Source organism: Mustelus asterias, chromosome 16, assembly GCF_964213995.1.
Source record: "Mustelus asterias chromosome 16, sMusAst1.hap1.1, whole genome shotgun sequence".
In the NCBI taxonomy this organism is placed as follows: Eukaryota; Metazoa; Chordata; class Chondrichthyes; order Carcharhiniformes; family Triakidae; genus Mustelus; species Mustelus asterias.
The window spans coordinates 36,277,918-36,389,413 of NC_135816.1; the positions used below are offsets into that span (position 1 = coordinate 36,277,918).

Sequence of the window (111,496 nt, forward strand, 5' to 3'; positions counted from 1 at the left end):
AGGGCCTGGGTGAGATTGTTTTTGGTGCAGGCTTGATGGGTCGAATGGCCTCCTTCATAAAGAACAAAGAACAGTACAGCACAGGAAACAGGCCCTTCGGCCCTCCAAGCCTGTGCCGCTCCTTGGTCCAACTAGACCAATCGTTTGTATCCCTCCATTCCCAGGCTGCTCATGTGACTATCCAGGTAAGTCTTAAACGATGTCAGCGTGCCTGCCTCCACCACCCTACTTGGCCGCGCATTCCAGGCCCCCACCACCCTCTGTGTAAAAAAACGTCCCTCTGATGTCTGAGTTATACTTCACCCCTCTCAGCTTGAGCCCGTGACCCCTCGTGATCGTCACCTCCGACCTGGGAAAAAGCTTCCCACTGTTCACCCTATCTATACCCTTCATAATCTTGTATACCTCTATTAGATCTCCCCTCATTCTCCGTCTCTCCAAGGAGAGACGTAGGGATTCTATGATTCTATTCATTGTAGGGATTCTATGATTCAACAATCCCTGAAAATTATTCAGATGTCTATGTGACTGATGAAGCAGAATCACAATCCACAAAAGCTCGCTAAATACAACAGTGTTGGAAATACTCAATGTCTGGCAGCATCTGTGGAGTGAGAAAACCCCTTTCAGGTCAGGAACCTTCTGAACTGAAGGAAGATAGAAGTAATCGGTTTTGTGCAAGTGAGGGGATGGTGGGGGAGGAGGGAAACGGAGCCAGAAAAACAAAAGAGAAGGGGTGTAGTGGGATGGATGGCAAGAGAGGTTGTGCGACAAAAGATTTCATTCCACAAAAGGGAATGAATGGTAGGTTAAAAGCAAAATGTCCTTGGCAGACAGGATTAAGGAGAATCCCAAGGCATTTTATTCATACGTTCGGAACAAAAGGGTTGTCAGGGAAAAAATCCGACCTCTCGGGGACAAAAACGGGGAATTATGCTTAGAGCCCAAAGAAGTAGGGGAGATCCTAAATGAATACTTTGCGTCGGTATTCACAAAGGAGAGGGATGTGTTGACTGGGAGTGTCTCGGAGGGGAGTGTTGACCCGTTAGAGAAAATCTCCATTACAAGGGAGGAAGTGTTAGGTTCTTTAGGGAATATAAAGACTGACAAATCCCCAGGGCCTGATGGAATCTATCCCAGGCTGCTCAGGGAGACGAGAGATGAAATCGCTGGGCCTCTGACGCAAATCTTTGTCTCATCACTGGACACAGGTGAGGTCCCAGAGGATTGGAGGATAGCTAATGTGGTCCCGTTATTTAAGACGGGTAGGAAGCTTCTCGGCCTTTTGGCTAAGATCAAGTGTAGTATGGATTGGATGCTGCACTTGGTTGAGGTCATTGGGTTACATTGAAGCTTCATATGTTTCATATGAAGCAATTTTTAAAAGCTGCATCCCGGCCTTTTGGCTAAGATGCAAATGAGCTCAAGTCTTGGAGGAGGTGTTGCTTTGCTCCTCCAATCAACTTGGCTCATGTAGATCAGGCCCGGGACAGGGTGATTTGGTCGCTCGCCCTGTCTTGTCAGCCTGGATCTGAAATGTCTCAACTTGTTGAGACTCTGAATTGGATTTGATTTGATTGAATTGGAAAAGTATAAAAAAAAGGGTAGTAAGGATAACCCGGGAAATTATAGGCCGGTGAGCTTGACGTCCGTGGTAGGGAAGCTGTTGGAGAGGATTCATAGAGATAGGATGTATGCGCATTTAGAAAGGAATAAACTCATTAACGATTGTCAGCATGGTTCTGTGAGAGGGAGGTCATGCCTTACTAACCTGGTGGAGTTTTTTGAAGAAATGACTAGAATGGTTGACGAGGGAAGGGCCGTGGATGTTGTCTATATGGACTTTAGTAAAGCGTTTGACAAAGTCCCTCATGGTAGGTTGGTGCAAAAGGTTGGATCTCATGGGATAAAGGGGGAGGTGGCTAGATGGGTGGAGAACTGGCTTGGTCACAGAAGACAGAGGGTGGTAGTGGAAGGGTCTTTTTCCGGCTGGATGCCTGTGACTAGTGGTGTTCCGCAGGGCTCTGTATTGGGACCTCTGCTGTTTGTGATTTATATAAACGATCTGGAAGAAGGTGTAACTGGGGTGATCAGTAAGTTTGCGGACGACACGAAAATGGCTGGACTTGCAGATAGTGAGGAACATTGTCAGAGGCTACAGAAGGATATAGATAGGCTGGAAATTTGGGCAAAGAAATGGCAGATGGAGTTCAATCCAGATAAATGCGAAGTGATGCATTTTGGTAGAACTAACGCAGTGGGGAGCTATACGATAAATGGCAGAACCATGAAGGGTGTAGATACGCAGAGGGACCTGGGTGTGCAAGTCCACAGATCCTTGAAGGTGACGTCACAGGTGGAGAAGGTAGTGAATAAGGCATATGGCATGCTTGGCTTTATAAGGTGGGGCAAAGAGTATAAAAGTTGGGGTCTGATGTTGCAGTTGTATAGAACGTTGGTTCGGATGCATTTGGAATACTGCGTCCAGTTCTGGTCGCCACACTACCAGAAGGACGTGGAGGCTTTAGAGAGAGTGCAGAGGAGGTTTACCGGGATGTTGCCTGGTATAGAGGGGCTTAGTTATGAGGAGAGATTGGGTAAACTGGGGTTGTTCTCACTGGAAAGACAGAGGATGAGGGGTGATCTAATAGAGGTATATAAAATTATGATAGGGTGAACGGTGGGAAGCTTTTTCCCAGGTCGGTGGCTATGTTCACGAGGGGTCATAGGTTCAAGGTGAGGGGGGGGGTGAGGTTTAACACTGATATACGAAGGATGTATTTTACACACAGGGTGGTGGGGGCCTGGAATGCGCTGCCGGGCAAGGTGGTGGAGGCGGACACACTGGGAACGTTTAAGACTTATCTAGATAGCCACATGAACGGAGTGGGACTGGAGGGATACAAAAGAATGGTCTAGTTTGGACCAGGGAGCGGTGCGGGCTTGGAGGGTCGAAGGGCCTGTTCCTGTGCTGTATTGTTCTTTGTTCTTCTTTGTTCAAAATGCTGTGAATGCTGGAATCTGAAACAAAAACAGAAAATGCTGGAAAATCTCAGCAGGTCTGACAGCATCTGTGGAGAGAGAATAGAGCCAACATTTTGATTCTGGATGACCCTTCGTCAGAGCTGAATGGTCAGGGTTGTGGTAAACAAAACATTTGTCCAGAGTAAGTGAATAATGAACAGCTGTTATCTAGAAAAACATAAAACAACATTAAACACAAAGAAATAAGAAACAAAGTAAAAAGTTGGGAGGAGAAAGAGGAAAGAAACAATTTATGATCTGTAATCATTGAATTCAAATGAGTCCAAAGACTGCAGAGTGCCTAATTGAAAGAAGAGGTGCTGTTATTCAAGCTTGCTTTGAGCTTCAGTGGAACACTGCAACAGGCTAGGATGGAGATTTCCGCGTATGAATGAGGAGGAGAATTAAAATGGTAAGCAAATGGAAGCTCGGGGTCCTGCTTCTGGACTGAGTGGAGGTACTCTGCAAAGTGGTCACCCAATCTATACTTGACCTTCCCAATATGGAGGAGACTCTATTGTGTGCAGCGAATATGGTATACTACTTTGAAAGAGGTACACAGAAACTGCTCCTTGTACATAGGAAGAGGCAGAAAAAAATTAAATTGCATTGGAAGTATTAAAAAATACTCAAGAAAATAGTGCAACATTCTTGTAAGATTGTATCCATAAGTACATTATCTGAGGGCCTGGCACAAAAGTTGCTAGACCAAGCTGGAGATGTCCTGTAGAGATGAATAACTAGACCCATTGAGAGCCATGGTAGAATAAAATGTGAAGAGGTGTGCTTAACAGACAAGAAAGGTAGGGGACTGGTGGGTAAGTAGCATGGAAAATAGCAATATGCAAGTCATTCCTGTTGTTTAAAGGGGTGGGTCCATAGGAGGAAACAAGCAATCTGTCCAAGTTAGATGGCAGAAAAAAAATAAAAGCAACGACATCAGGGAGTCTGACTGACTGAAATGCAATCCCAATGGGGATAACTGAGCAGCAGAAACTGGTTGGTTGGGGTCGGGCCAAACCTGCCAAATGTGTGGTATGCCTCCTGTACAAGTAGATGGCTAACTATTGACCTTGCTCTTGAATATGCTCATCAACTGAGCATCCGCAGCCCTCACAGACACAAGATTTCAAAGATTCACAACTCTGAAGAAAATTTATCGTCACCTCAGTCCTAAATAACACTCCAGTTCAAGAGATTATGATTAGATCTAGACACTCTGGCCATAGGAAACAGTTTCTCAGCATCAATTGTGTGTTTCCGTGCTAGTTTTGATTTGATTTTGTGGAATGATCTTTAGGGACTCGCGAGATTTGAGAACAAGGGTTGTATTTGGCTTTGATGGTCTCGAAATATCCATGAGGATCTTTCAGAGAGGACTGGAAAACCACAACAATGTCACAACATGTGACATTGCAGCACCTACTTGTTGCCCAAATAAATCTCCTATTTCCGTTTGATTTAGTGTTTGTTTACCAGTTGTTAGATTGCTATTTACAAATTTCTAAATGCACAGATTAGTATCTTCAAGTCAATTCCCGATAATTGATTCCATCGGTTTACATGGAATTGAAATAATGCTAATAGATCTGCTATTACCTCTGGTTATTTCTGAGTATTGGAACGATGTTAGTTTTTTTTTTCAATCTACGAGTCTTCCCAGTATTTGTTAACTTCCTCACGATGATTATTGATGCCCTACTAATCTCTCCAGAATCTTGCAACTCCCTGGAGTAAATGTCATCTATTCCTTGGGATTTATTTGTTTCAAGTTCTTTCAGATTCTGTGCAACTTGCATTTCATTTATATCAAATCCCTTAATTTTGATTCGGTTCTTTTTGGCGAAGGGGCATATCGCCTGTAACAGCCTGCAGCTAGGTGAGCAGAATGGACTGGCAAGTGGCAAATGGAATTTAATGCAGAGAAATGTGAAGTGATGCATTTTGGTAGAAGAGATAGGGAGAGCAAAAGATAGACTATTGTGTGCAAGAACAGAAAGACCTGGGTGTGAATGTGCATCAATCTTTGAAGATGGAGGAACATGTTGCAATTTCTGGCTCACTCCCTTTCCCCTGCAGAATATGTTTCACCCTTCTGATTTCCTTTACCCTGGCATCAGGGAGGCAATTCAGCACACAGGACTCTCAATGATGGACACAATAGCACAGCGCCAGGGACCCGGGTTCGATTCCCAGTGGGTCACTGTCTATGTGGAATTTGCACATTTTCCCTGTGTTTGCGTGGGTTTCCTCCGGGTGCTCCAGTTTCCCCTCGCAGTCCAAAGGTGTGCAGGTTAGGTGAATTGGCCGTGCTAAATTCTCCTTCCATGCACCCTAACAGGTGCTGGAGTGTGGCAACTAGGGGATTTTCACAGTAACTTCATTGCTGGGTTAAGTAAGTCCACTTGTGACACTAATAAACTTTAAACTCCCCGCTCCAAACTGTGGAATCTCCTATAACAACTGCATTTCTACACTTTTTTTGCTGTTCCCTTTTGGTACCACGGTCAGGGTTGCGCTCCTTTTAGTGTACCATCACTTTTATGGCATCATCTAATATTGAGTAACTGTTTGAGAGCGACACGTACCCTGAACTTTGCTGTACTTTCTGCCTCTTCCAACTCTTCCAGATGGCTCACTGTTTACCATCCTGACCTGTCACTGTCTGTAAGGTGACTACCTCCTGGAATGTTCAATCGAGGCAACACTCATCTACCCTGATGCTCTGCAGTGACTCTAGCTGCTGCTCAAGCTCAGAAATGCTGAGTTGTAGCTGCTGGAAATATTTCCAACACATGTGGTCACACAAGACAAATGAAGCATCCTGGAGTTCCCAAATAGTACAGGAATTAAAAGCAACTCGTCTTGGATGCCCATCCATTGTGTTTAAAAAAAAAAAAAAACTTCTTTCCCAGTTGGCACTTTATTTGCTCTGTCTTTATATGTTTGTTAATTTTTTTTACTAGCCCCAACTGAAATTTAATTTCCCGACTCCTAATTTGGTTATCCTAGTTTAGAGAGAAAGTACTTTCCATGTTGCATCACATTTGATGCATCATAAGATGCAGGTTTCTGTGGCCTGCTTACTCAGCACCTTGTTGTATGGTCATGAAACATTAGACAACTCGCAGCTATCAAATTCTCGGCTTGGGTCACGTTGTCCCCGTGTTGTCTTGTGTTTCTTCCGGTCCTCCGGTTTCCTCCCGCAGTCCGAAAGACATGCTGGTTAGGTGCATTGGCCATGCTAAATTCTCCCTCAGTGTACTGGACTATGGCGACTAGGATATTTTCACAGTAACTTAATTGCAGTGTTAATGTAAGCCTACTTGTGGCATAAATAAAATGAAGATCAATAACTTTTTTGCTTTGCATTCTGACTATCCCTTGGAAGGGCAAAATGCAGCAGAATCTCAAAGGCCCAAGTTTCCAAGTGTGTTGGCAGTCATCAAGCAGGGGCGACTTGGCAGGTTCAGCAGCGATGGATGATAGCTGCATACCTAAAAATTTTCCGCATTGAAAGGTTGCTGGAGGCAGATGACCAGTAGAACGCCCAATGTTCCACTTCAGAGATGCTTGACGTGAAGATCCTAGCCATCGCTTCTAGCCCCTGGGAATCACTAGCTGATGAAGAAAATGGTGACAACTATAGGCTGGTGTACATCACCATGACCATCAGTGGCTTTACTGGCATGACAACAGGTGCCAACACCAAAACAACAACGTGCAATGACAGCGGATAACCACTTCAAATGTGGAACTTGTGCTAGAAACTGCTTTTCATGGATTAATCTCCTCAGTCAACAGCAACAATGCACCATGTGAAGCTTTTGATTTGCTGCATGTCCATCACATAGGTGGGAGGATGCTGTCGCTAATGACAGGCACCTGTGTAGTGAAGTAAACTGACCTTGTACCTTTTGGAGAGTTGAAACCCATCAAAAGTCTAGTTTCTGTGGGTTCCTTTTGGAGATGGTGTTTCTTTTGGCAATACTTTATAAACACTGGTGTTGGAAGTAGGCGTAGCCAAGGTTTGTGACATCCTCGGGCTGAGTGGTGCTTAGCTCATCTGTACAACCTAGCAATTCAATGTTTAGGATGATCGTGGAGGAGGTGTTGTTGCCTATCCTTACTCATTGTGGTCTGTGGGTTAGAAAGTTCAGGATCCAGTTGCAGAGGGAGGAGCTGAGGCCCAGGCCACGGAGTTTGGAGATGAGTTTCAGAGGTATAATGGTGTTGAAGATTGAGCTGTAGTCAATAAATAGATGTCTTTGTTATCTAGGTGCTCCAGGGTTGAGTGCGGGGCCAGGGAGATGGTGTCTTGCATTAAGTTGATCTTGCTCTACACCCTAGCTATGACTGTAACACTACATTCTGCACACTCTTGTTTCCTTCTCTATGAATGGTAGGCTCTATCTGTATAGTGCGCAAGAAAAATATTTTTTCTGTATGCTCATACATGTGACAATAATAAATCAAATCAATGTTCCTCTTGGTTACTGTACTATTTACAGTGGCCAAGGAAAGAAGTTACAGATCACAATTTCACAACTGTTTTTCTTTTATTCCTCATGCTAAACACCATAATTTTCACAATGCCCAGAGGTCGAGACAGTGTCGCAGAACTACTTAAAACGAAAGGAGAATACCAGGCCTGATGCACGTACATTTACAGACAGACGCACACATTATCAGTGCAGTCGTGAATACTGGAAAAACTGTAGAACAATTGAAGGTTCACCTTCCAGCAGGAGCCTGGGTTTTGATGCTGAACCATAGGCATTCCCAATTCCTCAAGATTCTTCTCAGTGGCTGATTTCTGAACGAGTGCAATCATTGTCATGTAAGTGTAAATATGTAAATTACCCTTACAATTTATTGTGCCATTTAGATGGGATGTGTTCGTTAAAAACTAGCACGGCAGTTCTGAAACTTTTCCCGTCTAAAATACTAAAGTTGTTCCCTTCTGTGTAGATTGGAGCTCTTTTGAGGCGTTATCTATTAATATAGTCAATCAAGGCACTATTGCTGTTACATTCTAACAAACCTGTCAGAAATTGGTGTGCTTTCTTATGCAGAGTTGAAACAGTGTTCTTCATGTTAAATTAGAATGGTGTTGTTAGAATAACAACCCTCGGATTTCCCAGGACACCCTCAGACAGGAGAATTATTACGTTTTTCGATTTCCCGCCTCTCGCCCTGTGATGTCACTGGGCGGGGCAAAGAATCAGCCAGCCTTGTGATGTCATGACCCTGCCCTGCCCCCACCCAGGAGTGACCTTCAAGGGGAGTGTCTGATCTGGGGTTCTCATGAAAAGGGACTGAGGGCAGAAGAATTGTGCTGGGATCAGTGGAGAGGCTGATGGGAACAAGGGGCTGACAAAGTGGGTCACTGGCATCTGGACGTTAGTAGGGTGGATGACCTGGGATCTGTAGTGTGGGTGGTGAGGTTAGTAGACTGGGTGGAACCGAGTGAGATTATAGTGACCAGGAGCTTAGAGAATAGAATGGGTCACGGGACTGGAAGTTGAGGGTCTGAAGTGGGTGACCAGAGGCTGGATGTGACAGTAAAATGTGCAACTGGTTGATCGAGCAGGTGACTGGGCCTGGGGGTGAGGACAAAGGCATGTAGGAACTTGAGATCAGAGGTGGGATTGAGGGAAGATTGGAAATTTGGAACGAGTAAAGGGCGGTGGGAGATTTCACCATGGGAATTGAAGGACAGGGGACTGAGGAACAACTTCTCAGGGAGATGGGGAATGGATGTTCAGGAGGGAGACTGTGGAATGCGTGCTCAGGGGAGAAGCAGATTAGAAAGTAGAAGTCGGGTGATTGAGGCTTAAGTGGAGGGAGTGAAGCAGACAAGGATGGAAATGAGGCACCATTTTCTGAAGAGCTGGGAGCAGCAGTGAAGTGAGTGGGAGTGGCGCTGAGCGAGAAGGAGCTGCAATAGGTGAGTGAAACCCTGGGATTTTACCAAGGGGAAAACAATAACTGATGAGACTGAAGGGTCTCGCTAGAAATGAGATGGAGAGTTCCTGAACACACTCTGATAACAGATCACCATAAGTGACTATTGGGGAGCAGACTAGAAAATAATTGGGAAGGAAATGAGATGGGTATTTCATACAAAAGGAAATAAAAGGATCTGGGATGAATGGACTTGCAGGAGATGGCGTCAGCTCATACTATAGTTTCTATAATACGGTAAAGACAACTTTATTGTTGCGGACAGGAGAGGGGTTGAATTTAAACAGCACCGATTTCTCCTCCCATCACCTATCTGCAAACAGAAAAGTGGTTTTGTGTTTTTTTGTCCCCCTTTATATATGATGTATTTTCCCATCCCCTCAGTTTTGGTGTGATTCAATTCTTTATTAATAACCTCACAAACTCGAGATAGTGTGAACTAAAAGGGTTAGCTTAGTTTTTTGTTTATTCATTTACAAGATGTGGGCATCACTGGCTAGGTCAGCGTTTATTGCCCCTCTCTAATTGCCCTTCAGAAGGTGGTGGTGAGTTGCCACCTTGAACCACCGCAGTACATGTTGTGTAGGTACATCCACAGTGTTGTTATGGAGGGAATTGCAGGATTTTGACCCAGCATCAATGAAGCAATGGTGATATATTCCCATATCAGGATCGTGAGTGACTTGGAGGGGGAACTCCAGCTGGTGGTATTCCCAGGTTCCTGCTGCTCTTGTTCTTCTTGTAGATGGTACACACTGCTGCCACTGTTCGTTGGTGATGGTGGGATTGTTTATGGAAGGGGTAGCAATCAAACGGGCTGCTATGTCCTGGATGAGCTTCTTGTGTTGTTGGAGCTGCATTCATCCAGTCAAGTGCCGATTATTACACCACATTACATCCACTACAACTCTCTCCAACTTCTACAGATGTACCATAGAAAGCATTCTTTCGGGTTGTATCACAGCTTGGTATGGCTCCTGCTCTGTCTAAGACTGCAATAAACTACAAAGGGTTGTGAACGAAGCCCAGTCCATCATGCAAACCAGCCTCCCATCCATAGACACTCTCTACATTTCCCACTGCCTCGGAAAAGCAGCCAGCATAATCAAGAATCCCATGCACCCCGGACATAGTCGCTTCCACCTCCTCCCATCGGGAAAAAGATACAAAAATCTGAGGTCTTGTACCAACCGACTCAAGAACAGCTTGCTTCTTGCTTTCACAGAATTTTGAATGGACTTACATTGCATTAAGTTGATCTTTCTCTACACCCTAGCTATGACTCTAACACTACATCTTGCACACTCTCCTTTCCTTCTCTATGAACGGAATGCTTTGTATAGCGTGCAACAAACAATACTTTTCACTGTATAATACATGTGACAAATCAAATCACACTCCTGACTTGTCTTGTAGATGGTAGAGAGGATTTGTGGAGTCAGGAGGTGTGTTATTCAGTGCAGGATTCTTATCCTTTGACCTGTTCTTCTAGCCACAGTACTTTTATAGCTAGCCCAGTTCAGTTCCTGGTCAATGACAACCCTAAGATGTTAATAGTGGGGGATTCAGCAACGTTAATGCATTGAATGTCGAAAGGTGATGGTTAGATCCTCTCTTGTTGGAGATGTTCATTGCCTTGCACTTGTGACATAAATTTTATTTGCTAATTGTCAGTACAAGCCTGGATATTGTCCAAATAAAGCAGGACCTGGACATAGACTGATTCAGTATCCGAGGAGTTGCAAATGATCTTGATAGTGTGATCATCATCACTTCTAAACTAATGATGGAAGGAAATCATTGATCATTAAGACACTACCCTGCAGTGATGTCCTGGAACTGAGATGATTGACATCCAATCGCCACAACCATCCTCCTTGGTGCCAGGTTTGACTCCAACCAGTATTTCCCCCTGATGTGTAAACACTTATTTCTTCAAACTTGTATTTTGGTTAAGAACATGAGAAATAGGAGTAGGCCACTTGGCCCTTTTGAGTTCACTCTGTCATCGAACATGGTCATGGTTGATTGTCCTCAGCTCCATCTTTCTGCACTATCTCTATCCCCTGATTCCTTTGTACCCTATTATCTATCAACCTTGTCTTAAATACTCTGACTCAGTGTCCACATTTTTAAAGTTTTATTTTGAAGTTTATTTATTAGTGTCAGAAATAAGATTACATTGCAGTGTTAATGAAGTTACTGTGAAAGTCCCCGAATCACCACACTCGGCGCCTGTTCGGTACACTGAGGGAGAATTTAGCATGGCCAATACACCTAACCTGCACATCTCTCTGACTGTGGGAGGAAATCGGAGCACCCGGAGGAAACCCACGCAGACATGGGGAGAATGCGCAGACGGTGACCTAAGCCAGGAATCAAACCTGGGTTCTTGGCTCTGTGAGGCAGCAGTGCTAACCACTGCCACCTTGCTGCCCCATCTCTCTGGGGCAGAGAATTCCCATGATTCGCAACACACTGAGTGAAGAAATATTTCCTCATCTTGGTCTTAAATGGCTGACTCCTTATTCTGAGACTGAGTTCAAGTTAGTTAGGGTCCAAGCACAGGACCAACTGAGGTTCCCAATGCAGGTTTGTCATTGCACTCCGTCTGAGTCTAAACCAGAATCCAGGGAGATAGGGAGGGACATGAGGCCAGTTGACAAATCTAGATTGCACCTTTTGCAGTTGAGAGGATTCTGACTGTCGTTACAGGGTAAACATCATTGGCTATTGCCATTGGTGACATATGGCATATCGCGGGAAGTGGTGGTACAGTGGTATTGTTGTTGGATTAGTAATCCAGAGACTCGTGGTAATGCTTTACGGACTTTGAATCCCACCACACCACAACAGATAAAACATCTGCAATTAAAAGTCTATTGATGACTATGAAACCATTGTCAATTTGTCTTGATGTGCTTTGGGGAAGGAAACACCTGGTCTGGCCCACATGTGATTCCAGACCCACAGCAATGGGATTGATCTTCAAATGCCTTCGGAAATGGCCCAGCAAGCCACTCCATTGTATGCAACCACCACAAAGTCAATAAAAAGGACCACCCGTCATTGATATAGCCACTGGAAACCACAATGGCAAACCCAGCCCTGTTGGCTCTGCAAAATCCTCCTTAATAACATCTGGAGGTCAAACTTGGGAGAGCTGTCTCACAGACTAGTCAAGCAACAACCTGTCATAGTCATACTTACAGAATCGTACCTCAATGTCCCTGTTGACCGAGATTCTGCTGCTTGAACTTTTGGTGAACACAAACTCACAAGATTTACAGGTCATTCAATCAATCTTTATTTATTACAAGCTCAAATAACTATGACCTGATTTTACAATATTATAAGACCTCTTTGCCAAATAAGTGATGCTTATCTTCTGAAATAAGATCAGTAAAATCTGAGTCACGCTGGCCAGGTGCTAACGGGCGTTGACTGCCGCTCCTGCAGTCTCTGGGCTCCAGTTCATGGTCTTCGGGCCTTTAAGCTCAGGGTTCGGCTTTCTCCCTCTTGTGATGGTTGTTGCCAGGCTGTCACTGTCAGTTTCTGTTCATCAGTATATTTGTACCTTTATTTCTAAAAGGAGGCATGAGACTCGGTACCTGCATTTCTGCATGCAGCAAGCTACTAAATCCTATCATTGCAGCAGATAACCTAGTAATTGAATTAACGAGATCTTGTCGGTTGAGATAAACACCAGGAGATAACCTGATTAACTGGGACAATGAGATTGCAGGTAATTGCAGCTGCATCAGCAGACACAATGAAATATTATCTGTTGAGCCCATAGCTTGTTGTGCCAATATTTGGTTAGAGCCACTCCACTCCTCGGAGTTGGCCACTCTTCATCAGCATGCATTTCAGTCTGGCAACATCCCAGACGCCACCATCATCATTCTGAGAGGTGGTGGCAGCACAGTGGTAAGGAGTTGGGCTGGGAGTCCACAACATCAACTCTGGACCCCATGAGGTCTCATGGCACCAGGTCAAACCGGGGCAAAGAAATCTCCTGCTGATTGCCACATACCCCTTCTGCTGATGAATCAGTACTTCATGTTGAAAACCACTTGGAGGAAGCACCGAGGCGAGGGAGGGCACAGTGAATTCTGGGTGGTGGACTTCAATGTTCATCACCAAGAGTGGCTCAATCGTATCACCACAGGCCGAGCAGGCCAGGTCCTAAAGGACTGGGACTGTGACAGGTGGTGAAGGAACCAACAAGAGGAAAACATACTTGACCTCATCCTCTCCAACCTGCCTGCTGCAGATGCATCTGTCCATGACAATATTGGTAGGAGTGACTACCGCACAGTCCTTGTGGAGCCAAAGTCACATCTTCACATGAGGATACCCTCCATCGTGTTTTGTTAGCACAACCACTGTATTAAATGAGAGAGACTTCTAACAGATCCAACACCTCAAGACTAGGCGTCCATGAGGCACTGTGGGCCATCAGAAGCAGCAGAATTGTACTCAACCACAATCTGTAACCTCATGGCCTGGCATAAAGGGGTAGCATGGTGGCACAGTGGTTAGCAATGCTGCGTCGCAGCACCAGGGACCTTGGTTCGATTCCGGTCTTGGGTAACTGTCTATGTGGAGTTTGCATGCTCTCCCAGTCTCTGCATGGGTTTCCTCCCACAGTCCAAAGATGTGCAGGTTAGGTTGATTGGCTATGATAAATTGCCCCTTAGTGTCAGGAAGACTAGCAGGATAAATACAGGATCTCGGCGGGATTGTTGTGGGTGCAGGCTCGATGGGCCAAATGGTCTCTTTCTGCACTGTAGGGATTCTATGAAAAGTATCCCCCAGTCTACTATTACCACAAGCCTGGGGATCAACTCTGGTTCAATGAGGAGTGCAGGAGGGCATGCCAGGAATAACACCAGGCATACCTAAAAATGAGGTGTCAACCTGGTGAAGCTACAACACAGGACTACTGGTGTGCCAAACTGCATAAGTAGCAAGTAATAGACAGAGCTAAGCTGTTCCTCAACCATTAGATCAGATTTAAGTTCTGCAGTCCTGCTACATCCAGCTGTGAATGGTGGTGGAAAATTAAACAACTCGCTGGAGGAGGAGGGTCTACAAATATCACAATCTTCAATGATGGAGAAACCTACCACATCAGTGTAAAAGGTGAGGCTGAAACTTTCACAAGTTGGGATACAGTGAAAAAAGTGTCAGCCTAGATTTTGTACTCAAGTCTCTGGAGTAGGACATAATACCTTTAATGTAATAATGGGCGACATTTTACAGCACCTCTCTTCCAGAAACTGTAAAATCCCGCCTGAGGTCAACTGACCTTCCCATGCTCCGCCCCTCACCCACTCCGATTCCTGAGGCGGGCGGGCTGGTAAAATTCTGGCCCATATGTAACAAGGTGCTTCATTTGATTTGATTTATTATTGTCGCATGTATCAATATACAGTGAAAAGTATTGTCTCTTGCGCGCTTTACAGACGAAACATACCGTTCATAGAGAAGGAAACGAGAGAGTGCAGAATGTAGTGCTACAGTCATAGCTAGGGTGCAGAGAAAGATCAACTTAATGCAAGGTAAGTCCATTCAAAAGTCTGACAGCAGCAGGGAAGAAGCTGTTCTTGAGTTAGTTGGTGCGTGACCTCAGACTTTTGTATCTTTTTCCCGAAGGAAGAAGGTGGAAGAGAGAATGTCTGGGGTGCATGGTTATGATTATGCCGGCTGCTTTTCTGAGCCAGCGGGAAGTCTCGACAGAGTCAATGGATGGGAGGCTGGTTTGTGTGATGGGTTGGACTTCGTTCACAACCCTTTGTCGTTTCTTGTGGTCTTGGTCAGAGCAGGAGCCAGACCAAGCTGTGATACATCCAGAAAGGGTGCTTTCTATGCAGCATCTGTAAAAACTGGTGAGAGTCGCAGCTGACATGCCAAATTTCCTTAGTCTCCTGAGAAAGCAGAGGCGTTGGTGGGCTTTCTTAACTATAGCGTCAGTGTGGAGGGACCCGGACAGGTTCTTGTTGATCGAAAAACTTAGAAACCTGACATTCTCGGCCATTTCTCCTTCATTTGCCAAGATGGCGCCGGAGCGATTTCTTACAAGCTGTGCCCAGCATACCTTCTAATTCTATTTTTTATTCTCGTTCCATGCTTCTAAAACTTCATTCTACCTTTTTTAAACTCGCTAACAATGATCTTTCTCTACACCCTAGCTATGACTGTAACACGACATTCTGCACTCTCTCGTTTCCTTCTCTATGAATGCTATGTTTTGTCTGTATAGCGCGCAAGAAACAATACTTTTCACTGTATATTAATACATGTGCCAATAAATCAAATCAAATTATTACCATTGACGTAGATGGGCATGTCCTCCACTATGCTTCCTGAAGTCGATGTGTATGACAATAATTAATCAATCTAATCAGTGCAGTACTGAGGGAGTGCGTTGTCAGACGTGCCATCTTTCAGATCAGATGTTCATGGAAGATGCCATCGCATGTGGTATCAGAATGCCATAGTGAGTTATACCTGGTGTCCTGGCCAATATTTATCCCCTGATGAATGCCATAAGCACATATTAACTGGTCATTATCACATTGCTGTTCGTAGAATTTTCTGTGCACAGATTTGCTGTTGTGTTTTCTACATTACAATAGTGACTACCTCGCCAAAGTGTTTCTTTGGCTTTACAATGGCCTAAAGCTGCGAAAGGCTCTATACAAAAGCAAGTGCTTTTAAAATAAATACAGGTTGTTTTTATTTGAGGAATTGTACATATTGATATGTTCAGTGACGGTGGTAAAATCACTCCAAAGGCTACTTTTATTTGGGTTAAAAATAATACAGTGTACAAGAGACTTTTGACATTAACCAGTTAACTATTGGTGTACTCAAACAATTTTTAAAAAAAAACTTGGCTAGCTACTTGTACAAGTTGTTGTATTTATGACTACAAGTGAAACAACTATAAAGTTGGGGGAAAGAAATCAGCCTAGATTTTAGTGCTCTAAATTTTCAAATAACTTTTAGGTTATTTAAGTTATCTGTCTATTTTTCTCGGATAGTGACACCCTTATAGAACTTATAAATTATCATGAGTTTTGAACAGCATCAGATGAACAAAAGGATGCCCTGTGTGATTTGTGAAGCCAATTCAATATGATGGATCTAGCATGAATTATTTAAATCAGCATTTAAACAGATTGAACAATGGGTGCATTATCAGTCGAGTTGGCACCTTTTGCCAAATCCAAAACCGAACAAAGGGTGGGTTAGAAGCAAGGCAAAGCTGGGATCATAGTTTGTGTTCTAATGTTTGCTTTGCTGAATAAAGTTTTTTCAAAGTCTCATTAACATATGCTTCATGTTGTAATTCGCTGACTGAAGTGGTTAAAAAAAATCATTTCTGTTTTAAAACGGGGACTTTTGATCTCGATTTGAACAGATTTCAACATTATAGTCTGAAATGGAATTGATGGAAATCCTAGGCATCGGTGACATTTATTGGCTTGCTACCAATTTCCAGTTAACTCTAGCATGTTGGGGACACATTCCTTTTACAGTTTGGAATAAAATACAGTGGATCAGGCTTTGTTGCCAACCCATGCTAAAAGTCTCATGTTTTCGTGTAATGGCATGTTTTTGAGCACGAGACCAGCAGCAGTTGTTGAGAAAGGCCTACAATCCTTGGATGTTGATAGCTATTTCATACTTTGCACTGGATGCAGAGTTCAGCTGCATGTATCAGATTCTGATTCTGGGATACCAGTTAGTGTTCCACATTCTACCTGCTTCAGTCTTCACACTATCTTGTCCTCTCGTTGAATTTCAGTCCATTTTCGTCCCCCCGCCCCCCCACCTTTCATTGCTGGTTTATCTTTCAGGATCATCTCATGATGAACAATGAAATAAACTGCCCGTGTGAGATCCCATTGTAGAAAGTCATCCGCTTCTTGCCTTTTCTCAAGCAAATGTGCTAAACATCCCATTTCTTTAAAGTTTACTGAGATTAATCGTTCTCTTTATTTCAGTTACTTTTTCAAGTTTTTGCCAAATTTGTCACTGAGTTGTTGTATGAGTTGTGCTAACTCCCCTGTTGCTTGTGACTTTTCCTCCAGGAGTTCATAACGAAGACTGGAAATGTCCTGTTTGATTTCCTTAAGTTCCCCTGAAATACAAATAAAATGTTAGGAAAGCAGTATCAGAACGTGTGTACAGAAGTGTAGGCAATGCACCTCCTTGAAAAGGGGACACAATGCCGTTCTGTCATCGGGAATTTCCGTCACTATAGAGATGCAATCTATTGTTTTAAGTGTGGGATTAGGAGAGGTCGTCTTATGACTGTGTAGTAATCGCATGTCTGGTGTGCTCTGCCATTTGGGCAAGGCTCCCGACCAGCAGCTCTCAATGGTGCGCTTGGATTTACCCCAAACACTATAGCTGGAATTTTACCACCTTGCCCGCCTGAGGCTCGTAAGATCCCGCCCGAGCCAATGGAGAATGGCATTCTGCGAGCCTCGCCTGCCCCAATTCTGGGGCAAGCGTGCCGGTAAAATTCCGGCATATATGCTCATTATAAAATTATTTAAAACCACTTGAACCAGAAACAATGATTTATATTTTAATAATTTCCAGGCTCTATAGGATCATTCTTTGTTGGGTCAACTCTTGTATTTGTTGCCTACTTTCTTGCAGATGCTAAATGTGATCGGTACTCGTATATCCCGGAATAAACAAATATTTTCTGTTGTGTACATCTGCTATACATTGTCTCTATGGTTTGATGTCACTTCATTAGTGGAAAGGCAGAGCAGGGGTAAAGGGGAGGCAGTGGCGCAGTGGTATTGTCAGTGGACTAGTAATCCAGAGACCCAGGGCCCCAGGTTCAAATCCCACCACAGCAAATGGTGAAATGTGAATTCAGTAAAAATCTGGAATTAAAAGTCCAATGACCATGAAATCACGGTCGATTGTCATTAAAACAAAATCCCATCTGGTTTACTCATGTCCTTCAGGGAACATAAGAACATAAGAAATAGGAGCAGGAGTAGGCCATCTAGCCCCTCGAGCCTGCCCCGCCATTCAATAAGATCATGGCTGATCTGAAGTGGATCAGTTCCACTTACCCGCCTGATCCCTATAACCCCTAATTCCCTTACCGATCAGGAATCCATCTATCCATGATTTAAACATATTCAACGAGGTAGCCTCCACCACTTCAGTGGTCAGAGAATTCCAGAGATTCACCACCCTCAGAGACAAAGTTCCTCCTCAACTCTGTCCTAAACTGACCCCCCCTTTATTTTGAGGCTGTGCCCTCTAGTTCTAGTTTCCTTTCTAAGTGGAAAGAATCTCTCCATCTCTACCCTATCCAGCCCCTTCATTATCTTATAGGTCTGTATAAGATCCCCCCTCAGCCTTCTAAATTCAGACAAATACAAACCCAATCTGCTCAGTCTCTCCTCATAGCCAATACCCCTCATCTCTGGTATCAACCTGGTGAACCTTCTCTGCACTCCCTCCACAAATAAGGGGACCAATACTGCACACAGTATTCCAGCTGCGGCCTCACCAATGCCCTGTACAGATGCAGCAAGACATCTCTGCTTTTATATTCTATCCCCCTTGCGATATAGGCCAACATCCCATTTGCCTTCTTGATCACCTGTTGCACCTGCAGACTGGGTTTTTGCGTCTCATGCACAAGGACCCCCAGGTCCCTCTGCACAGCAGCATGTTGTAATTTCTTTCCATTTAGATAATAATCCAATTTGCTATTATTTCTTCCAAAGTGAATAACCTCGCATTTGTTAACGTTATACTCCATCTGCCAGATCCTCGCCCACTCACTCAGCCTGTCCAAATCTCGCTGCAGACCTTCTACGCCCTCCACACGATTCACTTTTCCACTTATCTTTGTGTCGTCTGCAAACTTTGTTACCCTACACTCAGTCCCCTCCTCCAGATTGTCTATATAAATGGTAAATAGTTGAGGCCCCAGTACCGATCCCTGCGGCACGCCACTAGTTACCATCTGTCAACCAGAAAAGCACCCATTTATTCCGACTCTCTGCTTCCTGTCGGATAGCCAATCCCCAATACACGCTAACACCCTACCCCCAACTCCGTGTGACCCAATCTTCTTCAGCAACCTTTTGTGAGGCACCTTATCAAACGCCTTTTGGAAATCCAAAAACACCGCATCCACAGGTTCCCCTCCGTCAACCGCACTAGTCACATCTTCATAAAAATCCAACAAGTTCATCAAGCACGACTTTCCCCTCATGAATCCATGCTGTGTCTGCTTAATCGAACCATTCTTATCCAGATGGCCTGCTATTTGTTCTTTAATAATGGATTCCAGCATTTTCCCAACTACAGACGTTAAGCTAACCGGCCTGTAGTTACCCGCCTTTTGTCTATTTCCTTTTTTAAACCGGTATAACATTAGCCGTTTTCCAATCCGCCAGCACTACCCCAGAATCCAACGAATTTTGATAAATAACCACTAACGCATCCGCTATTACCTCTGACATTTCTTTCAGTACCCTGGGATGCATTCCATCCGGGCCCGGGGACTTGTCCACCTTCAGTCCCGTTAGTCTACCAAGCACTGCCTCCCTGGTAACATTAATTGTATTGAGTACCTCTCCTACCAACCCTCTTTCGTTAATATTCGGTAAACTATTTGTGTCTTCCACCGTGAAGACCGACACAAAAAACTTATTTATAGTTTCAGCCATTTCCTCATTTCCCACTATTAAATCCCCCCTCTCGTCCTCCAAGGGTCCAACATTCACTCTTGCCACTCTATTCCTTTTTATATATTTGTAAAAGCTTTTACTATCATTTTTTATATTTGGAGCTAGCCTAGCTTCATAACCCATCTTTCCTTTCTTTATCGCTTTCTTAGTCGTTCTTTGTTGTTTATTAAAGTTTTCCCAATCTTCCGATTCTCCACTATTTTTGGCCACTCTGTACGCATAGGAAATCATTACTTGGTCTGGCCTACATGTGACTCCAGGTCACAGCAATATGTTTTATAGCATGTTTCAAATGCCCTCTGAAATGGAGGGCAGCTAGTGATGGGCAATAAATGCTGGCCCAGCCAGCGACGCCCATATCCTGTAAATGAATACAGAAAGCAGGCACACAGTTCTGATTTTTCTCTGAAGCATTTAGAACGACTTGCCTTCGTTGACTTCATCATTTCCTCTGTCCACCTGTGCTTTGAGCACATATCGCTTTATCAATCGTTTCATAATTCTCTGCAAAATGTTAAAGAAGATATTTTTGATACACAGCATGCTACAATGCCACTTCAAACTTCCTAGGAATGTACATCTTACAGACCTGCGAGTGGTTGACAGTTTAACATATTCTTATCAAGTTATAGTTGATAAATACTTAATTATAACTTCTGACGGCAATCTTTATTTACAATTCAAAATTTAATTATATGCATGTACTGATGCTTGTGAAATATCTCAGCTGAGTTGTTTTAATAATATCTTTATTAAACAGCAAGTCCCTACATAAAATGGAGGTGAAATAATTATTTTAAGTTCTAGGAGATCTAAAGAATCATGTGCCAAATGAGGGGTGGCACAGTGGTTAACACTGCTGCCTCACAGCGCCAGGGACCCAGGTTTAATTCCAGCCTCAGGTGACTGTCTGTGTGGAGTTTGCACATTCCCGCCGTGTCTGCGAGGGTTTCCTCTGGATGCTCCAGTTTCCTCCCACACTCCAAGGATGTGCACGTTAGGTTGATTGGCCATGCAAAATTGACCCTTAGTGTCAGGGTGTTTTAACTCTGCAATGAAGTTACTCTGAAAATCCCCTAGTCGCCAGACTCTGCTGCCTGCTCAGGTACACTGAAGAAGAATTTAGCATGGTCAATGCACCTAACCAGCACGTCTTTCGGACTGTGGGAGGAAACCGGAGCACCTAGAGAAAACCCACGCAGACACGGGGAGAACGTGCAGACTCCACACAGACAGTGACCCAAGACGGGATTTGACCCAAGCCAGGGTCCCTGGCACTGTGAGGCAGCAGTACTAACCACTGTGTCGCCCCAAAATGGGGAAGAAAATTTGCATTTCCTGGCACTGAACCCTGGATGAGCACATAAGTTCAAAATGATATGGTATTTAAACGATAACAAGAACTTAGTGAAGTGATCACACCTCATTTTGGGCATGAACGAGGCCTCAGGCCTTCCCATTCAGGGGTGCATTCAGTCATATAATTAGTCGCCATATTATTATCATGGTAGATACATGCTGAAATATTTCTGTCTATCTCATGTTAAGAAAGGGCATGTATGCCCTGGAGTGGGGTACACTTCCTATAGGTCTCACTGATTCTGATTGAGATCTAATTTTCAAGTTCTTGGCAAACCCCAAACAGCCAAATTGAGAAATTGTTCCGATTTTCAGGCGCACCTTTTGGCTCTGAAATTCTGTGGGAGATTTGCTAGCCTTTGGCCAGAGTTATGGAGGGACTCCGCAGAATTGGAGGGGCTATCTGTGTGGAAAAGTTAAATGACGTTGCCTAACAAGGTGTGGTTGGAAGCTCTATCACCAGTCGGAAGGTGGAGAATCGAAACCCCGCTCAAACAAATAAGCATGCAAAATTAAACAGACAATTTAATGCAGTACTGAAAAAGTGATACACTATCAGAGCTGGCATCCTTTGGATGAGGCATTAAAATCAAGGCCTCTGGCTGCCAGCTGTGGTTCAAGCATTTGCTAAAGATCCTGTGACACCATTTAAAGAGGTTTGTTCTCCAAGTGTCCGAGGCAATATTATTCAACACGAACAAAACAAAAACAGGTTAACCGATCACTCGTCTAATTACGAATCTCACTTTACAGCTGTATTAGCCTATACAATCACTGTCACTACACTTCAAAGTTATTATACATAGCTGAAGCGCTTTGAGACAATGTGAGGTGTAATAAGGCGTTTAATAAATGCAAGTATTTATTTCAAAGCAAAAGGATATGGCAAATTCTAGCGAGGTCATTGTGTTTACGATTCCATTAATGCAAAGGGATTCATAAAATCCCTACAGTGCAGAAAAAGGCCATTCAGCCCATCGAGCCTGCACCAACAGAAATCCCACCCAGGCCCTATCCCTGTCACCCCACACGTTTACCCCACTAATCCCCCTGATACTAAGGGGCAATTTAGCATAGCCAATCAACCTAACCATGCACATCTTTGGACTGTGGGAGGAAACGGTAGCACAGTGGTTAGCACTGCTGCTTCACAGCCCCAGGGACACCAGGTTCAATTCCGGCCTCGGGTCACTGTCTGTGTAGAGTTTGCATGTTCTCCCCGTGTCTGCGTGGGTTTCCTCCAGGTGCTCCGGTTTCTTCCCACACTCCAAAGATGCGTGGGTTAAGTTGATTGGCCATGCTAAATTGATCCTAGCATCAGGAGATTAGCAGGGTTAATATGTGCGGTTTCAGGAATAGGGGTGGAATTGTGGTCGGTGCAGACTCGATGGGCTGAATGGCCTCCTTCTGCACTGTAGGGATTCTGTGATTCTATAAAACCGGGGCATCCAGAGGAAACCCACACAGACACAGGGAGAATGTGCAAACTTCACACTGACAGTCACCAAAGGCCGGAAGTGAACCCGGGCCCCTGGCACTGCACGGCAGCAGTGCTAACCACTGTGCCACCACACCGGATTGTGCATTAGATGGTTTTAATTAATTTAAAATGCTTGTTTTTCATTCTTGTATTGTACGGAATGAAATGTGAAATCCAATCTAATGTCTCCATCTTGAGGGAAGCGCGAGCAGTGTAACACAATTGGGTAAATCTGCGGTACAGTACAAGTTACTAACCTGATATCTTGTCGGATTGCTAATAGGCTTTTTCAGACCGCAAACTTCTGAACCTCTAGCATTAGATTTAAAATGGTGACCTGGCTGGAATGGAATTGAATGTAAATTTGTTTTGTCATTACGTTATTTTGCTTATATAACCAAAGTGTCTACATGTCAAACAAAAAATGACGAGTTGGAGGTCAAGAACTTTGAGATGTCCTTAATCGCATGATAAGGACACCAAGAAATACAAGTTTTCCATAATTTATTTAGAACAGAAAACCAGAAGTAGGTTTGGAATTAAAATATTTTGTAAATAGATCGAGTAGCAATACTTTCAACTTGTGAAAAGGAACCAGTTTGAAAAGCACATCATTTACAAATATTTTCAAATACGTGAAAGGATTGCAGATATTACCTTAGAATTCAGCATGCCCATTTCAAGGTCACCCTCAGATTTTTGCACCTTGGATTTGCACAAATTTATAAGGCAGGTTTTTATTTTTAATATAAAGTAGTAAACTGATTTTGGGCTTGGCACAAGATTAAACGGAGCAGGTAAAGTTCTTCCTTCATCGAAATAAGACAGCCAGAGCTTAGCTCGAGCAAATTTCCACTCAACATCTGCATCCTCCTGTACGAATAAAAAGTGGCAGGTTGATAAATATTCTGCAGTTCAGTGGTAGGTGATGCAGTGAATTAGCTGCACTATTTCTCAACTTTCCGATCACTAGGTACAAGCACTGGCTCTAGTCATGGTGGATAAATAGGACTTAATATGATACTCAGCTGTGTATGTCCATCTTGTTTTTCACACTTCTTTCATTTAGGGCAGTACTTTTGCTTAAAGCAACGTAGGCTAATTTATTTTGCTTCAATGTACCACATATAATTCTATGTATAATTCTACCTCCGCATGATGAGGAGCCTCTCAGGAACTTAAGCGAAAGTAATGTATCATGGAGGGAACTGTGGTAATGTGAAGCTAATTTAAAATAAACTGTACTTGTGTTACCAATTGTATAGGATAATGAAAGGGTCTTCTTTTTGGATACAAGTTACTGTATGAAAGACTCTAGTTGTTTTCATGTCATAACTTAATTTGTTTCTCCTTCACCTATCATCTGAAATCTTGGTTGAATCATTGCTTGTGCACCCTATTTTTGTTGTAGTTTGGCTACTTCTCCCATTCTTCAAGTGAGATTTTAAAGTATTTTAACCATCCTGTGCATACCATGAACATTTATGATAATAGTGTCTTGAAGGTCTGGTTCACATCACTGAACAGGATGGTTTGCAATCTTAATGATATTTGGCAGCATTCTCCCATCCCGCTCGCCACAGGAATCATCTGAGCTGAACAGTGAGTCTTGCAGGTTATTTCTCAATCAAAATATCATTGACAAGACTGATCCCAACCTTCACACACTGCCTGATGCTAATCTGCATTCCTGGACAATCATCAGAAGCAGAAACCCTGGGACATTTTAAGCTTTTATGCTGATAGTTGTTCAATATGGACCATGGGAGATCTGTGTTTGCACTTGTTCTACCATTCTGTGGCTGGAATAGCAGAGCCACATTTAATCCTGCAAATATTTGTTTTCTAGTACAGAAATTAAGTATTGCTGTAAAAAGAAGAGACATGTTGAAGCTTCTCACCTTGCACTCATCAGGATACTTTGCAAGAATACTGATATAAAGGAAAAATAATTTAAATTGTGCTAGAGGAAAGTGCTGGTTAGTTAGCAAGTATAATGTGGTAGAGGCATTGCCATGGAGAATGTACCAGGTAACTGATAGCTAACTGCCAAGCACTATTTTAAATTTAAACCAGGCAATTTGAACCTGATTGGTCAAGGCATTGACCTGCGGAGAGAATCAGCAAATGACTGTCACTTATTTTGTGTAGCTGAAACAGATGCAATGTGTGTATGTGCTCTTTCTGTCTGTGCAGAATGGAACCCTTTGTATTAATATATGTAGCTTCCAGTACACACACGTGCACCACACTGTGAGTCTGACTGATAATCTTCAATTGGTTGTCAGCATAATTCTTAGCACACTGAGGACTATTTAACGAATGTTATCCAATCATAAAATCACATCTAATGTTGGACACTGTGTTTTGAGTTTTGCAAGCAGGGACTGGTTGGGTACGGTCTGTATCTTACCCATTGTGAACACTGGCTGGGACATGTTGTTTGATATGGTCCCCAGTCCTTGGGATGTATGGCCTACATAGCTAGCATCACACTGGCACTGAAATTCATATACCGCAGTACTCATTTGTGTGATAGGCAGAACGTCTTTTTGGCTTGACGAGAGTCCTGTTCTTTGCAGACAGAACTGCACACACATTGCGCCTGTTTCAGCAAAACAAAATAGTTGACTGTCATTCACTGACTCATTCCTTAAGGCAATGCCTTGACCAATCGGGGTCAAATTACCCGGTTAAAATTTCAGACCACGCTTGGCAGTTTACTGTCAGTGAACTGGTGCATTCTCCATGGCAATGCCTCTACCAATCAGCGTCTACGTGCCAGCCAATCAGCAATATAAAATGTTTTCCCCTTATATCAATATTCTTGCGAAGTGTCCTGATGAGTGCAAGATAAAAAGCTTCAACATGTCTCTTTTTTATAATCCAAATATTTGGGAACTGATGCATCGATGCCAGGTTTCTATAATTGAAACAAGAAAACAGCAGTGTAACACTTCTGCATTTCACTCATTAAGACCTAAGCCACAATTAGTATCTCTACAGCTACTCCCAGAAGTGATGAACTACATTAACAGAGACTGGTAATTAAATCTGGGATGTTCTGGTCTGGATCAGTCTACGCACTGGTTTTGCTAACGAACCGGGGTGGGAGAATTCCTAAAAATTCCTTTATTTGCATCTGGTCAGTCTTTTTGTTTTGGATGGAGTCTTCATTTCATTTGGGACTTGATAATTCTTCTGACCTTTTGTTTCTCTTATAGACACTGAAATGACCTGCCGTGTATTGCCAACTTTTTAATGCAAGTGGGGAAATAACTGGAATGATACTTATGATAATTTCACATTTCAGAACTTGAGTATTGCTGAAAAAAGTCACATGGGCTGGAATTTGACTTTTTTTGAGCAGGCACACGGGAGTCAGGAAGCACTGTGAAATAGAGCACGATGGTATCACAATGTCATTGCACTGCATCACAATATTTTGGTTGGTGGGCTCAGGCGGAAATTGCGTATTGGCAATTCAAGGTCAAATTAAGGCCATTAAAAGTCCAAATACACCATGGTTTTGAGTGGCTCATTCACTTTTACACTTAGGTTCAAACCGCTAATTGGTCAGGCATTGACCTGAGGAGAGAATCAGCAAATGACTGTCACTTATTTTGTATAGCTGAAACAGATGCAATGTGTGTATGTGTTCTTTCTGTCTGTGCAGAATGGAACCCTTTGTATTAATATATGTACATTCCAGTACACACAAATGGACCACACTATGAGCTGACTGATCATCTTCAATTGGTTGTCAGCATAATTCTTAACACACTGAGGATTATTTAACAAATGTTGTCCAATCACATCTAATATTGGACAGTGTGTTTTGAGTTTTGCAAGCAGGGACTGGTTGGGTAGGGTCTGTACCTTACCAATTATGAACACTGGTTGGGGGGACATGCTGTTTGATATGGTCCCCAGACTTTGGGAGATATGGCCTACATACCTAGCATCACACTGGCATTGAAATTCATATACCACCGTACTCATTTGTGTGATGGGCAGAAAGTCTTTTTGCCAATTAGGCAGGTAGCCTTCACATTTTTCAAACATTCTACATCCAACGTGGGATAAAAGATTCTGGAGAGATGGGGAGCTAGGAGTATTGTAGTGAGGTGGTAGTGTGTGGAATACAATTCATTTGTGAAATAGTTTTGTTCCTTTGGATCATTCTCGGAGGGTTAAATCTTTGCAGAGCTTTCTGCAGACAGGCCCTTTCATTGCTGAAAGTTTTTGATGCATTGGGTTTGACATAGGGATTGTATACTCAGCCAGAGGCACCGCCTCAGCAGGAGAGGAGAGGGCAAGGCGGGAGAGGAGGCCAATTGCCCGCAGACATTGCCAGCCGTAGAGACTGCGAGGCACAGCCAGAAGGAAGTGGTGGGCCAGCAAGCATTGCAAGGGAGAAGAATCAGCAGAAAATGCCAATAGCCAGCTAGTAGAGCATATACCAGCTGCAATCCAACTACCTGCACATGATTGAGGTACACTGCCACACTGAAGGCTCCACCTCTCCAGTGAAATAGACACCTCAATATGTGACATGATTGGCCCTGCGGAAGCCTCAAACTTTGTACGTGGCCACCTTATGCCAGTGGTCTTGGGATCGTTCCAGGGTTCTGTGGGAGATTGCCAAGGAATGTTGCAATCCGCTGCACACAGCTGCATCAAGTTGGAGACAGATGCACTGTTCTGAAGGGTGAACACCTTCATTCAGTACAAGACAGATGAGACCAGCCAGACAGAGTGAGCCAGAGGTTTCGTTGTAGTTGCAGGATTTCCAGGGATGCATGGAGCTGTTGACTGCACACGTCCCCATCAAGGCACCAGAGGGGGGGAGCAGGTGCCTTTGTGAATAGAAAGAGGGTCCGTTCTCTCAATGTTCAAATAGTGTGTGACCACAGGAGTGAGATACTGCAGGATTGCATTGTCAGGGCACAAATGCTGAAAAGGTGGCTGATGACACCATTCAGACACCCAAAGACATCTGAGGAGGAGAGCTATAACTGGAGTCATGCCTCCACAAAGGCAATCATTGAGAGGACAAGAGGCCCACTCAGAGGTTTTGCTGCCTGGACCACTCGGGAGAATCATAGCAACATCCTCCACAATGCATCTCCCTTGTAGTAGTCTGCTGTGCCCTACACCATCTGGCACTCTCAGGGGGGGGAACCTATGAAGACACTTACATTATTCCAGAAACCACAGACAATGAATCCATTGTGTAGAATATGAGGAGGAGCCTGATCAGCCTCAAGGTGACAAACAAGATCCAGCACTGAGGATGCTTATGAAAACCAGAGAGACGGGGAAGGTCCTGATCCAAAGAACCTTCCGGTAGGAATCCAAGGCCAAGAGTCCAAATGATCACAAGTGGACTGTCCGCCACCTTACCTCTTGCTGCTGATGAGGCCCTCCTGACACCCTCCATCCTGTCCCTCCCTCTGAAATAAACTTTACAACCCAATGTGTTACACACGAGTTCCAGACCTCATCCCTATATATTACGTAAAGCACAATAAGGTCATTTGGCATGATCTCACAATTTAATAGTGAATTGTGACATATACAAACACCATTACACAAGTGTCACTGAGAAATGATTCACTCGTGAAACCCCTGCTGTGATTATAGTGACTTAAATTTCCACTTACGAGTCTTGCTTTGGCGCTTCCCTCTCGCTGGCAGCTGCATTGAAGGCAGGCTGCTGACTGATGCCCCATTGCCCGTGATGCCTCCGGTGGTTGTCTGCTGCTCACTGGGGTCTGTATGTGTCCTGATGGGACATTGAGGGGAGGGAGAGTCCAGCGTCATGGCTGGACACTTCTCGGTTGCCACCGTCTCCTCAGACATCACAGGCAAAGGGGCAGAGGATCAGCTGCCATCATCAGCAGAGGCCTGAGAGGATCATCAAGATGCATGGAGCTGCAAGTTATCCACCAACATGAGGTTGATTTGAACCTTGCTTACCAGAGATGGACTGGATGCCTGCAGAGTCACTTTCTCCATCTCCCACCTCTACTGAATGTAGGCTTACAGGTCTGAACCCAACCCCAGAAAACCCGCAATGGCATCTTGGAGCTGCCTCTCCATGAGAGTCACCACTCTCAATGGAGGAAGCGTGCGTTCAGAGCTCTGGGTCAATGCGGCGCTCACACTCTGCATGGACTCCTCCATTACAGAGACCAAGGCACGCAGACCCTCGGCAATCTCTGCCAGATCTTCATATGCATTCTGCTGGACATCCAGTATTTTCTGCCTAATGGATGACTGCAGAGGCTCATCATCTACCTCGTCATGGTCTCCAGCAATCCTCCGACTGCTGGCACCCTACGGATTCTCTGCCTCTGCCAGCTCAAGTGAGAGTGTGTCTTCCACAATGTGCACTCCCGTCTGATCTCATATGCTCATGCCCACCTGTATCTGCGATGTGGAGTTACCAGCGTTGGAATGGGGTAGGCACAGCAAGTAGTCTCACAACACCAGGTTAAAGTCCAACAGGTTTATTTGGTAGCATGCGCTTTCGGAGCGCTGCCCCTTCATCAGGTGAGTGCCTGTATCTGCTTTGGTGCATAGTGCAAAGTGAGGATGTGACCTGGGTGCATCTGGCTGCAGACCTTCCTCTGATGGCCAGGAAGAGTCTTTGGGATCCGTTTGCAGTCTGGAGGATGTTCCATCTGAGAGAAGGAAGACATACGTAAGTCTTGAGAGGCATTAACAAATCGGGAGTACATGCATTCTGGCAGCTTCTCAGAATGGACATCTGACTGAGAAAGACTTCTGAAGGGATGGGCAAAGCAGATTAGTAGATTTCACCTGTCTGTCTTATGACAGCTGTTTTCCATCTCTCATACCCTCTCTCAATCTCTCCTTCATCCACTGGACTCTTACCATCGTCTGAAACCTCTGCTTCTCCCAAACCAGTGGACCCAGCTCCATGTTCACAAAGACCTGCTCCTCCGTCTGACTTGGGGTCAACAGATTAGGGTCACACCCACCACCTGTTTTATTTGTTCCTGTGCATTGTGGCTCCTTTTCTGCTGTAATGACAATAGTTCTTTCATTAATCCCCGCTTGACATGCCAGAACCTATCATCCTCTCCCATCCCCAGAAGATGCAGTTTTAGGTGCTCATTGCATTGTGGCACTTGCATATATGTCAGCTGTCCTGGCCACTCACATGCAGTCTTTAAGGGCACAGGAATATCTGCCAAATTAAGCTCGGGGCTTCACATCCTAGAGCCCCAACAAGTGCTATCACACACAAACATCTCTCCATAGTTCCATGGGTACTCAATATACACACTGGCAGAGCACTGAATCTCTTCCTGCACTGCACCCAAGTCCTTTGGAAAACATCATGGTTAGACCTGACATTTCTGTCCATGCCTTGGTAGTTAAGTGTGGAGGCCTCCTCTTGCCATTGGATGTATACTCACAACCTCCAGGAGAATCCATAAGCACTCATCTGGAAAAACGGGGTGGAGTGGCTCAAGCATTTCCAGCCAGCCTGGCATGGGCCCCAGGTCCGGAAAACCTTACCACTCTTCCAGGCTCTCTTTCTTGCGCAGGGTATCAACACTGCTGTCTGCCCCTTTGGAAATTTCAACTCCTCTCTGACGCTGATCCTCAGCACTTACCAGCCTTCAGGGAGCTCCTTTTAAACTCCCCACCCATGGCTACACTCATTCTAGCACCTGCCCTCTTCCTGCACCCAAGCCACCAGCAACGCCGAGCCTCTCTTGGGGCGCATTAATTAGTCAGGTATAATCACTGATCATGGGCGGGAATGGATTTCACATCCATTTCCAACCCTGTCAATTGCTTTGGCCTGACTAGTCTAAAATTCAGGTCATGTTGTCTAAGCATTTGGTCACACCTCTACTAAGATTCATAGAGTTTTACAGCACAAAGAGAGACCCTTCAGCCCATCATGTCTGCACCGGCCATCAAGCACCTATCTATTCTAATCCCATTTTCAACAAATCAATAAAGGGAGAACAAATTGAGGGTTAAGTTAAAATACAGCTCCTTCAAAGGATACTGCATCCAAGTAAACAGAATTTCAAAGGCAACTTAAAACAGCAAAACAAAATGTGATTGAAGGGGTTCATAAAACACCCAGTCCACGTGGTGTCCACAAGGAAGGCCTCAATAGTACCAGCGGACACTGGGTACTACTTTTCCAGGAACTCCTGGCAATGAATATAGCCTTGGAAGAGGGACAGCCAACCAATCAGCACTCTCTTCTCATGAAGTATAAATTGTTGCTCCCTTCACATTTGGTAATCTTGCAAATTGTCCTGATGAGTGCAAGACCAAAAGCTTCACCAACATGTGTCTTTTTTCAGCAATACTCTAAACAGCTATTTGTTTCAGTTACACATTATATGATTGGAAGCAATCCATTTGTTATACTGTACATTTCTTACTGAATTTAAGCACATGCACACTGATATTTGAATTAAGTTTCAAAACATCCCAAAACTTTATTTTCTAAAGAAAAGGCTCCAAAATCCATACCTCGATTTCTTGATATGAGCTGTTGATCATGGCTATTAGCATATTAAGCAGCACCACCACCATCGTAACATTGTACACTCCATACAAAATGTATCCTATGTTCTCAATGAACTTGTGATCGTACTTGAGAACAACAGATATCACCTCTGACAAGCCAAATATCGACCAGAATAAGGTTTTGAAACTCTCTTCAACACTAAAAGAATGGAAGAGAATACTGAACAGATGATTCAATATTAATTTAAATCATTTCAAAGACTGCATTGCTTTCAGGACAATATACCCTCTGTCTTTGAAAGTATGATTATGATTGTTATATTACAGTTTTTTAACACAAGAACTGGACTGCGCAGTTTGAACAGAAAGCCCACCTGTGGTATTTTGTTAGAATCAGAGCACAGCATTTTGGTGAGTGAATAATTAAATAATAAAGTATGGTATTCATTGTTTTAACCAACTGGCAATGTGTGAAAACGTGTGCAGTATTGAAATGGAGAAGTCAGCAACATCATTAGGGTGTTACATGGGCATTTGAATTACTTTAAGCTTCTGTATTAAATGCAGCTGAAAACCCATAGGGCGAACACTCCAATACAGGATATGGCTATCTAAGGCTTCAGGTGCTGTCTCTGTAAAAGGCACAGGGGTTGGGATACTCTTTTACCCTTAACATCTTGGGTAGATGCCCACATAAACTAAGGGTACATCTTATCAATCAACCTTCTGAAGGAGACCAAAAAGTCCCAAGGAGTGAATGGACCTAGATTCTTGGATGGACCCCACGTCTATGATTTAGCAGGCCAGAATGGTTGTTTTCGCTCAGCCTACTGGCCAACTATTCAACACCATGTTGGGGGAAAACATGAAAGCCAAAGCTAAGTTCCCCATGCTCTCCTACGTATTTGGAGTGGAGAGAAGCCCTGAACCTTTTTGTATTATAAAGCTTATTAAGTTACTGTGAAAATCCCCAAGGCGCCACACTCTGACGCCTGTTCAGGCACATTGAGGGAGAACTTAGCATAGCCAATGCACCTAACCAGCACGTCTTTCAGACTGTGAGAGGAAACTGGAGGAAACCCATGCAGACATGGGGAGAACGTGCAGACTCCACACTGACAGTGACCCAAGCCGGGAATCAAACTTGGGTCCCTGGCGCTGTGAGGCAGCAGTACTAACCACTGTGCCACCGTAAACCTGAGAAGGCCATTCAGAAAACAGACAAAAAGCTGAGATCCTGTATATTGAGGTTCCACCTAATTTGTGGGACTTCAGTTGCAGTCTTACTGTAGTTATAGAAGGGTTGTGGATTTTCAGTCCCAGTGTATTTATTATCCATTCTGATATTAGCAGTCTGAAGTATTCCAATCTAAATGTTATTCCTCGTGGCATATGCAGAGTTTCAGAAAGGAGGGAATTATAAACAGCCTAATTTTTAAAAAAATGTTGTGTTTGTTTCAAACCCCTAGACTGCTTTTTAAACTTATTCTTCCACCAAACCCCACACCCTTCCACTCCCAACCCAGCAACTTCTCTACCTCCAACTATCTGCATTTAATCACCCTTAAATAGTCATTAAGTTTCTTGGTCAGGGAAGAATTCTACTAATTTGTAGCAAATAAAGAAGTGAACAATTTGAATTTGCACTGTTAAAATCAGTAGAGTATTGGTGCTTGTAAGAGTTAAATTTTAAGAAATATCGAATAGGAACCGTGGTGGTTGTGCACTTGTATATTTCTTAAAAGTTGTTATTCATCAAATGATATACACCATAGCACATTCTGTTCTTGGAATCAGAAGACACATAGCACGTAATTCAATTCAATCTTTGGCTGAGCACAGAACCTAATGTGATTTTAGCATGCTTTACAGATGATGGTATGAGTTGAATGGTCTAATTTAGTTCAATATAACAAAAAGTTGCGAAACAATATCTTTGATGTCAGACTGACATGGTTCAGCCGTTCTAAAGCTCGGAAAGAGTGGAAACTATGTTTGTATTTCACCTCCCCATTTTTAATAATGTGATATTTTACAAGGCAGCTGAGTAATTCTTCAAGGCTTAATTGTTAATAATCTGATTTTGTAGAGAACATTGGTACGGCTACACTTGGAATATTATGACAATGCAGTGATCAATAGGAAACATTTCAAAGACGAATCAGAATTCTATCAGGACTTGGACTCTATGGGCCTGATTTTACCATCAAGTTTTTGGCCCCTTTTTGGCACAAAAACTTGGTAAAGTTGGGTGTGAGTCGAGTAGTGTGATTCCCCCTTTACCAAGGCTCGAAAATGGCCGCGATCGGGAGGGCGCCCGAAACTGGCGTGATGGCCATTTAAATGCATTTGCATGCATTTAAATTGACTTAATGCGCTTCACGTCCAACCTTACTGGCACTTCCCCTTTTACCACCGTGTTCGCCCGTCCGGAATCAGCGCGAAACAGACAAGCTCCACAAAAGTCCGATTGGGGTGCTCCAGTTGGTGAGGAGATAAGTGACGAGTGTCTGACGGCTCTCTGCTTGAGATCAGTGGGGGAGGGGGAGGAAGGTGGGGTGCGCTGCCACTCTGTCTGAGATCAGTGAGGGGGAAGGGGGGGGTCCGCTGCCACTCTGTCTGAGATCAGTGAGGGGGAAGGGGGGGTCCACTGCCACTCTGCCTGAGATCAGTGAGGGGGAAAGGGGGGGTCCACTGCCACTCTGCCTGAGATCAGTGAAGGGGAAGGTAGGCCCGCTACCACTCTGCCTGAGATCGGTGGGGGGAAAGGGGGAGAGGGGCCCACGATCGGTCTGGGTGGTGGGGGGAGTGGGGGGATAAGGGGGTCAGTAATGTTGGGGGGGGGTGGGGCAATGTCTGTGGCGGGGGAGGCATTATCCGGCCCAGAAGGGATGTGGCAGGGGAGCCACATTCTATCATTTTTTGTCTGCGCATGCGCAGTTGGAGCCCACAGGCTTGTGCAGCGCGATTCAGAATCGCTGATATTTTTTCAGGCAGAGTGTGTATGAGGGTGCCGGAGAACGGGTCTAAAAGTCAGATCTGAAACACTCTCAGTTTCGAGTCTGCCCAGCACTTAGGGCCCAATTTACCATTTTGATTCTATGTATTGAAGAAAGTTGCACATAAGCTTCTTTATTTTCAATGAAAAAACAAAGATTAAGGGTGATAATTAAAATCTTGTAAATGTTGATAGGATTGAGAATGTAGCTAAAAGTAGATTATGTAACATTGGCTGTGAGCACAAAATTAGGGAATCTGAGTGCATAAAATTGAGAGATCTCAAGAATAATTTCAAATTGAAAGAAATTTTTAACAGAGTAATGATGAAATGGAATAGGCTCACGGCAACAATAGCTAAATGGATATCTGGTTATGAATGTGAATGAGGGTTAAAAAATTGGTTGCAGATGGAGATGTTAAGTCTTGTGTTGATCCTGATGGCCCCTCAGCTACTGCAACTATGGAAAAGACCTAATAAAGAAGGCAACAAGATGAATGATACATAATGATGATGCATGGTGAGATCAGTACTCCAGAGTGTTCCTCAATTTAGCTTGTGGAGCACGGGGAATCCTTGTGGAATGCTTTCTCAGGAGATGTCAGAATGAGGTATTCATAGTCAATAATAAAATGTGTTTAGGTGCTGAATGGCTTTTTCTTGTTCCATATTTTCCTACTCCTAATCGACGTTATAGTCATTGAATTTTCTTAACAGTAAAATAACGTGTCCGGCAAGACATTTGTAACATTTTGTTTTTAAGGTAGTGTTGGTACTTTACTAACATAGTAATTACTTTTAGATTTGGAGAAGAGGGACATAATCTTCCCTAGTTTACAGAACTGGGCGCAGTCGGCAGTTAGAAACTTTGGCTGTGGCTCGAGTTTTTTTCTTTACACTTGCTAATGCCCACAACATAGCTGTTTCTACTATAGTTCGTACAATAATATGTGGTTTACTGAATACCATTGAGTAATAAACAACAATGCCTGAATTAGGTAAACTAGAATTTAATTTCCATTATTGAAATATTTGCCACATTTTTAGTGGAACAGATTTGCATTGAAAATAGATTTTAAAAATGCTTCTGCCAGTGTTTATCATATCATGACAGCAAATCAATTCCTACTGTATAAAATATGAATATCGATATCATGAAAGTGGGAACTCTGTGTTTACTTACGTTGTAAAGGCCGGATTATACTTTGCTCCCAGATAGTAGGAATAAAGATTGAACATTCCAATCATGAACGCAACAAATACCATAATGAATATGACCATGAACTTGAAGATGTCTTTCACCGTCCTTCCAAGGGAGATCTGCAGAGGACCAAAGCTTTCATTTGCTGGTAGAATGTAAGCAATTCGGGAGAAACTTAACACAACAGCGATTGCATAAAGTCCTTCTGATATGATTTGTGGATCAGATGGAAGCCACTTGTTCCTAGCTGGGAGAAAGTGAGGGAGAAAACACATATCTCCTGAGAAATAAACTCCGGAGCTGACAAAGAAACAGATGTGCAGGTTAGACAAAGTTATGCCACTCATCAAAGTGTCTTCCACTTTCATTATTAATGTGGAAAAGATCAGCACCATGGTAAAGCTGTTTCTGAATCCATTTCTTTTCAGAAAATTTATATTGAACCATTATTAGCATCTTGACATTTAATCATTAAAGAGATTTCCTTGGTTTATGAAGTATATCCCATGTGCTGGAAAATCAAATTCGCTGACTTGGGGATAGTCTTTTTTTTAGCTGTTATGTGTACTGCTGTTATGCTGCATGAAATTGTGCTGTTGACCATTATTCGAATACATTTGAAAGAATATTGGCAATAACATTTCATGAAATGTCACTTAGAGCAGTCATAATGGGTCGGTGGATAACCTTGTGTTAAAATGGGCCATTCCAGGCATTCTAACATGATCGAATGATACACAAACTGAACTGTGGTTGTTTGGAGGTACATGCTTACAATGTGTAACTCGATAAATAAATATTTATAAAAGGGTGTGAATATTGGCTCCGGTTCCATCCTTCACCAGTTGGTTTTCTGGACTATAACACTAAGGTTACCTTTTAATAGTTTGAACATGTGCTCCCTTGTCCTATTCCCACAATTTGATTGAAAGTAATATTCTTTGTCTTTCAATTCTGTACTATTTACTATTCTGTAAACTGATGTGAAAGGCTGCATTTTCAAATGAGCACCTGGTTTGGACCTGGTGCAGATGCGATTTCAAAATCATGGTTCATGAGGTTGAAGATCCCGACACCTCTGAGATGGTTTGGAATTTTCAAAGGAGGAATGGAGGAACGGGAATGGGAAACCTGCTTGCCGCCGAATAACAACTCATCAACTGCTTAAGGAGCTTGTTAAATGGTGCAGAATGTGATTTTTAGTCCTTATTTCAATGAAATAAGGTCCCCCATGCAAGACTTCTTGAGAAAGTGAGAGGGCATGGGATCCAAGGGGCTGTTGCCTTGTGGATCCAGAACTGGCTTGCCTGCAGAAGGCAGAGAGTGGCTGTGGAGGGGTCTTTCTCTGCATGGAGGTCAGTGACCAGTGGAGTGCCCCAGGGATCTGTTCTGGGACCCTTGCTGTTTGTCATTTTCATAAATGACCTGGATGAGGAAGTGGAGGGATGGGTTGGTAAGTTTGCTGACGACACCAAGGTAGGTGGTGTTGTGGATAGTTTGGAGGGATGTCAGAAGTTGCAGCGAGACATAGATAGAATGCAAGACTGGGCGGAGAAGTGGCAGATGGACTTCAACCCGGATAAGTGTGTAGTGATCCATTTTGGCAGATCCAATGGGATGGAGCAGCAGTATAAAATGAAGGGTACCATTCTTAGCAGTGTAGAGGATCAGAAGGACCTTGGGGTCCGGGTCCATAGGACTCTTAAATCGGCCTCGCAGGTGGAGGATGCGGTCAAGAAGGCGTATGGCGTACTAGCCTTCATTAATCGAGGGATTGAGTTTAGGAGTCGGGAGATAATGCTGCAGCTTTATAGGACCCTGGTTAGACCCCACTTGGAGTACTGCGCGCAGTTCTGGTCACCTCATTACAGGAAAGATGTTGAAGCCATTGAAAGGGTGCAGAGGAGATTTACAAGGATGTTGCCTGGATTGGGGGGCATGCCTTATGAGGATAGGTTGAGGGAGCTTGGTCTCTTCTCCCTGGAGAGACGAAGGATGAGAGGTGACCTGATAGAGGTTTACAAGATGTTGAGGGGTCTGGATAGGGTGGACTCTCAGAGGCTATTTCCAAGGGCTGAAATGGTTGCTACGAGAGGACACAGGTTTAAGGTGCTGGGGGGTAGGTACAGGGGGGATGTCAGGGGTAAGTTTTTCACTCAGAGGGTGGTGGGTGAGTGGAATCGGCTGACGTCAGTGGTGGTGGAGGCAAACTCGTTGGGGTCTTTTAAGAGACTTCTGGATGAGTACATGGGATTTAATGGGATTGAGGGCTATAGATAGGCCTAGAGGTGGGGATGTGATCGGCGCAACTTGTGGGCCGAAGGGCCTGTTTGTGCTGTGACTTTCTATGTTCTATGTTCTATGAATCTGAACAGTTTGGTGCGTGTTAGTGCCTCGCTGTTGGGTTCACTGTGGGGACATGGGAAAGTTGATTTGACTTTATGTAAGACTAAATTTTGATGGGCCAACTAGCGGCAGGGTCCAGGGCTGCACCTTTTCTCTGTTTGCCTGGCCACTTTCCTCCACATTCCAGCTCCTCATCTTCTGATGAACTGCCTGCTATGTTTGGCAAGGCAGCATTAGCCCCCAATGTGGCAGCATTCTTGCTGCTTGCTTTTGCTGGTGGTGTCAGGCAAGTGGCTCCCGTCTCCTGGAGGTGCTCAAAACCACTAACTTGGTGCTGAGATCACCGCCTGCCCAATTTGAGCCCTTGAATTTATAAATAGTACTGCATGAATGAGGCGCGGGACCCAAAATCACCTCTTGGATGCTGTCTTCCGGTTTGAAGAGCCTATGTCTCGTAAATATTTTCTCATAATTCAGACCCTGACATTTGGGATCAGCTTCATGATTTTGCTGTGCATAGCCTCCAGCGCCTGAATGTCCCTCTTGTTTCTTAGAATCATAGAATCGCTACAGTGCAGAAGGAGGCCATTGAGCCCATCGAGACTGCACTGACTTTCCAACAGAACATCCCAGTCAAGCCCTATCCTCGTAGCCCCACGTATTTAATCAGGAGATCCCCCTAACCTACACATCTTGGGAAACTAAGGGATAATTTAGCATGGCCAATCCACCTATCCCCCACATCTTTGGACAGTGGGAGGAAACCGGAGCACCTGGAGGAAACCCACGCAGACATGGGGAGAATGTACAAACTCCACACAGTCATCCAAGGCCGGAATCAAACTCAGATCCCTGGCGCTATGAGGCAGCAGTGCTAACCCACAGTGCCACCGTGCCGCCCTACTTGTCGAGAAGAATGAGACATAGTATTCAAACTGTATTCTGACCATTAGACAGTATAGTATGACTTGACTTCTACTGACATATCCCAGGCTAAGCATTCTACTGACATGGTTGATTGCTACTTTGCATTTGTTGAAAAAGTGTCAAGCTTGATGAGACACTCCTATGTCTTGTTCTATTCGGCAGTCCATCCATTGCTATTCCTACAGGGTTTACCGAGTATATGTATTGTTTATTCTCAGCCTGCTGTTGTCAGTACAGTAGGTAAAAGCAGCAGCCAATTTGTACACACTAAAGCCCAGCAAAAGAACGATCAACCAGACAGAGTTAGCGTTTAAGGTCAATGACCCTCCGTCATCTCTTGTTACAAAATGAGAAACGCTAGCTCTTTTTCTGGTCTTCACAGGTGCTGCCAGACCTGATTATTTGCAAGACGTTCTGGTTTCACTTCAGATTTCTCGCATCCACTCTACGTTGCTCTTGTGGGACGGTTAGACAGTGTGTTTGTGATGGTAATGGTTTACAGAGAATGTTGGTCAGGACACCAGAAGAACATCCTGTTCTTCTTTGAACAGTGTTATGGACTCTTTAATGTTGATGGAGCAGAGTTTTAGTTTAATGTGTCAGCACAAGGATGGTTTATACCACAAGGTGGCACTCTATAAGCTTGTATGGTCTGTGGATAGTTGGAGGTGGGAGATAAGTGATACTCGGCTGTTTCATATGGAAATGAATTATAGTTGAATCATAGGAATAATTTATTTTATATAATTGTGAGTTTTCAGACAAATCAAAGAATTTGAAGTGGAACATTTAATTATACTTCCTGCCAATGGACTGCAGCAAGTAAAAGAAACCAGAAGCTCAACTCACCATAAGTGAAGTATGCAACCTCTGGAGGCAGGGATGCCTTGGAGATATCGCTGGCCTTTATGTACATATCTACATACAGTTGCGCTTCAGAAGCCTTTAGGAATGCCATAAACCTTGCAGTGAATGAGGCAACAAAGATTGACAACATCCCGAAATCTAGAATGTTCCACAGATGCATGACATATTCTTTGGGCCCTTCTGCCCATATTTCTTTGCATTCTGTCCATATCATACCTGCGAGCAAGAAATTTCTCTTTATTAGGAGACTCTGACAAAAGCTAAGTACCGCAGATTGCAGCATACAAGTCCATAACATGACTCAATGTTTCTGACTACAAAGTCGTGCCTTCGCATTTACTCAGCCTATAAGTCGGCTCCCCCTTTTCAGTCATTGCATGCTATACTCCCATTGGTAGTCAGCCTCAATTTTTCACCCCACATTATGCATGTGTTAATTACCGGTACCATTACAACTGGGCACAAGGGATCAAGCAGGTGATACGGGTTGTGTTGCGAAGATGCGTGGGTGTTTAAACACTCTCACACAGAGCAGACTCCATGTGGCAAATGGCAGAGAGAAATGAGTCCAACAAAATGAATGAAGTATGGAGCGGGTTTCAAGCTAAAAGCGGTACCATTTGCTAATTCATCAAATAACTCTGCTGCTGCACTGAGGGGATGCTGTGGATGGAATCCCTCGGCCATTCACGCCGGCGAGATTTTCCGGTCCCGCTGCAGCGAATGGAGATTTGGCTGAGCGCCAAGTTCTCCGTCCTCGCTGCAGCGATGGCGTGGCGTGAATGGCTGGAAAATTTCGGCCTGTATTAGTGAAAAACTGGTACAAGAATGGAAGAAGAAGAAGTACCAGGAAGCAGGTGTTTTATCCGAAAGGGCGGGGGGGGGGGGGGGGGGGGGGGGGGTGTGGGGGTTCAGTAGGATCTCATGAGATCAAACAGAGGAGTCCTGGACATTGGGAAGTTGCAGCTTACCTCATGGGGCTCACAGGATCATTCCGGCTCCGTCTGCCACCCACAAAAGAAAGGTTTACACTTACCTTGGAGCATCTCCCCATCCACTTGTCAGCTGCTGGCCTCTTTCAGTTTAGCAGGAAAGCTATGGCAGCACAGTGGCACAGTAATTAGGACTACCACCTCACAGCTCCATGAACCCAGGTTCGACTTCAGCCTTGGTGACTGTCTGTGTGGAACTTGCACATTTACCCTCGTGTCTGGGTAGGTTTCCTCCGGATACTCTGGTTTTTCCCCACGGTCTAAAAATGTGGCATGCTAAATTGCCCCGAAGTGTTCCAGAATGTGTAGGCTAAGGGGATTAGTTGGGTAAATGCATGGGATTAAGCGAATGGGGTGGGGAGGTGGGCTTGGGTAAGATGCTTTGTCACAGAGTCGGTGCATACTCGATGGGCTGAATGGCCTCCTTCTGCACTGTAGGGATTCTATGATTCCCACCCAGGTCCAAGTCAGGTCTAATTGACTAAAAGTGGGTGCTAATTTGCATAATGTGCATAATTGGTTACTGGTGGGCACCCCAACCACCCGACTGCATTGATAGAATAGTGGTCAGTGCAATTATAGCGTGAAGGAGGGTAGTAAAACTGAACTCTGCACATTAAGAGCCCCCATCGCTATCCTGTCCATTCATCCCCAGAGTATAGTGGGTTAAAATTCTCTCTGCAGTTATGGTTTAAACTATAATTCATCAAACAAGCTAAACTTAAGAAAGGCAGTTTGACATAATTTAAAGTAAGGGTAAGAATATTGCAACAATATATCTTATTGAATGCTGCTAGGTAACTTCAATTCCAATGTTAGAATTTAGTAATACCAGCATATTCTAAGCAATGAATTACTGGGATATGCATGATATATTGTAATATGCTATGAAGTATTAATAATTGACTTTAGCTTGTCGTGGATATGGGATTACTTATGCTATCTATTGATACATAGTAACAATGCCAATCAGGCCCCCAAAGATGTCACTTTTGTCATAACAAAAATTCCACCAAATCTAAAATATTAAATAATTCTGATAATGTAAAGGCTGGGATAGAAAATTAAAAGGCACTCTTCCACTCACTGAGATGACAGTCAAGTTGTAATTATAGTCATCAGGCCTTCTATCTCTCACCCCTGTGCCAGCACCCACCCCCCCCATGCACTTTCATATCCCTATGCCCTTCACCCACCCGCTCCCCATGCACTTTCACATCTCGTATGTCCCTCATGCCCCCCCCCGCCCCGCCCCATCCCATATCCCCCATGGCCTTTCCATGTCCAGTCACCCAGTATGCACTCGGTACTCAACCAGTGAATCATATAATAATCATAGAATCATAGAAATCATAGAAACCCTACAGTACAGAAAGAGTCTGCACCGACCACAATCCCACCCAGGCCCTACCCCCACATCCCTACATATTTTACCCGCTAATCTACGCATCCCAGGACACTAAGGGGCAAATTTAGCATGGCCAATCAACCTAACCCGCACATCTTTGGACTGTGGGAGGAAACCGGAGCACCCGGAGGAAACCCACGCAGACACGAGGAGAATGTGCAAACTCCACACAGACAGTGACCCAAGCTGGGAATCGAACCCAGGTCCCTGGAGCTGTGAAGCAGCAGTGCTAACCACTGTGCTACCGTGCCGCCCTAATACTGGACAGTCTTGGAAACGCACAGGAGGGAAAAAAACAACCATTCAACAATTTTGCAATATATTTCCCCTCCTACATTCTCATAAAGCTGTCAATCAAACACAGGCAGTGAAACTCCCACTGAGGAGATGTGATAGACAATGGTTGAGCGTGAGCTTGAGAGGGCGGAACGACGATTAAGCGCGGGTCCAAGAGCGTGGAGTGGCAATTGAATGTGAGTCCAAACCCACGCTGCATTGGTTAGAGAGCCGCTGTTGAAGAATGGCAGTTGGAGAATGGCAGTTGACCCTCGGGAGGTGAACAGTAAGGAAGTCTTCATTGTCATCCTCTGTACATTGTTTGCTTTGAATAAACAGAGGCAGGTGGGTGGCTGCAAGGGGATGGCTGTGGGAGGATTTCTTGCCATGTGGGGCAGCATCAATAAGATCCTTTGAACTTACCTTTCAAAAGTTTCTTTCATTTCAGACTATGTTCCACCACACCTCTAAGGTGCTGTGAACCACGTGTCCTTTGGGCTGACTTTATGAAAATTACAGAGGGTTAGGATATGCTTATCGCTGCAATGGCTCGGCCAGATTGGGAGTACGGAGGGAAGGTTCATGGCCTGCACCAGCCCGCACCCTTAACCTGCACTTGTGAGAATTGGGAACTTCATGAAAGTTGCAGTCGGATGATTCCAACAATTTTCAAGGACACATCCTGATACTTGCTTCTCAAGATCAGGCCAGCAACTGGTCCCTATCCTCATGGCAAATGTGGCCATGAGTACCTTCTTCATGAAGGGGAAAATGCATCCATTAGCACAAAGGCTCATGAAAACCTAAGTGCCAGCAGGAAAAAAAAGGAATAAATGAAGAATGATGTGGAAGTTACAGAATTTATTTTTTGAGATTTCTTGCACATACCTGGGTGAACACACACACAGTAAGAAGTTTAACAACACCAGGTTAAAGTCCAACAGATTTATTTGGTAGCAAAAGCCACACAAGCTTTCGGAGCTCCAAGCCTGAAGAAGGGGCTTGGAGCTCCGAAAGCTTGTGTGGCTTTTGCTACCAAATAAACCTGTTGGACTTTAACCTAGTGGTGTTAAACTTCTTACTGTGTTTACCCCAGTCCAACGCCGGCATCTCCACATCATGAACACACACAGCCAGGTTAACGCAATTGTAGTATAAAGGGTTAATATTAAATATGTGGGCGGGACTTTTCACGCAACCCGCTGCATGCTTCATGGTGGCAGAGGCGGCTCGCCATTGGTCGGTGGTGGGATCTTCTGGTTTCCCATTGAATGCACCCCTCGCCTCTGAGAAACCCGTGGTAGGGATGCGCCATTGGCGGGACTAGAAGATCTGGGACCAGAAGATGGCGTGAATGGCCGGATATTCCGTACATAGTCTATGTCATTGGTGGTATGAGATCACATGACAATAGAATAGGCTGAGACATAATTCTATGAAGAATCTCATGTATGTAGTTAGTGTAATATTCAATGTTGAACACAGCCTTGCCTCCAGCTGTATCTATAAATTCAGACCGCACACAATTCATCTAAGACCCACAATGATGATAACAGGCCAATGGCATCTGAGGGATAGCTTTTTAAGTATGCGCCACTAGCAGGGAACCTCATCCACTGACTGGGCCTAGCATGAATTCAGGTGCTGGCTTTCCGATCCTGTCAGTCTATTTAAATTGAAATAATGTAGCTGGTTTAAATATTATCAAAACATGTTGAAAAGAAAATTATTTGTTAGCATCATGGACAATCCATATGAACTATCCATTCCTCCCAATACTAAGCATCAAAAGAAAAATAACACTTGATTACAATAGGCCTGAAGTGAACTTGGTACCATCAGGTTACATTTAAGCATAATTTAAACCATTCAACTCCTTGTTGGTGGAGTTTAAAATCTCAATAGTAACACCAAAGGTTATATGGACAGGGACAGGGACAGACAATTCTCTTGTTATTAAAAAGATCAATTTCTGGGTTTAATCAATGCGATTTGGCGCTGGAATAATAGAAGATGGGAATACACAGAAAGATAAACTATCAACCTTGACCATCTGTTATAAAGCAGCATGTTCACAGCGCTGACTCTAATTCAATCAAGGCACCTAAATGATACGAGTAACCATTAGTGTAAAGGCTGAGCAGCCTACTACGAACGTCACTTAAGTGGCAAAACCAGATTACAGCTCTAAACTTGCATTCAGGTATTTGTCATTTTATATAATTCAACAAAGTACATTTAGCATGACCTTCATTTTGTTGCCATTTTGCTCTGGCTGCCCTGAGTGGGTGACTGTTAAACTTAGGCAACATGACATAAGACCTGAAGGCATGAAACGTCATGTGACAAGTCAATGCAACTTTACTGGCTTATACAGTGTTCTTATATTTCTATTTAATATTTTGTGTCATTTCAGATTCCATATATCTTGCACAGTTTTATTACAATGCTAATACGTGTCTGAATAAATGAATGCACCTGTCACTTGTAGAATATACATATTAACAATGTGTGTGCACAAGGGAAATTAAATGTAAAAGCTGACGGGAAATATTTTAAACATGGCAATTTGTATTTTTCATGTATAAATAAATACAGGTCCTTACCCAGTATCCATTTCATTATCAATAATTCGGTCCATGTAAATTTTGTCGTTTTCACTCTGAAGATCTGTCTTGGATTATCTGTGACTGTTTCGTTGGGCAAAGTCTTTACACCCTCAAATCTGTCTGATGCATTTAGCACCAGTAGTCCTAGAAAGATGGTGAATGAAACTGCGTGTGCTACAAACTTCATAAACGGACTCCTTAAAATTTGTCCCAGCTGAAACCAAAGAAGCATCAAGAAGGTAAGATGGTAAAGCATCAAGGGATTGAATCCTTTGAATTAATTTGTGAATGCGATTCCAAAGACAGCTTGCATTCAAACTATCCTTCCTTCCTCTTTCAATGTTTCCCATGTGACGTGGTATTGCCACAATGCTGCTTGATTTTATTTTTATTCCATTCATAAAACCAAATTCAAATTGAACCCAATTCATGGTCCCCAAGAGAGGGACAAACAAGATCCAAGCTGACAAGATGAGGCATTGCACCCCATCCTGGGCTTGGACTAACGCTTGATCTTAGCCAAAAGGCCAAGATGGCTTTGAAAAATTGCTTCAGGCGACGCCTCGGTTGAACCTCAACGGCTACTCTGATCATTGAATCTACCCTAGCCTGGGTGAACCACCTGCATGATCATGGTTTCACCCCTGCCAGGCCAAATCTTACTTGATCACCTTCTTAATCAATCATTTTTTTAAATGGATTTGGCATGTGGCTTTACAGTCAGATGTCCTTCCTGCCCAAAACCCATCCCCCATCTATTCAGGCTGGGGATTGGCACCGACACACACTGGCTTGCCAGCTCCAGTGACTGGGTTCTTTCAGGCTCAGCAAGACCTGGGCTGAGACTTGAAAGCAGGCAGGATAACTATCCACTGAGCCACTCCAGCTCCCTAGCTAGCTGGCATTTGAACTATACTAGTTATGATTTACATGTAAAGAAATTAGACATGTTAAAGAAACAGCAAGATGGATTTTCCTTTGTTTTACAATGGAAATTAGTTTTACTCCCAATCTAAAATAGGGAAAATAATGCAATGGGAAAGTGACACATGCTTCCTGATATCAGGCGCTGAGTTATTTTTGAGTAGAGGGAAGGACTTGGCCTTTTTGTGTGATCTACTGGAGCACTGATGCACAAGGGCAGGGCATGTTTGACTAATTTGGTGGAATTGTTTGAGAACATTACATGTGCAGTGGACAATGGAGAACCTGTGGATGTGGTGTATCTGGATTTCCAGAAGGCATTTGACAAGGTGCCACACTAAAGGCTGCTGCAAAAGATAAAGGTGCACAGTGTTACAAGTAATGTACTAGCATGGATAGAGGATTGGTTAACTAACAGAAAGCAAAGAGTGGGGGTAAATGGGTGTTTTTCTGATTGGCGTTCAGTGACTAGTGATGTGCCTCAGGGATCAGTGTTGGGACCGCAATTGTTTATGATTTACATAGATGATTTGGAGTTGGGGACCAAGTGTCGGTGTGTCAAAATTCACAGATGACACTAAGATGAGTGGCAGAGCAAAGCATGCAGAGGATGCTGAAAGTCTGCAATGGGATATAGATAGTCTCAGTGAGTGGGCAAGGGTCTGGCAGATGGAGTACAATGTTGGTAAATGTGAGGTCATCCATTTTGGTAGGAGCAACAGCAAAATGGGCTATTATTTAAATGGTAAAAAATTGCAGCATGCTGCTGTGCAGAGGGACATGAGTGTCCTTGTGCATGAATCACAAAAAGTTGGTTTGCAGGTGCAGCAGGTAATTAAGAAGGCAAATGGAATTTTGTCCTTCATTGCTCGAGGGATGAAGTTTAAAAACAGCGAGGTTATGTTGCAGCTGTACAAGGTGCTGGTGAGGCCACACCCGGAGTACTGTGTACAGTTTTGGCCTCCTTACTTGAGAAAGGATATACTGGCACTGGAGGAGGTGTAGAGGAGATTCACTAGGTTGATTCTGGAGTTGAGTGGATTGGCTTATGAGGAGAGACTGAGTAGATTGGGACTGTACTCATTGGAATTCAGGAGAATGAGGGGAGATCTTATAGAAACATGTAAGATTATAAAGGGAATAGATAAGATAGAAGCAGGGAAGTTATTTCCACTGGCGAGTGAAACTAGAACTAGGGGGCATGGCCTCAAAGTAAGGGGGCGCAGATTTAGGATTGAGTTGAGGAGGAACTTCTTTACCCAAAGGTTTGTGAATCTGTGGAATTCCCTGCCCAGAGAAGCAGTTGAGGCTACCTCATTGAATGTTTTTAAGGCAAGGATAGATAAATTTTTGAACAATAAAGGGATTAAGGGTTATGGTGAGCGGGCGGGTAAGTAGAGCTGAGTCCATGAAAAGATCAGCCATGTTCTTATTGAATGGCAGAGCAGGCTTGAGGGGCCAGATGGTCTACTCCTGCTCCTAGTTCTTATGTTCTTATGTCCCTACCAAACCTTCGACTACCAGTTGTCTGGCCTTCAGCCCAGATACAGACTACCAGCAATTGGAGGGTCTTCTCTTGCTTTTTACCTTGAGTTAAAGTGCTTAGATTAAACAAAAAGAGAACTAATTTATTGCTTAAGAGAAGAAAAAGGAAATGGATGAAAAAGATAAAATTACCAAAAATGTCATAGCACAGAGATAATCTATCAAGTATTAGCTTCATGTTGTAAAAAGAAATTCAACAGTTCTGATTTATTTTAACAGTAAAACCAATCAATTCAAAATTGTATCAGAACTCATGACTGGGTCCACCAGTTTGTTTGTCTGTATTTGGGCTCCAGACAGACTTTCCACATCAAATGATATCACGAACAATGAGGATCTTTTTTTCACCTTTTCCAGGAATTTACAACCACCTTTCAAATGATTCAGAGTTTTGTACTTGTTCTGCTCTGTTGGCAGTTTATTCAATACATCTATCAATGTGAGGAGGCTGCTTCTCAGCTCAGATTAACTCATGGCTTCTTACGTCTTATTCAGCTTCTTCTTTTTGCTTTTTCTTTCCACGTTTTAGAAACATAGAAAACTACAGCACAAAACAGGCCCTTCGGCCCCACAAGTTGTGCCGGACATATCCCTACCTTTTAGGCCTACCTATAACCCTCCATCCTATTAAGTCCCATGTACTCATCCAGGAGTCTCTTAAAAGACCCGATTGAGTTTGCCTCCACCAGCACTGACGGCAGCCGATTCCACTCGCCCACCACCCTCTGTGTGAAAAACTTCCCCCTAACATTTCCCCTGTACCTACCCCCCAGCACCTTAAACCTGTGTCCTCTCGTAGCAGCCATTTCCACCCTGGGAAAAAGCCTCTGAGAGTCCATCCGATCTATGCCTCTCAACATCTTATATACCCTCTATTAGGTCTCCTCTCATCCTCCAAGGAGAAAAGACCGAGCTCCCTCAGCCTATCCTCATAAGGCAAGTTTTACTTGCATTTTGAGCAGGAATACTCCATGTTGACAGACCACAACGTAGTGTCAGTACAATATGTAAGCTGGTGTTTAGACCATAAGACCATGAAACATAGGAGCAGAATTAGGCCACTCTGCCCATCGAGTCTGCTCCAACATTCAATCATGGCTGATCTTTTTCTCATTCCCATTCTCCTGCCTTTTGCCCATAACCCCTGGTCCCCTTTGACCAGAGTCAATATTTATTTTATCCTCTGAACGTGGGCAATGTTGGCAAGACACCATTTAATGACTGCCCCAAGTTACTCCTGTTTTAATTGAGTGACTTCCTTAAAAGAGACAGTTAGATGTTGGACTGGAGTTGTGTGTTGGTTATATCAGATTGGGAAGGCATCAATGCCAATTGGGTTCTTACAAGAATCCAGCAATTTTCTTGGTCAGTTTTCTGGTGCCTGAGTGCAGATTCACAAGTGACCTTTGAATTGCTAGTCTGATATACACTCCCATTACCATTCTGGCTGCTACCTTTCAAACGGTGTTTACTTAGAGATCTTTGTTCTAAGCCTGTAGGTTGCAATATGCTCCTTAAATTGGCATTTTAACACTTTCTCCTCATTAATTGGATAATCAAAATGAAACCACTTTCATCAAACAGCTATGAGAATTATTTGAACAATATCTGGGTCTAGGGTGGGGGGAGTAATGAATGGTTAGTTGTGGGGGGAAGGGGTGGGATCTGACGTCTGTGAGGAAGATCAGAGGCCTTGGGGGAGGTTGGAGACTTTGTGGAAGGGAATGGGGGAGGGGTATCAGAGATCTTTGGGAGGCGGGTGGTGGGATTGGAGGGGATGTTGGAGGCATCGTGTGGAATGGGTTTTGGGGAGTGTGTACAACCATAGCCGGGCATTGGATCCAGGTGGTAAAGCTCCTAATTCAGCAGCCCATCACCTCCGTTTAACTGAAGGCCAGGAAATAGGCCCATTTCACACACAATTTTAATTGGTGAATACAAATGAGCCAAAACCAGTCCATCTTTTGGGAATAAAATTTCTTCGGTAATAGGCACAAATTTCAAAACGAAAGAAGGCCTACTTAACAATCTATGCACGTATCGATTCTACAAATCAATGTAACAGCTCTTAAAGACTTGAATGAAGAATCTGTACCTTGCTGTATGGAGCAAACCAGTATCCAACTGCAAGGAATGGAAGGCCTAGGGTGACCCCAAACACAGCCAAACACTTCACAGCTATTGATCGCTGACGTAAGCCTGAGAGATTTTCGTACCAAATTGTAAGCAACTGCTGCTGGCAGTTAGGATGAGCAACAAACTAGTGGGAATAAAATAAATATTTCACAGTCAGTGTCTTGTTTTCAATGCATTAGGCAGGGCTATTGGGTGGGAACCCCCCCCCCCCCCCCAGCATTTCAAAGAAAATAGTTTGAATGAGATCAGTAAATGCATTTTCTGATTTCCTTTAGAAAACAGTCTGTAAGCTGTTCCCACTCTTTTGTCATAACTTCACTGAGGTATAGCGAAAACTTCATTTTCGTGCGTGAAAGGAATTTAAAACCTACTTGCGTTGACGTCAGTGGGCTTTGTTTGCTTTCAGATTGGCACAACAGTACAAATGGTGCTGAGGTGAAAACGTCAAACTTTGAATGCAGCCGCCAAACAACAGTACAATACAATGAGACAAAATGGCCGTGCCCAGGACGGAATCAGGACTGCCAACCACCTGAGGGCAGTAACCTATGGTGGCACAGGTTACAGCAGAGGAGTAGCAGCAGCTCTGAGTGAGATTCTGTATTGAAAAAAAAGTTAGCAACGGAGAAAAGTAATGAAGAAAAAGAGCATAATACATTTTTCAAATATTATTAAAAGCGTATGAATAATGTGTTTGCCTCAATTTCAATCGCAAAGTCAAGGTAAAACTGAAGAAGAGGTAACTGATTGAAAAACCATTTCAAAGACACCCAGCAGGAATTTTCTCACCGGGATGGCGATGTGTACAAAAGCTGAGGATAATCCCACCTTGACTGTTTGCGAGACCCCTGGCCACATTTTACGGTGGGTCAGGCAACTAAGTAGCTGCCACCTGGACTTCCGTCCCTGTAGAGGATGGCCACCTACCCCCAGGAATGGTGGCCACTGCTGGAACTCTACCTGGAAGAAGGGAATACCATGGGAGGATGTTTCCCTCCCAGCCAGTAACTGGGGTCTGGCAGAGGTGGAGAGGGGGTTGGGCGCTGGGGTTAGTTAGGTAGGCGATGGTAAAGAGGAGGGAAGTATGTGACGACAGGCAGTATTATAGCCACTGGGGCACAACTCTGTAGCCCGAAAAGTACCTAAAAAGGAGGGCCTCCCTCGAGCCCACTGGGAGACTTCACCTGGCACTGGTAAGGTGCCAGTGGTGGCAGGAAGAGGTCCTTAATTGGCCATATAAGTGACCAAGTTGGTCTCTGGGCAGGGGGGCTGTTCTCCACCTGTCTTCTCCTGGTAAAATGATATGGCAGCAGGCATACGACCAGGCATTCCTCTCTGATTTCCCTCACCATTTTACAGGTTTCAGTGCCTCCCAACCCATCACCAGAAGGCTGGTAAAATCCAGACCACTGTGTGTGTGGGACCTCCAACTTCAACACTTCAGCTGATTGGAGAAGGGGGCAGTCGATCCAGTATTGTCTCTTTTACACAGGAGACAATAAGATACCTTTTTATTTTAACCTGTGAAACATAGAACATAGAACATTACAGTGCAGTACAGGCCCTTCAGCCCTCGATGTTGCGCCAACCAGTGGAACCAATCTAAAGCCCATCTAACCTACACTATTCCAATATCATCCATATGTTTATCCAATGACCATTTAAATGCCCTTAATGTTGGCGAGTCCACTACTGCTGCAGGCAGGGCATTCCACACCCTTACTACTCTCTGAGTGAAGAACCTACCTTTGACATCTGTCCTATATCTATCACCCCTCAATTTAAAGCTATGTCCCCTCATGCTAGCTATCACCATCCGAGGAAAAAGGCTCTCACTATCCACCCTATCTAATCCTCTGATCATCTTGTATGCCTCTATTAAGTCACCTCTTAACCTTCTTCTCTCTAACGAAAACAACCTCAAGTCCCTCAGCCTTTCCTCATAAGACCTTCCCACCATACCAGGCAACATCCTGGTAAATCTCCTCTGCACCCTTTCCAATGCTTCCACATCCTTCCTATAATGCGGCGACCAGAACTGTACGCAATACTCCAAGTGTGGCCGCACCAGAGTTTTGTACAGCTGCAACATGACCTCCTGGCTCTGAAACTCAATCCCTCTACCAATAAAAGCTACCACTCCGTACACCTTCTTAACAACCCTATCAACCTGGGTGCTAACTTTCAGGGATCTATGCACATGGACACCGAGATCTCTCTGTTCATCCACACTACCAAGTATCTTACCATTAGCCCAGTACTCTGTAATCCTATTACTCCTTCCAAAGTGAATCTCCTCACACTTTTCCGCATTGAACTCCATTTGCCACCTCTCAGCCCAGCTCTGCAGCTTATCTATGTCCTTCTGTAACCTGCAACAACCTTCCACACTGTCCACAACTCCACCGACTTTGGTGTCATCTGCAAATTTGCTAACCCATCCTTCTACGCCCTCATCCAGGTCATTTATAAAAATGACAAACAGCAGTGGCCCCAAAACAGATCCTTGCGGTACACCACTAGTAACTGAACTCCAGGATGAACATTTCCCATCAACCACCACCCTCTGTCTTCTTACAGCTAGCCAATTCCTGATCCAAACCACTAAATCACCCTCAATCCCATGCCTCCGTATCTTCTGCAATAGCTTACCGTGGGGAACCTTATCAAATGCTTTACTGAAATCCATATACGCCACATCAACTGCTTTACCCTCATCCACCTCTTTGGTCACCTTCTCAAAGAACTCAATAAGGTTTGTGAGGCACGACCTACCCTTCACAAAACCGTGTTGACTATCCCTAATCAAATTATTCCTTTCTAGATGATTATAAATCCTATCTCTGATAATCCTTTCCAAACCTTTGCCCACAACAGAAGTAAGGCTCACTGGTCTATAATTACCAGGTTTGTCTCTACCCCCCTTCTTGAACAAGGGGACAACATTTGCTATCCTCCAGTCTTCTGGCACTATTCCTGTAGACAATGACGACATAAAGATCAAAGCCAAAGAACATAAGAACATAAGAAATAGGAGCAGGAGTAGGCCATCTAGCCCCTCGAGCCTGCCCCGCCATTCAATAAGATCATGGCTGATCTGACGTGGATCAGTACCACTTACCCGCCTGATCCCCATAACCCTTAATTCCCTTACCGATCAGGAATCCATCCATCCGCGCTTTAAACATATTCAGCGAGGTAGCCTCCACCACCTCAGTGGGCAGAGAATTCCAGAGATTCACCACCCTCTGGGAGAAGAAGTTCCTCCTCAACTCTGTCTTAAACCGACCCCCCTTTATTTTGAGGCTGTGCCCTCTAGTTTTAACTTCCTTACTAAGTGGAAAGAATCTCTCCGCCTCCACCCTATCCAGCCCCCGCATTATCTTATAAGTCTCCATAAGATCCCCCCTCATCCTTCTAAACTCCAACGAGTACAAACCCAATCTCCTCAGCCTCTCCTCATAATCCAAACCCCTCATCTCCGGTATCAACCTGGTGAACCTTCTCTGCACTCCCTCCAATGCCAATATATCCTTCCTCATATAAGGGGACCAATACTGCACACAGTATTCCAGCTGCGGCCTCACCAATGCCCTGTACAGGTGCATCAAGACATCCCTGCTTTTATATTCTATCCCCCTCGCGATATAGGCCAACATCCCATTTGCCTTCTTGATCACCTGTTGTACCTGCAGACTGGGCTTTTGCGTCTCATGCACAAGGACCCCCAGGTCCCTTTGCACGGTAGCATGTTTTAATTTGTTTCCATTGAGATAGTAATCCCATTTGTTATTATTTCCTCCAAAGTGTATAACCTCGCATTTCTCAACGTTATACTCCATTTGCCATATCCTCGCCCACTCACTCAGCCTGTCCAAATCTCTCTGCAGATCTTCTCCGTCCTCCACACGATTCACTTTTCCACTTATCTTTGTGTCGTCTGCAAACTTCGTTACCCTACACTCCGTCCCCTCCTCCAGATCATCTATATATATCTATATCAAAGGCTCTGCAATCTCCTCTCTAGCCTCCCAGAGAATCCTAGGATAAATCCCATCCGGCCCAGGGGACTTATCTATTTTCACGCTTTCCAGAATTGCTAACAACTCCTCCTTATTAACCTCAATCCCATCTAGTCCAATAGGCTGTATCTCAGTATTCTCCTCGACAACATTGTCTTTTTCCTGCGTGAACACTGACGAACAATATTCATTTAGCGCCTCTCCTATCTCTTCAGGCTCCACGCACAACTTCCCACTACTGCCCTTGACTGGCCCTAATCTTACCTTAGTCATTCTTTTATTCCTGACATACCTATAGAAAGCTTTAGGGTTTTCCTTGATCCTACCTGCCAAAGACTTCTCATGTCCCCTCCTGGCTCTTCTTAACTCTCTCTTTAGGTCCTTCCTGGCTAACTTGTAACCCTCAAGTGCCCTAACTGAGCCTTCACGTCTCATCTTTACATAAGTCTCCTTCTTCCTCTTCACAAGAGATTCAACATCTTTTGTAAACCACGGTTCCCTCGCGCGACCACTTCCTCCCTGAAAAGTTGCATTATCTGTATAGCCTGGCAAGTACCATGAGCCATGCTATTGTATGATCATTAACTATGACCTTTCATATGAAATGTGTTAAAGCCTCAGTTAAAATAGCAAAGAGAAGAATTTGATATACCGTTGTGAAAGGTAATTTCCAGATGAATGTTTGTGTGTCTTATACACTTGTTTCAAAGCTATAAATTCCGATGAATCTTATTTAGGAATAGAACCATTGGGAGAATTTTTCCACAGCAATGGAGATGGATTTGGGGACAGCAGGTAAGGAGTTATCAAAATTCCAGAAATGTTGTTGGCCCAGTATCCCAATGCGCTCCTGCTTTCTTCCAACCTTCCCGGGGCAGGCAGGGCGTGAATTAGGGAAAACCATGACTGAGGCAAAAACACAATTAAAGTTGTTAAACAATTAAAAGGAATGGTGCATCCATATTCCCTTTTTCCCAGCAAGAAATCAGTCCATCCTTGGCAGGCTGGAGAAAGTGGGAGCACAGTGGGAAGGATTTCTTCAATGCAACTCACAAGTTGTGGAGGCTTTGATCAGTCACACTGCAGGGATGCAGACATGATCAGATAAAGGCTGCTCTGGAGAACACTCCTTCTGTCAGAGGGTTCTATCACTCTGTGACAGGCAAGTTTCAGCTCCTTGGAAGGGGTTTCACCTGAGCAGCATCTCACTCACCTTCACAGCACAGTGGCACAGTGGTTAGCACTGCTGCCTCACAGTGCCAGGGACCAGGGTTCGATTCCAGCCTTGGGTGACTGTGGAGTTTGCACCTTAGAATCATAGAATCCTTGCAGTGCAGAAGGAGGCCATTTGGCCCATCGAGTCTGCACTGATCACAATCCCTCCCAGCCCATAACCCCATTTATTTACCCTGCTAACCCCCTGACACTAAGGGACAATTTAGCTTGGCCAGTCAACCTAACCCACACATCTTTGGACTCAGATGATGTAGATGTTCAGTATAAGGCCACTGAATGAGGACTCAGACCTTACATCATAGCAAGTGGTTTGGGAACTTAACGGCAATAGCAATAAACTAATTTAACTAAAACCATAATGATTTCCTTATTTCATGGTAATTGTAGACTCTTTGCACAATTGTCTTCTATCTATAATTATGTGATTCGAACTTGCTAACGTTCTGGAGAGTTTGCAATTTTAGTAAGAACAGATTTATTTAAGCAGCAATTGTGGTGAAGAGAAGAGAAATTAATTCACTGCACATTTTCTGCACAGTGACACAGTGGTTAGCAATGCTGCCTCACAGCGCCAGGGACCAGGGTTCAACACCTGGCTTGGGTCACTGTGTGGAGTTTGCACATTCTCCCCATGTCTGCATGGGTTTCCTCCGGGTGCTCCGGTTTACTCTCACAGTCCAAAGATGTGCGGGTTGGGTTGGGTTGATTGGCCAAATTGACCCTAGTGTCAGGGGGACAAAAGCAGGGTAAATATGTGGGGATATGGGAATAGGGTCTGTGTGGGATTGTAGTCGGTGCAGACTCAATGGGCTGAATGGCCTCCTTCTGCACTGTAGGGATTCTATTAATTAGTTGCTTGTGCTTACATTTATTCGTAATTAAAAAGCAAACACAATTTTAAAGTCAGCACTTTGAAACTTCTCTATCACTCCTGGAAATGATATACAGGGAAAAGCAAACACATTGCTTATATTGGACAATAAAGTGATATGAGAGAACTGAAAATGTTCCACTTTACATTGAATTACTTGCTTATTACTTTTTCCTGGTGTCTCAATTCCTTTTCGACATCAAAACCTATTGGGTGGCTATCATCGCAAACTTGTAGCTGGGATTCAGACCTGATCAGTTCGGTGGATTAAACCTGCATTTGTGCTCTGTTGAACTGTGACACAATGGTGCCCTATTTGGATGAAATCTTTGTATAAATGATAATCTATCGGCACCATTCATTTCTATCCAGACTCACATTTCAATGCGGTTGAAATATATTTCTGTAGTTTTGAGACAAACCTTTATGGCGGGATTTTCTGGCCTTGCTCGCCCCAAAACCGGAAAATCCCACCCGAGGCCAATGGGCCTTTGCATGGGCCGCCCCTCGCCCGCTCCGATTCCCAAGGTGGGCCGGATGCTAAAATTCACCCCCGTGGATTTTCTAGAATCTAAAAAATGTTTACATTAATTCTTCAAGTATCTCCAGCATAATTCACATCCTGACCACGTTCCCTATCTTCCTGTCCCCAGATGTATCTCTTTTAATAGCTACATGTCACATGCCAGTACTTGATTGAAAGGGCGGGCCAGCTACTTGTTTCCAGGCTTCAGCTGTACGGTCATTGAGGAAATGACGGTTACTCGTGCCTATATACTTCCGCTTTATTTCTAGAGATGTACCTAACCTCTCTTTGGCGGTTTTCCTGTTCACCCAGTTGTGAGCAGCAACTCACCATCTGAAAAGACATGAAAGCAACGCTACATTCTACCCCTGAATGGAATACTGCACTGGCACAGTGATCAACTGCATTATATAGGGACTTCATTTAAAAAAAATGACATCTTATCCAGTGAGGTCAATTTGGACAATCTTTATCAGAATATTGAGGAATTTCAATATGTTACACTCAAGACAGAATTCTCCAAGTTTGAGTGAAAACTGTGTTTCAAAAGCAACATGCAATCACTATCCGCTCATAATTTAAATCCACTAGCGTTGTAAATCAACAGATATATTTACCTTTTTAACTTCGTACTTAATGGCAAGTTTCACTCTGCTCAGAGATGGCCTATGATGATCATACTGAGGCTCAAAATCCACATCTCCATTAAGAATGGCTTCCACTTCCTCCGTGTCCCGGCACAGGTCAAGCACACCAACAGCGAAATCCTTGCATTGCATAGATAACTTCCTATAATCGTTCTAAACAGAAGAAAATGACACTTGCTAAGAGTTACTGCAGTCATTAATCCATCTCATTAAAATACTAGACAGAAGAGCAACTGACAGAAAGAAATAAGGCTGTGAAATTGGTAACAGTTTGTGCAACCTTCCAGGAAAGATTTTATGGAGTTGTAAAAGTTAAGTACAATTTATGTGTTCCATAAGTACAAGGTAAATAAATGTTCAGGTCAACCAGACATTAATAGTTCAGCAAGGGTGAGGTCAATCAGTTCAATTGTTCGTTAGAATGCAAATCCACTTTCAATGTGGGGAGGCAATGGCCTAGTGGTACTATTCTCAGCTAATGTTCTGGGGACCAGGGTTCGAATCCCGCCACAGCAGATGGTGGAATTTGAATTCAGTAAAAAGAAATCTGGAATTAAGAATCTATGGATGACCACTGTTGATTGTTGGAAAAACCCATCTGGTTCACTAATGTCCTTTAGGGAAGGAAATCTGCCGTCCTTACCTGGTCAGGCCGACATGTGACTCCAGAGCCATAGCAATGTGGTTGACTCTCAAATGCCCTCAGGCAACTAGGAATGGGCAATAAATGCTGGTCAGCCACTGCCACCCACGTCCCACAAATGAATAAAAGAAAAAATATGGGTCCATAGGGTGGCTTTAGAAATGAGTCAACTGCCAATTGGATTAATACAAGCCCAATACCTACTCTTGCCTGAGGAGGAATATACAGGCAGCATATGCAGACAAAAATACATTTGTATTGTGTTAAATGATTTAGTTTCCATTATCAATCATCATCATCATGACACATGATGTGAAAGAACGAACAACATTTATGACCCCAGGTTCCCTCAAAATACTTTACAGTCAATTAAATACTTTTGAGGTGTAGCCATTGTTGTAATCTTAGAATCTTAGAAACCCTACAGCACAGAGAGAGGCCATTCGGCCCATCGAGTCTGCACCGACCACAATCCCACCCAGGCCCTACCCCCATATCCCTACATATTTACCCACTAATCCCTCTAACCTACGCATCCCAGGACACTAAGGGCAATTTTAGCATGGCCAATCAACCTAACCTGCACATCTTTGGGTTGTGGGATGAAACCGGAGCACCCGGAGGAAACCCACGCAGACACGAAGAGAATGTGCAAACTCCACACAGACAGCGACCCGAGCCGGGAATCGAACCCAGGTCCCTGGAGCTGTGAAGCAGCAGTGCTAACCACTGTGCTACCGTGCCACCCAGTATGTGGGAAACACAGCAGCCAGTTGATACACAGATCATTTTACAGTTTCAGTGACATTCAGCGAGTGGAGAGAGGGTTAAGCACAGGTGAATTGTCTCAAGCCAGGACAGTTAGTAAGATTTTGCAACCCAAGCAAGTCATGGGGGTTACAGGTAGTGTGACAAGAACCCAAGATCCCGGTTGAGGCTGTCCTCATGTGTGCAGAACTTGGCTATCAGTTTCTGCTCAGTGATTCTGCGTTGTCGTGTGACTTGAAGGCCGCCTTGGAGAACGCTTACCCGAAGATCAGAGGCTGAATGCCCTTGACTGCTGAAGTGTTCCGCGACTGGAAGGGAACACTCCTGCCTGGTGATTGTTGAGCGGTGTTCATTCATCCGTTGTCATAGCGTCTGCATGGTCTCGCCAATGTACCATGCCTCGGGACATCCTTTCCTGCAGCGTATCAGGTAGACAACGTTAGCTGAGTCGCAAGAGTATGTACCATGTACCTGGTGGATGGTATTCTCACGTGAGATGATGGCATCTGTGTTGATGATCTGGCACGTCTTGCAGAGGTTGCTGAATGCACAAGTTCGAACAAGACCTCTTCACCGCACAGGACCTTCAACCGACGCTGTACACTAGATACATCGATGATGACATTTTCTTCCTTTGGACTCACGGCAAACAATCACTGAAACAACTTCATGATGACATCAACAAGTTTCATCCCACCATCAGACTCACCATGGACTACTCTCCAGAATTTGTTGCATTCTTGGACACAAGGATGGTCACCTCAGCACCTCACTGTACTGCAAGCCCATGGATAACCTCACGATGCTCCACTTCTCCAGCTTCCATGCGAAACACGTCAAAATAGCCATCCTCTACGGATAAGCCCTCTGTATACACAGAATCTGTTCAGATGAGGAGGAACGCAACAGACACCTACAGATGCTAAAAGATGCCCTCGTAAGAACAGGATATGGCGCTCGACTCATCGATCAACAGTTCTGGGCGCCATCGCGAAAAACCGCGCCGACCTCCTCAGAAGACAAGCATGGGACATGGCGGACAGAGTACCCTTCGTTGTCCAGTACTTCCCCGGAGCAGAGAAGCTACAACGCCTTCTTCAGAGCCTTCAACATGTCATTGATGAAGATGAACATCTTGCCAAGGCCATCCCCACAGCCCCGCTACTTGCCTTCAAACAACCGCGCAACCTCAAACAGACCATTGTTCGCAGCAAACTACTCAGCCTTCAGGAGAACAGTGACCACGACACCACACAACACTGCCACAGCAACCTCTGCAAGACGTGCCGGATCATCGACACGGATGCCATCATCTCACATGAGAACACCATCCACCAGGTACACGGTACATACTCTTGTGACTCGGTCAATATTGTCTACCTGATATGCTGCAGGAAAGGATGTCCCGAGGCATGGTACATTGTTGAGACCACGCAGATGTTACAACAATGGATGAATGGACACTGCTCGATAATCACTAGGCAGGAGTGTTCCCATCCTATTGGGGAGCACTTCAGCAGTCAAGGGCATTCAGCCTCTGATCTTTGGGTAAGCGTTCTCCAAGGCGGCCTTCAAAACATTCGACAATGCAGAATCGCCGAGCAGAAACTGATAGCCAAGTTCCGCACACATGAGGACAGCTTCAACCGGGATCTTGGGTTCATGTCACACTACCTGTAACCCCACGACTTGCCTGGGCTTGCAAAATCTTACTTACTGTCCTGGCTTGAGACAATTCACACCTCTTTAACCTGTGCTTAACCCTCTCTCCACTTGCTTTGTCTGCACCTGTAAAGACTTGATTACCTGTTAAGACTCGCTTTCCAAGCATTATCTTGTAATTGAGTCTGTGTCTATACATGCCCTGTTTGTGAACCCAACTCTCCATTCACCTGATGAAGGACCAATGCTCCGAAAGCTCGTGCTATCAAATAAACCTCTAGGACTTTAATCTGGTGTTGTGAGACTTCTTACTGTGCCCATCCCAGTCCAACGCCGGCATCTCCACATCATAGATGAGAAGAGACTTGATTTGAATCTTTAAGCTGCTTTATTTCAGAGAAATAGGATCTACAGAGTAATAGTTAGGATTCAATTCACATTGTTCAATTAGTGTTTGTTATTTCCACATAATAAAATGAAAATATTGAACACGCTACTCTAGTTCACTTCACTGGATCATCTTACTGTCATAAACAGACCAAACTCTGTACTCTGATTTTTTGAGGCTTCCTTTTCTGAAGTTATTTGGCCTCAGGCCTCTGTAGGAAAAGTTGGAGAATTTTTAACAAGTCTAACATTCTGCTATTCTTGACTGTTCACATTCAGAGATCAAAAACCTTTCAACACAGTTAGTATGAAGTCCTCATCAACTAAAAAGACATGCCAGTGAATTTTGCACTATTTAGTTATGATGAAGCAACATCAAGGCTAGCTCATTAGCATTTCAACTACCTACCTTCACAATCCTTCTTCCATTTGGGCAATAATATGTCATTCTTTTAAAACAAGATTTGAATAACTTTCATTTCCTTTGTGTGAGAAATTGGTCAAGGTCTCCTGAAATTAGAAATATCTCCATCTTCCCAGATAGTTTCCTTACGTTAGCTTGCAAAAACTGTGCGCATCATGGCACCAAATCCTCTGACCTTGCTGCAGCGGGCGCATGGCGTGAATGGCCGGTAAGATTGCACCCCTCGACTTTCAATCCTGCATTATCCCAGTAAATCATCTTACAGTTGGGGAGAAAGACTGGTGTTGTGAGTTAATTAAAAACTGCTTAATTTTCTTTTCCACTGGCTATCTTATATGTGATGTGGAGATGCCGGCGTTGGACTGGGGTAAACACAGTAAGAAGTTTAACAACACCAGGTTAAAGTCCAACAGGTTTATTTGGTAGCAAAAGCCACACAAGCTTTCGAAGCTCTAAGCCCCTTCTTCAGGTGAGTGGGAATTCTGTTCACAAACAGAGCTTATAAAGACACAGACTCAATTTACATGAATAATGGTTGGAATGCGAATACTTACAACTAATCAAGTCTTTAAGAAACAAAACAATGGGAGTGGAGAGAGCATCAAGACAGGCTAAAAAGATGTGTATTGTCTCCAGACAAGACAGCCAGTGAAACTCTGCAGGTCCACGCAACTGTGGGAGTTACAAATAGTGTGACATGAACCCAATATCCCGGTTGAGGCCGTCCTCGTGTGTGCGGAACTTGGCTATCAGTTTCTGCTCAGCGACTCTGCGCTGTCGTGTGTCGCGAAGGCCGCCTTGGAGAACGCTTACCCGAATATCAGAGGCCGAATGCCCGTGACCGCTGAAGTGCTCCCCAACAGGAAGAGAACAGTCTTGCCTGGTGATTGTCGAGCGGTGTTCATTCATCCGTTGTCGCAGCGTCTGCATAGTTTCCCCAATGTACCATGCCTCGGGACATCCTTTCTTGCAGCGTATCAGGTAGACAAACCTGATACGCTGATACGTATCTACCTGTCTACCTGATACGCTGCAAGAAAGGATGTCCCGAGGCATGGTACATTGGGGAAACTATGCAGACGCTGCGACAATGGATGAATGAACACCGCTCGACAATCACCAGGCAAGACTGTTCTCTTCCTGTTGGGGAGCACTTCAGCGGTCACGGGCATTCGGCCTCTGATATTCGGGTAAGCGTTCTCCAAGGCGGCCTTCGCGACACACGACAGCGCAGAGTCGCTGAGCAGAAACTGATAGCCAAGTTCCGCACACACGAGGACGGCCTCAACCGGGATATTGGGTTCATGTCACACTATTTGTAACTCCCACAGTTGCGTGGACCTGCAGAGTTTCACTGGCTGTCTTGTCTGGAGACAATACACATCTTTTTAGCCTGTCTTGATGCTCTCTCCACTCCCATTGTTTTGTTTCTTAAAGACTTGATTAGTGGTAAGTATTCACATTCCAACCATTATTCATGTAAATTGAGTCTGTGTCTTTATAAGCTATGTTTGTGAACAGAATTCCCACTCACCTGAAGAAGGGGCTTAGAGCTTCGAAAGCTTTGGTGGCTTTTGCTACCAAATAAACCTGTTGGACTTTAACCTGGTGTTGTTAAACTTCTTACTATCTTATATGTTCCAAAGTCATGCAACCTTCTAGTTTGCATTGCACAGTTTCTAATAGTCCATATGTGTTTCACATTATGGACAATATTGCCATATTTAAAAAAGCTGACCTCAATGTCTTCATTCCCAAAGAGGGGGAAAGACATGTTGGGAATCGGGGAAAGAAGGTTGAGAAATCTGGAACTGCAGTGATGGCAGCCAGAGATTAGAAAGCAGGGAGAGAAGGTATGGGAGATGGGGCACCACAGACAAGGAAATAGAATAAAAGATCAGGATGTAGGGAGAAGGGGAACAGATTTGCAACACAAATGAGGAATGGACTACAAGCTATTATTGAGAGGAAAACTGTACCAACCGCATAAATTCGACACTACGAGAAGATGCTAGTGGTTGGGTATTCCATGGCAAACAAAAACCCACATCCTGACTTTCCAAAACCTTTCTACCATCAACCACACACAAGGGCCGCGATTTTACGACCTCATTCGGGCAAGACTCGTAAAATCCCACCTGAGGCCAATGGAGAATTCCGTTCTGTGAGCCTCACCTGCCCCAGAATCGGGGCGGGTGTGCCGGTAAAATTCCGACCAAGGACTGTGATAGAATACTCTCCATTAACTCGGGTAAGTGCAACTCCAACAACACTCAAGAAGCTTGACACCATCCAGGTCAGAGAGGCCTACTTGATAGGCATCTCATCCATCAAAGCCCTGTACAATTATAGCAAGACGTCCTTGTTCTTGTATTCCAATCTGCAAAAAATAGTGGAAGTTCAAGCAGTAAACATATTCAACATAGATTATAGACATCTTGCTAATATTAGTGTTTTGTTAGGTTGTAATGGCATCAATATTGGATGCCTTAGAGCACAACAGCGCAATCAGAAATTAATAGGCAGTATTTTACTCTCGGAAAGAATATATTGGAGAAGTTGTGACTTTATGTAAGATTGCTACATATTGAAAGGCCCAGGGGAACCCTCACTTCAACTGCTTTCATCAATTTTGCAAGCCATTTGATCTAATGTCTCACAATGAATCTGTAAATTATATTTTTTACTCTTTCAATGGGATGTGAGCATTGCTGGAAAGGCTAGTATTTGTTGCCCATGCCAATTACCCATGTGAGCAGTTAAATGTCAACAATATTGCTGTGGGTCTGGAATAGGTCAGACCAGGTAAGGATGACAATATTTTCTTCCCTATAAATCATTAGCAAACTAGATGGATTTTTCCAATGATAGTTCTATAGTCACCGTTACTGAAACTAGAATCATAGAATCTTACACTGCAGAAGGAGGCCATTTGACCCATCGAGTCTGCACCGACCACAATCCCACCCAGGCCCTATCCCCATAACCCCATGCATTTACCCTAGCTAGTCCCCCCGACACTAAAGGGCAATTTTGCATAGCCAATCCACCTAACCCGCACATCTTTGGACTATGGGAGGAAAGCGGAGCACCCCGGAGGAAACCCACGCAGACACGGGGAGAATGTGCAAACTCTACACAGACAGTGGCCCAAGCTGGGAATCGAACCTGGGTCCCTGGTGCTGAGAGGCAGCAGTGCTAACCACTGTGCCACCGTGCCGCCCCTAGCTTTCCATTCCAGATTTTAAAAAACTAATTGAGTTTTGTTTATTAATTAATTAATTAAATTAAATCAATCAATTAATACACAAACCTCAATTAATTGAAAAAAAGATCTAGAATTGAAAGTTTGTTTCAGTCATGGTGACCATGAAACTATGGCGGGAATTTTCTGGCCTTCCCTACAGGGTTGGTTTGCCCCTGCTGGAAGCAGCGAGCCACTGGCCGCTGTCAAGATCTTGCCATCCCACCGGAGTCTATGGGCTCGCCCACCCTGCCGCCAAGGAACACACCATGGGGGAGTCGGCCTCAGCGTGACTGGAGGATACTGTCAGCAGCAGGGGTCAGAACATCCCACCCTATGTCCCCAGAGCATTAGCCTGGACCTCTGGATTACCATCACAGTGACATCACCATTACCCTATCGTGTACAAGGCCAAATATTGGATATTATCTGGCTCCAAAATCAATGTTAGAAGAAAGATCGAACCTATATATCACCAAAGTGAAGTGAGGCCAAGGTTACTTTCTTTTGCCCATTCTTCTCTGTATCTTCAACAATGTCACATTATAAAACATCTTGCACTCTGCTACTCCACCAATGGAGAACACAACTACTTCCTCCATCTGTCCCGATGATGCTATAACTCAAGAGTCAGACTGAACACCTTCTCAGTACTGAGTTTCAGGGGTGGCACAGAGGCACAATGGTTAGCACTGCTGCCCCACAGCGCCAGGGCCCCGGGTTCAATTCTGGCCTCAGGTAACTGTCTGTGTGGAGTTTGCACATTCTCCCCATATCTGTGTGGGTTTCCTCCGGGTGCTCTGTTTCCTCCTGCAGTCCAAACATGTGCAGGTTAGGTGGATTGATCATTCGAAATTGCCCCTTATTGTCAGGGGGACTATCAGGGTAAACAGATGGGGTTTTAGGGATAGGGCCTGAGTGGGATTGTTGTCGGTGCAGACTCAATGGAAGTGAATTGGTCTCCTTGTGCACTGTAGGGTCTCTATGATAAAAGCACAGAAGTCAGTAGGATGAAAATTTAAAAAATATCTTCCATTTCATTTAGGTAGAAAGCAGAATCATGTTTATTTCTAATTGTAACTTTGATTCTTAGACTGACGTCCTGACAACCATTTGCTCTGGGGAAAATTCACACCACAGGTTCCCCAAAAAGGCACGAACCAGTCGCAGAAACTTTCCTTAAGTCCTCTCCATAAGAAAGCCCAAAACATAACATGCAAAAATTCTTAGAGTGAGTAGTATCTGATTTGCATTAGTGGAGAAATGTAGACAGGAGCTTCACATTTGTATATATTGTCAGCTTTGTTTCTATTCCTTCTTTAGCATCGACTTAGGTGAAGACACAGGTTAATGGTAAGTTTATTTATTGCAAAAGGTTATTGGTATGAGAAAGGGAGAAAGACAGAATTAGTCATGTTGGATGATTCTTGGCCCAGGTTTTATGGTCACCAGTGGGGCACAGACTTTTCATGGGCTTTTGAGCAACGATTTATCATATTTAGAAATCTTTCTCAATGCAACCTCCCTCAGAGGCATGTAGGTAGCGGACAAGCAACAGAGTGTCTTTCCAACCAAACAAACCAAAGAACCTCAAATGGGAGAACAGTTTGTTTAGGCCCATTATTGGGCAAAGGGATCTTTATCAGCTGTTACTCTGCACCCTGTTCCATTGAGGCAGGCAGGGTACAAACTTCATGCCACTTTGTCATCACGAGGGCATCATGCTCTGCATTCTTCTTTCTTCCTCTTTCTCCTGCTTTTCTCTAATAAAAGAGGTTAGAAAGAATCATGGAAACCCTGCAGTGCAGAAGGAGGTCATTAAGCCCATCGAGCCTGCACCGACAACAATCCCACCTCGGCCCTATCCCTGTAACCCCACATATTTACCCTGCTAATCCTTCTAACCTACTCATCCTGGGACACTAAGGGGCAATTTAACATGGCCAATGCATCTAACCTGCACATCTTTGGACTGTGGGAGGAAACCGGAGCACCCGGAGGAAACCCACACAGACACGGGGAGGATGTACAGACTCCATGCAGACAGTGACCCAAGCCAGGAATCGAACATGGATCCCTGGAGCTGTGAGGCAGCAGTGCTAACCACTGTGCCACCCACAAGGAATTATGAAGGCCCCTTTTCTTCAGTGGCTTTCTCTCTCTGTTGCTTGTGTTCTTTCTCCACTATGATGCAGCCCCGGAGGAAAAATAACCCCCATTACTAAAAGCAGGCATGCAACCACAAACTTCTGTCAACTCTTCGTTATTTCCATTAACACTGCAGGAGCAAAAGAAAGTCAAAAGCACCTCCCTGGATGCTGAATGGCAATCCCTTTAAATAGCACTAAGGGGGGGATTGCTCATGCAGCTGAATATGCATCCAGCTAAGAGTGATCAAAGAAGGACATTAACAGAACCTGTGTGGTTTACAATTGGACGTTTGGGTAGCAAATTAATGTTACGTGCTGTTTGATATCAGAGTCTATCCACTCTGCATGCTTCTGGCGGATGCAAGCTCACCCACTCTAGCACTTATAATCAGATTGTGATGCACAAGTTATACCAGAAGTGGCAGGAAGTGGTCCAGCTCACATTTTTGAAGTTCTCAGTGCTACAGAGCAGAACTCTGCAGCCTTGGAATCTAAACTAGGAAGTATAAATTAGAATAAATTGTAAAATCATGTACATAAATTAAAGTAAAGACAGAGAAGGAAGGCTGGAATTAAGAGACACAGATAAAAGAGATGTGAAAAAAAGCAAAATAAAATTAAAAATTATTTTACATCTCAACAATTGTTGAATTCTGACGAAATGAGGCTCCACACTTGTAAAATTAAACTTTCAGTGCCAGGGAGGTTGCCAGATGGTCATTGAGATGTACACTATTAGAAATTCACTTACACCTGAATACACCAGTCCTGTAACTTCACACTCTTGTAGGAATTTTAATTCCATGTCAAGATACTGGGATAACAGAGTTTGTGGAGGAACTGGTAAACTGCACAGCACCATTTGGATTTCCGCATTTAATTGAGCATACGAGGATTCAGAAGTTGCTGTCTGGTTTGTTCCATTTAAACAATGGGTGTTTCGAGGCTGACCATTATCCTTAATAGAAAGTCTGAGCCGTTGTGTCTTATAATCTTAACTTAGAAATCCGCGCAATGTTTTTCATGGGTGGTAGACATTTTTACTGGATAAGTGTGTCTGGCCTGGCATCAGCCAGATCAGTATGTGATATTATTTAGGTTGACATGAATAAATACTTCAATTTAAAAGAATAATGGCAAATCTCAATGGAGTAAATTTTCATTTTGGTGCTCTGGGAGCAGAACTTGGTGCATTCGGAGTACAGGAACTTGTAGTTCATTCATGAGCATAATCTTCTATCCATTAAGATTTTGAAAATTTACTATTGTCGTTGCATTTGACAAAATCTGAGTTCCCTTACCTTGAAATGGGCTTAAAGGCCACATGTCCTCAGGCATTCAAATATGTGCAGCTTCCAAATTAACCGGAGCTCGCTCTTTTCCCGTCATCCCTGCCCCACCACTTTACCACCTCGCCCGCCCGAGACTCGTAAGATCTTCCCCGGGGCCAACGGAGAATGCCGTTCTGCGAGCCTCGCCCGCCCCGTTCTGGTCATCAGTGGGGCACAGACTTTTCATGGGCTTTCTCAATGCAACTTCCCTCAGAGGCATGTGGGTAGTGGACAAGCAACAGAGTGTCTTTCCAACCAAACAAACCAAAGAACCTCAAATGGGTGAAGAGTTTGTTTAGGCCCGTTCTGGGGCGGGCGTGCCGGTAAAATTCACAGCTCAGCGACCTGTTTCCAAATTTAGAAATTTCTAACCAACATTTTTAATGAATGAACATTTTGACCTGTGCCGCATTCAATTTTCAGGTGTTATTCCGTTATATGAAAAACTTTAGACATGTAAAAGTTAATCTTCTTGGGCGTTTGGTGGAGAACAAGCGGGACTTGATTCACATTTATTTTCATCAGGAATTTGCACACATCAAAATTTAGAATTTATAACTTCAATTAGCATTTCACTGAAGAGTACCTCCAAAATATTTAAAAAATGTAATTCCCAGCCTGAAAATATAAAATAATATAAAAGTCACAACTGCTGAAAGAATAATAAATATTCTAAATTTTGCTTCAGTGAGGTATGCTTCAGGGAAGGAGTTTTCTAATAACAGAAGTCAAACAAGCTTGGCGGCACTGGTCTAATTATGCTCACATTAATTGCTTTCCATTTCTCTTGAAAGAAAAATAATCCTCATTTGATGTATCGCATACAACTAGCGAATCTGTTCTTCAGGAGCTACAAGTGCAGGTTTCCCCAAGGCATTTAGGATGGTGTTTTTTTTAATGTTCTGTATCGGCAACATTGGGGGAACAGCAGAACATGAAATTAGATTTCAATTTTTAATGATCTTGTTGTCATTGAGATAAATTAAACAGAGAAAGGCTGAAACTACAATTGGTGACACAATCATAGAAATACTTAATGCAACCATGTTTATATTTTACTGAAATACCTCTGAGAAATTTGATTAAATTACCTTATGTTAACAGTATTAAAATTAAGTTCTACCATATTGTGTATCACCAAATCATAGAAATATACAGCATCGAAGGAGACCATTCAGTTGAGTGCAGCCAGGAAAAGATTTTCCAGCCTGGACACAGTTTGGACAGCTCTGATGTTCTTCAAGCTTTCTATCCATGTATATGTTCACATGTGCCTTTCCTTAATAAATGAACCCCACAACGTGTTTGCACAATCCTGTATGATTATAACACACACAAAATGGTGGCGGTGGTGTTTAATTCTAAACGACACAATGCTTAGCCTAGCAGCCAGATAAGTATAAGACCAATGTGATTAACATTATCAGTCATGCTACATGGCATGAAGTGACCCACGACTTTTGATCAGAGTACAAGAAGCAGTAGAGCCGGAGAGTGTTGAAATCACAGCATGGTGGCTGCACAGAATATCATTCTTATGGTCACTGAACTGCTATGCACACCAATGCATTCACTAAGGGAAGAAAGCATTTACGTGTGAGGTGTGCAGCAAATTGTTCTCATGGGACCTCCTGCTCCATCAGAGGATCCGCACAGGGGAGTAACCCTTCAAGTGTACAGTTTGTGAGAAAGCTTTTAAGATGTCTTCAATCCTCCTGGGACACCAAAGGACTGATACAGGGGAGAAATTCTTCAGGTGTGATGTTTGCAACATTGTAGACGATTCAGGAGAATGCTTGTCAGGATTTTTCCTGCTATGGACAAAAGCGAAATAGCAAAGAGTTCCTTCAGCATGATTTAGTTCCCTTCTTTAAGATAATCACAATTGTCGTTTTTCTGAAGTTGGGAGTTTGCTTTGTCCATTTAATGGCACGAGTAAGTTCAAAAAAGATTTGTATTTTTAAAATTCATTCATGGGACATGGGTGTCGCTGCCGGTCAGCATTTATTGCCCATCCCTGGGGCAGTTGAGAGTCAACCCATATTGCTGTGGCTCTGGAGTCACATGTAGGCCAGACCAGATAAGGACGGCAGATTTCCTTCCCTATAGGTCATTAGTGAACCAGGTGGGTTTTCCTGACAATCGACAATGGTTTCATGGTCATCAGTAGATTCTTAATTCCAAATATTTTTTATTGAATTCAAATTCCACCACCTGCTGTGGTGGGATTCGAACCCAGGTCCCCAGAACATTAGCTGAGTTTCTGATTAATAGTCCAGTGATAATACTACTAGGCCTCGTATATTTTACCTTCTCTTCATCAGTGAGGTCCTTGCTTTAAAGGGGTCTGACTGGCATGCAGGCAGCGCTTCCCTAGTCCTCCTTGTTAGGTTTGCGTCCAAATTGTCGCTGAGTGAGTGGCCTTCCTTGGGGGGAGTTTGATAGTGGGTGGGAGGAGATTATAGGGAGGGTGACGATGAGCTCGCTGGGTGTAATTCTGTGAGAAGCCAGGCTGCAAGGGCAGAGTGGGGGTTCTCACAAATGGGGTGCTTTCCTGTCTCTTGAGGCATGAAGACCCTCTCACTTGGGGGAGGGCGACTGCAGTATGGTCTGAACCCCACACTCAGACAACAGTGTGAGGCCAAAGGGGTAAATCTGCATGGAAGTTCAAATCCACTTCTCAGGGAAGTTTGAGTGTCAGGAATAAGTCATGGCTGTGGCTGACGGAAGGCAGTGCAACTCTACAGCCCTTGTGACCTGGGAGAATAAGGGTTCCCTCACAGAATGAGCTAATTGCAATCTTATCAGGAATCAGCTGTGCCGCATCAGCCATAAGAGGTCAGTTGCCAGAACAACAACCTCACCCTTCCTAAACTAGCCAATCCTGCTAACTAAAGCTTCAGAGCTAATCATCAGTGCCACTGATTAGGACCAAGTCCCTAACCCTTTGGAACACTAGATCTCAAGCAACATGACACAGATTACACTGATGTGAACCCTTATGTGAGGCATGATGGTGATGTCTATCACCCCCCACCCTGTTCAATGTCATAATGGGGGCCATCTTTGAGGTACCCCATCAGGGATGGAGATACTGGTCTCATGCATCCACTCAACTGTCCTTTTACATACTGTTAGGTTTGGGGGTGGGGGGGGTGGAGAATTCGGAGGTTAGATGCCACTAAGACTCTGGAGGGTCTATGCGTTTCATCCTGATGGAGTTGAGAGAGACCAATGTGGGGATGTGACTATAGTGTGAGAGGGGAGAGTGTGAGGGATGGTTGTGAGGCACTCATTAAGTGAGGAGCGCTTGGGTGGAAGTCCCAGAGGCGATGAGGGATGAGGGTCAGGGCTCTGTCAGGAAACCTCAGAGCTCACTGTGCTGTTCTCTCCTTTTCAGTGCGTGATTCTAGAGAAGTTGCCAATTCTACTCATCGCGATAGAGCAGCAGCAGCTGAGACACAATGTGCCGCTGCATGTGGCCAGGACCAGCGCTCTGCAGATGAGGGGGGGAGGCTGGGCTAATAGCTATTGCAGGAGCAGCACCACGGATGCTAGGGCCTTGTGGGATATATTACCAACAAAGGGTCTTCTGACGCAAATCTTTGTCTCGTCACTGGACACAGGTGAGGTCCCAGAGGATTGGAGGATAGCTAATGTGGTCCCGTTATTTAAGAAGGGTAGGAAGGATAACCCGGGTAATTATAGGTCGGTGAGCTTGACGTCCGTGGTGGGGAAGTTGTTGGAGAAGATTCTTAGAGATAGGATGTATGCGCATTTAGAAAGGAATAAACTCATTAACGATAGTCAGCATGGTTTTGTGAGAGGGAGGTCATGCCTCACTAACCTGGTGGTGTTTTTTGAAGAAGTGACCAGAATGGTTGACGAAGGAAGGGCCGTGGATGTTGTCTATATGGACTTTAGTAAAGCGTTTGACAAAGTCCCTCATGGTAGGCTAGTGAAAAAGGTTGGATCTCATGGGATAAAGGGGGAGGTGGCTAGATGGGTGGAGAACTGGCTTGGTCATAGAAGACAGAGGGTGGTAGTGGAAGGGTCTTTTTCCGGCTGGAGGCCTGTGACTAGTGGTGTTCCGCAGGGCTCTGTATCGGGACCTCTGCTGTTTGTGATTTATATAAATGATCTGGAAGAATGAGTAACTGGGGTGATCAGTAAGTTTGCGGACGACACAAAACTGGCAGGACTTGCAGATAGTGAGGAACATTGTCAGAGGCTACAGAAGGATATAGATAGGCTGGAAATTTGGGCAAAGAAATGGCAGATGGAGTTCAATCCTGATAAATGCGAAGTGATGCATTTTGGTGGGAATAATGTAGGGAGGAGCTACACGATAAATGGAAGAACCATAAAAGGTGTAGAGACGCAGAGGGACCTGGGTGTGCAAGTCCACAGATCTTTGAAGGTGACGTCACAGGTGGAGAAGGTGGTGAAGAAGGCATATGGCATGCTTGCCTTTATAGGACGGGGCATAGAGTATAAAAGTTGGGGTCTGATGTTGCAGATGTATAGAACGTTGGTTCGGCCGCATTTGGAATACTGCGTCCAGTTCTGGTCGCCACACTACCAGAAGGACGTGGAGGCTTTGGAGAGAGTACAGAGGAGGTTTACCAGGATGTTGCCTGGTATGGAGGGGCTTGGTTATGAGGAGAGATTGGGGAAACTGGGGTTGTTCTCCTTGGAAAGACGGAGGATGAGGGGAGACTTAATAGAGGTGTATAAAATTATGAAAGGCATAGATAGGGTGAACGGTGGGAAGCTTTTCCCCGGGTCGGTGGTGACGTTCACGAGGGGTCATAGGTTCAAGGTGAAGGGGGGGAGGTTTAACACAGATATCAGAAGGACATATTTTACACAGAGGGTCGTGGGGGCCTGGAATGTGTTGCCGGGCAAGGTGGTGGAGGCGGACACACTGGGAACGTTTAAGACTTATCTAGACAGCTATATGAACGGAGTGGGAATGGAGGGATACAAAAGAGTGGTCTAGTTTGGACCAGGGAGCGGCGCGGGCTAATTGTTCTTTGTTTCTCGTTTCAAGGCTTCATTCTATGATCATCTTGCTGGTGCCAGTACAGAGCGAGACTGCGGATAGTTGGGAACCTGTCTCGGGGGCAGGGAATTCAGATGGTGTTCGTAAAGCAGAAGTGGAAATGAATAGGGTTGGGAAGCATTTTCTGATCAGGGCCAGTGTGATCTCCTGGACTCGTTTCGATCGCCACAAGGGGTCGGAGAGGAATTTTCCAGATTTTTTTTTCCCCATATTGGCCCTGGGGTTTTCACTCTGGGTTTTCGCCTCTCCCTGGAGATCACATGGTCTGGAATGGGGGGGGTGGGGGTGAGTTAATAGGTTGTGATGAACAAAGCATCGTAGCTGTGAGGGACAGCTCAGTGGATAGGATATTAGGATGTAGATAGGCTGGAAAATTGGGCGGGGATCCTGGATTCAGGATTCAATCCTGGACCGGGGAGCGGCGCGGGCTTGGGGGGCCGAAGGGCCTGTTCCTGTGCTGTATTGTTCTTTGTTCTTGTTCCTCCTCCCTGGACAGCTCAAGGGCTCTCTCCTCAAAGGATGTGAGGGTTCTGAGCTCTCGCATGAGTTCGCAATGCTGCGGCCGCTCATGTCTGTTGTGGTGAACTTTGTGCTGCAATGAGACAGATGTGGAGAATGTAGGTGGGATTCCTGCCAGTTCAGATGGTGATGAGGTGTGGCATTGGTGGGACTTTAATGGGAGCTGGAGTATGAGGAGTTAATGGGGGAGAAGCATGGGGATTGGCGCGGGGAAGAGGGCCTTGTTATAGGTGTTGGTAATTCGCGAGATCATAGAATCATAGAATCCCTACAGTGCAGAAGGAGGCCATTCGGCCCATCGAGTCTGCACCGACCACAATCCCACCCAGGCCCTACCCCCACATATTTACCCACTAATCCCTCTAACCTACGCATCTCAGGACTTTAAGGGGCAATTTTTAACCTGGCCAATCAACCTAACCCGCACATCTTTGGACTGTGGGAGGAAACCGGAGCACCCGGAGGAAACCCACGCAGACACGAGGAGAATGTGCAAACTCCACACAGACAGTGACCCGAGCCAGGAATTGAACCTGGGACCCTGGAGCTGTGAAGCAGCAGTGCTAACCACTGTGCTACCGTGCCGCCAGAGATGGCTGGGTGAGAGATCGACCTGGAGGTGCAAGGGGAAGTGAGGGGGTCCAGCAGGAGACTGGAGGAGGCAGACTTACCCTGTCCTTTTGGAGATCATTCATCCCCTTGCAGCAGTGCTGCCCCCCCACCCGTCCTCTTCTGTAGTGAGCTAGCACTCACTCAGGCTTCCACAGCCTCCCAGGCAGGGGGGTCACCTTGCTGTAAAGACGTCTGTGTGACTGTGGAAGAGGTCATCCCACCTCTGCTGCACACTATCCAGGAGTCTGATCAGGGCTCCCTCGAGAATCATGGCGCTGGCTTCCTGGCAGCCATCCTCTCTAATGGATCTGGAACAAGTGCTTGGGGAGCATGTTTATATGGAGCTCCCCACTGATTGCAGAGATTAAGTGGACCCGAGGTGAGTGACTCAGAGGGCGGTTGCCATGAGCATGACATGAATCACGTCGGAAAAGAAAAGTTTGTTAATGAGGCTCAAAATTCCGTGAGCAATCCCACCTTTCGCCCACCGTTATTCACTTTTACAGAGGCCTTTTATTGAGGTTTAAAACTATTTTCAATATTTTGTACAGATAATGAAATTGTAAATTGGAATCAGTCATAAATCAGCCTCACAAAACATATAACCAGCCTAGAATTGAAGTAAAAATATCACTCCTGTGATTTATGAAGAACAGAATAAATGAGAAATATTTCACTATTTTTTTCTTTCTCAACCATAAATAAACTTACATGATAACTTAATATTTATATAATTGGCCTGTTAATCTGTCATGATTTTTGCTGAGTTCTAATGTAATTAAACATTTATCGAATGTGCAAGTATGCTTTTAATTTCACTTATGTTATCACATTTTGTTTGGTGTTTCACTGCGCCTACTGACCACTAGGTATGCAACAATCCAATGTTTTGGGGTTACACTGTCCTCCAGCTGAGTTAAAGCTTTGGTGCCTTGAAAACTATTGTTGATTTAATAGACTTGCACAGAGCAAGGATATTTGTGTGATGATGCTTATAAGTACATCTGATTGTCAGCACAGTATGTTTACCTATGATGTCAGTCAAAAAGCACAAATGTGGATGAAAAATTGAGCTCCCTTAATCTTATTGACCAACAGTCAGGTGGGGAGGCTGTGGCGCAGTGGTATTGTCACCAGTAATCCAGAACAAGATCTGAAGGACCTGGGTTCACAATCCTACCAAGGCAGATGGTGAAATTTGAATTCAATAAAAATCTCAGATTAAAAGTCTAATGAAACCATTGTTGTAAAAACCCATCTGGTTCACTAATGCCCTTAGGGGAAGGGAAATCTGCTGTCCTTGCCTGGCCCACATGTGACTTCAGACTCACAGCAATATGGTTGACTCTCAAATGTCTTTTGAAATGGAGGGCAGTTAGGGATGGTCAATAAATGCTGACCCAGCCACTGAACTCACATCCCATAAAGGTGAATTAAAATTGGATTTTTAACAAAGTTAGAAAAGTATTTAAGCGCTGTCTATTGATTGCAGAGCCCCTAACATCATAATCATTTTGGTTCAGATCTGAACCTGATCTCAGGCCCAGCTGATGATCCATACCACAGCCAGGGTACAAATTGAGTGTAGGCCCGTTGTATATGTGGGTGGAAGGCATGCCTTGGGGCTCAATATATGAAAGACACATGAAACATCCCTTCAGCCCTGACCCCGCACTCCCCCTCACCCCCACACCCTTCCCATGCATGGCACCCCATGACACCTTTTATCCCACACCCACTATTATCCCTCATACCCTCTATGCCAAGGTATGCCCAACAAACAGCTCCCATGACTCCTCATTCCCCATGCCAAGTTCTGCCCTCTCGCATCTCATTGTGTTTTATAAACCATTTTGCCAACCTATGTCCCGCTGCCTACCTTCTTAACCTTTTATAGCCCCCATGCCAACTTGCGTCCCTGCCACCCTTTGCCCTTACACCTACCATGCCAACTCACCTACTATCCACCATGGGCAGACACCAGGACCAAACAGAAAAGAAAGTTCCATAAAATAAAGTTGTAAGTGTCAACTGTAGGCTTCACCATATCAAAAAAAATATTCAAAAAACCCATTTAGTATGTTTGCATTCCTTCAACTAAATAAAGGCTTATAACAACAAGCATTTAACTCAAGTGCACAATGCTTTGTAGCATCAAGCACTGGAATTCATACTCCCATATTAAAGAGTCCATAACCACTAGCAGCTGTTAGATAAAGCTAAAGTTGCAATCATCCCAGATGACCATGAGCTGCTCTGACAGGTGGTGATGTAACCTGAGGATCACCACACTTCAGGTGAGGGACAAGGTTGAAAAGGCAGGCCTTCATGAATAACTTAAGTTGGTACAGGAATTGAACCTGTGCTGTCAGCATCGCTCTGCATTACTAACCAGCTAGGCCAGCTAACTGAGCTAAACTGACCCCCATTAGTTAGCCAAACTGTGATATGGCAGGCACCCTACTGTGATAATGGATGGTTGCAAAATCAGTCATGGAACACAAATCCGCTAATGGAAGCCCTCAGGCTTATTTCAACAGAGAATATGAAATAGCAGTGATTTTTATTAACATGCTAGGCATTTCTTTCTCAAAGGTTTAAAGGGCTGGGCTTTTAAAGTGCCTGACAGCTTGACAGCTTGACAACTCTCCTTGACAGGTGCTTTTGACATCGCTATTTGATAGGCTTGTTGACAATTTTAGCAGGTAATTTTGACAGCTCTCTTTGACATGTCCTTTTGATACTTTTGACAGGTGCTACTGCCAGTTCACTTTGACAGGTGCTTTAACAGTTGATTTTGACGGGACCACTGAGCAAGACAGTGATGAGTTTATGCACATTTTATGCACATTTATGCCTACTCTCAACATTTCCAGCCAGGACCAAACCCAAAGGGGTACCCTGCCTATCCAAAACAATCAACAAAGTTTAGACCTGCTATTACCAGGCCTAATCTGCTTTTACACTCCTGGGCTACTCAATTGCCACTTCAATGGGAACAGTTGATGACTTAAATGGCCAGTTACCAATGTAAAATGCATGTGCGCAAAACGAGCCCCACCCCATTCCCGCTTCCACCCCCCCCACACCTATTAAAGTAAAATAAAGTTTATTTATTAGTCACAAGGTTTACATTAACACTGCAATGAAGTCACTGTGAAGTTCCCCTAGTCGCCACACTACGGCGCCTGTTCGGGTCAATGCACCTAACCAGCACGTCTTTCAGACTGTAGGAGGAAACCGGAGTACCCGGAGGAAACCCACGCAGACAGGGGGAGAACGTGCAAACTCCGCACAGACAGTGGCCCAAGCTGGGAATTGAACCTGGGTCCCTGACACTGTGAGGCAGCAGTGCTAACCACTGTGCTACTGTGCCACCCCCTATTACCCCATTACCCCTCCCATCCCCGCAAAAATGGGAAATGCCATGTTTGGGCATGGAGACGCTCTCCATTGTGGCAAAAGTCTGTGCTATTGTCAGCAGAGGGACTGGATACGCATCTGGAAGAACTTTATTGGGAGGACTGTGTGCATCCCAGAAGGGCTTCACAGTACTCAATGGAGGCTGGCATTCTGCAGTGATCTGCTTGTCATTCTGGATCTACTCAAGCCCTGAGCATAAAACAGTGGCTAGCCAGCAAAATAGTTACTGCATTGGCTAGTTCTGGATTGGCCATCAGGCTGGTCTAATATGTTGATTCTTCCTGGAATGGATAGAGACAATACAAATTAAAGGGTGCAAATCAAAAGGGGGTGGAGGAGCAGAGAGACCAGGGTGTACAGGTGCACAAATCAATGACAGGACAGTTTGAGAGGGCAGTTAATAGAGGATACATTATTCTGGGCTTTATTAAAAGGGACATTAATTACAAGACCAAGGAAGTTACATTAAACTTGCATAAAACATTGGCTCAGCCTTAATTGGAGTATTGTGTCTAGTACTGGGCGCACACTTTGGGAAAGATGTGAAAGCATTAGAGAGAACACAGAGAAGATTAATGAGAATGGTCCAGGAATGAGCAACTTGTGTCAAGTAGATAGACTGGAGAAGGTGGGACTGTTTTCCCTGGAGGAGAGAAGTATGAGAAGAGATTTGATAGATGTATTCAAAATCATGAGGGGTCTGGACAGAGTGAATATGGAAAAGCTGTTCCCTCTGGTGGAAGAATTGAGAATGACAGGGCACAGGTTTAAGGTAATCGGCAAAAGAAGCGATGGAGGCATGTGGAAAATGGATTGGGCTGCTTGAGAGTGTGGTGGAGGTAAGCTCAATTGAGGCATTCCAAAGGGAATTGGATTATTATCCGAAAAGAACGAACATGCAGGCTGACAGGGAGAAGTAGGATACTAGCTCTAGGTGCATTTCTCAGTTGGACAGCCGAAGCAGATATGGAGTGGCACGGTGGCACAGTGGTTAAGCACTGCTGCCCCACAGTGCCAGGGAGTCGGGTTCAATTCCTGGCTTGGGTCACTTTCTATACGGAATCTGCACGTTCGTCCCATGTCTGCATGGGTTCCTTCCGGGTGCTCCGGTTTCCTCCCACAGTCCGTGCTAAATTTTTCCTCAGTGCACCCGAACAGGTGGCGGAGTGTGGCAACTAGGGGATTTTCACAGTAACTTCATTGCAGTGTTAATGTAAGCCTACTTGTGACCCTAACAAATAAGCTAGACTAAAACATGATGGGCCAAATGGCCACCTTGTGTGCTGTAACACTTCCCTGACTCTGTAATTCCGAGCTGCTCTGGGCACAGGTAGCCACCTCCTCATTTCAAAGATACGGCTCCAAGGAGAATTAAAAAGGTGGATCTCTATCAAGTCTGAAAAACAACTCAATTTCAATGAATAATAGGCAGATAAATAAATAGATTTTCCAGACTGCGATGGGGGAATCCTTCTCGGAGTTAATACTCGCCCTAAATTTTCAATACCCTTTAAGCAGATCAGTTTTAAAAGGCACAGCTTGTAAAAGGAAAGTATATATTGTATATGTTCAAGTTATTTTTCCATTACGTGGAAAACTAATGACCTTTTAATACATTACTGAAAATCAATTTTTCATAACTTGTCAATGTCATTATAACACTACCTTACTATATTTGACTTATTTTTGAAAAATGTGCATGTGGAAAGTAGAGTGTCACAAATGATTTATTTTTGTGGAATGGTACAATTTAAATTACCTGCTTCACATGACATTATTTAGAGCATGACCCATAGTTTTAATCAAGGCTGCATGTGATGGATAATTCCAAAAAGTATATATATAAAACAGGTTGCAATGTTTCATTGAGGTTGCCTTGTTACTACGAAAATACCGTCATTCTGTTAATAATGCAGAAACTAAGTGAAGGAGTTTATCTACCCTTTTATTCAAAGGCAAATATAAATACTTACGCTAAATATCATAAAAATTAAAACCAATTCATTTTACAGCTTTGGTCTTTAAACAAGTGCAGAATGACAACAAATCTAGTCGGAGTAATGTTTTTCAAATGCAAAACTTACTGCATAAATCTGTAAATCTTTGCATCAACCTATATAAATACAAACATCTAGTGCAAAAACAGAAAAATGCTCAACAATCTCAGCAGGTCTGACAGCACCTGTGGAGGGAGAACAGAGCCAACGTTTCGAGTCTGGATGACCCTTCGTCAGAGCTGAGAGGAAGGAGAGTCAGCAGAGATTTATACTATGGGGGTAGGGAGGGGTGGTGGAATTGGACAAAGGGAATGTAAATGAATATGCAGAAGGCTGAGAAGGTTTTGAAAGTGTCCATTAAGTGGTAAGAATGTGTGAATGGCAAAACAAAGGTACAGCTTGGTAAAGGACTGCCTGCGGAATGTGGCGGTTGGCCTGAAGAAGGGAGGGGAGGTGGCGGAGTGGAGGGTGGAAAGGAGAGCGATAAAATGGAGAATGACTTGAAACAAAATAAAATAAATGGAAATGGGGTAGAGGGGCGAGTGCATGCTCTGAAGTGGTTGAACTCAATGTTCAGTCCGGAAGGTTGTAAAGTGCCTAATCGGAAGATGAGGTGCTATTCCTTCAGTTTGCGTTGGGGTTCTCTAGAATGTTGCAAAAGGCCAAGGACGGACATGTGGGCAGGAGAGCCCACATAAGATTTTCCAGCATTTTTCTGTTTTTGCTTCAGATTCCAGCATCCGCAGTATTTTGTGCTTAACAACCATCGAGTGCTTTGATTACGATAAATGACATTTGTACAGTTACATTTGACATGTATTTATTTACATATTGCATGCACATGTATTCTGCGATTGTAAACTAGTGGAGGCATTCAGGCTGTCCATCAGAAAGAGCTGTGGAAGCAATTTGATTTATGCCTAAGGAGATGTGTTATTCTGGCTGAAGGCTTGCATGAGTTAATTCATAGAAATTCATAGAAACCCTGCAGCACAGAAAGAGGCCATTCGGCCCATCAAGTCTGCACCGACCACAATCCGACCCAGACCCTACCCCCATATCCCTACATATTTACGCACTAATCCCTCTAACCTACGCATCTCAGGACACTAAGGGCAATTTTAGCATAGCCAATCAACCTAACCCGCACATCTTTGGACCGGGGGAGGAAACCGGAGCACCCGGAGGAAACCCACGCAGACACGAGGAGAATGTGCAAACTCCACACAGACAGTGACCCAAGCCGGGAATCGAACCCAGGTCCCTGGAGCTGGGAAATGAAGTGTTTTTGTAATAATCATCCCCCACTTTCCCCTCTTCTATGATATGTAGTGCTATTTTGATATACAAACTGAAAATTTTGAGGTACAGAACTAACTTATTTGTATCTTGCATTGATCATGGTTTAGCTAAAGCAGTTAACAGAATTAGCTTTCATTGGTTCTAGTTGGTGATGCTGACTTTTCTTACAGCAATCTTACTCCACATGGAGCAGCGCACCATCTGGAGTGCCACAGGCTGGAGACCTGTCATTTTCCTCAACACTTTGTCTGCTTTGTACAGCTGCACATGTCACATTGGAGGGAGAGAGAATCTGTTGTGACAACTGCAACTTTATGATATTAAAAGCATTTTAAAATGCAGTAAACTTCTGGGCATTTGTTTTAAAACACATTAAACAGCTCCATCTGTTTCTCCAGATCTCAGCAAATGGGATTGAGTACTTTCACATCTGCATTGTGTTGAAGAGACCAGGGACAGAACCTATGCACTTTGAACCTTCAACCTGTAAAAGTCATGTTTAAAATCCTCCCACATGATAGATCGGCACTTGCTGTGCAATTGCATAGTCCAAGGCCATTTCTCTGCATGTGTTTTGCTCTTGGTTTTAGGTATGGTCACATCCTTCAGCCTGAACAGTTTTTGGTTCTTGGTTAGCTGTCACCTCCAAGATTAAGACTGTGTCCTATTGAGTTGACTCCAAGGGTGGAATAATAATCTGTGGAGAGATGAGGGGAAAAGTTGTTGAATTCATGGTCATTGTATATAAACTGAAGGCAATATCACACTGACTTTACAAACATTTTGAACATCAATTATGACTTATTGAACAGATAAAAAGCAAATGATTATGGACCAAAATTTTTATGTTTTAAGAGCATGATTATATTTTATTGCAATGCATATTGCACAATGCCGAATGTCAAATATGTTGTATCAAAGTAATGGAACATGGTTTCATAAAATATCTAATATTGAATATTCATCATAATCAGATATCAGAGCATTGTTTCAGAAAGGGGAATATTACTACCTCCATTTGGTTTAGCGAATGCTATGTGTTTCTCTTTTTGGATGCATTATTGTTCTCTTGCTTTTGGTGCTTTTCCTGTGTGCAGACCTTGCCTTAGGCCGAAGGTCAACAAAGCGTTGATAATAGTTTGAATTGTTCTCCAAAACCATTTAACATGTCTTTGTTTACAGATAACAAAAAGCAATGTGTGGGTTTTGTGGAGAATTCTCATTGAATTTAAGATGGTATGGTGTTAAGAGTATTTTTAGATAGTGCCCTGTCATTCCCTTCAATCCAGCTTTCAGTCTTCAGTACTGCATGTAACTTTAGGCCACACATTAACTTTGATTTGCAATCAGTTGCTACCCCAATTCAAGCCCTGTATTTTAGCGCCACATAAATTATTGCTGGATTTGGTAAATTTTTATTTAGAGTCACAGATTCATAGATGTTTACAGCATGGAAACAGGCCCTTCGGCCCAACTTATCCATGCCCCCCCTTTTTTTAACCACTAAGCTAGTCCCAATTGGCCCATATCCCTCTATACCCATGTAACTGTCTAAATGCTTTTTAAAAGACAAAATTGTACCCACCTCTACTACTATCTCTGGCAGCATGTTCCAGACACTCACCACTCTCTGTGTGAAAAAATTGTCCCTCTGGACCCTTTTGTATCTCTCCCCTCTCACCTTAAACCTATGTCCTCTAGTTTTAGGCTCCCTACCTTTGGGAAAAGATGTTGACTATCTAACTGATCTATGCCTCTCATTATTTTATAGACCTCTATACGATCACCCCTAAGTCTCCTACGCGCCAGGGAAAACAGTCTATCCAGCCTCTCCTTATAACTCAAACCATCAAGTCCCAGTAGCATCCTAGTAAACCTTTTCTGCGCTCTTTCTAGTTTAATAATATCCTATTCTGCTCTGTACGATCCTAGCTGTTTAAAATGAGGAAGAAATCATTTTAGTGTGATATTGACCCACAAGATTAGGTAAGTACTGCTTTGGCACCTGCTCTGTACTGCATTTGCTGACTGGAAAGTAGGGGCCTTGATATCTATGAACGAAGCAAACTTTAGTTGTTGTCCTTCCTTTGGAGTGCTAGTGCACATCTGTGCCAGGGGTGATGGCATTGGGCTTGACTGTAATGCCGCTAAAGGCTGAATGCCCCGAAAAGAATTGCCTAAGTCCAAGTGTGAACCACCTAGTTGAGGTGCTGCAGGACCACTAGCACTGTGGATCTGTACCACAACCTCAGTCAACCCATTTAGGATAGAATGGGAGAACATTGGGAAAAAAGCCTACAAAGAAAAAGAAAGGTGCAACTTCTGCAGGTCCGGTTGCTAGTTTTCATGATACATTTCAATAAAAATCCCAACTCAATGGAGTTCATGACTATCTATTGGCAATTCACCCATTGCATTGTATTGGGATACTGGAGGAACTGATGAGTTTCAATCGGGAAAATTAGCAGCTGGTATTATGTATATATATATATATAATATATATATCTGTGGCAGGAATTTCCTTGGGATTTGCCCAACCCATAAACGGGTTTTCTGCCCAAGTTACAACAGAGGAGTGGGAACTCCTGCTGCTGATCTCACTTAGAATCGCCAACCTTTCCCTCTTTGTAAATCTTTGTTACAACTCTTAATTCTATCTATTCTACACTATTATGGCCATGACTGAATTTTCCTTTGGTGTCTTCCGAAGCAATAAATATGCAACCCTCTCAACTTTTCCTTCTCTGCTTCCTTGCTATCCTGAAATCTTTCCCAGGGTTTTAAAGACTGTGGAATTACTTCCCTCAGTCTCCCCTCCCCTCACAATCTGGAGCATTTTAGACCCCAAGTTCGGCATCACTAAACTCCTATTTCTCGATTTCTAGTCCTCAGGTCTTGGCCATCAACCATGATTCTCAATTAAAAAATTTTTTTTTTAATAATTAGAAATCTCTACTGCAAATTAACAATTTGGTAGGGGTAAATAACTTATTTTTCACCTTGTAGAGTGTAAGCAAAGTGAAAAATTAATGTTGTTGACTGCAGACTCAAAGTCTAGGATTTTCGGACAGGTCTTATTGTAACACTAGCGTAAAAATATCTGAAAACTAAAGTGATCATTGTGCAGTTTACAAAGTGTCTGCTGTTGATGTGGTCAGCTCGCTGTAACTAAGAAAAAAAATTGTTTCTAAAGTTGTCAGAAAGTGTTTCGTTAACTGTCAAGAGGCTGGATAAGAAGCCAATCAAAGCAGACTGATCCAGAAATGCCTCCAGAAGGGGAAAAAAATGAAATGGGGAGAAACACATCTTTCTTAATGATCAGCTTTGTGGAACAATTGACTTTGCCGTGTCTTTCCATTATTTTATGAAACCATTTATGTTACTTCAATTATAACAGTTTAGACCATTGACATTATTAATGGTGTGATAGACATTGCAATAATATAGAATCCAGGTCTTAAAGCACCATGAAATATTTTTGGTCTATTATCAGTTGCTTTGTCACGCTCAATTATTGATGTTCAGTTTTCTTGCAAAGCTTTGTTATCGTGAAGCCCTTCAGTTTATGTATGATCAAACCTGAATTAAACAAAATCATGTCTTCCTTATATCTCCACAGATGGATCTTCCATATCTTTCCCACAAAATCTGGACAACAAGAAGGAATCATGACTTCAGAGGTGAAAGAAACAACACAAAGTGGTAGAAATGACAATTTTTGCAACTGAAATGCAGGTGGGAAGTAAATTCTTGAACGCACACAAGTGTATGGAGTTTTCTGTCTCTTACTAATGGTAAGAGGGACATATCAATCAAAGATTACTGGTTTAATTCTCACAAAGTACACATGAGGAACATAACATGACCCAGAAGCTGGAGTGTACCATTTGGCCCTTGCAGCCCGCTCTGCTTTTCAACAAGATCATGGCTGATATTCTATCTCAACTCCACTCTCCGTCATTATCCCTCTTTCCCTTAGTTCCCATGGCACCCAGAAATCTATCCACCTCTGTCTTAAAGATTCCCCATATCTGAGAACCCACAGTCCACTGAGCAGCACGGTGACACAGTGGTTAGCACTGCTGCCTCACAGCGCAAGGGAACTGGGCTTGACTGAAGCATCGGGTGACTGTCTTTGTGAAGTTTGCACATTCTCCCTGTGTCTATGTGGGTTTCCTCTGGGTGCTCCAGTTTCCTCCCACACTCCAAAGATGTGCAGGTTAGGTTAATTGGCCATGCTAAATTGCCCCTTAGTGTTAGGGGGAATAGCAGGGTAAATACATGTTTTTTAAATTTATTAGTGTCACAAGTGGGCTTACATTAACACTGCAATGAAGTTACTGTGAAAATCCCCTAGTTGCCACACTCCGGCGCCTGTTCGGGTAACACCGAGGGAGAATTTAGCACGGCCAATGCACCTAACATGCCTTTTGGATAGTGGGAGGAAACCGGAGCACCCGGAGAAAACCCACACAGACACAGGGAGAATGTGCAAACTCCAAACAGATAGTGAACCAAGTTGGGAATCGCACCCGGGTCCCTGGCGCTGTGAGGCAGCAGTGCTAACCACTATAGATTGTAAATAGCTGAGTCCCAGGGACCCTGCTAGTTACAGACTATCAACCTAAAAATGTCCCGTGTATTCCTGCTCTGTTTTCTGCCATTAACCAATCCTCAATCCATACTGATACATGATGGCAATCTCATGAGTCCAAAGTTTTTGTGTAGCAATCTCTTGTATGGCACCTAGTTGGATGCCTTTTTGAAAATCCAAACACATCACATCCACTGGTTCCCCCTTAACCATCCTATAAGTTACAGCCTCAAAAAATCCAACAGATTTGTCAAAGGAATGTTACCACTGTTCACGCCAGCGGGATTTTCCCATCCCGCTGCAATGAACGGAAATGTGGCTGGGCCCAAATTCCCGACCTCGCTGCAGTGAGAGCGTGGCATGAACGGCGGGTGAGATCACGCCCCATATCAGAACTCAAGATTCCTTCAAATTTGAGGTGAACAATGTGTGCAGGTCCCGCTACATTGCTGACTGTTTTTGAATAATACTTTCCGATTATCTGAGCAGTGTCGCTCAGTATGGTTTATGTGACACTAACACATGTCAAACTTGAGCAGATTTCCATGGAGTTAGTTGAAAGGAATCTTGTCGGAAATATCTTGGGTCCACAGACCCCATTGGGACCAGTAATAACCAGTAATAATTTTTCTTAGAGCTCGCTTAGTCCTGTAAAGTCTGAATTTAGCTGTCAATAAAACATGAATCATTTACTGAAGGACAATTTTGTTGTACTGTTGATTACTTATTGGACAAAACTAACGTGCAGCTAAGAATTCATATCTTTAAATTTACCTGCACAAATGTATACTGAGTAACCTCAGTTATTCTGCAGCTGCTTAATTGTTGTGTGGTTTGGCGAGCCTTCCTGAAAAGAGGCACTGTGCATCTTTCGCCAGCTCTCTTGCTGGCAAGTGAGACCCCTGACGTCATGACAAGATTCTGCCCACCATCGAGTATGCATTTGTAAAATAGATTAAAGGAAAGGAGTGTAATAGTATCACTGTTACAAATCTGGCTCTGCCTTACATCCTTTCCCATGTTGGTACTTACTGCACAATATGAATGTGAAATGTTTGTGGAAATTGGCTCACATTGCCCTACATCTACCTGTTACAATAATGCATCCTTGCAACGTGAATGTAATATTTGTGTTTTCTTTTAATATGCATTTCTTAAATCCTCCTGAAGGCTGATCAAGCAAATTCCTGGCAATATAAAGCCAGATATAAATTGATAATTTGCTTTCTTTGACAGTAACGCTTTGCATTTAGAATAAAAATTATATTTGGATTCAAATTCAATCTGTACAAAAACAATTCATACAATGTTTCCCCACGTCAATGGGCTTCACTTAAACAAGAGGATTTTTAACCACCTGCCATCATTATCGAACCTCTTCCACCATCTCAACCTTCACAGCTTTTCCTTTAAAAATGTGACTGCCCTTGCAGCATTTTCCAGACAGTTTGTATCTGTTTTAATTTCCTCCCTAGACTCCTTCCCAAAGAGGGATCAACCACTTTTCAATACAATGGGTTTGACATGTTAACAAATGGATTAATTATCTATGAAGAAACAACATGAAAGTTAACATCTCAACTATCCATCAAAAGTCTTTTTTTAAACTTGCATGCATACTCTTTGCTTTAAAACACAACATAAAAAGCAGCGCTTCCAAAATCTTTCAGTGGAAAATAGTCAAAAGGTCATGTTAGCTACTTTAAGTTTAAAGTTTATTTATTAGTGTCACAAGTAGGCTTACATTAACACTGTAATGAAGTTACTGTGAAAATCCCCAAGTTGCCACACTCTGGTGGCTGTTCGGGGACATTGAGGGAGAATTTAGCATGGCCAAAGCACCTAACCAGCATGTCTTTCGGACTGAGGGAGGAAACCCATGCAGACACGGGGAGAATGTGCAGACTCTGTACAGACAGTCACCCAAGCCAGTAATCGAACCCGGATCCCTAGCGCTGTGGGGCAGCAGTGTTAACCACTGTGCCAACACATAGATTGGCTGCTTCAGTTCTGTTACCAGAAAAAGCGTGCCTCAGTATCTTCAATTGACTTGACAGTTGGAACAGATCGAAAGCATTGCTCTTAAATATTGGCTCACCCTGATGCACTGCTTCTGATTTTAGCACAGACCAGTGAAACAGCAATTATATATCAGAAACGCTTCGTGGTATAATTCTAAAGTAACCTAAAATCTCAAGCAAATCACTTGGAGGCTGATTTAGCTGTGGCGGTAGAACTCCAGCAGCACTTCAATGAAACAAAGAAACAATGAAACGATTTAGGGTGGAGCAGGCGTTACTTTGAGTCGCCATTTCTTTTTTATCTGAATTGAGACGATTAGCTTGATGTACAAAGTTTTGACCCAATCTTGAGTCTTTGACCTCAGTCAGCAGTTGAGGAAAAGGTATGGGGCGTGATCTCACCGGCTGTTCATGCCACGCTCTCGCTGCAGCGAGGTTGGAGAATTTGGGCCCAGCCACATTTCCGTTCATTGCAGCGGGATGGGAAAATCCCGCTGGTGTGAACAGTGGTACCATTCCAGCCATGAATTTCAAGGCTTAGCCCTTTCAATTTCTCTCCGTTTCTTAGCTCAATTAGATTCTGGGAGAACGTGGATTCTATTCCTCCCACTTAAATGTAGAGAAATACTTCATGTTAGGAGCTGAATTCAAAACATAACATCCAAAATGTATCACAGCTGCATGGATGACTTGAATGCTGCCATCAGCCAGAATTTGTGTCACTGAGTTTACGAGGGAAATAAAGAAGAAAGAACGACTTGCATCTATATAGCACCTTTCCTGACCACAGGCCATCCCAAAGCTTTTTTCCCAGGATGGAAGAGTCAATTACTCAAGGGCATAGTTTTAAGGTGCGAGGGGCAAGGTTTAAAGGAGATGTACGAGGCAAGTTTTTTTACACAGAGGATGGTGGGTGCCTGGAACTCGCTGCCAGGGGAGGTAGTGGAAGCAGATACGATAGTGACTTTTAAGGGGCGTCTGGACAAATATTTGAATAGGATGGGAATAGAGGGATATGGTCCCCGGATGGGTAGGGGGTTTTAGTTCAGTCGGGCAGCATGGTCGGTGCAGGCTTGGAGGGCCGAAGGGCCTGTTCCTGTGCTGTAATTTTTTTTGTTCTTTGTTCGTTCTTTGTTTTTTGTTCTATTTTATTGACAGTTAAGTCATTTGAAGTGTAGTTGCGAGGCATTGGTTATTGGAAATCGGCAAAGGCTGATGGTGGGTGAGAAAAGCAGCGTTGAGCTTGCCGGTGGCAATGGTGACTTTTCCAAAAGTGCCAAAAATTGCACTTGGTGCCAAAGGTTTTCTGCCACCGGCTACACACCGCACTGCTAGCAGGGCAGCCTCTGTTTTTTCCCCCCTGCCATCACCTCAGTTCAGCAATCATCGGGGCACCATATTTCAAGGCTGCCCCAGCACACAGCAGCCAGTCGGGTGTCAAACAATGGTGAGACGGGGTACAGGAAAGAGATAGTGAATCTGGTAAAATGGTGCGATGACAATAATCTCTCCCTCAATGTCAGTAAAAGGAAGGGGATAGTCATTGACCTCAGAAAGCATTGTGGAGGACATGCCCCTGTCTACATCAATGATTTTGAAGTGGAAATGGTCGAGAGCTTCAAGTTTTTAGGTGTCCAGATCACCAACAACCTGTCCTGGTCCCTCCATACTGATGTTATAGTTAAGAAATGATGTGGAGATGCCGGAAGCCCAGCAATGCCTCTAGTTTCTTTGGAGGCTAAGGAAATTTGGCATGTCCACTACAACTGTCACAATCTTTGCAGATGCACCATAGATCGCATCCTTTCCAGATGTATCACAGCTTGGTATGACTCCTGCTCTGACCAAGACCATAAGAAACTAGAAAGGGTTGTGAACATAGCCCAGTCCATCATGCAATCCATCCTCCCATCCATTGACACTATCTACACTTCCCGCTGCCTTGGAAAAGCAGCCAGCATAATCAAGGACCCCATGCACCCCAGACATATTCTCTTCCAATTCTTCTGTCGGGAAAAAGATACAAAAGTTTGAGGACACATATTAACCGACTTAAGAAAAGCTTCTTCCCTGTTGCCATCAGATTATGAATGAATCTACCATATATTAAACTGATCTTTCTCTACACTATATTCTGCATTCTCTCCTTTCCTTCTCCCCTATGTACCCTGTATAGCCCACAAGAAGAATACCTTTCACTGTATCCCAATACATGTGACAATAACAAATCAAATCAAATACTTATCAGGTCACTGGGATGTGATGGCTGCCAGGAAATCTGCCCCCAAATTCTCCAACACCTATCTGGAGACTCCTGGATGCTGTTCAGACCAGGGTGACATAATCTACCCATGCTCAGTATGGAAACCTAGCAGCAAGGTCACCAATCCAGCATGGGAGGTGGGGCAGCAGTGGTCAGTGCCAACGCCCAGCAGAAGGGGACAGCCATCCAGTACAGGAAGAGGTGGAGTAACTCACTCTTCTCATCACTCTCAACTCTCACACCCATCACACACCCGCAAGGATCTCACTCAGTGCCAGCTCAAGGGACACCACCATTCACTCTCCCACGCACATCTTCACCTCCTTTGCAGATCGTGTCCGCATCATCTCACTGCTCCCACTCACCATCCGCACACGCCAGGCATCCTTATCATTTGCTCTGGCACATCTCCTGCTTACACTCTCTCCATCTGTTTTCATGCAGGAAAGGTTGGCTCCCAACAACAGCGAGAGATCCCAGACAGGTGGCGGGACGCCAGAACCCAAGATCCTCACAGACTTTGAGAGCAGAGCCATCCAGTTGGCGGGGAGGGCATTGACCACTTCTGTGCTGAGGGTGATGTTGGTGGCGAAAAACCAAGTGAGGATCCAGCACTGTAACATCCATCAGACAGCAATGCTGTGGGTCATGTCTCCTGTTTCTAAAGGCCCCTGCCATGCACTAATGACCTCTTCTTTCTATCATAGGCACATCTGGGAAGCAACCCAGAGAGTCCACTAGTCAGGTCCATGACTCCAGCCGCAAAACCAGCACAAAGGAGAGATTCACAGACCCTGATATAGAAGAACAATAACAGCGCTCACCCACACCCTGCACCTTGGTGAGACCTAGTTCTGGATTAGCCTCGGTGTCACAGTCTGGTGAGCACATCACTCTCAGAGTCACAGCCGGCAGAGGCAGGGATGTCCCAGGGTGCCGGCACTCAGAGGATTGCTGGAGGCCAGGAATCTGCTGAGTTCCAGTCAGATGACAAGACTCTTGGCTCGGTCATGTCTCAATTCATAGAATCATAGAATCCCTACCGTACAGAAGGAGGCCATTTGGCCCATCGAGCCTGCACCAACAACAAACCCACCCTATTCCCCTAACCCCACATATTTACCCTGCTAATAACCCACCCCCGAAACTAGGGTCAATTTAGCATGGCTAATCAATCTAACCTGCACATCTTTGGAGTGTGGGAGGAAACTGGAGCACCCGGAGGAAACCCATGCAGACACGAGGAGAATGTACAAACTCCACACAGGCAGTGACCCAAGCCAGGAATCGAACCCATGTCCCTGGTACTGTGAGGCAGCAGTGCTAACCACTGTGCCACCATGCCACCCCGTTGCTGGAACTCCAAAGGTAAACTTAGGAAAATCAGGAAGGGATGTCTAGAACACTCCTCGGATTGAAAAGCTGCAAAGAGGAATCCGTCTGCCTTATGTCTGAGGTGATTGTGTCAACACTGCAAAGTAACGAGGTCAACACAGCTAGGGTGATGGCTGCTGTGGACTTCTTGGTGCAAGACCTTTGTCCTGTACCGCTCCGGACATGCATTCCAGGATGCAAACATTTGTGGGCATCCATGAGGGCCAACGCCAGTGGATGCGAGGCTTCTCAAGTTCACTCCAACTGCTCTTTATCCCAAGGAGGAAGCCAAGGCCCTCTGGCACCCATATGGAGGAGGGGCAGCTAGTGAACACCTCGGGCCCATCCACCCAGGTGACTTTGGGAGTGTCCTGCTGCCAGGAGTGGTTTGCTCCAGCAGGGTTTGCTATAACTTCACACTTATGGGGAGCGGGTGGCCTGAGCCCATCATTGTGGCCCCCCAAAGGGTCGGGCGCCGGGTGGTTACTCCCTGGACATTACCACCTTGTCAGTGTCAGCCTGGGCCCTTGACACTGCCTAAGGGGCAAAGTGCCAATGTCTAGGGGACATCTCGGCACTGCCCACCAAGCATCTGAATCCCCTCTTCTTGTGACCGCTCCTGCTACACAGGCTGGGGAAGGTTCCCCCGCCACTGAGCAGGCCACCAAAAACAGGCCAGGGTCCTCCAGAGGATGTCCACCAAGGTCATCCCAGACAACAGGAGTGTAGCGGACAGCAGACTGCCTCCATCTCCGCTGTGGATGTTGGGGATGTTCAAGACATAGCAGCAGGTTTAGAAAGGTTAAGAAGCTGTAGCGGGGGTTTTAAGCATAGCGTTCACCTCCGTACAGAAGTTCTCACCAATTGCACCCTTTTTATGGCTCTTTGTTCTGATGAGCTGTGTTCCTGTAATCCCGACCTGAAAACCTGATTCTTGCACCAGGAAATAGCAGGGCCGTTCGAACATCATGTTGCCATGGATGGATTTTTTGACAGGGTTATGATTTCGGCATGGGGGCCCTATAATGAGACACAAACGGATAGAATGATCTACCGGCTTGCCACTGACAGGGGAGGGGCCGATCCCAGCAAGCACCGAGGTAAAATGCAATTTTGGTCTCCTTGTGATATTTTCTCTCCCATTGTCAAACCGGCCAACGCTCACCGGAGTGGAAAATCCTGGCCACTGTTGTAATGTAAAAACTGAAAGGAAGACTGAGGATAAATAAAATACAGGGAGACTGGGGATAATAATGGTCTAGAAAGTACAATTCTGCACTATCCCAGTTGGGTTTTGGGGGCTGGGGAGGGTGGGGGGGGGGGGGGTGGGGATGGGTAATTGATTCACATGTACAGGGGGCGATTCACCCATAATGCTGTGCTGCTTTTGTAGCGCAGCGGGCTGGGAGATCTGAGCGGAAGCCGTTTCGCGAGCTCCCCACTGGGTGCCAAGGCCTCCACGTGTCTCCGGCAGCTGGATTTCTGATTTCTGGTGCGGAGCTGAGTAATGCTTGTAAATTCTAATCTGCATGTATTTTAAATGCCACTAGCATGCCTGGGCCTCCGGGCCTGCTAGTGTCTTCCCCCGCCGCTAGGAGTGATTCGCTCCAGCAAGGTTTGCTATAGCTTCACACTTATGGGGAGCGGGCAGCCTGACCCCATCATTGAGGCCCCCCAAAGGGTCGGGTGCCGGGTGGTTACTCCCTGGACATTGCCACCTTGTTAGTGTCAGCCTGAGCTCCCTGACACTGCCTAAGGGGCAAAGTGCCAATGTCTAGGGGGCACCTCGGCACTGCCCACCAAGCATAGAGCAGTGCCAAGGGGACAGGGCCTAATGGAGACAGGGCCTGATGGGGGAACGGGACTGGGGGGAGCGGGGGGGGTGATTGGTGGGGGTGGGGGGGTTTCCACTGCCACTCTGCATTGGGACTGAGTGACAGAGGGAGGGAGGTCAGCGATCAGGGTGTCGGGGTTTTGGTGAGTGGGGGGGCGGGTAATAGGACATCAAGGTGGGCTGAGGGCATTGGGGGGGGGAGGGGTCGAGCCTGGCCCGGGCATGTTCGGGGGGGGGCAATGATCGGGTGTGAGGGGGTCACACGCCCGGCTGATGCGGGGTTCGCGGGTCTGGCCAGCGATCGGGAGGCCGGCAGTGCCAATCTCCACTCTGACAGATGGGCACATGCACAGTGGCCCGCTCAGCGCTATGCTGCTGGCCTCTCCAGCGGGAATAAGCCCCGTTCACTGAATTTGAGCGTGCTTCATACTGTGACACTCAGCAGTGCACAGAGCGTGGGAGATTCATTTTGAAACTCTCGCTGAAAAAACCAGCGTGATTTACTCCAGTTTTTATGCAAATTCGATGCTTAGAATCTTTCTGGGAGAATTTTGTCGGAGATGCTGATATGATATCTGTAGAGGGGAATAAATCAATGGCGACTAAAATTATGTCCTGTGTATATTGTAAAAACGGAATTCACGAAGGAATGTTCACTTAATTCCACAAGAGATAAACAACTTCTATTCAAGATACACAACATTTGTACAACATAAAAGACTCTGAAAGTGAAACAGCCATCATACACTGTGTAACTGCACAGAATTATAATTGAGCTTAATTAAATATTTGATTGTATCTCATTTGTTCCGGAATTTTTTTTTATCAGTAATGACTTTCTACTAATAGATTTGCTAAGCTTGTCGCTACATGTTCATAAATAGGAGATATAAAAATACGCATATTTGCAAAGTAGTATATTTTACTGGCGGTGTAATAATGCCTTAAAGAACTGTTTGGGAACTGTGGGGATTGAAATGTCTGCAAGTTCACAAATATTATCCATATGGGATTCTTGAATTGAAGTAATTTAATGGAAGAATAAGACTCTGTTGTAACACGCCAGGTCCCAGTATAAAAACCAAAAATATCATGAAGAATAGTTAGTATGGATTTCCAAAGGGAAGATCATACATGACCAACATTATTGAATTACTTGAAGAGATAAACAGATAGGCGAGTAAAACAATTCAAGAAACCTTCAATCAAGGTACTGCGGAGTAGATTCATGACAATTCTGGGCCTTATGGAATCAGGGGACAAGTAGCAGTTTGAATAACAAAGTGGCTACAAAACAGAGGCCGGAGTCGGAATTAAAGATAGTTGCTTAGACTGACAGAAGGTGAAAAATGGTGTTCCACAGGGATCAGTGTTGGAACCACATTTGGTTACTATTTACATAAATGATTTGAAACCAGGACAAAAATATCAAAATTTTCAGATCACACCAAATTGAGTTCTACAGTTCATAGTGAGGAAGTCTATGACAACACACATGATGGTATTAACAAACTTACAGAATGGTGTGTAAATGATAAATTAATTTCAATTTAGGTGGTGCATTTTGGTGAGAGGAGTAAGGAGGTTGTATATAAATTGGAAAGTATGTCTCAATGGAATCGAGGAGTTAAGGGATCTGGGGATAGAGATCGACCAGTGGTGATTGTAATTTGACTTGGGGAACCAATCGGGGACCAGGTTGGGGGTTCAGCTCAGCAAGCAGGGGTTTCTGTTCTACAACCTTCTTGGGAGCTGGCAGCAGCCATGAGGCTCCAAGTCTCTGTATAGCCTTTACCTGTAAATAAACGTGTTTTCCCTCAGCTAATTAACAAGAATTATTTCACTGGCAGTGAGGGTAAAAGTGAGCCTTGTACTGTGAATATACAGTTTCCATTGAAGTTGAATGAAGTTGAGACAAAGAAGAACAATTACAAAAATGCCCCTATTTAGATGGATAGATTCTTTTGATGCCTCCGAGAGAACTGGACACAATACATAGAGGGTGGCATTTTCTGCCCGCGCTTGCCCCCAAACCGGAGAATCCCACCCCAGGTTAACAGACCTTTGCATGGTCCGTGTTGCAGCCGCTATGATTCCCGTGGGGGGTGGGACGGGAAGATTCCACATTGAGTGTTGGGGTTATTACTTTCAGACCAATGGAAGCGAGGAGGAGTGGGAGAGAAAGGCAATCCTCCTGAGTGCATGTGGGACCCAGACTTACAACTTGATTTGCAATCTCACAACTCCAAGCATGCCTAACTCCAAGTTATTCAGTGCGATTGTTAAATTGGTAAAGTCACATTTCCGTTCATATTGCAGTGATTTAATTCAAGGGGAGAGCCCCAGTGGAAACTATTGCGACTGATGTCACCAAGTTGAAGCAAATCTTGGAGCACTGCGACTTTGCAGCCACTTTGAATGGTATGCTACAGGACAGATTAGTCTGCAGGGTGAATAATGCGGCTATTCAGCAGAAGTTACCAAGACAGGCAAATATGCCTCACAGTGGCACAGTGGTTAGCACTGCTGCCTCACAGTGCCAGGGACCCGGGCTCCATTCCCAGCTTGGGTCACTGTCTGTGCGGAGTCTGCATGTTCTCCCCATGTCTGCGTGGGTTTCCTCCGGGTGCTCCGGTTTCCTCCTACACTCCAAAGATGTGCAGGTTAGGTGGATTGGCCATGGTAAATTGTCCCTTAGTGTCCAAAGATGTGCAGGTTAGGTGGATTGGCCATGCTAAATTGCCTCTTAGTGTCCCAAGGTGTGTAGGTTAGGTGGATTGACCATGCAAAATTGTCCCTTAGTGTTAGAAGGATTAGCAGGGTAAATACGCGGGGTTGCGGGGATAGACCCTGCGTGGGATTGTTGTCGGTGCAGGCTCGATGAGCTGAATGGTCTCCTTCTGCACTGTAGGGATTCTTTATTATAAATTTTATGCAAGTGTTAGAGATAGCGCTGGCAATGGAGAGTGCTGGAAAGAGTGCGCAAGCCTTACAAAGTTCGCAAAATGGCGTACAGGTACACCGGTTAGGACAAGAACCTGCAGTCAACAGTGGCAGCTAAAATAACGACGTAGTAATGAAGCTGGAAGCGAATTCATCCACAAATAAAACAAGAAGATTTAGAAGACGTAGCAGGATGTTACCATTGTGGGGTTAACCATTCCCCTGAATCCTATAGGTATAAAGCGGTATAAAGAGGCTGAATGTTTTTTCGGTCACAGGAAAGGTCATTTAAGGCTTTGGTGCAAAAACAAGTCAAGTCTACCCAGTAGTTGATTCAGTAGAGCGTCACAAGTATATAAATGTGGGAGAAGCTAGCACCAAAGATAAAGGTGTTCACTCGCTTACTGTAATGCTCCTGGTAAATGGAAAGTCTCTCGAGATGGAAATAGGCACTGCGGCATCTGCTACTGTGATAGGTCAAAATATGTTTCAGTATTTGAGAGAAGGAGCCCAGCCTTTGAATATAAAGGGTACTACAGCAAAGTTAACAACTTACACAGGAGAAGCCATAAAAATAATGGGCATGACAACAGTACCTGTAAACTATTGGCAACAGTCTGCCCAGCTCCCAATAATAATAGCGTCAAATGTAGGACAAAACCTTCTGGACTGCTTAAGCAAATCAAGTTAAATTGGACCAAGATTTCCAAATGTGGGAAGAAAGGTTGCTCGAACTGATAAAGAAATATTAGAGCATGTTCAGTGATGAGTTAGGCAAGATAAAAGACCTGCAGGTGAACATCCATGTAAACCAAAGGCAAGCCTTCGATTGTTTAGGGTAAGACTAGTACCATATGTTTCAAGTTTTGAGGTACCTAGATCACCAGCAACCTGCCCTGGTCCCTCCATGTGGTTGCTATAGTTAATAAAGCCCATCAACGCCTCTACTTTCTCAGAAGACTAAGGAAATTTGGCATGTCTGCTGCAACTCTGTGGTGAACCATCGTTGGTTCCCACTGGATAGTGCTGAGCCAGGGGCTGGCCAGTACTACAAGGATGTACATATGTTACTGTTGGGTTGTGCTATTGTTGCTATTGGGGTTAGGGTGGGGTTGTTACACCTTTGTACTGTAGTGTTGTGGCACATCCCAGTCGGGCTCCGCCTCCTGGGAGAGGTATAAGAGTCCCTGCTCTGGCCGGGACCCCTTCAGTCTGGGATAGTGTATATAAGTTCTGGTAGCTTCGTTACAGTAAATAAAAGCCTTTCATTTACTGAGCTTCAAGCCTCGTGTTTGAATAGCGCATCAAACTCTCACCAACTTCTACAGGTGTGCCATAGAAAGCATTCTTTCAGGTTATATCACAGCTTGGTATGGCTCCTGCTCTGTCCATGACTGCAAGAAACTACAAAGGGCTGTGAATGAAGTTCAGTCCATTACTCAAACCAGCCTCCCATCCATTGACACTGTCTACACTTTCCGCTGCCTCAGAAAAGCAGCCAGCATAATCAAGGACACCATGCACACCGGACATACCCTCTTCCACCTTCTCCCATCGAGAAAAAGATACTAAAGTTTGAAATCACGTCCCAACCGACTCAAGAACAGCTTCTTCCCTGCTGCCATCAGACTTTTTGAATGGACCTATCCCACATTAAGTTGATCTTTCTCTACACCCTAGCTATGACTGTAACACTACATTCTGCACCCTCTCCTTTCCTTCTCTACGAATGGTATGTTTTGTATAGCGTGCAAGAAACAATACTTTTCACTGTATGCTAATGTGACAATAATAAATCAAATCAAAAGTATGCCTTACAAGAAAGGTGGCTACTGAATTAAAGAGATTTAATGACCTGGACATTCACCAGCCAGTTCAGTTCATGGAATGGGCAGCACCCATTGTCCCTGTATTGAAGCTAGATTAGACTGTCCGCATTTGTAGGGATTACAAGTTAACAGTTAATCGGCTGCCAAAATGGATAAATATCCAATCCCAAAGATTGAAAACCAGTGTGCCCAACTGGCCGGAGGTCAGTCTTATACAAAACTGGTTATCAGTCACGCATATCAACAACTTGAATTAGACGATGCTTCCTAAGGTTAAGTCAAGATTAACACACACAAAGGTCTGTTCCAGTACACGCGCCCACCCTTTGGTGTGTGGTCAGTATGTGCTATTTTCCAGAAGACAATGGAGAGTCTGTTGTAAGGACTGCCATGAGTTATGGTATACCTTGAAAATGCTCTTATAACTGCACTGACAGAAGCTGAGCACCTAGCTAACTGAGAGGAGGCACTAAAGAGATTTCAAGAGGCCGGAGTTCACCTCAAGAAGGAGAAATGTACTTTTCAAGATACTGAAGTAGCCAACCTGGGGCATTGCATAGATACACAAAGGTTACACCCTAAGGAAGATAAGGCCATAAAGGAGGCATCATCGGCCTCAGAAAATGTCTGAGCTCAAGTCATTTTTAGGAATGGTGAATTATTGTGGGTGTTTTTTTACCAAATTTGTCAACATTATTGGCCCCTTTGCATAAAGAAGCACCAGCGTTGGCTTTGGAAGACATCCAAAAAAGAAGTTTTTAACAGAATAAAGAAATTGCTGCATTCTTCAAGGATGTTAGTACATTTCAACCTGTCTGGAAATTGTTGTTAACCTGTGAAGCCTCTTCATATGGCATTGGGGCGGTGTTGTCCCATGAGACGGACAACAGATTTGTACGATCGGCACTTTACCCTGTTTCTGATCACAAACCGCTTTTGGCTTTTTTTGTAAAGAAAACAAGACTATTCCACCAATCGCATTGGTAAGAATTTATCACTAAGCGTTGTTCCTCCCCATTTACAAATATGCCTTCAAGCAACGGCCTAGAACACACATAGCAAATGTGGGTACACTTTTGCAAGATGCTGTTGCATGTCCCCCAGTGCCACAGGGAATTGTCATGGTGTTGAATTTCTTGAACACGTTGCCAGTCTCTGCAAAACATATCAAGTACTGGACCAGTCGGGCTCCACTGCTGCCCAAGTGAGGCACAGGACACTAATGGGTTGGGATAATGAGCCTGTTTCTGAAGAGATGAAACCATGGGAGAGGTTCTCCCATCGCGACCTGCACATTTTCTGGCGGGTCGGGTCGGAAGATGTGCGCGTCGGCCATTTTGCGGGATTCGCGCATGCGTTCCCGATGCATGCATATCTCCCAGAGCCTGAGAACAGGTGCAGTTGGCAATGTGCTGGAAACTGGTGGGAAGAGAGGTAAGTGATTTTAATCTGTTTTAAATGTATTTTTAATCTATTTTAAATGTCATTATCGGGCCTGGCACGCAACCTGCCGGGTCCGATAGCATCTCCCAACCCGCCAGGAGTATTTCACTTGGTGGGGTTTAGAGTAGCTCCCTACATTTGGGGAACTAGCGGGAGACTCCGCCGGAGTGAAGGGGGGGGGGCAATCTGGGCCCTCCAGGAGGTCGGACGGTGGGGGGTGGTGCCCCCTGGGCAAGGGCACCCTGGCAGTGCCAGTCTGTGCCCCTGGCACTGCCCAAGGGGCAAAGTGCCCATGCCCAGGGAGCACCTTGGCACTGCCCAGCAGGTATCAGGCACTGCCAAGGGAGTGGGGCCTATTGTGGGTGGGGCCGAAGGGGTAATTGGTGGGGGTGGAGGGGTTCTGCTGCCATTCCGGGGTGGATCAGTGGGAGAGGGGCCTGCTGTAGTGGAGGGGGGTGGGGGATCGCCATTGCTTGGGGGGAGCCTGTAGAACGGGGCGCTCAGGGATGCAGTGGGGGGTTCGAGGCTGGCCCGGGAATTGTTCTGGGGGCCGCGATTGGACCGCAGAGGAGCACTTTGAGGGTCCCGGGGTGGCCAGTGATTGAGCTGGCCGGCAAATGGGGAGACTGACAGATCGGGGCCACTGCGCATGCACAGGGTTCCGGAGCTGTCAGCTTCTGTGTGAACCCCACTGGGTTTTTAATGAGATTCACGATTGGCATCTCTGTAACAACGAGTGTCCCAGCTAGCAGAGTTATTAATGAAGCATCGTCTCAGAATGAGACTGAGCCTTGTGCTTCCAAATTTGCTGGGGAAGGTAGAACCCAGCCAAAGCAGTCAGAAAACAAACTATGATTCACATAAGTCAACACGGTCATTTTCAATGGATGAAGCTGTGTATGTGAAGAATTTTGGTAGTCGGTCGCGTTGGCTCCCTGGAGTCATTGTATACAAAACTGGACCCCTGCCTTATCAACTGGACATAGAAGGAAAGATCATCGGGAAACACATAAACCATTTGAGAGAGCAAGAGTTGCCCCAGCAGCTAGTACAGACATCAGGAGTTATATTGCCATTTGGGAATGTTGTCGACTACCCAAGCATTGAAGTACCAGAACATCCTGTTACAGGCGCAATTAATGTCCCATTGATACAGATGGAACTGAGATGTCTGTGCCTGAAGGGGCAGCTGTGGTTGTGGTTTCTACTGACAGCACGTCAGTGGAAGGATCCTAGACTTATGCTGCTCCAATTAGGAATTGGAGACCACCTGAAAGACTTAATTTATAATGGACATAATTCATGTCTTAAATGTTCAATTATCGGGGACTAAGTAAATTAATTATTGTCAATTGTATCAAAGAACTTTGAGGGGGAGGGATGTGGTGGCAATCCCTTTTAAAGGTCACATGCCCCAGGAAACCAGTCAGGGCCCAGGTTGGGGTTCACTCCGGCAAGCAAGGGTTTCTGTTCCAGAACCATCTCGGGAAATGGCTGCAGCCAGGAGGCTGCAAGCCTCTACCTGTAAGCAAACATGTTGTTGTTTTTCCCTTAACTGGTGAGCAAGACCTATCACAACCAGTCATTAATTCCGAAGCAGGTTAACAAAGCCAGAAAAACCACAAAGCATTGAGGTTTATTTCTTAAGGAATATATTTGAAAAGTAGAGAAGTTATAGTACCTTAGATATACCCCAAGTACTATGCACAGTCCTTTTCTCCATATTACAAAAGGTAAATAGAAGCACTGGAGAAATTACAATAAAACTTTACAAGGCAGACACCAGAATTGCAAAGGTGTAACTATCAAGTAAGGTTCAACAGGCTGGAGCTCTTTTCTCGAGAAAGGAAAAAAACTGAAAGGTGACCTGATTATGGTCTTTAAAATTATGAAGGGGTTTGGTGGAGAAGCAGTTCAAAAGTAGGAATCAAAAACATAAGATAGTCACTAATTAATCTGAAAAAGATCTCAAGAGAAGCTTCTTTACTCAGAGTGGTGAGAATGTGGCCACATTCTTCATGACCACATGGAATGAAGCGATCAGAATAGATGCATTTATGAGGAAGCTTGCTATGTGCTTGAGTGCAAAAGGTTATTTGGTTGAGGTGAAATGAAGTAGATGTGTGGAGGCTCGTGTAAACATTGACATAGGACATGTTGGGCTGAATGGCTGGTATTTGTGCTGTATCGTGGTGTGTCACAGATCCTTCAGGAAGTCTGAGTTGCTGTGGCAACATGCACTTCTTACATGAATGCTGTAATCTTGAGCTATGGATCATGACAGTAGAAGCTCAAACTCTTCTTCCATCGCGTGGCTGACCAGGAATCTCCTGCACTCTGGCTGTCTGCCATGTGACAGAAGGATATGCAACCTGTTTGGTCATGTTATAAACACGCCTCCTTTGGTCATCAAGTCCTGGGGTCATGGGACTCAAACCTGGAGTTTCTCACTCAGATGCGGGGCATTGCCCACTGGGGTCACACGACCTCTTTATCCGTGTTGTATAATTTCACATCATCACACCAAAAGCAGAACATAATTAATGCATAATCATTTGTCCTTTGATACCTTGCATTCAGATTAACTTGGATGATGGTTATCTTATCAAAATGAATAGTTTGTTGCCAATAATTACCATTTTAATCTACTTGCTAAACCTATTTAAGGATACTTAAGAACTTATGGCGAGATTTTACTCTCTTATGTTTTCTTTCTGGGTTGCAACTTCTGGCAGTAAATCTATACCCATTTTCAATTTATCTATTTGTTGTTCCATTCCGATATCTTCCCTGGATGACTGCTTTGAAGCACTCTCATGGGAGAACTGCAGAACCAACTTAAGAATTTTTATTAATATTTAAGAGATGAGTTGATTTCTTGTCCAACACCTCTTGAGGTATTTAATCACAAGGGAAGTGTGCATGATTCTTTCATTCTCTGTTGTCTCTGATTTGCTGCGAAATGATTGCAAGCCCTCATGATGGATGATGATGAAAAATGTCTTTAGCACGGGCAAAATGTATCTCCAATATGAATCATGATTTATTTTTAAAGTTAAGTCACAAGTGGTTTTGCAGCATGGAATTGAATTTGTCTTTTAACCTCAGATACAAATAATTAAAGACTGGAATTTAATTTCGCTCACCAGTGGGGGAATGAGGGAAAGGTGGTGTTCATAAAACATTGGGAACCCAGAAGCTGAGGCTCTCTCACACGCTGTGGGGTTTCACTGAAATGTTCCCTGTCAGGAAGCCAGCCTGTTTTACCGGCTTGGCTCCCAGTCAGTGTGGACTGGAATTGGGTAGAGGTCAGAAGAAGACACGTGCTCGATTACATGGGTTTGCCCAGGCAGACACCGGATTCAGCAGGTGAATGAAAAGGCACTCCACTCACCTTCTGGACCTGACAGTCCTGACCAAGGGTTTAGCTGCCACCTTTCCCAAGCCTCAGGAAACCTGTCCGTCCAAACTCAACTTCAAAATGGGGAATAAAAAAGTTTATTTATTCGTCACAAGTAAGGCTCACATTAGCACTTCAATGAAGTTATTGTGAAATTCCCCTCGTCGCCACACTCCAGCGCCTGTTCGGGTCAATTCACCTAACTAGCACGTCTTTCGGATTGTGGGAGGAATCCGGAGCACCCACAGGAAACCCAAGCAGACACGGGGAGAACGTGCAAACCCCACACAGACAGTGACCCAAGCCGGGAATTGAACCCAGGTCCCTGCAACTGTGAGGCAGCAGTGCTGACTACTGTGCCACCGTGCTGCCCGGCTTGCAGTCTCATTATGATATGTAAAGAGCCAATTGCCTCCATGGATTGCCCAACCATCATCTGCCTTTGTTAAAACTGGAAGTGGACGTGTTGGAGCTGGGTTTCAGCTGGACTTTGAGTTTTTAACCTTTGGCCTCTAACACGACCTAAACATACCCAATTTTAAGGTAAAGGTTCCCACGTAAATTTCTAAAGGGGTGGATGACTCTGAAGCACTGTAAGGAATTCTTCTAATTGTCCTCTATGCCTTTGGCAATTCACTAATGTCCTTTAGGGGAGAAAATCTGCCATCCTTACCTGGTCTGGTCTACATGTGACTCCAGAGCCTCTGCAATGAGGTTGACTCTCAACTGCCTTCAGAAATGGTCTAGCAAGCCACTCAGTTCAAGGACGACTAGGGACGGGCAATAAATGCTGGTAAGCCAGCGACTCCCATGTCCCATGAATGAATAAAGAAAGAAATTCACAGAAACAAATCACCTTTTACTTTCAGGTTTGTGCTAATCTTTATGCAAAGTTACAGCGGGCAATGTGAAGAACCTCTGTGGAAATGCAACCTCTACATGGAATAAGGCTACTCTGGAGAGTTTCATTCTTTAAAATTATTTGGCTGACAGTAGCGTGAACTGCCATTTCTGAAAATTAATTTGCCTCATACTAAAACCAAATTTGATTTGTGTTGCCTCATGGTATTCTGCACGGTTCATATGTATTGGTATAAATGCAATTGTTTTGTCAAATGATTGCACTTAAATACAAATTTCAAACTGCACTTGCTTGTTTCCACTTTCCATTGAAGGAAGGTAGATTGAAATAACTCATTTGAGCAACATATAAAAAGTATTCAGTTTGAGTGGCTAAGCTATCGCAAAATCCAATATATTAATCACATTTTAAAATTGTAATTTTGATTCTGCCAAGTACAGCAATCACTTGGTTATATTTACAAGCACATCAATTCTGCTTTTGCGAGTTGATGGGCCTGTCACTGTATGATTATGCCCTGCATTTCTGTAACTTATTGAGCTATGTACACATTAAGGTTTGATTGTCCCAGGCATGAGGCAAAGCCAAGTCCTAAACTGATTTGAAGCTCATTACTGCCATGAGATCACTGGACGCTTCCACAATACTTTTTGGGTTTTGAATAAAGTAAATAAAAATTACTTTAAATTTAACCATTTTTCACAGACCTCAGCGTGGATATTGCTCCATGTACTAATTTTATTTAATTTGAAATTGCTGATTTCACAGGAGAGAATGTAAAATACATTTAAGGGGAAGCTAAATATGCACATGCGAGGGAAAGGAAGGGAAGGATATGATGGTGGGGTTAGGTGAATTACAGTGGGAGGAGGCTTGTGTGGAGGATAAATACTGGCATAGGGTAGTCAGGCAGAATGGCACTTGATGTAAAATGCAATCTCCTCTAATGTCTTATGTGTAAGTTCTCCATATATATGATGTTAAGCCACACAGACCAACAATAATGCAGGTTCAATCCATGCCCTGGCCTCAGTAGGGATGCTAAAATTGATCTCAGAAACTTTGGGTAAGGGAGGAACATGATCACCAAGGAATCCCACTCCTGATTTTTACCCTGTGATCCCTGTAGAGATCACGCATAGATGTCAGGTCAACACAAGATCCCCATGATTTGTGATGGCACCTTTGCCCAAATAGCTTGACAAACTACTATCTAAGTTTCCACCTTAGCTATGGTGAGAAGCTGGAGGATCAATGAACTAAAGGCCGGGATGAGACAGTGGCCAACAAATCTGATTAAATACAGGCATGCGGGATGAAGGGGATGCATTGCTGCTACTTTCACAAGCCACTCTTCTCTCTGCACTCCTTCACCCTAAAGATAACTGGTGTCCTTCAGCTCAAATGACACCAAGACCACCTTATCTGGTAGACTAGAGAAAGGGTCTTCACCTGATAAATCACTGGTCAAAAAAGTGACCAGAGGAGCTAGGGGGGTTGGATGCTATAGGGGTCAGTGCACCAATGGCCAAGAACATGTCTCAGCTCTGCTGATGAAGACTCAAGGTCTGATATTGAGGATCCATGCCACCGGGGTGGGGGCGGGGGCAGGGGGGGGGGGCTGATGAGAATACAGGAAGAGTATATCACATTGCTTACCAATGAGCTCACATACAATAGTTCAGAAGGTGAAGGCATCCAGTTCCAAATTGTGTTAGATCTCAGCACAGAGCATACAGATCATTCTGTTCAACACAGAGCAAGTAGTCTGCTCCACAAACGTGACAGTGGTATCCACTATGGTGGAGATGGTAGCTCACACAATTCCAGTGTTGACAGAGGCTTCCAAAGTGTCACATCATGTCCACACCCTAATGTTGATTCATATGGATGCTAAGATGACGTGGGAGTGGCAGCTGTTATCCGCTCTCTGGATAACAGCATGTCTACCCCCTCAGTGCCTTTGTTAGTATCACAGAACCAACTGGATTACACACTCTGGCCCTGACTGAGATGCTGCATTCTATAGCCAAGCTCTCAATGTTCAGAGCTGCCCACCCAGCAACAACCTCTGAAGTGTTCTCAATGGACGCTCAACAGCCTCCCATCTTCAAAGTGTAGGCATTTGGGATATACTCTGTCAGAAGGCAAGGATAAGTCATGCACAGAAGTTGAGTACTATACTTGTTTGTGAATGGTGATTATAAATTATTGCTGTTAAATATCACATTAAGATTGAATTGAGGTGTTAGGCAATATCTATTTTGTTCTGGATTTTGGCTTGGCGTGATTACTTGTGTTGAAGTGTGGACAAAGCTCATAAAGCTGGACTGAATGAAGAAAGGCAATTGGCTGGTGGTAGTAAGTATGGTGATGATAAGATGATAAGAATTGTGGGATAGTTGATGTCTCATAAAGAGAGGGATGATTCATTTAAAGCCATCTTAGATAAGCTGCTGTAGCAGCAAGGGATACTGATGGTCAACATTCCTTCTGCTCTTCCTCCTTCATACTATTCTTCCTACTTTTCTTCCTATATAGAAACATTGAAGATAGGAGCAGGAGGAGGCCATTTGGCCCTTCGAACCAGCTCCGCCATTCATGACGATCATGGTTGATCATCCAACTCAATAGCCTAATCCTACTTTTTCCCCATAATCTTTGATCCCATTCGCCCCAAGTGCTATATACAGCCGCCTCTTGAATACATTCATTGTTTTTGGCATCAACTACTTCCTGTGGTATTCTTTGGGTGAAGAAATGTCTCCTCAGCTCCGTCCTAAATGGTCTACCCTGAATCCTCAGAATGTGACCCCTGGTTCTGGATGCCCCCACCATGGGGAACATCATCCCTACATCTACCCTGTCTAGTCCTGGAAGAATTTTATAAGTCTCTATGAGATCCGCTATGGTAATGGCTAATCCCTCATTATCAGAAAATTGTGCAGCATTCAGCAGACAACCACAAGTTTAGACACAAGCTTCAGGCTGCACCCAAGCTGCTCCTGAATAATCCAGGCAGCCGAAGTGTTGCTTGAACACATCAACTGTTTTCTTGATAACTGGTCTCACTGTAGGCCATCCCTGCAGTTGAGTCTGGGGTTTTGACAGGAGCTGTGAGACAGGTCTGATGGAGGTGGTCCTTGGCGTGCAGTGGCCTGCCCGTGACCTGCTGACTTTGTTGGTATAAAGGTGGCAGAGGACTGGCGCGTGATAAATGAAACATGACTATTGCCAGGAAACCAGGCATGGTATAGTGTGCTGCATTTAGTCTAAAGCAGACTGGACGTTGAAGGAGGAGAAACTCTTTCTATTCAAAATGATGTCAGGATGGTGATAGTCAATGTGGGTGTAGTGCATTGTAACCTGGTGAAGTCTGCAATACAGGAACAGCTCTCTTACTCAATTTTACTCTAAGTTGGCAAAGAAATCCATAGAATCCCTACAGTGCAGAAGGAGGCCATTTGGCCCATCGAGTCTGCACCAACTCTCCAAAAGAGCATCTTACCCAGGCCCACACCCCCATCCTATCTCCTAAACCCCGGGCATTTATCACGGCTAATCCATCTAACATCTTTGGACACTAAGTAGCAATTTAGTATGGCCAATCCACCTAATCTGCAAATTTCGGACTGTGGGAGAAATCAGGATCATCTGGAGGAAACCCACGCAGACACTGGGAGAACGTGCTAACTCCATGTAGGTATAGTCCTCCTGGCATTGAAAACCCTGATACAATGATGAGCTGCAAATTGGAAGATTGGAAGGGGCGGCACGGTAGCACAGTGGTTAACACTGCTGCTTCACTGCTCCAGGGACTTGGGTTCGATTCCTGGCTTGGGTCACCGTCTGTGTGGAGTTGCCACATTCTCCTCGTGTCTGCATGGGTTTCCTCTGGGTGCTCCGGTTTCCTCCCACAGACCAAAGATGTGCGGGTTAGGTTGATTGGCCATGCTAAAATTGCTCCTTAGTGTCCTGAGATGCGTAGGTTAGAGGGATTAGTGGGTAAATATGTAGGGATTTGGGGTAGGGCCAGGGTGGGATTGTGGTCGGTGCAGACTCGATGGGCCAAATGGCCTCTTTCTGCACTGTAGAGTTTCTATGATTCTATGATTCTATGCCACTGATGTGCTTGGAAGGAATATGTTGCATAAAGGTTAAGGTAACTTGACAGCCATTTGGCAGTATGGTCTATACCCTGGTTCAAAGTTGGAGTTGTGGCTGCAGCAGGTGACAGAACTGGATGACAGCCTCCTTTGTGACATTTCTCCTCGGTAAAATTAGGGTAGGAAAATGCTCCTTGAAGAATTGCTGTGGGCATGACTTCCTGCACAGTGAACTGTTTGCCCATTTTTTGCCAACTGCTCCCACTCCATCCTGTGGTCTTGGCCGCTCGCCTGCTCCTTCAGCCCAAAAGGCACCCAGGCCTCCAGGGAAACCACTTTGAAGCCAAACAAAAGCAGTCAGCCTGTCCAAACATCTGTAGCAGAAATCAATTCTCGAAGTCAGAAAATAGGGCAGAAAACACCCAGAGCTTACCCAGTAGTCCACAAAAGGACAAAACAGCAAACTGACCTGTCAATGAGACTCTAAATAGCATTGTTGGAGAGTCCTTGTCACAGATTGCTGAGCAAATGTTTCACGTAATGACTCAGAGACTGAGGCAGCCCAATTACATTTTCAAATATCTTTCAAATGCAGGACGTTTACTTCAAAATTTTACAGATGTCTTGAATTATTTTGGCATGTGCTCTGGATCCCGACAGAGGAGCGATATCCAATATCGTGGGTGTCACACTTACAACAATAAATTTTGGGTCACCATTTACAGGAGAGAATTGTAAAATTAGAAGAAAATTTGAAATAAAGATCTCCCTGCCAAATCCACAATGACACTTGGAAAACATGTTTGCTGCACCTTCCTTTAGCAAAGTATCTTCATTACCAAAGCTACAAAATCCTGCAAAAACAGCCAAAACACAAGTTACTGCACTAATGGATCAAAGTATTTGACACAGAAGATACATCACCAGTAGCCACTGTAGACAAATGTTAAGGGAAGGGGTACAGAGCGTTGCTAAGTGAGATTGAACTACTAGTACTAAACTCTGAATTCTAAACCACCATAAAAAGGAAACAGGATTAAATCAACAATGTTAGCTGGGCGAGAGGGAACTGAAGAGTGACATCAACATTGGATTTTGGACTTCTGCCAAATGCATTTGACCTTGACTCAATGTGTCAGGATAGTGATATATTTAGTGCAGGCAGCTGTACCACTTCGCAAATGTTTGGGAAATGTGTGGATTGGACATTGCTACAACAGCTTTCCATTGTGTAAGTGAGGTTTTGTGCAAGTTGATGAAGAAAAAGAAATATCTATTTGCTGTGGAACTTTAGAGGGTAGCGGTGGAAGTATGTTTTTTCTGAATGAAGGTCTAGTAACTAGTGGTGTTCCGCAGGGATCAGTGCTGGGACCTCTGCTGTTTGTAATATATATAAATGACTTGGAAGAAAACGTAGCTGGTCTGATTAGCAAGTTTGCAGATGATACTAAGATTGGCAGAGTTGCGGATAGTGGTGAAAATTGGCAGAGAATACAGCAGGATTTAGATAGGCTGGAAAATTGGGCGAGAAATGGCAGGTGGAATTTAATCCGGACAAATATGAGGTGATACATTTTATTAGATCCAATTCAGGTGGGAGCTATAAAATAAATGGCAGAACCATCAGGAACACAGATACACAGAGAGATCCTTAAAGGTGGCAGCACAGGTGGAAAAAATAGTGAAGAAAGCATGTGGCATGCTTGCCTTCATCGGATGGGACATCGAGTACAAAAGTTGGCAAATTATGTTACAGTTATATAAAACGTTGGTTAGGCCACATTTGGAATACGGTGTCCCATTCTGGTCGCCACACTACCAAAAGGACGTGGAGGCGTTGGAGAGAATACAGATAAGGTTTACCAGGATGTTGCCTGGTATGGAGAGTATTAGCTATGAGGAGAGATTGAATGAACTCGGATTGTTCTACCTGGAAAGACGGAGGCTGAAGGGCGACCTGATAGAAGTTTATAAAATTATGAGAGGTATAGAGAGGGTGAACAGTTGGAAGCTTTTTCACAGGGCAGAAATGATAGTTACAAGGGAGCACAAGTTTAAGATAAGGAGGGAAAGGTTTGGTGGAGATGTGGGGGGGAGGTTTTTTACACAGAGGGTGGTGGGAGCCTGGAATGCACTGCCAAGTGAGACGGTTGAGGCAGATATGTTAGCAACATTTAAGACTTATCTGGATAGATACATGAACAGACGGGGAATGGAGGGACACAAGTGGTTGGTTTAGATAGGACAAGATAGGATAAGGCTTGGAGGGCCAAAGGGCCTGTTCCTGTGCTGTACTGTTCTTTGTTCTTTAAGGCATTCAAGACATTCAAAACAAAAGCAAAGGGGACAAAGACTTGCTCTAACTTGGGGCATGGTCCGAGTTCATTGCCCTCTCAAACAGTTAATAACGCCAATAAGCTCACTTGGCTACAGAATTGGAAACTGATTGCCTTGAACAAGCTTCGGAATTTCTTAGCTAAGAATACATAATGTGGCTTGGCTAAGAAATGCAGCAGTCTGGTAATACACCTGAGCCCCAGAGAAAACATTGGTTGATTGACACCTCTGGCTCTCTGATCTTTGCTGTGAATTGTACAATGTTTATTTATGCACGGTTAAGATGTTTCAAGTGCTTGTAGTTTCAGCTATTGAAACTTTAAAGGGTCTGGATGATTGACACTTTTATTGCCCTCTATAAAAGGACTCTTTTTTAAACATAGTGGAATGTTTTGACTTAAAAAAAATTTTTTTTTACACCTGCACTTGTTACTAAAGGGTTCATTGGTCATATACATTGTATAGTGGGCCAGTGGAAAGGAAGTGCCACAGCTTGGCATGGGGTGCATGAGGAGTCATGGGAGTGTGGGGGGAGGGGGGTGTCATAGCTTGGCATAGGGGGCATTGAACTTACTTTTCAAAAGGTTCCCTCATGCAGATTATGACTGATGACACCTCAGAGGTACTGTGAGTCCAACTCTTTACAAAGCTGGTCCAACTCCAGGAAAGTTGTGGGGGATTAGGACAGGTCTATATGTGAAATGTTGGGAGTGCTGGGTGTGGGCTTTTGACCCCAACTAGCCTGCACTCTTAAAAGGCTCCGGTGAAAATCGGAAAGCACAGAATGGGGTTGGGAATCCCGGAATCGAGACCTGCCTGCCATTTTTAAAGGGCTCCCAAGTCATCCCAACTCAATGAAAACCAAGGCCTAAATTACAGCTGTAGCAGGTTCAAGGCAAATTGACAATAATGGGAATTTCTCATGAATAAATATGTTCCAATGAGTATTTTTAATCTTTATATTTAGCAGCAAAATGGGACATATGAAGGGTGCTTAAAAGAACTAAAATGGTTTACCTTAAACTCTGTCTCAATATTGGCTAATTGTGCTAGTTCATTACTTAGTTCCAAAGATGTAAGGACCGGGTCTTCACTCGATAGAGACAAATGAGCGGCACTTGCTAATCCCTTGTACGCATTCATCCTGGACCTGGAATGGCTAAAAGAATCTCGTTTTTGCTTCTCCGCACACTCGCTGCATTTGCAAAAATAGTCATGGGGTTTCTCAATCCGTGCACCCTTCAGTAGAAGTATATGTACAATCTCGTACTCCTGGCAATGAGAAGCAAGAATAACGGGAGTGATGTCTTGGGAGAATCGCGTACCGTCCTCGTCGTAGGCGTAGAAGTCATCATCCCGAAGTTCTTGTTCAAGTGGGCTGATGGCCAGCCGTTGTCCGTGGGCGAAGGCCGGATGATTTAAAATTGCTTCTACTATCCTCACGTAACCTTTACTAATTGCCAGCAGTAGCCCATCACCAATCCTTGCGAGATTGTCTTTTTTCAGAAGGAGCTCAGTTACTTCCAAATGCTCATTTCCCACTGCAAGTTGCAAAGCATTCTGTCCCATGTAGTCAACGCAGTTGAAATTCAAAGTCTTTGACTCCTCCAGCATTTTGCGCACCACGGGTATATTTCCATATTCCGCTGCATCCAGAAAGCGTTCCTCTTCAGCTGTCAAGTTTTTACCCCTCTCATTGAACATGTAAGCTGGACCCCGGACAGCCTGCCTCCTTCCTTTCTCACGGAGTGTAGTGTGTCTCCGATGCATGGCTTGATTGTCACTGTTATCCAAACTACAAAAGGAAAAATAATATATAAAATTATACACAGCTATTGAATTTGCTAATTACAAGAAGGTGTGAATAAAAAGTCAAATTGACAATTAGTATTTTGGGGAAAAAAAACAATAGGATAAGCCAGTGATAAAAAATGCATAAGTACTATAATTTGGTTAGGTTGGGAAGGAATTAGATAACTGCTTTTACATCAGTGAAAAGTACTTTGGGATGAACATTTATTCAAAGCTTATTTTATATTCATGAGTTTCAGCAACCAATTCCAGAAGGTTGCTATAGGTTTCAGATCTATTGCATTGAACTGATGTCTTATGCGGACTTAAGTTTAAAATGTCATTTTGAATATTTTAAATGTTAAGAGAGTTCTGCTCCCCTGGCTCTTACTTAACTTACTTAAGATTCAGAAACAGTGAGCAGAGTTCAAGTATTTAGTGGTTTCCTTTACAATTCCCTGACCTGGGTTCTAACACAGAATTTAAGCTGTATATAATGGCCGGAAGATGAGCCAAAAGCATAGCAAG

General features: G+C 44.3%; 1 protein-coding gene across 2 annotated transcripts; it reads right to left on the reverse strand.

Annotated features, from left to right (window-relative positions):
* Positions 1-17,009: 17,009 nt before the first annotated feature.
* On the reverse strand, positions 17,010-110,947 carry LOC144505099 (short transient receptor potential channel 7). 2 transcript variants are annotated; one of them, XM_078230914.1, is made up of 11 exons: positions 110,195-110,947; positions 56,615-56,797; positions 49,302-49,466; positions 44,735-44,951; positions 39,435-39,668; positions 35,295-35,559; positions 31,117-31,312; positions 23,239-23,454; positions 22,839-22,922; positions 20,171-20,246; positions 17,010-17,146 (listed from the first exon to the last, which is right to left on the reverse strand). In XM_078230914.1, the coding sequence occupies exons 1-11, from the start codon at positions 110,945-110,947 to the stop codon at positions 17,010-17,012; spliced, it is 2,526 nt and encodes an 841-aa protein (XP_078087040.1). The 2 variants fall into 2 exon arrangements, with proteins under 2 accessions (XP_078087040.1, XP_078087039.1); XM_078230913.1 differs by having other exon boundaries at positions 22,839-22,918; positions 23,217-23,454.
* Positions 110,948-111,496: the final 549 nt, after the last annotated feature.

Excerpts from the sequence above, each read along its gene's own strand:
- LOC144505099 (XM_078230913.1), bottom strand. The coding sequence starts at position 110,947 with ATGCATCGGAGACACACTACACTCCGTGAGAAAGGAAGGAGGCAGGCT. Across the intron at positions 49,467-56,614 it reads TTAAGTACGAAGTTAAAAAG|TTTGTTGCTCATCCTAACTG; the intron begins GTAAATATATCT and ends TATTCCCACTAG. Across the intron at positions 35,560-39,434 it reads GGTTGCATACTTCACTTATG|CTAGGAACAAGTGGCTTCCA; the intron begins GTGAGTTGAGCT and ends ACTTTCTCCCAG.